This window comes from Vombatus ursinus, unplaced genomic scaffold (genome assembly GCF_900497805.2).
Source record: "Vombatus ursinus unplaced genomic scaffold, bare-nosed wombat genome assembly UNPS02000582.1, whole genome shotgun sequence".
Lineage (NCBI taxonomy): Eukaryota > Metazoa > Chordata > Mammalia > Diprotodontia > Vombatidae > Vombatus > Vombatus ursinus.
The window spans coordinates 34081183-34225361 of NW_020940360.1; the positions used below are offsets into that span (position 1 = coordinate 34081183).

The window sequence follows — 144179 nt, forward strand, 5'->3', positions numbered from 1 at the left end:
AAGTTCATCTTGAAAGTTTCCTGTCTCTGCTGCTTAGCTGGAATCATTGAGTTTTCTACTATCGTGCAATAAAAGAGAATTGATATTTTATATTTAAATACATTTTAAAAACACAGTTTTCCCTTTCAGAATGTCCCTTCTAAAGAACCACAACAATTAGGCATTTAGACAAAAATATACCCACTAGCTATGTAATATTATAGCCTGGTGAAACATGAATTTTGGACAGATTTTTTAAAAAATATTAGAATAGAAATAAAGGACAAATAAATGGAGACATGCAGTTTCTTGGAAGCAATTTAGTGAAGGATGCTTCCTTGACAGAGAAATTGATTCTAACTCTTTTTACTGATAAAATACTAACTGCTTTGGAAAGCTTACTCCAATGCCCATTCCCATTTCTTGGTTCTCAGTTAATAGTATTTATTGCATGTGTGCAGAGCTTTCTATGTGGCGGTGGGAAGTTTATAGACTATTCTCTTAAAAATTCCTTCAAACCCAAGGTCACAAGATTGGATTCAGAGCTAGAAGGGAGAGACATTAGAGGTCATTGAATCCAACCCCTTCATTTTATAGATGAGAATCCAAGGCCTGAATAGATTAAATTACTTGTCCTGGGTCACACAGCTTGTTTGAGGACAGATTTGAACTAAAGTCTTCCTGATTCTAGATTCCAGTTGTTCTAATTGGTAATTGATCCCTGTGGTCATTACATTAAGCTACTTTTCTTATTCACAAGCCTAAGTCTGGTGAAAATTAACTTTCTCCCATCCTCAGTTCCCTAAACTCCATTATGACCTCTATTGTTAAACATAAAAATTGAGGGGGTTTTGGATAGCGATCTTTATTATTCTAGTAAAGTAAGATAGGCAGCCCTTTAAAATATAAACCTTATCTTGGAGCCACTTGCTTGAAGACATTTCTTTAAATGATCAGAGGTTTTCATTGCTCTGAGGAGTATTCCTGTTCTGGAGAGATTTATATACCTAGTTCCAACCACATTGTGAAGATCAATCAAATAGCCATTTTAGCAGCAGGGGTGATGCTAACAACATCTTGGCATGGCTCATGATGGCATATATATTTAAATGGGGCACCAGGGTAGCCTTGATTCACTTATAGGTATATTCAAGCTTTATTTCTTAAGTCCTATGAAGCTGAGAACAGAGAGAGCGATATACTCAGTTATTGATCCAAATTCAATTTAAATTGAAAGAATTTCAAGAAGATTAAAAAAAAGTAGATCAAGGTTTGGGCAATGATGGCAGTACAAGTGGCATGTTTTTTGTTTTTTTTCTGTACCCCTCTGTTTTTTTTTCTTTTTTTTTCTTAATTTATTTAGAGTTATCAACAATCACTTCCATAGCTTTTGAGTTTTAAATTCCACCCCCCCTCCCCAAGACCGCACACAATCTGATATAGGCTATACATATACATTTCTATTAAATATATTTTCACATTAGTCATGTTGTAAGGAAGAATTAGAACCAATAGGAGGAACCACAAGAAAGAGGAAACAAAACACAACAGAAGAAAAAAAATAGCAAATAGTATGCTTCAATCTGCATTCAAGCTCCATGATTCTTTCTTTGGATATGTTTAGCATTTTCCATCATAAGACTTTTGGAGATGTCTTCGATCCTTGTATTGCTGAGAAGGGTTAAATCCATCAATATTAGTCATTGCACAAGGTGGCTGTTAATGTGTACAATGTTCTTCTGGTTCTCACTTCACTCAGCATCAGTCCATACAAGTTTTTCCAGGTTTTTATGAAGTCAGCCTGTTCATCATTTCTTATAGCACAATAGTATTCCATTACATTCATATGCCACAACTTGTTCAGCTATTCCCCAATTGATGGGCATCCCCTCAATTTCCAATTCTTTGCCACCACAGAAAGAGCTGCTATAAATATTTTTGTACCTGCAGGTATAGGTGCCATGCCATGTTTGATCTCACTTTAAGAACATCTAGGTCACAAACAGAAGCCAGGGATGAGCTCATTGGCCTGTGTCTGGCACGTAGTAAGTGCTTAATAAATGCTTATCAATTGATTGATTTCTTACTAATGATACTCTCACTGGCCATTTCTCATACTAAATACACCATTCTTTTGTATCCATTCCAACAGATCCTGGATCAGCTTATTGATGTCAGGAAAATACCAGACATGATATGCTGCAGGGCATACGTACCTGGGCCTCCACCAACCCATTAAAGGTCTGGGAACTTCTGGGCCTCTGTCAATCAGGCTAAAAGGAAGAAACTGCACTCAAATTGATAGAAGGACAAGTCAGATTGGTCAATCAATAAACATTTATTAAGGGCCTACTATGTATTAAGCATAACTAGGTAGTGCAGTGGATAGAGCTCCAGGCTTGGAGTCAGGAAGACCTGAGTTCTAATCCAGCCTCAGACACTTACTAGCTCTATGACCTTGGGCAACTGTTTGCCTCGGTTTCCTCATCTGTAAAATGAGCTAGAGAAGGAAATGGCAAACCACCACTCCAGTATCTTCGCCAAGAAAACCCCAAATGGGGTCACCAAGAGCTGGCCATGATTGAAACAACAATAACAACAACATGTATTAGGCACTGTGCTAAGTGCCGGGCCACAATGTACTTTGCTAAGAAATGCTGAGCAAATGACTGCTGTTTACTGTAAACTGAATTAAAAGATGATTGCTATCTTTTTCGTGAGATGGGTTCTGGTGGTTAGGTGTGGGGAGACGGGGATCTATAGACCCTGGTGACAAACAACAATAGGTCAGCAGGCCAGGTAGATGAATTTTAAGTAACAAGTTCAGTTTTTAGTGGCAATCCTTTCCCTAATACTGTCATTACGTATTGATCCTTACTGGCAAAGCAAATGGTTACAAACCTTAAAATGCAGTCTCTTCTTTAAAGTTTTGCTACCGAGAATTCAGAGAAAGGAAGCACAATATAGCAGAAAGAATGCTGGATTTGAGGTATTAGAAAACCTGGGATGGATGCCTGGCTTTGCAAATGAAGTAATACATGTAAAAGTGCTATATAAATGCTAGCTATTCTCCCCCATTACAAAGTAAACTGCTAGAAGGCTGGGACCATGGTTTTGTCCCTTTTTTGCATCCTCAGGACTTAGCACAAAGCCTGGTACTTAGTACACACTTAATAAATGCTTGCTGAGTTTGTTACTTACTAGTTGTATAATATTTAACAAGTGATGATGGATGTGGATCTTAGTTTTCCCTTCCAAAAAAATGATGGGGCTGGACTAGATTCAATTCAATAAACATTTCATAGAACTATGGAATCAGAAATTTGGAACCTTAGCTATGTTAGGCATGAGGAAGCAGGAATGGGTGTAAAGATAAATGATATAGACATCTACCCTCCAGAAGCATACAGTGTAGTAGTGAGGAAATACCTGTTCACAAATAAATATAATGCAAAGTAGAGTTTGAAGGGCATGACAGGCAAGGGTGGGCTGGTAAATGTTTAATAATCTGCTCTAGGGGGGAGGGGTAGGAGGGAGGGGTGGGATTTACCTACCACACATTTTTAAATTTAATCTTCATTATCAAGATTTTATATCTTTTCCATCACTTTCTTAAGTCTAGAAAATCAACACAATAAATCAAGCCCCAATGTGTAGCAGGTGCTCATTTCCAAGGTATAGATGATCACACAGAAAATTAATCAGCTCTCATGATAAGCTTTGAGCTGGCTTCAGTACACCCCTGAGGTACAATGAGAGACTAGAAATGGAAAGGACTGCTTCCAGCTGGGGATCCAGGAAGGTATCATGGAGGAGATGACATCTGAGCTGAATTTTGAATGATGGGTAAGATTTCAACCAGGGTGGATGTTGGGGAAGGGTACTATGGTTGGAAGAAATATGAGCAAAGGGATAACATGGAAAATATTTGGGGAGTGCTAAGAGGTCCCATTGTGCTATAGAGGACCCAAAATAGGACTTACCCAAGGGATCTACCCTGCTCTCTATTTACTTTTATGGGTCAGTAAAGATGTTAACTAAGGCCCTCACTTGGGTACAATGTACACAAAGGCTTTAACCTCTCTCATACAGTGCTGGCCAGTACCCAGATTAACCCCAAAGTTCTCTTCCCTACACAGAGTGAAATCCTAAAATGAACTTACTCCTATGATTGTCTGATGCTCCTTCTGGGGCGGGGCGGGTGCTCATCCAGGGCCCATACCAAAGACCTGGGGACTGACATGGCAAGGTACTTATGTCCTCTTGCTTCAGCTGACCATCTGCTCTAATTCTGCTTTTCTTGCTGCTCTTCCTCCTGTCTTGTACCCACTCTAGATGCCAGATTTAGAGCTAAAAGGGATGGCAAATGCCACCAAATCCAACCTCCGGTTTTTAGAGATGAGGAGACTGAGCTGGCCTTTGGAGAAGTGGTGCTTTTTACAAAGCTCAGCTTTCTGTTAGTCATGAAAGCACGTGGCCCATAGGCCCAAAACTTTATTTTTAATATTTATTTATTCTTTCTTCTGACATTAACAAATATCAAATAAAATGGGCATTTCCATATGCATAGAGTAGAACAGAAAAAGGATTGTACAAGAAAGTGCAGATATCTGTTCTGTATAGCTTGCTTTTCTTTTTAAATATATAATAATTCAACAAGTAATTCTTAAAGCTGTCCTGCTTGCTGTGATCCTTTCTGCCCTTCCTCTGCTTTCCTCTGCACATTAAAAAAATGTTTCAATGATTTCTTTTTTCTTTTTTTTTTTTTGAGGGGGCTACCCTAGCTTCTCTAGCTATCCTTAGCTTCTCTCTTCCTCTTACCAATCCACCAAGCAAAATTAAAAAAGAAAAATAATGTTCATTGCAATAAACATACACAGTGAAACAAAACAAATTCCTGCAATGACAATGTCCAGAAAAAATATGTCTCAAGTTTGTGCTTTAGTTTTTCTTCTATCAGGAGGTAGGTAACATCTTTCATCATGAGTCCTCTGGAATTCTATTGGTCAGAATTCCTAAGTCCTTCAGAGTTGTTTATCTTTACAATGTTTTTGTTATTGTATAAATTGTTCTTATGGTTCTGCTAACTTCACTTTACATCAATTCATGCCAGTCTTCCCAGGTTTTTCTGAAACCATCCCTGTCATCATTTATTTCAGTACAATATTACTCTGTTACAAGAGGAAACAAGGACAGTGGGGGTGGGGATGGGGGTGGGAATCAGAATGAGAATAGGGGGCGCTGCAAGGAACACCCATGTGCACCTTCGCTCTCCTCCCTCCTTAAGGGAAGAGAAAGGATTTGCTGCTTCAGTCACATTCCTGAAACAAGATGGTGAAGGTTGGAGTCAACAGATTTGTCAGTATTGGCCACCTGGTGACCAGGGCTGCATTCAGCTCGGGTGGAGTAGATATTGTGGCCATCAATGACCCCTTCATTGATCTCAACTACTTGGTTTACATGTTTCAGTATGATTCCACCCTCGGCGAGATCAAGAGCACTGCCAAGGCTGAGAACGGAAGGCTGGTGATCAATGGAAGAGCCATTACCATCTTCCAGGAGGGATCCCACCAATATTAAATGGGGAGGTACTGGAAAAAATAATGGTGTCTTTAGCACTATGGAAAAGGCTGGGGTTCACTTGAAGGGTGGAGCTAAGTGAGTCATTAACTCTGCCCCTTCTGCTGGTGCCCCAGTGTTTGTTATGGAACCATGTTAGTGAACCATGAGAAATAATGATAATTCTCTTATGATAATTCCTGCCTCCTCATTCTCTTAAGAATTCTCTTCTCTTAAGTAATACTTCCCGCACTGCTAACTGCTTGGCCCCTTTGGCCAAGGTCATTCATGACAACTTTGTCATTGTGGAAGGTCCGTGCTGTTACTGCAACCCAGAAGACAGTAGATGGCCCCTCTGGCAAGCTGTGGTGTGATGGACTTGGTGCTGGCCAAAACATCGTGCCTGCTTCCACTGGTCGTAGGCAAGTTCATACCTGAGCTGAATGGGAAACTCACAGGCATGACCTTCCACATTCCTGCTCCCAATTTATCTGTTGTGGATGTGACCCACTGCCTGGAGAAACCCCGCCAAATACGATGATGTTAAGAAAGTGGTGAAGCAAGCACCAGAGGGGTCCTGGAAGGGCATTTTATGCTACCCAGAGGACCAGGTTGTATCTTGTGACTTTAACAGTGACACCCGCTCTTCTACCCTTGATGCTGGGGCTGGTATTACCCTCGATGACCATTTTGTCAAGCTCATTTCCTGGCACGGCGAGTATGGTTATAACAACCATGTATTAACCGCACGGTCTACGTGGTCTCCAAGGAACAAAGTGGAAAGCCATGGACCTTCATCCCAAGCCAAAAAAAGAGTTCCACCACTGGGGAGTCCGCATCTCTAACCTATGTTCCTATACTGGGCATCTCATGCCCCATTCATATCCTTGCCCCAGAGCACCTCTGTGGTAGGAAGAAGCCTACAGTTCTATATCATGTACCATCAATAAAGTCGCCATATTCAGGACAAAAAAATAAATTATTCTGTTATGCTTATATACCACACTTTTTCAGTCATTCCCCAATGCTATAACAAAGAGAGCTGCTGTAAAACGTTTTGTGCATATGGGTCTGTCTCCTCTTTCTTCAGTCTTTCTAGGGTATCAGGCCCTGAAACGAGGACAAATAGGAGTAACCAATGGGAAAAACAGTAAATGGTCCCGGTGCTAAAGGAGGAATGCTTTTCAAATGGCCAAGTGTGGTTACTGCTCTGATTATTGGCTTAACAAAAAAACAAGCAATAAACCACAACAGGAATGTAATATGACCATCCTATTCTCTACAATTATTTTTGCTTGGCTCTTCTATTATCTGGGGTAAAACTCTGAATATTTATTATAGACACAACTAATGCAGATAGGGAAGGTAGAGAAAGTAGGATCTGTAAATCTGGATAGGGTCATAGCAGGTTTTTTAAACCTAATGATTTTTTAAAACTATATACAAGTTTGCCCCATTCTTTCTCCTTTTCCTTCACATGTTTTTTTTTTTTTTATGAACTCAGTGATAATATGAGTAACATGAATAGTCACACTGATGCTCTAAAAAACCCATATTTTTCATTTGTGGTACCTTTCTTTGTATCTCCAGTGCAGTATCCCTGGCACATAGTAGGCACCTTAATAAATCTTAATTGACTGATTGATTGACTAACAATCTCTGGCTTGAGTACTTGAACATTCCATCTGTGCGCTCTATAAATGGTAAATGCTTAATAAATGTTTATTAAATGAATGCACCAAAGGCTAGTACCCTCCACTGTACTTTTCATGTATTCCTATTATATACCCCATTTGCATGTGCAATGGTATAGCTATAGTGTATAGTATACATGACCTATATTATTCTATAACCAAGATTTTCATAAGCAAACCATAGGGTTCACGTGATACCATGGGAATGTAGCAAGGAAAAAAAAAGAAATAGAGAGGAATAACAAAACTACAAATATTCTCCAGGCACTCTAAATTAAAGCTTGAAAAACCACAGTGCTTTGTAAAATATCACATCCAATTGCTGGTGAAAAAAAAAAAAGTCTTCTGAAACACCCTGTACACACCACAAACTGAGGGTAAAGCATTTGCTGACCTTGCTGACGCCCAATCCATGGTCTAAAACTAGCCAATCCCCACGTTCAGAGCTGTAGGCAACAGTGCGAGGCAATAATGAAAACCTGATGACTTCCTTTTAGCAAAGTGCTGAGCTTGTCTTTGAACTGAGAATTTGGGGGAGAGCTAAAAGTGACCCAGGGGAACTTGTATGACTCTTAACCCTTCGGAGGTTAGGAGGGGAGTGGTTACATGCATGTTAGAGCGGGAAGAGGCCTTGGAGATTGGATAGTCGCACATCGCTCTTTTAAAGAAGAGGAAACTGAGGCCCGGGGAGTTCAGGAACTGGTTTAGGGACTCATTTAAAAGGCGGCACTCCAATAACATAGAAACTCAGGTTCATAGTCCACAAAGCTGACTACAAAGACATTAGTCATATGTCTGGGCAGCTCACAAATAATGATGAAAGGTATGTTTTCCTCAGGGTCGTCAAGGCCCTGGTCCTTGTTAGGTTAATGATCAATTCAAATGAACACCAGTTCTATAAGAAGTTCCCTGGTGATTTCAGGCCTAAGCAGGAAATGATTGAAATTGTCTATCTACAGAGACGTAAGTCATCTGCCAGAATAAAGCATGTTGGAAAATGCAAGGGCACTATTGTAACCTCAGTTCTAGCCTTTCCTTCTCAAACCAGGAGAGCGATATGTGACTGGTATTACAGATGACAGCTTTATTGACCTACCTGTTACTGAAGGGGAAATTGCTGCTGGATCTGTAATATCCGTGACTCCTGACTGCAATTGCTTGACCTGTCCTGTTTTTCACTTGCTTCCTGAAATACTGATCATGCAAACCTTTTGGGAAAAGGTTTGAACTTTTGTACCTCATGGCTTTTTTTTACTGTTCTATCTAGTGGGACTGAAAGTTTGAAAAGTGCACCTATGTTGGAAAAAAACCCTATTCTCTCTACAACGGAATAATGATTAGTAGAATTCTCTATTTATTAAGTGTGTGGTTGCCAGGTAGCTCAGGTCTGTTATCAGTTATCTTCATAATGTTCCTGGTATGAACAGCTGGAGAAATCTATACACAATAGAGTTAATTCACTCTTGTAGGACAACATGATTGGGTTAAAATCTATAAAACAATTTCATCATGACAAGGCACTCAGAAGTACATGCATCCTTTCCAAGTACCCGAAGACAATCCAAATAATCTTAACAAAACAGGTGATTTCAGGGATCCAGGCCCAAGGGATTAGAGTTATTTCTTTGTTTTAGAATGAAGTATAACCCTTAGTTTTCATATATGGCTTCATTTTTTTTTAATCGACTGTGTAAGTTCCAGACAAAAGAAAGATTTTCTATAGATAATGAGATTCTCCAAATGCTCCTATTTACAGACTGTGTTGTACTAATTGCATCAAACCACTAAGTACAGAAAAATCTCCCCAGGAAAAATTTATGCTCATGTGAAAGATCATTTTAATCATCCACATGGGAATAACAAAGTGGATGAAAAGCACATTACCTATATAATACCGTTAAGCTGGATGGGCTCACTAACAGGTAAAATATCAATAACTGTATCTTAGACAAATGCTTCAAATGAACAATGAGCTGATCCAGGAATTGTGTAGGCTATATTCTTGGGATCATAGATTTAAAGATAAGGTCAAGCTGGATGGGAAAGTGTCAATTGCTTTCAATGATTCCGAATGGATTGCCTCTGGAAAAGCCTACTGCTATTATGACAAAACTACAAATATTGCTATATAATATAAACTACAAATTATGCTAATGCTATATGGTCACAAACAATGAAGCACTATTATCTCAGAAGAATTAAAATGTTAAAATATTCCAAGATTTAATGGGGAGATGCAAGTTGCAGTGTCTTAGCTAATGATAACTTCCACGCAAGAGGTAGCATGTTATCAAGAATATCTATGCCTGGAAAAGGAGGATCAATTTTGTAAAAATAAGAAACAGCAGATGGATGGCCTGCATGGTACAGTGGTACTCCCAATACATTAAAAGAGCAAGAGGAAGGCTGCCAGTGAGTTAGACAAATCCTATATGGAACACTTATAGGAAAACATGGACAAGATGACACATGATGAACAGGCAAAGAAGAGGTGCATCTGTGTCCATTGTCCAGGGTGTCCCACAAGTCTTAGTGAGATTTTAAGCTGCTAAAGCTTAAACCAACTCTAAGACTTTTTAAAGCTTTAGCTTCAGACCACACTAAGATTTTTGGGATGCCCTGTGTCCCTATTCTGATAAGACCACAGACCAGAGTTGTGCTGGAGGCAATTTGAACCAGCAGCCTATGGTTATATTTTTAATGTGACCGTATACATCTCTGAAATCAGCAAATGCTATAAGTCAGAGCTTAATTTATTGTTTTGTTGATTGTCTAGACTTAAGAAAGTGATGGAGAAAATGTCAAAAAGGCAGATTAAACTTAAAAGTGTGCCCATCTGCATTTTTTTTAGGGAGCTGATTGTTAAATATTTACCAACAAACCACTACCACAGACCCATCTGTGGTACCTAAGCAACCACATGGACTCCAGGCAGGCTAATCAGACTCAGCTTTATTAGATTTTACGATCATAATTACTAATTATTTTATTCAATTTTACCATTATAATAACTAATATAATTACTATTGTGAGGAGTAATAACTCATATTTATACTCCCTTATGATTGCAAAACCCTTTGCTCATGTTAGCTCATAACCCTATTCTTTTTCCTGCTTTAGAGTAGGGCATTCTAGGACAGAGAAGCTAGGTGACTTGCTTAAAGCCACCCAGTTCATAAATTTATGAGTTGGGACTTGTCCCCAGTTTTTATTACTCCAAGGCCAGTGTTGCCATGTCCAGAGACCAAAGAAGATACTGAAAGAGAGGTACGGGATTATGGCTACAGTACTATCTTACAGGATACTCACTCACAGATCAGCAGGCCAAAAGACTCGTTGAAATTCCTTGTAATTCCCCCATTGGGGAAATTTTAGCCGCACTGAAGGAATGTGGGAGTGGTGGGGTGGGGAGGGAGAGGATAGAATCATTTTTAAAGGTTATGTCATTTCTAGGGAAATTAGTCCTGGGTGGAGTGATTATGCATTGAGAACCTTTAAATACCCAGGGGGCACAATGAAGGCACTCTATCTTGTTTGGGTGTGGGGATAGGGTTACAGAAGGTTGTAGAGGGACAGTGACCCAGAAAGGGAGGTGGCACAGTGCTAAATATTTATTGAATAACTACTGCATGCAAGGCATGGTAGTGTGAGATACAAAAAGGTAGAAAGCCAGGTCTTTGCCCTGGAGAAATTTATTAACGAGTGTTCCAAAACACTCTATATAGTTGGAGGAAATAAGACAATCATGTGAAAAATGAAAGATTTAAATAAATAATGGTTCAGGAAAGCATATCACAAGGCAATGTATGACTAATTGCTAAATGAGTTTCACAGACAAAAAGTTCTAGAGGATTCTAGGAAGGAAGAAAACAAGCACTTATTAAGCACTCACTATATGCCAGGCTAAGCACTTAATCTGTACAACAACCCTGGGTTATTATTGTCCTCATTTTTTTTTCTTTTTTACAGATTAGAAAACTGAGGCAGAAAGAAGTTAAGTGACTTAGCTAGGATCACACAGTTAATAAGTATTTGACATTGGATTCGAACTCAGGTCTTCTTGACTCCAGGCCCAGCACTCTATCCACTGCACCCCTTAGCTATTTCCGCCACTTCAGGAAGAGATTAACAGGAAAGTCTTTCTGGAAGTGGTGAGCAGGTTTGGTAAAGAGAAAATTTACATTCTCTTCAGTCCTGTCTCAGGTGCTCATGACACCAACCACATATAAATGGGGGTTGGGGGTGGGAAAGAATCTGTCTTCCATGCCATCATTGGCACAAGTTGGCTTACCAGACTTTTTGGAACCAGTCAACAGGAAAGTGCAAGTACTCAGTTCAGATTAATTCCTTTATGTTATCAGTCACATATTTTAGTGTGAATGAGTTAAATATCCTTTCCTGAGAGAAAAAAAAGTTTAGATTGGAGGAGAAAAAGGGCAGCTAGGTAGTACTGATGTGGTTTAGGGTTGCTGGGAACCCTGAAATGTCAGGGTACAGGGCAGTGTCTGCCTGGAATGAATTCACAAACTCAAATCTTCTTCTAGTCAAATGACAAGATTAATTGTAAGGCCAATGGCAGTGGGCAAGATTCTTAGGGAACCTTCAATTTAATGGAGGTAAGACTGAGGCTTATATACAAAAAGGACAGTGAAAAGAATCTGGATGGGATTCAGGAGGGGTAAGTAGTCGGGGGTGGGCCAAGAGCGACAGCGAAAGGACATCAAATAGGCTAATCAGGTAATCTGGGTGGGCTGAGGTGGGTCAGTTGCCATAGGTGGAGATGCCAGTGATCTAGGCTACTGAAATGTGTGGGAAAGTTCAGGGACTAGGTTGCTTTCAAAGACATGGTCTTTTCCTTTTAGGGGTTCAGGTCCCATCACCCTATCCACACAATGGATAGAGTGTCAAGCCTGGAGTCAGGATGACCTGAGTTAAAATCCAACCTCAGACACTAGCTGTGTGACCATGGGCAACTCACTTAACCAAGTTTACCTCTGTTTCTTCATCTGTAAAATGAGCTGGAGAAGGAAATGGCAAACCACTCCAGTGTCTTTGTCAAGAAAACCCCAAATGGAGTCATGAACAGTCAGACGCTACTGAACAAAAACAGAAGGAGAAAAAGCTACGCAAGGCCATGGAAATAACATTAAGTAAAGGAAAGAGTACAAATCAGGAACAAATAGCTTTACCTCACCACTTTGCTTGGGGTCAATCATGATGAAGAAGTATAGTCAAGGCTGTGTTGGTAAATATTTAAAAAACATATCATTGGGAAAGCAAAACCCACTCTTAAGTTTAATCTGATATATTGGTATTTTCTTTATTGCTTTATTGCTTTCTTAAGTCTAGATAATCAATAAAACAATAAATCAAGCCCTAATTTGTAGTTTGATAGAACTCACTCTCCCTATCCTATACAAACTGGCTCCAGCACTCCTCTGGAGTCAGAAATGAAGGGACAGAGGGCCCTGGATTTGAAATGAGAAAACCTAGTTCTGAATATTGACTTTGCTACATGCTTCCTATGGGACCCTTCACCTCCCTTGGATTTTGTTTCCTGCTCTGTAAAATGAAGGGATTGTACCAGAAGATATCTCTAAGGTCTCTTCTGGCTCTGATTTCTGGGGATTCCATGATTCTTTATTTCCCTATCGTAAGTCCTGGATAGAAATATTGTTATTTGTCCTTTGTTTTTGAAGAGAATCAATGACATCACAGCTGATGTCTTGACTTCTGTGTGAATTGGATTTAAGTGAGGTAGAGCTGCACAAAACCATCAGTTTCACTCTCTTTTCCAGAGTCATCGAAGTCCAATGGCAAGAAAAAGTCAGGATAACTGGAGATGGCCCAGGATGCAGTGGATGACCTAGGCATCTTCAATGTCTGACCAAGCTCTAAGCCCTCCACAGCTCCTTCTTGGGCTGCCTTCGTGGCCATTGGAATAAATTGTTCTCATCCACCCATTCCACTGGGAGAAGTCTTCACATACTTGGGGTAGACATTCCCCCTAACTCATCGACCAGTTTGAGGCCTGTCAGTTACCCTCAAACTGGTTTAGCTCTACTGCCAAGACAGTTTTACCGAGGATATAATTTAGAAAGCTTCTGTAATCAGGGTCTAGGGGTCCAGATAGGGATGTGCTGGTAAATGTGCAGCAAACAACTATCCAAAAAATGTAGACATGACATACTTTCAAATTCAATCTCATTATTAACATTTTCTTAAGTTGAGACTACCAACAAAGTAATAAGTTAAATCCTGATTTGCAGCATTCATTGATTTCCAAGGTGTGAATGCTCACACTGAAAATTTAACAATCTTTCAGGGCCATGAGCTAGCTCCAGCATACTTCTACCCCGATAGAAGTGTTTAGGCTACTAGAATCTACCTGCTACTTCCTCTTGGATGACTCCCACCTTCAGGTGGAAAGGGGCATCCTTTCTCAAAACTTTATTTCATGGGAATGCGACTTTACCTTAGTCAAAGCTTCCAATCTCACTCAGAAGCAGACCATGTAGTCAGTATAATGGAGGGAGTGAATTTTCCTGAAGCAGCTTCCTTTCTAAGGAAGCCTCCTTTCCTAATGCCACTCTTTTAAGGGGAAGGTAAGAAAAGGGAAAGGGAATAAGCATTTATATAGTGCCTACTAGCTAGCCACTGTGCTAAGTGCTTTAACAAATATTATCTCATTTGATCCTCTAAACAACCTGGGGGGGGGGGTGGTAAGTGCTATTATTATCCCGATCTTGAGGAAACGGAGACAATTTGGGCACAGTCACACAGCTATAAGTGTCTGAGGCCAAATTTGAACTAGGGAGTCCCTAACTTCAGGCCTACCGCTCTATATACTGCATTCTCAACTGCCTCTGATTCAACTCTTTGGTGTTCAGGAGGATTCATGAGGTCCAGGTTCACATGTGTTGTTGCTCTACTTGGGAGTACATAAAATTACTTAAAAATAGATAGGAATAAATTTTTTTCCCTTATTGACTCAAGTCTCATAGGCAGGTTAGGGTCATGGTGACTTAGACAAAAGGGTCCAAATCTCTATTCTTTTGTCCTTGTATACCACAGGCCCTTCTTTCTCTTTCCTTTTCACAGATAATGAAATAAGAACCAGGAATGAGTAAGACTGGTCCTTTATTCAGGTTGCATTTGTACTCATTAAAACAAAAGGAGTAAGCATAACTTTAAAACTGTGAAACAGGAATTTGCTCTCTGGGGAGGGTGAGAGAGAGAAGATGAAGAAGGGGGTGGGGGAAGTGTCACCATCATCCATTTCAGCAGAATCAAGAGGCCACAGCATCTCTTGTGGGGCTCTAAGGCAGGCAAAAGACCTATCTAGCCTCCTCTCCCCAGACCCTTCTCCAAAAAAGACTTTCATTCCTGCCACAAGAGGAAGCAGAAGGCTGGGGCAGAGGCCACTCTGTTCTCCTCAGAGAGAAGGAGCACCGGGGTAGAAGAATGGGGGTTCACACACAGACACATGGAGTTTTTACTACTCTACACACATTATCTGCTCAGAGTAAAATGTAATCTCCTTGAATGCAGGAATTGTTCCGTTTTTGCCTTTCTTTCTCTAGCACCTCGAAAAACTCATAGTTGCTGGGTCATTTCAGTCATGTCGGGCTCTTCAGGACCCCATCTGGGTTTTTTTTGTTTGCTTGTTTTTTGTTTTTGTTTGTTTTTTTTTTGCAAAGATACTAGAGTGGTTTACCATTTCCTTCTCCAGCTCATTTTACTCACAGTAAGTATTTCAAAAATGTTGAATTGAATTAGAGATTGTCTAGACCAGGGCATCTTGACTGGACCCCTTGGGCAGTGTGGCGAAACTCTTGGACCCCTTCTCAGGATAATTTTTTTAAGTAATTGAAGGAAATGCTAAATTTCAGTTAGAGGTTAGTGAAAATAAAGATTTAATGTCTTTTTTCCCCTCATCCAAGTTGACAGACTCCCACCCCTCCCCAGAAATCTATCTACAGATCCCTTTGGTGATCTGTGGACTTCAGATCAAGGACTCCTGCTGTAGACCAACTCTTCCTTTCCAGTCCCTGATCCTCCAGTTTTATAGATGAGGAAACAAAGGCTCAGAAGGAAGTGGGGTGAGGATCTTACCCAAGGTCACATAAATAGCAAGAAGTAGAGGTAGGATAAGAACCCAGGTCCTCTGACTTCAAATCTTGCCATGGCACTAATCTCATCCCCACAGGAAGCAAGAATCCCCTCTAGTGACTAGAGAGAGAGGTTGATCTCGAAGAACCGCAGTTTCTGAGCCTCATCGTTGCTAGCACCCTGCCCCGCTCTTCATCCAAATTACCTCACATATATTTTATCTTTGTATTTCCCTTTACAATGATTGTACTTATTTATCTATGTACACATTGTTTCAATTGAAGGGAAAGTTTCTGAAGACAGGACTTTTTTTTTTTGTCTTTGTATTTCTTTGCACCAGCACAGAGCATAGCACATAGTGAGAATTTAATAAGTGTTTATTCAATGAATAAAGGAATGTGCCCACAACTCTTATGTAATGGTCTTATTCACCTATTCCAGTAGAAAAAGAAGGCACCTAGATTATTATCCAATAATATTGTTCTCTTTTATGAGACTGTAACCTCATGGAGGAAGAAATATTAAAATATTGTTATGCCTACAGTAGGTACTTGCCTGTCTTTAGAAAATGGTGAAATATGTCTAACCTATATCAGATTGCTTACTGTCTTAAGGAGGGGAGAGAGGAGGGAGGGAAGGATAGAATTTGGAATTCAAAATATTAAAAAAACCCTCAAATATTAAAAATTGTTTTTATATAATTGGGGGAAACATTTAAAAATATTAAAAAAAATTAAAAGTGGTAAAAAAACAAAAAAACAAGTCTTTGAAAATCTCTACCCAGTAATTACAAGGCAACTTAAATTTGATGTCCAATCTTCTAAACCACACTTCTGTTTTTATTTAGAGAATGGGCCTTTCCTGGCAGGTTTATATTTTAATTTGTATTCCATAAGGTTTGTTTGTTAATTTGCATTTCTCTTTTATGTTCCATTTTTCTTTTCCTCAAGCTTTGGGTGCTCTGTTATGAAGCACAAGCTGAATGCTTCATGCATGCAATTAAGCAGGACCTTTCATACCCCTTTTCTGTTCACTACGAACAAGAGAGGAGCTCCCTGGCGGGCTCTCACTGGGGTTTATGAATATTCCATAGGCAAAAACTGAACCAAACTATTCCTTCCATGCAAAAAAAAAAAAAGAGTTAACACCTACCTCCACACGTCAGATAGGCTGTTCTCTATTGTTGGAGTGAGGAAAGGTCTGGCATTTTATACACACAGCATGGACCTGATCAGAGAACATTTCAATTATATGCCTGTTTACATAGTAAAGCAAACAGCTCTCAACATTTCATTCACTCTAATGTGGCCTTCTGGGTTTTAGTACACACTATGATTCTGCCTGAGTGCAGTCTCTTTCCCTCTGTCTCTCTCTCTCTTTCTCTCTCTTTCTCCCGCCCTCTCTTTTTCACTCCTCTCCCCAAACCCTACAGTATCTTCACTGCCAACATTATGAAAGCAGCTGGTGCTTCTGGATGAAGAGAAAGAAAAAGACACATGCAAGCCATTCTTTTAATTGCCAACAGACATTATTTTCTCCTTTCATCTCCATTTCTAACATTCAGAAAGCTAGACTCTTAATGATCATACTTGCTAAGAGTGGGTAATGGAGAGACTATTGTCTTATCCCAGCCAGCCTGGAGTGTGAGGGGGTGGGAGACTTCCCCCACAGCACCAGTCCTTAGGCGGGTCTCCTGTTGGGATGGTCTCAACAGGATGCCTAGAATGAAGTTCTCTTTTGTTCATCTTCTTTTCCTATTTTCTCAGTCTCTTACTCGTTCTATTTTCCTTGCTTCTGTCTTTTCTTTGGTTTGCTTTCTGTTTTGCTTTACCTGCCCTCTTCCATGTCAACAATTTTTGTGATATGATGCCATATAGGAAAAATATGCCACTTTAATTGACTCCAATGATTGATTTTGCAACCAAATTCTGAAAGTGCAAAGATAATAAAGATCGTCTCACTTAAGGCATGACTTTTTGTTGTCATTCAGTTGTTTCTGACTCTTTGTGACCCCTTTCAGGTTTTCTTGGCAAAGATCCTGGAGTAGTTTGCCATTTCCCTCTTCAGCTAATTTTATAGATAAGTAAATTGAGGCAAACAGGGTTAAGTGACTTGCCCAAGGTCATACAGCTAGGAAGTGTTTGAGACTGGATTTGAACTCCAGGCCCAGCACTCTAACCACTGTACCACCTAGCTGCCCTTAAGGCATGATTAGCATATAGGATTGTTGTTGTTCATCCTTCATTCCCAAAGAGGACCAATGAAATCAGAAGGGTGATGTCTTGATTTGCAAGTGAATTCAATTTAAGTGAGGTAGGGCAGTACAAAGTCATTAGCTTCACTCCACCCCCCTCCCCCCGCCCCCTGCCCCTGCCCCCCCACTAGTCAGGGTTTAGTGGCAAGACATAGATCCAGACAACTGGTGATAACCCTGGATGTAGTGGGAGACCTTGGCCTTTTTAAGCTAAGGTCTTCCCCAGGTCTCAGTTTGTCTGAGGCAATGCCTATTCAGTAGTTAAAGGTTAGATAAGAATTGAGACAAAAGATGGCCTAGGAAAATTTGGGTTCAAATGCTGCTTCAAATACTAGCTATGTGACCCTGGGCAAGCTATTTAACCTCTCTCAGACTTAAGTTTCTTCGACTGTAAAATGACACAGAGGGTGTAATGGCTGCTAAGGGTCTTTTCCAGCTCTAAATCTTTTTAAAATTTAAATTTAATTCTCCTTAATATGGATTTAAAATTACAATGCACATTAGAAATTGCCTGGTCCCAACTCCTTCATTTTGTAGATATGAAACTGGTAGTACGATGTGGCTTGCACAAGGAAATATAGATAGCATGCAGAAGAATCAGAATTTGAGCCTAGGTCCTCTGACTCCTTCTCAGGCTCATTTTACAAATGAGTAAACTGAGGCAAACAGGGTTAAGTGACTTGCCCAGGGTCACACAGCTAGTAAGGGTCTGAGGTCAGATTTGAGCCCAGTAAGATAAGTCTTCCTGACTTTAGGCCATGAATATTACCTCCTATTTGAAATACTACCTGAGTTAGCACCTACTTTTGAGCCTCTCCCAATGTCAGCTTCTACCAGTCATCGAGAAATGTTATCATGCTACTTTCTACTGCTTTCTGCTAAGCATTGTATCTCTGCTGGACATATGTCTACGATGTGTGTTATATTGTCTCTGCTGAGCATTCCTACTTGTCTCTAGGCTTAAGTCATGGTATTTTCTGAGATATTCTTTGTTACCATTTGCTGATCACCAACCCTTGCTGCTACCACCTTACTCTCTGCTGCAGTCTGACAGGGTATAGTGACTATAAGTTCCTCCCTTAACAGAGAAAGACAAAGCTTTTTGGGACTGAAATGCTAAGCCCATGAAAGCTCCACCCAGTCAAACAGCCAGCAAAAAATAGCAGAAATCTTTAGGCAAGGATCTAGTCTATTCTTTACGGTCATTGTTCTTGTGCTATTGAGCATGGTCTCCAAGGAGGTAGCTAAGTGGCTCAGTGGATAGAGTCAGGAAGACCTGAATTCAAATCTAGCCGCAGATACTTCCTAGCTGTATGGCCCTGGGCAAGTCACTTAATCTCAGTTTGCCTTAATCCACTGGAGAAGAAAATGGCAAACCATTCTAGTATTTTTGCCAAGAAAAGCCCCAAGGCAGCTAGGTGGTGAGCACAGGCCCTGGATTCAGGAAGACCTGAGTTCAAATCTGGCCTCAGACACATATCACTTACTAGCTGTGTGACCCTGGGCAAGTCACTTAACCCCCATTGCCCAACAGGGAAAAAAAAAAGTTAAAAAAAAAAAAGAAAAGCCCCACATGGCATCTCAAAGAGTCGAACCTTACTGAACAACTGATCTCTGGCCCCAGCCAAGTATGACTTAGAGCTTGCAAATTTCTTTTAATTCCTATAAAACCATTTATTTCCAGTTTGTCTCCTTTTAAAACACTTCAAGGAATCCATTTTGCAAAACTGTGAGATTGGTAACTGCAACTGTGGTGAAGGGATTCATTTTAATCCCATCTTGCCTTTTGCTGCCATGTAAATCAATCCAGGAGCAAGATTGGAAAAGGACAGGTGGGGTTGATGGGTTTTGTTCTATATTTCTGCCTTTATTCTTCATAACTGCCAACAACAAAATTCCTGATCTTTGTTTACTGTCCCAGTTAGCAACAAACCTTGTTGGTTGGTATAACAACAGAAAAAAAATAGCCAAGCAAAACTAAGTAACTACATCTGATAATTTATGAGATACTGCATACCTATAGTCCTCACCTTTCTACTGAGAGGAGGGGAAGTGTATCTTATCCATCCTCAGGTACTCATTACATTACAATTAATCAGAGTTCAGCTATCTTTTACATTTATTGTTTTCATTTACGTGATTACAGTGTGTGTGTGTGTGTGTGTGTGTGTGTGTGGTTTTCTTGGTTCCATTTTCTTTTTTAAAACTTTATGAAGGGGGCAGCCAGGTGGCACAGTGGATAGACCACCGGCCCTAAAGTCAGGAGGGACCTGAGTTCAAAGCTGGCCTCAGACCAAACACTTGACACATACTAGCTGTGTGACCTTGGGCAAGTCACTTAACCCCGATTGCCGCACCAAAAAACAAACAAAAAAAAAAACTTTATGAAGTGTTTTGTTTTCATATTACAGATACTTGCAGATTACTGTTGCTCCATGAGAGGTTTGTGCAACAAAGTAAAACTATTAGGCAAAACCAATAAGACGGTGCCCTCATATGAAAATATACAAAATATCTCACATCTATATCATCCTCTCACTTCTCTATTTTAATTAACAGAAATTATTTTTTCTCCAACTCACTCTGACCTCTCCCCAATTTTGGGGAAAAAAGAAAAGAAAAAAAATTCCTTACAATAAACATGTATAGTTGAGCAAAATAAATTCACTCAGTGCTCAACATGCATGTTTGCTGCAAGGAATACACACACACATAAAGACACATACATACATACATATATTACACATATACCCAATATACATATACATATCTTCACATTTACACATATACATATAAGTAATATATATATATATACACATATATATACACAGATATAAAATTTATATATTCAGACATGAATGCATGTTTAGGATGCAGAGTGATATATATATGTGTGTATGTGTGTGTGTGTTTGTATTTAGGGTGCAATAGTATTCCATCACAGTCATTCCACTATTCGTTCAATCATTCCTCAATTGATGGGCACTCGCTTTGTTTCACTTTTTTTCTTTTAAGTAAGGCAATAGGTGGTACAATAGATAAGAGTAGGGCCTGGAGTCAGGAAGACCAATCTGACCTCAGACCCTTAGTGGTTGTATGAGCCTGAGCAAGTCATTTAATCCTGTTTGCCTCAGTTTCCTCATCTGTAAAATGAACTGGAGAAGAAAATGGCAAACCGTTCCAGTATCTTTGCCCAGAAAACCCAAATGGAGCCCTAAAGAGTCAGACACAACTGAAACAACTAAACAACAATAACAAAAGTGGTATTTATTTTCTGTGCTAGTCATTTGACTTTTCTCATATATTGTCATATTTTTTCTCACATATCTGCATAAAAGCATGTATACACATCTATAATACATATAAACATAACACACATATTATGATAATATACATATGTACCTATATATATACGTGTGCTATATATACATGTATATCTATACATATACTTCTTTCTTCCCATTTACTCTATAAATTCCTTGAGGGTATGGACTATCCCTCCTTAGATACTTATACAAGGTCAACATTCAATTTGAAGTTGTTGATTGATTGATTCATATGTTGAGTCAATGGAAGGGATTTAATAATAATTATTATAACTGACATATATATGTGTGCATGTAAGTATATGTGGCTACATACATAAATAAATCTATATAATACACACTTAAATTTATAGATGTGTATATGTATGTATATATGTGTGTGTGTATACATATATGTGTATATATACACATACATACACATATATGTAGAACATCTGCCAGAGGTCAAAGGAGGTCACAAAGCTAGATAGTTGATATTTCATCTGGAGAGGTAGGACCTCCTGGGTTCATCCTGGCTTTGGGAAGGTGACAAAATTCCTCCCTGCTTTAAAAATAGAGGAGAAAGGAGGAAGCTGGAGTCATGATGATGCCCCAGCCTGGGGGAGAACTTTAGGTATTGCTGAATGGCCACAGCTTCCTGAACTCGAGAGAAATTGGTGACAGTCTAAAGATGTCTAGAGACAATGAGGCAGGAAGGCCACTAGTGTTTGTTGGTAGAACTGACTTGGAGATTTCATTTTCGCTCTTCCTAGAGTGGAAACCCATTGCTCATTTACTTGCCCTTATCAACCCTCTAAGTTCCCTTTCTCCCATCAGTCAGGAGTGGGACAACAGGAAGCAGGTTATGCCGATTCTTTATTGCCATCAATCACTATTGGTGAAGCCAACTTCTTTAGAACCTTTTTCTCTTTCATTGTTACTTGTATTTCCTTTTGAGCTTTTGAAGCTGTATGAAGCTGGACAGCTACCAAATCTGTCAGGCGTATTTGTTTGGACATACACAGAGATGGAAGAGGGGGAAGGAAACCCAGGAAAGGAAGAAATAAAAAATATTGAAGCTTTTTCATAAATTCACTGTAGATTACTCTAGCTCAACTGACTAAGGATTTAAGAAGAGTTTATTTACTTGACTGGAAAAATACTGTTAGTAAACACTGACCTGGTATAAGCCACTGGGGTGAGCAAATATGGTAGGGCAGCATTTTGGTACACTGAATTTGAAAGGAAAGCCACACTCATGATGAGAAGGGATGGAAGTTTCCATCCACCAGACAGGACAAAGAGGAAGTTATTTGGAAAGAAAGCTATACTTCTGCAAAGGGAGTAGGGAGTGAGCTCTACCCAGCACAGGGTCAGACTGACATCTTAAAACGGGACTGATGGCTTGGTCTGTCCCACTCATTAGTACTCTGCTGGTGGATTTTGTATTTCATACATATACATACATGCATGCACATACTTAAGGTTTACAAAGCACTTAATGTGCATTTTCTCATTTAATCCTTCCTACTCACCTGTGAAGTTGTGAGGTAGCACACGTATAATTACCCCCATCCTTTTTACAGATGATGAAATTGAGGTTCAGAGCAATGTAAGTGACTTGCCCAGGGTCATGTAGCAAGTAAGTGGTAGAATTGCGATTTAAACCTAGGTCTTCCAAATTCACTTCCTATTCTATTATATCTACCTAAATGGCATCTTCCAGTCCTAATTATTTTCATCAAAACTCTGTGTTTGCAAAACTATTTTTACTTACCTCTGAGAGTTAGTTTAACTTTCATGCTTCTTAGATTTTTTTTTAAAAGGAATATTTTATACCTAGCTAGGTTGGAGTCAGTTTTTAAGACCCTGGCACACATTTATGTAATTGCCTTTCCCTTCCCTGGTGGAAGATGTTTGCCTACTTGTTTACCAAGAATCACAAAATGCCAGAGGCCCCAGGAACTGAGGTCTCAACCTTCCTGTGCACACCTTCTTCATGCACACCTTCCTGTGCATGAACTGGGAATGTGATCAATCTATTCCAAAGGAAATGGTGTAGCCAGCTAATGATAACAATCTGGCTGGTGTTCCATTGCCCACCTGATGGGTACATTGGAACAGAATGGACTGAGGGAAGGAGGAAGAGAAAGATATTGATAACTTTATAAAGAAGCATTATGATGTAATTTAAAGAGAGCTATATTAAGAGTTAGAGACAGAGGTCCTAGTGCCAGTTCTGTCACTAAATTACCTTAATCTTATTTTGTGTCACTTGACCTCTGTCTGCCTCAGTTTCCTCATCTGTAAAATAGGCATAATAATAGCGCCTACTTCTGAGGGTTGTTGTGAGAATTAAATGAGATAATATTAATAACATGTTTAGCATAGTGCCTGGTACATAGTAAGTGCTTAATAAATGCTTGATCTTTTTTTAAGGAAGTAGATACATCATATTAATATTCTTAAATATTTAGAGTTATATTACGTATATTACATGTAACCTGGTGTCAGACCCTATCCTCTGTTAGCTGGACTTGATTCCTAGTGTGAAGATTCTCAATAATGAATGCTTTCCTTGGCACCTTCCCCCTGCCCCCCACTAAGATTTAAAAGCTTCAGGAAACTCCTGGAGGTATTCCTCCTTCCGGCATGTTCAGTTGACTTATGCAACGAAACCATGTCTCCAAATAATTTTGAAACATTAAAACATTTATTTATAACAGAATCAAACAGTTAAGCATTTCTGATGAGAACCATCTTATTTCCCACTTTCCCAGAATAATTGGGTCTTGCTCCCTTCCAAATACTCACAACCTGAATAGCCAAGAACAGTCAAAGTCCCTTTGTAGCCAGAGAGGCCAGGAGGAATGGGGAGTGGGAAGGGAAATTGGAAAACGTCATAGAAGATAGCACTGGCATCTCTGCTTGGATTGCCAGGCATCCTCATCTGCCACTCATTCTCAGTCTCTTGCCAATGAGGAAGTTTCCTGGTCCCCTACAGGGCCCCAGCCTGTCTCCCAGCTCCACTCATAGATGCCATCTTCACTTATGTCTGCCTTCTTTTCCTCCCAATACCCCCTTGTTTGCTACCTATGTGTTATGTGCCTTTGGTCCATATAATTTTGGGAATTGTAATCTTTTACCACTGTTACATCCTATGGCTAGTCCACATGTGATCTGCCTCCTTTCCCCTACTCTTTGCAAAGGATTCAGAAGAGAAAAAAAGGAATGTTTTTCATTCACCTTTTTGGTATGCATGTATGTAGTTTTAAAAATGTTTTTGTTGTTTAGTTGTTTCAGTCATTTCTGACTCTTTGTGACCCCATTTGGGGTTTTCTTGGCAAAGATACTGGAGTGGTTTGCCATTTCCTTCCCCAGCTTCCTGATGAGGAAGGTGAATTGACCAGGATCACACAGCTAGTAAATGTCTAAGGCCAGATTTGAACTAAGAAGGTGAGTCTTTTTGACTCCAGGCCCAGGGCTCTATCCATTATACCACTTAGCTGCATTTTAAATGTTTTTAAATGTTTTACTGAGGCTTTCAAAAAAAAATCATTCTTACTTCACAATAACTAACCCCAAAACCATAGTAACCATTGTAACTAAGAGAAACAGTTATGTGACACGTGATACATTAATTACATCTGACAAACATGCAGCATTCTTTATCCATAGTCCATTGCCTTTCTCCTCATCAACCCTCAGGAATCAAGATTGGCTGTTGCATTTATAATGGGCATGTAGAATGTCTGCACCTAATGTAGTGCCTCACACCTCTCACACAATGTGTTTGGATACCTCCTTATGTTCTGGGCTAACTTTCTCACTCCAGCCTACCTTCATACTGTCAGCACTGGGTTTGCAGAGAAGGTCTATCGCCATCACTTTCACTCAGGGATTTAGGTTTAATCTTGTTGTAGGGGATATACACAGTCATTATTCACCACATTACCTCTTGAACCTCCACTGATGAACTTCCATTTTCACAAGCCAACCAACTCATAAAAATGACACTTTTAGATATTAGACCTAACTATTTACTTAGCAATAAGGCAAAAAAAAATTAATATCACAACTGCTTGTATATTAAAGCAATAAGCTAAGTATCTGTGGAGAAGAAAGGGCATATACTTACAGGAACTTTGCCAGGAAGCAGCAACACAGATTTGGATATTAGGCATTGATGAAGCCACTTCTCTGCTAATTGCTTTGGTCCTCACTGCTCTTCAATCTGGGTAAATCCTCTTTTCTCCTAATTTCTAACACCTACAAATTCTTGCAATTTAAAATCACTGTGAAAAGAGTTGGAAAAGTTAACCTCTTGATCTGGAATGCATTTCTCTTTAAGCCAGAGAACTACAAAGCTCATCAGGCTGACTATCTTTGAGTGCTACAAACCCAAACTAACTAAATGGAGACAATGTGTCATACAATTACATCTCAACATCTCTTCTGATATGGCAAAGCAGCTACAGAACCTGTCTTTCCCTTTTCTGCTTTTCCCTTTCAAACCAGGGAAGGGAAGTGAAAAGAGTGAGGTAGCAAAGTGTAACAAGCTTAAACAGGGTTTTCCCCTCATTTAAGTTCTAGGAGCGCTGAAGGGCAATCACTGGAAATCCAGACTTTATTTTGCCAATCAGGAAATAGCCACTGAAGCCTTCTTGCCCGGTTGCTGTTCCTACAGCTGGTTTTTTTCAAACAGTTTAGTAAAGCTGTTTTTTTCCTGCTGCCTGTTGAATCTTCCTTTCCTGCCTCTTCTTGGCCACTCTGACCTCAGCCTTTTCCACCTCTTCAGCTTATTTCAATTCAGTGGATTAAATCAGAGTCCCCTGGCACTCATTAACTCACCTTTCACTTAGGAGGCAACAACCCACCAAATTTCCCCTATGAAATTAACAGTCTTTACTTAGTCTCCATTTAGTTAAGAGATTTTTCTTTTTTTTTTTTAGTTTTATCCTCTTAAGTATTAAAACAGTCATATTCAAAAGAGTTGAAGGATCACAATGCTTGGAAGCTCTAAGTACTAAAAAGAATCTTCCATATCAGTCTATGTTCTTGAAATTGTTTCTTCATATTCACATGTTGCCAGTTTTTAATAAATAAAAGTTTTTTCTCTACTCCCTTTAAACCATCAAGTTGTTTACATACAAATAGTAACCATGCTACATTATCCTACATCTTTTATAAGGTGATATAAGCTTTTATATTTATGCCCCAGTTCATTTCTTGCCTGAAACTGCTCAAATTCATTCTGAATTGTTTCTTTACATATGTATTTTAGAGTTGCACTCAACTCCCCCCATTTTAGAGATGACCAAACTGCGGCTCAGTAGTTTAAAAGATCCATGATTCCATCAGTGTGAGAATTCCCTCCAACAACATCAGACCTAAGTAAACCTTCATGACAATTTGGCCAAAAAGTTCATCATTTGGTGAACAACCTTCTGATGATGGGTCTTTCTGAATAGAGCTACACTGGTCTAAACATTTATCTTTAATATAATACAAGTTTATTTTGGCTCAAACTAAGACTTTTCAACGTGGCTAAGTCTGCTGGCATTACCTTGGAAAAACCAGGGCTGCCTCTATGCTATGATGAGACATCAGAGTTGGGCTCTAGTGCAGGAGATTGTTAATAACTATATGGAGAGATGCTCACATTTCTTGCTAATTAGAGAAATGTAATTCAAGACATCCCCACAATATTGCCCTAATCCACTAAGTTGGCAAAAATAATAAAAAAATGATAAAATTAAGTTTTGGTGAGGTTCTCAGGAAACAATCATTCAAGTAGACTGTTAGTAGAATTGTAAGGTGATGAAAACTTTTGGGAGAGCAATACGGAAGTATACAGCAAGTCACAAATTTATCCAAAAATTTGATTGCTAGGACTTTGTCCTAAAAATATAAAAGTGATTTATCTGTGCAAAAGTATTTATATATGCTTTCTTTTGTAGTAGTAAAAGAAAAAATGGGAGGAGGAAGGAACTCTTTATATTCAATGACTGAAAAAAAAATTTTTAGGCTAATCCTCTGATTCCTCTCAGTGAGAAAACTCTCTCTAACAATGCAGAGTGGCAACTGTCCTGGAATTTATAGAATTAGAGTATTACCCAGGGAACTGAGATGGTCAGATGACTTACACAGTCACACAGCCAGAATGATCAAATACAAGACTTGAATTCAGGTCTTCCTGATACTAAGGACAACTCTTTAGCCACTAGGCCATGTTGACACTCTGCTGAATAAATAATGGTATATAAATGTTCTGGAATGTTATGGCACTATCTATCTAAAATATCTATATGTGTGCATATAATCTATTAGCTATGTATGTACAGTTATTACTTCTACATTGTGACCTTCCCCATCTCAGTTTTGATATATTGCAGGTCAGCATAAGAAATTAAATGGTCATTTTTTGAGAGTTTTGCGGAAGCTGAAGGAGAAGGCCAGCAGATGGCACAGAAACTCAGAGCTGCATAAAATGTATGTATAGTATTGTATAATATCAACATATTCTATCTTTTAGTACCATAATAATTCAGACCTCTCCGGTATGAAGGGAGGAACAAAAACTTTTATGCAGATTTTCCAGATTGTGGGGCCACTGTGCCCCTAACCCCCATGATATGGGATAACTGTGTATGTATGTTTATCCAGTTATCTACTCATCTATATATGTAAGAATTATTTATCTGTCATCTACATTTACATGTATGTGTCATCTATCTGTCTAACTATCTATGAAGAATAGAAGGAAATGTGGAAAGACTTACATGATGTTATACAATGTGAGATCAGCAGAATCAGAACCACATTCACATTAACTATCAATTATATCAAATTCAACTCAACTCAACATGTATTTATTTATTTTATTTTTAAAATTTATTTATTTATTTTTAGTTTTCAACATTCACTTCTATAAGATTTTAAGTTCAAATTCTCTCCCCTCCCTCCCCTCCCCCTACCCCAAGATGATGTGCAATGTGATATAGGCTCTACATATATTTTCATATTGAACCTATTTTCACATTAGTCATGTTGTAAAGAAGAATTAGAACCAATGGGAGGAACCACAAGAAAGAAGAAACAAACAAGCAAAAAAGAGCAAATAGTACGCTTCGATCTGCATTCTGACTCCATAGTTTTCTTTTTCTGGATGTGGATCAACAAATATTTATTAAGAGCATAGTATACACCAGGCATAGTGTATTTTGCTTTTGTATCCATGATGTTTATCATTTCCCATAGGCAGCACTTAGTAAATGTTTGTGGGATTGAATAAAGGTCATTTATGCTGGTCACTAATGATACAACTAAGGTAATGATGGATCAAATGAGAAAATATATGTAAAGAGCTTTGCAAACCTTAAGGTTCTACATAAATGTTATCTATATTTCTATAAAGACAAAAATGAACATAGCATCTGCCTTCAAGGAGCTTGTAGTCTAAGAAAACAAAGCCAACGGCAATGGAACTCCAGTTCCATTGGAAGGGGACACAGAACAAACATATTTTCATTTGTTTGTCAATATATTTGGTTTTATTTTATTAATGTCTATGATAGGTTGTCTGGACCTTTGGCCCAGGGATTCTACCAGTGGGCATATATTCCTAGGAAGGCAAAAGCAGAAAGAGAGATCCAATATGTACTAAAATATTCTAGCTGTGTGGCAAGTCAAATAACTTATCTCAACCTCAGTTTCTTCATCTGTAAAATGTGACTAATAATATTTGCCCTAACTGCCTTAAGAAGAAGCATAATGCAGAATAGCAGCTCTCAAAGTGTGGTCTGGGGAATCTTGGGAGTTTCTGAAACCCTTTTGGGGGTACACAAAATCAAAACTATTTTCATGATAATACAAAAATATTTCAATTTCTAATATGATAAGTATCTATAGATATAACCCACATAATCAAAAGCTGTTTGGAAGAGAGGTCCTCGGTCATTTTTAAGAGTGTAAAGGGGTACTGAAACCAAAAAGTTTGAGAATCTCTGGTATAACGAATAGAGAACTACCTTCTGAGCCAGTAAGACCTGAGTTTGAGTTACACATCTGACTCCTCCTGGGCATATGTGACCCTGGGCAAGTCACTCACCATCTCAGTGCCCAAGGCAACTCTTTAACATTATAAATTGCAGAGGAGGTACCCACCTGCATTGGCCAAGGAAGTTCCTCATCTGGCAATTCCTTATAACAATGAAATAACAGATCCAGTCCCTATTCCTGTCCTTATCTGCCTCACTGGACTGTTGTGAGGAAAGCACTATGTAAACCTTAAAATGATAAATATAAATGGGGGCCATCACCAGTCATTTTGACTTTTGTCATGCCTCTGGACGCCAATGACCCTGGAGGAGAGAGTGAGACTGATGACTGCACAGCTCAGCCTTGCTTAAATCCAATTCATGAGCCAGTCAAGACATCACCCTAGTGATGTCATTGATCCTCTTCTAGAAGGAGGGACAAACAATAATAAATATAAATGGGAGGATTAAGAAGAGTGAAGGTGCCTTTCAATCAGCCTGAAGGGGGCAGGAGAAGCACTGCTTTAGCCAAGCTCCCCTAGGACCTCACAGGTCTAGCTATCCAAAGCAGCCATCAGAGCTTTTGGACAGAAATTTATAAACATCATTAGGTTGGTGGTAGGCACTGAAACCCTAACAAAGGGAAAAGGAAACTATGAAAAATGTTCTTTGATTTCACGAATGTAACACTAATTAGAGTAATTTATAGCTACTGCTTAATTATCAGGTGGCTCTTCTCCTTGCCAAGGCCAACCACTCTACAGGCATCCTGAATCTCATCCCCTCCCTTCCTTTCTAGCATATTGCCCCTACTATAATCCCTATTCTCTTTCTGATCTTCATTTTCTCCCCATCTACTGGTTCCTTTCCTGGTGGTACAAACATGCCCATGTCTCCCTCATCCTTAAACAATCCTCACTTGATTTAATAATGTGTGCTAGTTATCTTTCTAGATCTCTCTTCCTCTTTTTCTTGGCTGAACTCCTTGAGAAAGCCGTCTACATTAGGCGTCTGTACTTCCTCTCTTCTCACTTTCTTCTAAGAAACCCTGTTCAATCTGGCTTCCTAAATCATTGTTTAACTGAAACTGCTCTCTCCAAAGTTGTACTTTTTCCCGTTTTCCATTCTTTTTTACTTCTCTGAAGCATTTGGCACCATTGATCACCTTTGCCTCCTGGATATGCTCTCCTCTCTGCATTTTTGTGACATTACTCTCTCCTGGGCCTCCTCTTTCCTATATGACTGCTCCTCAGTCTCATTTGCCAGATTTTCAACCATATCATAACATATCAACCATGTCAACCAAGGCTCTATCTTGAGCCCTTTTCTCTTTCCCCTCTAAACAAGCAGGTCTTATTTGTTTTTGTTTTGATATTTTTATTTTCTAAATAATATTTTATTTCTTCTAATTACATGTAAAGTCAAATTTTAACATCCATTAAAAATTTTTGAATTCAACATTTTCTCCCTCCGTTTTTCACCTCCCCCCTCCCTAAGATGGTAAGCAATTTGATATAGGTTATATATGTGCAATCATGCAAAACATATTTTCATATTAGTCATGTTGTGAAAAAAACAGACCAAAAGAAAAAAAAGAAAGTGAAAATAGTATGCTTCAATCTGTAGTTAGACTCCATAGTTCTTTCTCTGGATCTGATAACATTTTTCCTCATGAGTTCTTTGGAATTGTCTTTGATTATTGCATTGCTGAGAAGAGTTAAGTCATTCATAATAGATTATTGTACAATATGACTGTTACTCTGTACACTATTCTCCTGGTTCTGCTCACTGCACTTTGTATCAGTTCATGTAAGTCTTTCCAGGTTTTTCCAAAATCCGCCTGCTCATCATTTCTTATAGCACAATATATACAAGCAGTTCTTAGCCTAACAGATTTCAGGGACTGTGTGAACTTAGGAAAAAATTATATCTTACTTTTCATTAGCCTCTAACTTAAATTTAGCATCTCCTTCAACTACTTAAAAATATTATTCTGAGAAAGGGTCCATGGAAAATACCAGACTGCCAAAAAGGTTCATCCCACAAAAAAGGTTAAGCATCTCTGTTCTGTGTTATTTCACTTGATCATCTCATAAGCTCCTTTAGGTTCAACTATACTCTCTATACAGATACAGAATCTCAGATCCATGTATCAGCTCTAGACTCTCTACTCTCCAATGCCATCTCACCAACTGACTAAAGTATTGGGCATTTTGAACTGAATGTCCCATAGGCATCAATATATCCAAAATATATCTCAATAAAATATTTATCTCAGTGTATCCAAAACAGAACTCATTATCTTCCCTATCACTGGTGAGGACACCACCATCGTTCTAGTCAACTGACTTAACAATGGTTGAACAAATTGTGATATGTGAATATAATTAAATATAATTACATCTTTAGAAACAACAAATAGGAGGAATCTAGAGAAACATGGGAAGAAAGAGAAGGATGGTATAGTAGAAAGAGCACTGGCACTGGGCTAAGAGGATCTGGGTTCAAATCCAACTTCTAAAGCTTACTACCTGCATGACATTGGACAATCAATCAACAATTTACTACATGCTTATTATGTACCAGACACTATACTAAACTCTAGGGTAGAGGTTCCCAAACTTATTTGGCCTACTGCCCCCTTTTAAAAAAAATTACCCGGTGTCCCCCTGGAAATCTTTTTTTAACCTTTTCATGATTTTTTTAAAATTTGCATCATTTCAAAAAATATAAAATATGTTTTAAAAAAAGACTCATCTTAAATTTAAGAATTTATCGTAAATTTGTGGTTTTTTTCCTGCATTGAAATTTTGATGATGCAATATTGCATCATGTAACCTTACAGTAGTATATTGTAAACAAGGCATTACACACATATACTCCTGCCAATGCATGCTGTACTTCCCTACAATTCGAGACACGCTCACTTGCCAACACTTGCTTGTTAAGACCTGTTGGGAGATTTGACCATTGATCAGTTATAACTTGCATTTTGTGTGTTTATTTGGAAAATAATGCAAACACTATGACTTTAACTGTGTTCCACAATAGATGAAACATGTACAAATGGTTTTTCAAAATTTTCTTCTCTTCTTTCCTTATGCTTCCACTGCCCTGTTACTTTTATCCAATGACTCCCAATTGCAGCCGAGGCTTCTACCGCCTCACCCTGGATTGTTCCAGTGCCCCCAGGGGACAATATCACCCACTTTGGGAACCGATGCTAGAAATATGAAGATGACCTCTGAGTCCCCTTCCACTCTAGATAGATAATCTTATGATTTGATTGCACAAAGTGACGCAGAGTGAAGAAAGCAGAACTAAGAAAGGGATGTGTGCAATGACTTTTTCAATGTAAATGATAACTACACTAAAAAGTAGACAAACTCTAAAGAACAATCTTGATCCTAGAATGCCAAGAAGAAAAGAATACCTTTCTCCTCTTAGTGAGGGAAGCTAGATGGCTCAGTGAACAGAGTGCCAAGCCTGGAGTCAAGAAGGTTTATCTTTTTGAGTTCAAATCTGGCCTCAGACACTTACTAGCCAGGTGACCCTGGTCAAGTGACTTAAGCCTGTTTGCCTCAGTTTCCTCATCCATAAAATGAGCTGGAGAAACCACTCCAGTATCTTTGCCAAGAAAACCTCAAATGGGGTCACGAAGAGTTGGACATAACTGAAATGACTCAACAACAACTTCTCAGTAAAGTAGTTAAGACTAAGTTTGTGGAATACAACAGATGTTGTCAGATGTGACTATTGTGTTAGTTAACTTTGCCTAAAAGTTCTTTTTTCCTAAGAGAGGCAGCATGGCCTAGTAGATGAAGGGGATGGGTATGGATTCAGAAAGACCAGGGTTCAAGCCCTTCCTCTGACACCTCCTAGCTGTGTGACACCAGGTGAGTCATTCACCCTTTCACTGCTACTCTCTGGAAATAGCTGGACAGTTGATGAAATGCTTTAGTAGGAGTCTCTTCACCAAGAATTCCTTTTCCTACTAAATTCACAGTTCCAGTCCAAGAAAAAAAAAAGAGGAAGAGTTTAGTGGAGGGGAAGGTGAGCATGGGTTATGAGGTGGAAGGGGAAGTTAAGTGGAAAAGACTGTGTTATAAAAGATAAAAGGCAACAATAAAACTTATTAAAAAAAAAAAAAAAAAGAAAAGAAAATCAGATTGTCCCATGAAAGACCGGAGATTAGGCATGTCCTCGAAAGGAAAATTGAGTGGACATATTTTAAACCTGAATGGAATTAGATTTCAGTTTCAGTAAAGTTTTCCATTAAGTTCTAAGAGAATCTGTTACAGCAACTGGAATAGCCATCTGTGCCTAGCGGGAGGTGTGTTTGAATTACACCCGATAGAGCCCCATTATCACTTTGCAAAAAGGAGCGATGAGGTGGGCCTCTATGGTCACCCTGCCCTCCAGGTGACAACCTCAAAGCTATCTTGGTTAGAAATGCAATCAATACTTTGAACAGACATTACTCATACTGCCTGCACATGACAAGGAGTCTGACATTGATTAATCAACTAATTATGATATGATTTTGCCATCCCAGAACATGTCACCTACTGACTGGTTTTTCAAATCTGGGAGTAAGTCAGTGGACTTGCTTCCATAGCAAGGAAATTCTGTTCAGATCATGAATACCAATAAGAGTGAGTCTGAATCAGAAGTCCTAGGTCTTGGGGTTTCCTTTCTAGTCTTTCCATATTTTGGCCAGAGGTTTTACAGACAATAGTCATCCAGACACCTATTATTAGATCAGCACACTGATGAGAACTGTGGGGAGAAACCACCCCTTTCCTCTGGCCTCAGATATTTACTAGCTGTGTGATTCTGGGCAAATCTCAACCTCTGCCTCAGTTTCCTCACCTGTAAAATTGGCATAATGAGCTAATATGTGTAAAGTACATTGTAAACCTTAAAGTACTATGATAGTACTATTATTGTTGTTGTTCAGTTGTTTTTTCAGTCATGTCTGACTCTTCATGACCCCTTTTGGGTTTTGTTTTGTTTTGGTTTTTTTTGCGTAGATACTGGAATAGTTTGCTATTTTCTTCTCCAGCTCATTTTACAGATGAGGAAACTGAGGCAAACAGGGTGAAGTGACTTGCCCAGCATCACATAGCTAGTAAGTATCTGAGGCTGAACTTGAACTCAGGTCTTCCTGACTCCAGTACCATCTAGCTGCCTGAATTATTATTATTATTATTATCAATTCCAAGAATTTAGATTTTCATTGGGGAGACAAGATTGGTAAACACATATTTTAAATGATAGGGTTTTTTAACCAAATGTATATGATGCTTATAAGTTTGCAAAGTACTTTCATATGCATTTTCATATGCCATATCTTAGCTGATCCTCAAAACAACTCTATAAGAAACCTGAGGCTTAGAAAAGTTTAATTATCTACCAAGTTCATACGGCTACTAAGGACAAATGAAACACGAACCAGAGTTTTCTGATTTCAAGTCCGGTGTTCTTTTTCTTTAACCATATAACAAAGTAGAGTGTGAAGATTAACAAACACTTATCAAGCATCTCCTTGTTCTAAGCTTATGAAGAACAGAAGTAAAACAGTCCCTGTCCCCAAAGATTTTACGTTTTATCAGGGCAGATAAATTCTATATAAACAAGTATATGCAAAATAAATTCAGTGTGATTATGAAGACAAAGGCACTAGTGCTTGGAGGCATCAGAAAGGCTAAAGTAGGGGCAGCTAGGTGGTGCAGTGGATAGAGCACTAGCCCTGGAGTCAGGAGGACCTGAGTTCAAATCCGGCCTCAGACCAAACACTTGACACTTGCTAGCTGTGTGACCCTGGGCAAGTCACTTAACCCCAATTGCCTTAAAAAAAAAGGCTAAGGTAAAATAGGGGTAAAATAGCAGCTCTCTCTCTCATGCTTTCGATTATCATCACTATACAGATGACTCAAATCTACCCATCCGGTCCTAACCTCTCTGCTGACCTTCAATCTCACATTTCCACCTGCTTTTTAATACATCTCAAATCGGATGACCTGTAGACATCTTAAACTCAACACGTCCAAAACTGAACTTACTATTATTCTCACCATACTCTCCTTCTTTTGGACTCTCCTATTGTTGTCAAAGGTACCTCTGTCCTCCCAATCACCTGATCTTTCAACCTAATTGTTATCTTATACCTCTCACTCTCTCCTCCATCTCCTTCTCTAATTTATTGCCAAGTCCTGTCAATTCTTGTTGTTGTTGGGCTGTTTTCAGTCGTGTTTGACTCTTCCTGGCGCCGTTTGGGTTTTTCTTGGCAAAGATACTGGAGTGGTTTGCCATTTCCTTCTCAGGTTCATTTTACAGATGAGGAAACTGAGGCAAATAGGGTGAAGTGACTTGCCCAGGGTCATACAACTAGTAAGGGTCTGAGGTCAGATTGGTTTTCCTGACTCTAGGCCCTACTCTTATCTATTGCACCACCTATTGCAAGACGTAGGTCAAGATGACTGGAGAGGGCCCCTACCTCTCAACGTTACTGTCTCTTGGTCTCCTAAGCCCTTTCCGGGGAGGAGCTGTGCAAACTATACTAGAAGAAGATAAGACTACCAATTGAGGAGGGACTGAGCTATTTATCCAAGATGCACAGAGTCCTCTGGGGGGGGGGGGGGCAAGGACTTTATAAGGTGACTCTGTGCTGGGAAAGGAAAAGGAAGAGCTTGAGAAGGCCAATCAGAACCACGTCCAAAAACAGTGCATTCTCATCAGCTAAGTCTTCTAGGAGACGAGATCCCAGAAAAACCACTAGACTGGAAAGCCCTTCTTCCTACAGTGACGTTGATTTTCTGCTGACACGGCTTCTGGAAGGTTGGATACCTGACCCAGCAGTCAGGTGCATAGCGATGCAGCTGTTGATTAATAGGGGCAAACCTTTTGCTCAGAGATGGAAAAGTACCACTTTGCCAGTTGGGGACAGGTTGAGAGCCGCATGAGTTTGGTGGGTGCTCTGACTGACGCATGGAGCCCAGTTTGGCAGGAATAACTGCGTTGTCCATAGGGAGATCATATGGTCACACAGCATGGCTTTACTACTCCAGTGACCATATGGTCATGGAACCACTTTCCAACCTCTGCTGATTATGCAAGGCTCCAACCTGGTTGTTCGGCATATGATATCTCTTATGAGTACTGATATGCCCCACAAACAAATGTATGTAGTGAGAGGAATCAGCAAAATTCCTCCATTAGTAATGACTCCAAAGGGGAGAGCCTTTGATTGCCTACTCTTGTGTTTTTCCAGGCCCCAGACCACTTGTCCACTACCCAGGAATCAGTGTAGATCTAAGATCTTCTCTGCCCCATCCCTCAAGGTTCACTCACATGCTAGCCATACAGTCTGGAGCTCAGCCCAGGGACGACTGATTAAGACTCCCGTTAGTATTCTCCCTTACTTGTTTATTGGCTGATAAAGTCTACCTGTGTATGCCTCTCTCTGATGGCAGATGGAACCATTAGTAAATTAGGCACAACAGTATTACTCAGGACTCAGGTCCTTCTGGGTGAAGGTCCATTGGGCAAGTGAAGAAGGCCAGGTCCCAGGGCCTGGAACTTCCAGGAATGGAAGTTTTAGTCTCTGCCCTTATTGCTGTCTATTTGTCAAGGTTCACTGTCACTGGAGGGACCCAGCCAAATGTGGTTTTTGAACGTACCATTTCCATTTGGCAATATAAGCCTCCTGTGCCTGACCCACCCTGTTAGTGGAATCATCTTACATCACACAACCCATATTAGGCAACTCTGGACAAGTGTGATTGTACGACCCTGAGTCATCTGTCCAGTAGCACTAGGGCCCAGTTAAAGGTGAATGTCTGATTTTCAAAAGAGGTACAGTAAATGACCGCTTTGGGGGTCTTGAAACTCCAGAAACTTAACAGTCACTTATTCTAACCCCCACTTTGAAAGGGCCAAAGGCTCTACTCAGCTCGGTATTTATGGACTGAGACCTCCAGAAACATGAGTGGAACATGGGTAATAACAAGGGAAGAGACTACTTGAGGGGATCTTCCAGCCCACAGCCTATTCTGGGTTGCACTTGAAATAGGCAGACTTGTGAGTGATTCAGTAAATGGGGCCGTGAGTATATCCAAGTGGAGAATGTGGATTCTCCAAAACCTGAAGAGAACAATAAGTCTCTGGACTTTCTTCTTAAATTAAGAGAAAGACAATGGCAAAAGGATTAATACTAATCATGTACTCTGCAATTTAGGCTCATCTGTCAGTCAATAAACATTTAGTAAGCACCTACTGTTTGCCAGGCAGTGCAGTAAGTGCTGGGGATACAAAAAGAGGCAAAAAATGATCTCTGCCCTTGAAGAGCTCACAACGTATTTGGGGAGACAAGAAGCAAACAGATATGTACAAATAAGCTACATGTAGGATGGAAAGAAAATAAAAGAGGGAAGGCATTAGAATTAGGAGGTGAGGAAAGTTTCTTGTAGAAGATGGGATTTTACTTGGGACTTCGGGGTCTCTCTAGTGAAACTCTTCTGTTTAACATCCAACAAGTATGGGGCCGTTTATGCTCCTAGGTGACCAAGAAGCAACTTCAGTAGAGCCGGAGGCTACTTAGAAGCTGCATTAAAGGAGGCCCAGCTTGACCCTTCCCTCCCTCCTGCCCCCAGTGAAGTCCTAGCTTTGTCACCTTTTTCTAACACATGTAGAGAGTGAGGTAGTTGTTGTTCAGTCCTGTCCAACTCTTCACGACCCCTTTTGGGGTTTTCCTTGGCAAAGATACTGGAGTGGTTTGCAATTTTCTTTTCCAGCTCATTTTACAGATGAGGAAACTGAGGCCAACAGGGTAGAGTGATTTGCCCTGGGTCACTCAGCTAGTAAGTGTCTGAGGCCAGATTTGAACTCAGGAAGATGAGTCTTCTTGACTCTAGGCCCAGCACTTTCTCCACTGTACCATCTTGCTGCCCCTATGAATGGTTCATTAATCCTATCACATCCTTTCTGGATGATCTCTCACTTGCTAATTTCTGTTGTTCAGTTCTGTCTGACTCTTTGTGACCCCATTTGTGGTTTTCTTGGCAAAGATATTGGAGTGGTTTTGCCATTTCCTTCTCCAGCTCATTTTACAGATAAGGAAATTGAGGCAAACACAGTTAAGTGACTTGCTTAGGGTCACACAGCCAGTAAATGTCTGAGGCTGGATTGGAACTCAGGTCTTCCTAACCCCAGGTCCGAAGCTCTATCCACTGTACTACCCAGCTGCTCTGATAGCTTCTGAGGCTCTATTATATCATTTTTTTGGAGGACAAGCAGCTTCTTTCTCAACAGCACGAAGATCCCTCCTCTTTAGAAAGAGCCTCTACCTGTTTCTAAGCTCCCTTCACTTTCCTCCCCTTTCTCTTCTGTGTGATACTCTTGGAGCCTCCAGGATTCTGACCAGGGTCAAGTGTTCCCTCTTTTACCCCATATACTCTTGTTTTTTCCCTGCTGAAGCTGAATCTGTTTCCTTTAGGAACATTTCGTTCTCCTTAAGGATCTGGTCCTTTCACCTTCTTCCTGCAGGAGGGAGATGGGCCAACTCTTGGAACACAGATAACAGTCACTCAGCTCTGGCAGAAACACAAACATCTCACAGGCCGTGCAATTCATTACACCACTTCCCCTTCTCTTTCTAATGTTTGAGATTTTCAGCCTTGGTTGGTTTTGTTTTTTTTTTTAAACTACTTACAGAGTGTTTCTGCCTCAGCCCAAAGCTGCTGCTTAAAAGCTTTAGTCAATTACCACCTCTTAATAACATAACAGCTCCACTCAACTTCCTTTTCTTAGCCCCAACAACTCCACAGCCTCAAACACCTCCTTTCTGGCATTGCACCAATCTCCTATCTGTTCTGCCAATTTGTCCTACCCACCAATCTATTCTGTCAAATTGTTTTTATTCTCCAGTAGTGTTAGATGGTACAGTAGCAAAAAGCATTGGACCTGGAGTCAGGAAGAAATTAATTCAAATTCAGCTTCAAATCCTTTCTAGCTGTGTGACCCTAGGCAAGTCACTTAACCTCTGTCTGCCTCAGTATCTTCATCTGTAAAATAGGGATGATGATAATAGCTCCTAAAGTGTTAGATTGCTATGAGGATCAAATGACATAACATATATAGAACTTTGTAAATTTTAAAGTACTCTGTAAACAATACTTGTTGTTATTATTATTATTACTTATAATGTTTTTACTTACCTTTTCTTGCCAGCTACTTTCTCCTAATTCTTCTTGAGTTTACTTCAAGGTTCTACTCTTTAATCCTCTTATTGGCAGCTAGGTGGCAAAGTGGATAGAATGCCAGGCCTGGAGTCAGGAAGACTCATCTTCCTGAGGTCAAATCTAACCTCGGATATTTACTATCTGTATGACCCTGGGCAAGTCACTTAACCCGGTTTATCTCAGTTTCCTCATGTGTAAAATGAGTGGGAGAAAGAAATGGCAAACCACTCCAATACCTCTGCCAAGAAAACCCCAAATGGGATCACAGAGGCAGACAGGACACGATGATGATGATGATGATGATGATGATGATGATGATGATGATGACAATGACAACCACCACCACCACCACTCTTTTATGTCATCCTTAATTTTCCCTGATCCTACTTTTTCTTCAATTCCTTCAACTTGAAGTAAAGCTGGACCAGCATCTTGGTCTGGAGATTATTCTCCATATCTTCTTCAATTTCTCCCCCCCAAATTCAGCCTCACCAGTCAAAACTCCTCTAAGTCATATATACATGATTTTCTTCTTCTGTTTAATTCAGCTGGAGTCATTTTGTTTTCTCCCTCTCCTTTCACAAACTTCTCCCCCCAAATCCTGAAGTAGGCTAACCAGGATAGGTAGACTATCCAATGGTAAAGATAATTAAAGACTGGCATTTTAGGAATGACCTGTGCCCATTGTCTGAAATGCTCTCCCTCTTTATCTCTGCCTCCTGACTTCCCTGGCTTCCTTCAAGACTCAGTTAAATCCTCCCTTCTGCAAGAAGCTGTTCCAAGTCCTTTTCTCTCCCCCCCCCCATACCAGTGTCTTCTCTGAGATGAATTCAATTTACCCTTCATATATCTTGAGTGTACATAATTGTTTGCATGCTGTCTCCTCCATTAGAATGTGGATGCCTTGTTGGCAGTGGCACTTTTTGCCTTTCATTGTATTACTAGCATTTAAAAGCACAGAGCCTAACACTTAGTTGGCGCTTAGTAAATGCTTGTTGACTTGATATCAACAAAATAATAGAGGTAGGAGAATACAAGACAAGGTCATGGGATGGTGACTAGTCCAATTTTCTTGCAGTGTAGTGAATTTCAAAGGAGTAGTATAGTATACCAGGTATACTATACTATGCTATACTATATAGTACTAGTACACTAGTATAGTACTAGTATACTATATATACTAGTAGTGCTATACAGTATAGTATAGTATATATAGTATAGTAGCATATATATAGTATAGTAGTATACTATATAATAGTAGTATTATAGTACTAGTATACTAGTATATATATAGTATATAGTAGGATAGTACTAGGAAAGTGGAAGCTACGAAGGACCTTGAATGTCAAACTGAAGAATTTGAACTTAGTAAGCATTGAAGAACAGCTCTCTTAGTATCAGAGTTTCTGTGATCAGAGTTGTGACTTAGGAGCTTTGCATTTTAAATAAAGAAAGCTAAGTTTCAGAGAAACAAGACTAGGTAACAAGCATTTATTAAATGCTTTCCATGGTTCCAAATACTGTCCTAAGAGTAAAGGATACAAAAATAAGCCAGAGAAGAAAGGCCCTGCCTGCAGGGAGCCTACTTTCTAATTAACGGAGGAAGATAACACATAAGAAGGAGCAGGGAAAAGATGTGTTATGGGTGTGTTGGGAGGGAAAAGGGTAGTGTTAGTGTGTGTGTGAAGGTAGCTAGCATGGTGCTGATGTCCAGAAAGTCAGAAGCAGAGTAGGGAGGGGAATGAAGGCTGGCTAGCCTGGGCCCTTCCCCAGAGTAGAGGCCCTGGGAGGAACTGAGCAATAGGAGGAGGCTAGCAGAACGGGGCAGGGGGTTGTGAGAAGGGGTGAGAAGGTCACAGAGACAGATAGATGAATGTTCTAAATGTCTCCTGGCTTGTATATCGTGGCACTGGGACTAGACCTCGTGTCTCCTCACTCCAGATTCAATGCTTTTTCCACCACACCCTGAAATTTAACACTGAAATGAATGTTACAGACAAATAGTCCAGGAAAGAGTGAGATCAATGAGGGATGGGCATGCTACAGAAGGATTTTGTCCCACTCCATGTTAGGGTGGTCAGAATATCCCACCACTAGTTAATGAGATCTTCAAGAATTTGCCATCTCATATCCTTATACTTTCAGCTGAGACTCACAGTGTAGTGATGGTCTGAGAGGTCTAGACTTGAAGTCAGGTTCAAATCCTATCTTTGAAGCTTGCTGTATAACCAAGTCATAACATCTCTGAGCCTCAGTTTCCTCATCCATAAAATAGGGATAACAATAGCACCTACCTCTTGGAGCTGTTGTGAGGATCAAGTGAGATAATGCATGTAAAACACTTTGCAGACCTTAAAGTGCAGTACAAACGTGAACCATTACAAATTAATATGTAAAAAGTTGTAGTGCATTTCTTCCTTTTTGCATGCTGAGGCCTTGCTATCTAAACAGATAGATGTCAAGAGCAAAAACAACACTGAAGCACCAATGGCAGATTTAAGGAAGAGTGAAAATAAGGACAAAGTGATCTTAGGACTTGAGGAGATAATATAAATGGGATCAGAGAGCAGGTGGTGCCTGGGGGCTAGATTATGGTAGAGAAACTTGCCTAGATCTAGTAAAAACAAAACAAATGGAATTTCATGAAAAAAAAGTTTTATTTACCACTGGGAAGGCCAATTATTTTAGTTACTCTTCCGGAAAAGGATCCAGGTTGATACAGAAGGGTCCCCCAAGGCATCTGATCAGAATCCAGAGCCTTCACAAACATCTGGGACCCAGGGGATCCCTACTGCCTGGTGGCTCTGAAAGGCATTTGAACCTGGCTGTCAGAAATGACAAATGATCCATTTATTTGTCATGACCTTCACTAGATGGGAAAATAGTAGGAAAAAAGCATTAGCTTATCCTTGTTCCAGGAATGTAGAGGGCACGGACAATGACATCAGAACTTGTCCATAGACCTATGCATTGCAGCTTAAGAGTAAGGCTGGGTGTGGCCACTGTAAGCGCACATAGCCCATACCTATTAGGACCCCCATGCTATTAAATGCCTTTATACCCTTCCTCCCACGGCTTGGCCACAAACCCCTCTTCCTGTCTACCTGTTGTTGGAGTGTAGAGGAGGAACACGTTACGCAACAAAGAAATCATGGAACAGTGCGACCTTAGGAAAATTGCTTCCTTTTCCTGGACCTCAGTTTCCTTGAATGTCAAATAAGGGTGGCTGGATTACATGATCTCTAAGGTCTTTTTCAGCTCTAAGATTATGTAATTTACCTAACAGTTAAAATAGAAATCAATTAATTGGTTTCTTTCTTTCTTTCTTTTTTTTTTTAGGCAATTGGGGTTAAGTAACTTGCCCAGAGTCACACAGCTAGTAAGTAAAAAGAAAACCAAACTAAGAAAAATATTATACATAACACAAATCCAGATGCAATTTATGTTTTGCTCCAGTACTATAATGCTTCAAAGATTTTGTGATCTCTTCAATGTGGGCATCCTTTCTGTCAGAGGTGACTCTAATACTAACATTCTTCAAGTTCAATGTTGGGACAAAATGGACAGTTAACAAAAAGAGGTTCACTATTCACTAACACGGCAAGGGTATGCGACAAAGATACAATGGCACCTGGCTTCTCTGGATGCAGCCCCACTAGTCTCAACATGGAAATACTTCTGGTCATCAGGGCAGAATATTGGAATGGACAGGGTGACTCACATGGTCTTCAAAAATCTATCAAATCCAAGGGGACCCAACTGCTCATGGCTGGGATTTTTTATGCCTTTAGGTGACCAGGAAGCTTTCTGGGGGAAGGCAAGGCCAACCAGATTCTGACTTTGTCTCTTTTTAGGGAAAGATAATCTCTGAGAATTAGAACAGGAAGAGCCTAGATGTCCCCATGTTGTAGATTGGAGGAAAAGAAATTACTCCAGGGAAATGCTGATAAATATTAGTCCTATCATACCTACCAATGATGCAAATTGTAACACATCCATACCTGTCCATCCTGTGCAATTCTTGTTCACATTTTCTCATAAGTTCATCACTCATAAGTTCCATCAATGTACTGGCCCTATTTAGTTGGGCTAATGCATGGAAGTCATAAAGAGAAATTATTTGAAAAAAAAATGACAGTAACAATATAGAAATATGAATAAAGATCTCTTGATTTAGCATCCAGGTTTTTCCTCTTAAAAGATTTTCAAAAGCTTGGCCAGAGAGTTAACCTAACAAGACACATTTAGGATTTATGTGAATACAACCATAATACACTCTATAGAAATAATGGACAACAAACAATTGGTAAGGAATAAATGAATGGATAGATGAATGAAAAAGTACAATTAAACACTAATTTCTTATGGTTAGGTCATGCCAATGTAATAAAAGTGACAATATTATTGAAAGTAATGAACAAATCCAGTGCCATACCAATCAACTACCAGCGTTATAGAACTAGAAAAAAAGAATATCAAAATTCCTCAGGAAATGGTTAAAAATAGAAAAGTTGATTAATGAAACAGACTATTCAAAGACTAAATAATAATTATTGAGGGTAAACACTCCATATTTGACAAAAACTGGGAAAACTGGAAAGGAACTTGGCAACAATAAGATTTAGACCAACATCTTATGTCATATCCTAAAATAAGCCCCAAATGAACACAGAACCTCAATATAAAAGATCACATTACAAACTCACACACACAAAAATTAGGAGACTAGAAGGAGGTACTTTTCACACTACAACTAGAAGGAGAATTCTTAACTAAACAAGGGACAGAGGTTATCATAAAAGATCATTTTGATTACATAAAAGTGAAAAGCTTTTGCATGAACAAAACCAACACAGCTAGAATGAGAAAAGAAGCAGTTAATTGGGAAAATGTTTATAGCAGATCTCTTTAATAAAGGTCCAATATCCAAGATACATATAGGAAATAATTATATAAAATTAAGATCCATTCCCTAATGGATAAGTGGTCAAAGGATATGAAGTCAGTTTTCAAAAGAAAAAAATCCAAGCTATCAATAACCATATGAAAGAATACTTCAAATCCCTAATAATAAAAGATTATTAATAAAATGATTTTGAGGTTTTACTTCACAACTCTCAGATTGGCAAAGATGATAAAAGAAGAAAATGACAAATATTAGAGGGACTAGGTGAAAACAGGCATACTGATGTACCAATAGTGCAGCTATAAATTGGTTTAACTATTTTGGAAAACCATTAGAAATTATAAAAAGATCTCTAAACCCTTGACCCTGTGATACTACTAGGCATTTGAACCCAATGTAATCAAATAAAGAGGGAAAGGGCCTATTTATGTAAAAATATTTATAGCAGTATTTTTTGTAGTAGCAAAAAATCAGATGTAAAGTAGATATCTATTGATTGGGGGTGGTGTAATTTGTGAAAAATGAATGGAATTGAGGATAATTGTGTTGAAAAAGAAATATAAGAAATGAAAAATTCAGAGAAACTAAGGAACAGTTGTTCAAACTGATGCAGAGTAAAATAAGCAAGCAGAATCAGAACCATTTACAAGATGACTGTAACAGTGTAATTGAAAATAACATTGAAAGATGTCAAAACTCTGATCAATGTAGCAATCACCTATGACTCCTGATGAAGTCTGTCTTCTGCCTCCTAAATTAAAAAGTAATTGATGGTAGGTACAGAACAAAGCACATTTTAAAAGACATAGGCAAAGTGTTGATTTATTTTGCTTGACTACTCATTTGTTGAGATATTTCCTATGTGTAGGGAAGAGGTGGAGAAGAGTTACTGGGGAGTGACAATGAGGAAAAAAAATAATACGAAGAAAACATTAAAAAAAAAAGAAATAAAAGAAAAGGAAAGGAAAAAAGCTCTCTACAGTGGACACTCATTATCTATAATTCTATCCTAGATTAAATCATTAGAAATTTGCAACTGATGTGATTGAGGATAAAGTTTGCATTTTTATATAAGATAGTGTGGTTTGCTTGATGTATTTCCTAATAATAGCAATGAATTATGAGATCAAGTAACAAGGAGGTTCATTCATAATGATGAACATCAAAAGTAAACAAAATAAAACCAATGCAACTATTTCCTTTTGTACCTTACAGAACTCAATGGATGTGACATTTTCTTGTTTTACAAGTTATTTGTTACACAAGTTATGAAGTTTTTTCTTTTCTGCCTCCTCATGTCTGAACTGCCACTCCCTCCACAATGATCCAAATTGTAAAAAGAAAAAATATGAGATAAAGATGCAATTATACGACTTCCTCTAAAAAAGTAGATACATTTCAGAAAGTGGAATTTCTAGAGGATATAAGGCAGCAATTACTACTCCTCAAAATTGAGCAAAAGATCATCAATAATTATTGACTCATATGCCTACTTTCTCATCTATACATATTTTTTAATATGAGAATTATCTTCACCCTCATGGAGGGTGTCTTTGATTAAGGAATTAGAAATGGATAGGTAGGCTTTTTCAAATCATGTTTTGTAGCCTAAATCTTTACCATAACACAATTGACTGAAAGGTATGAAGAATACAAATTCCACTGTGCTTATTTTTTTCCCTAACTCTGAAAAACCATAGATTTGCTAGAATGAAATGCTAACTTACAGATTGTCCATTAATGAGGTAAAATTCCATGCATATGTCAAATTTATATAAGATCCCTTGAAAAGCAAACAACAAACATAAACTTATTTAATGACCCTCCATCATTAACATCAAGTGAGGTGTAAAGAAGTGAGATGTTGTTCTTGTTCATCTTTGGTTTTCAAAAAGGACCAATGACAACACAAAATGATGCGTTGACTTGTGAGTGAATTAGATTTAATAAGTGAGGCAGAGTTGCACAGTCATCAGCTTTATTCTCGTAGTCATCGAAGTCCAATGGCAAGACAGAAGAGCAACATGTATGTTTGCCAAAATTGTTCACTGATGTCATGGAGGACATCACAGGATCCAGGCTGAGGAAGGATGCCCTATAGATGTGAAGTCCTCCAGATGCTCTTGTTTATGGTTATGATTGTGGGGATTGCATCAAGTCCTTCTAAATGTGATTCATAATCACTCTAATAGTTTCAATGCATCCAGTGGGATGAACCAAATGTGTGAAGAATGACTGTTGTCCAAGCTATCGTAAGCAATTAAATAGGCAACCTATAGACTTTACCAACCAGTAGATACATCTTTGATACTACATATGGACCGTGAGTTGGGCCTAGGCTTGAGCAGGAGAGGGTAGGCTGGATTTTCTTTTGGAAATCACAAAGTTTTCTTTCTAATGGCCAAGTTTTTCCTAGAACAGAGGCTCATCTTACAAATATCAATATTCTTCCAGTGTTGTATGGTCATGAGTTTTGGGACCCTATAGTTTCTGAAGAATTGAAATTGAGGAGCAATCAAGAGGAAAAGGGAAGGCACCTAACATGAACAATCAATCAACCAATCAATAAATATTTATTCAGCATCTACTATGTATCAGGCACTGTGCTAAGCGCTGAGTGATACAAAAAGCGGTAAAAGACAGTCCCTGCCCACAAGCAGCTTAAAGTCTAATGGGGGAAACAATATGCAAATAGATAGAAAGCAAGCCTTATACAGGATAAATAGGAAATAATGAACAGAGGGAAAGCACTGGAGTTGAGGTGTTACACAAGGCATCCTATAGGAAGTAGGATTTTAGCTGGGACTTAAAGGAAGCTGAGAAAGATGGTAGTTATAGTGGAGGAGGGAGCACATTCTAGGAATGAGGGACAGCCTGAGAATGTGTCCAAAGTCAAGAATTGGACTGTCTTAATCATGGAACAACAAGGAGGCCAGGGTCACTGGATAAAAGATGGTTTAGTACATTGAAAATAAACAATTATAAAGGATTTTTTTTTATATGGGATGACTCTCTGGGAGGAGGTAGGGAGGAATACGGCAGTGGTGTGCAGGTAAATGTTTAACAACCGACTCTCCTTTTAAAAATACATACTACATGCCTAATAATTAATAACTTATTAATATTTTCTCCATCACTTTATTAAATCTAAACAACTAGCTAACCAATAAATCAAATCCTGATTTGTAATGTTTGGCAATTTCCAAGGTATAAATGTTCACACTAAAAATTTGACAATCAGATATTAAGAGCCTATACAAGCTGGCTCCAGCATACCTGGATTTAGGGGGGAAATTAAGCGATGTAAAACAAATTATTTCAATAAAAATTTACTTCTGAAAAAAGAATCATGGAGAATTGGTGTCAAGAAAGTCAATAAGGTAATTATGAGTGAAAAGAAAATGGGCCAGTCATGGGGTGGCAGGCAGGGATAATGATCTGCTTCACTGGTCACTGGACTCTTACCAAGTCAAGAAAAAGGGAGAAATCAATCAATAAACATATATTAAGCACCTGCTATGTATCAGGCATTGTGCTAAGTGCTGGAGATACCAAAAAAGGCAAAAGATAGTCTCTGCCTTCAAGGAGCTTACAAACTGAAGACTCCCAACATGCTAAGTGTACCCTTGTGTTGAACTTAGGGGAGGACAGGAATGAAAGTAACACAAGATGACAGGTGTGGATAAATTGCAATCTTCATTATTGGAGGAAATACCCAAATCACTAAGATCATAGATCCATCATAGGGATTTTTGAATAAAATATGACTACTCTCTACTTGCCTTGGGGAGGTGGGGAGATGGGGAGATGGGGTTGTTCTCCTTAACACAGGCAAATGACTGTCTTCTCTTTGGGGCTATGATGATAAAATTAACCTGTAGGCTGATTCTTTCCACTTTCCCATCATCCCTAGAAAGAGCTCAGGCCCTAAGGTGGCAGAGTAAGACACAATCAGAATAGGGAAAAACATCCTCCACATATGCTACCATAGTTAGTGAAATAGACAAATATCATAGGATCATAGATTTAGAGGTGGGAAGGATCCTTTTATTTTACAGTTGGGGAAAATGAGGTTCAGAGAAATGAAGTGACATAGGATGATAGTATCATAGATACAGAGGCCAGCTAGCCCAACATCCTCATTTTACAGATGAGGAAACTGAGGACTGGAGAGGTGAATGAATGTGTCTTACAGATTACACACGGCAAGGTCAGGATTTGAACTCAGATCCTTTGACTCCAAATCTTTTGGATTGTACCATGCTTGGAAGCAACTAGGTGGTACAGTGGATAAGAGTGCTGATTTTGAAATCAGGGAGTCCTGAGTTCAAATCTAGCTTTAGACACTTTATTGGCTGTGTAATCCTGGGAAGGTCATTTATTTCTCTCATCCTCAGTTTCCTCATCTATCAAATGAGGATATTAATAGCACCTGTCTCACAGGGCTGCTGTGGGGATCAGATGAGATGACATATATATACACCTTGTTTCAAATCTTAAAGAGCTATCTAAATGTTACCTGTTATTATTCCCATGATATGATGCCTTCTTGTTGTCATGGCTCTCATCTCCATCTCCTTTGAAACTGAGGGTATAATTATTTATTTGAGACCTGACCTTTACAGACCAGCACCACGCCATCATTAGTCCAAGCCGCTTGTGCGAGAGAATAGAAATCTTTAACACCTACCTAAATCGAGGGCAGAAACATCTGCTCTCATCACTTCCAGGGGTTCTGTGGAACACTGTTAGGATTCTCTCCTTACACTCAGGCCCAGTGTTTTTTCAGCTCTCTTTTGCTTATATTGTCTTCCTCCATTAGAATGGAAGTTCACTGAGGGCAGGGACTGTCTTTTTGTATGTATTTGTATCCAAAGGCAGAATGTCTGGCATACAGTAATCGATTAATAAATGCTTGTTGTCTCTCTTGGTCTTACCTGTTCCCTTGATTCTTTCATTGGGCGTGTAGGACCCCTCTGTCAAAAGCAGAAGGGAATACAGTTTTCTGAGACTCTGTTCCTCTCTCTCTAGGACTTAGATTAATTTAGCAAGAATAAGATTCTCCTTTATAAGAGGAAAAGCTCTTACCTCCAACTCCTAAAATCTAGCAAGTCTTTGGAGGAAATGAAAGGCACCAAAAAAAGTCAAGGAATTTGTCTCAAGTCATTAAGTAGATTTGTTGAAGAAGAAGGTTGGAAGATGCTGTTGCCTTCTCGTGCCCCGGGCCTAACCACCAGAGGGTGCTTCAGACACGTCTCCCAGCTCCTTGATACTTCCCCACCCCCATTTCCTTCCTTCCTGATCTGCTTGCTGGAAGGATGCCCCAAATACCCAAATAAACTAACAAGATTTATCTCAAGAGTGCAGCGTAGAGAACCATCCAGCTGCTACCAACCTCTCCTTTGAACACAAGGCCCATGAAAGGGAAAATATTGAAACAGGTCGAGGTTGACGGGGAGAGGAGGGAGGAGAGCGGAAGAAGTAAGCTCCTGGGAAGCCCAGAAAATAATTTGTGTTCAGTTAACTGATTTCTTGGGAAGTGTAGGCCTCTGCAAAACAGCTCTGGGAGCAGCACAGGCTGTTTCCCCTGGGGCCTTTTCGACTTTAACCCTCTCAGCTAAGGGAGCCCCAAGCCACTTAACTGGAGAGCTGTCTGACTCCTTTTGCTGGGTTTTTCTCCCAATGTTTACTGAGTTGAGTTCTGAGAGAGCTCCAACCATTAACCTCTTCAATACCAAGAGCACAAAAGAAAAAACAAAAACCAAAAGCCTGAGTTACCAGAGAAGAAAAATCTCACTCGTAGACACATGGCGGGGCTCTAGGGGGCAGAAAAATATCTCTTGGCTTTTACTTTCCACCAAAAGGGCAAATTAACTATGGTACCAGTTTCACTCAACTTTGCAAGGAACTCAGAGCCTTCTTTTCTGGAGTTGGAAGCAGCCACCTATTTAATTAGCAACCACCTATTTAATTAATTACAGGTTTTTGTATATCCCAGTCATTCTTCCACTCAGTGATTTGGTGACTGTCTCCACTCACAATTAGATTGAATCTTGGGGTAGCGGGGAAAATACACACACACACACACACACACACACACACACACACACACACCCCTTTACTTTTAACTTTACTTTGGACACCGAGCTAACAGAATATAAGGTCTATATTGGACAATGCCTTTAAGAATGTCCTGTCCTTTCTTTCACATGTTATTCATTGTAGTGAGGAGGCCATCTCCAGTCGTCCTGATCTATGTCTTGCCACTGGACACCCAGATGGCCCCGGGGGAAGAAAATGAGGCTGGTGACTTTGCACAGCCCTCTCTCACTTAAATCCAATTCACTTGCAAGTCATGGCATCACCTTCCTGATGTCACGGTTCTCTTTGAGAACAAAGGACAAACAACAACATTGTAGTGAAATGGAAAGAGTGTTGAATTTTATTCAGATTCAAAGAACCTGGGTTTGAATCCTGGGTCTTCTACTTAGTACCTGTGTGACCTTGGGCAAATCGCTTTACTCTTCTGGGCTCAGTTTCTCCCTCTGTAAACTAAGGTTACTAGATAACCTCCAAGTTCCATTAAGGTCCAAATCTTTGATTCTAGGACTTTAGTTCTTTTCCAGACCTGTTGATGGCATTTTTATCCTCCCAGTCATCCAGGCTTGAAACTCTGTGCTCATCTTTGGTTTTTCCCTCTCCCTCTTCCCCCATAACCAAATGGTTACCAAATTCTGTCATCTTTTCTCCCAAGATGATCTCTCCTATCAGTACAGTAGTCAACACTCACACTTCCAACATCCTACTTTCCATTCCCCCCCAATCCAAAAGTACTCATCTTTACTCTTTCAAAAATCACTGACCATGGCTCACTCAGCCACATAGCATATAATTATCAAGGGGATTTGAACTCATCCAGGGTAGCCAGATTTTCCTTTACTAAATCCTCATCCATCTTTGGTATCCATTTCCTAATAACTATTTTTGTTCTGTCCTTTCCAGCCCAAAGATTTTTCTTGACAGAGAAAACAGAAGCAAAATGAACTGAGAAGCCATCTTGCTCTCATCACCCCATTCATCTTAAGTAGTGGTACCGATCAGCCTCTTCAATTGGAGCTTCAGTACTCCTGGTAGGATTTTTACAGGACTATGCCTTCTTGTTTTCATCTTTTATTTCCCATCTTAGCTTCCTTCTTCTATGCGTGTTTTTTTTTTTCCTAATATCTGAATGGGCTTGTGAGTTCCCTGTGTAGCCTTCCTCTTTTCCTCTTCAGTGGAATTATTCTACTTTGTGGCATCTCCATTTCATTCTTGAGAGCCTCCAACTCATTCTGGGCTGATTTTCCTGTAGAATTTTCTGCCATGGAATTTCAGCTGTCCTTTCCCTGTACTCTTTTGACAATGGCTTTCCAAAAATCTAATATGCATGTTGGACTATGCCCATCTTTCTCTATTATAAATTCTAATATGGATAGTCATTTCCTCACAAAATTTCAATCTTTTTTTAACTTTTTTTTTTTGTTTGTTTGTTCTTTGCTAGGCAATGGTGTTAAGTGACTTGCTCAGGGTCACATAACCAGTAAGTGTCAAGTGTCTGAGGGCAGATTTGAACTCAGGTCCTCCTGACTCCAAAGCTGGTGCTCTATCCCTTGCGCCACCTAGCTGTCCCAAGTTTCAATCATTTTCATCCCAGCAACTAATTCTTCCTTGTTGGTGAGAATCAGAGCCAGGATAAAATTTCTCCTTTTTGTTTCCTCCACCTAAATTAAATGCACATCTGCATATTCTACCAGAAAGGACAAATGTGAGCATGCTCTGAGGAAAGGGGAGTGAGGCTGGCAAACTATGACCCACAATCCCATTTTTGTACTGCCTCAGCTAAGCTTCTATGGTTTATAAAGAAGCCTTTTAAAAATATTTATTTATTTAAAGTATTTATTTTACAGTGTTAAAACCATGATTAGCTCATTGGTAGTACAAAAATCCTTGACTATAGTTTACCAACCCCGATTTTAAGAAACTGGCCTTCTTGAGCTAGTCCCTCCATTACAGAAGGATGACCACAAAGGCAGAAAAGAAATGATTAGCTGCTCTGCTTTTGTCAGAGAGAAAAGTTCCAGCAGATGTCTGGATAATTGAAGCTCTCCATCACTATTACATCATGCATCTGTGCCAGGCTTTTCCCCTATTTCCTGATCTCTCTTCCTATCCAGGTGTTTTGTAATTTCTCCAAAGACAGCATCATTTCTGTTTAGCCCTCTGTTGACATTTACCTATATGCTCTTTGCCACCCTTCCCTCTCCCTTCCTGTATCTCCTCATATGAGTGGCTCTTCTATCATACAGTGCTATTCTGTCCTTCTTTCACTGTATTATTTCTTTTGGAAAAGGTATATTCTGCTAGGGCCTTATTCAGGTCACGATCTGATCCCACCAATTTTCAGTGATCTCTAAGCGTGAGGTCAAATGTTCCATCTTGCATTAGGACCTCTAGTCACGTTGACTGTTACGCATACTTTGTGAATGTGGGAATAGACTTAAAACTATCTGCTGTTTTCTAGATCCCATGGCTCCTCCTCAGGTCACTATGGGCCAATTCCCAGGCACCCGGCTCAGCCAAATCTCTGTTTTCCCTGTTGTCCTCCTTGAGGGTGAGTCTTTCCAGTATATCTCTCTCATCCTGGCTAAAGCAATGTTCCACTAGTCTGCATCAGCTCTCCTCTGGGGTCTTTTTCAGATTTAAAAAAACACTTGTCTGGGGCAGCTAGGTGGCACAGTGGATAGCACTCCAGCCTTAGAGTCAGGAGGACCTGAGTTCAAATCCAGTCTCAGACACATGGCACTTACTAGCTGTGTGACCCTGGGCAAGTCATTTAATCCTGATTAACTCACCAAAAAGCAAATTAAAAAAAAAAAAGACACTTGTCTTCTTCCCATTTCCTTTTTGGGCTCCTACCTTCCTCAGGGAAGTCGAATTGGGTTATTCAAAAAAGGGAGGCATCTCAGGAGTGAAGGGGCCAAAGAGAACAGCTTTAGGGGTTAGTCCTTATAGTAACATCTTGTTAAACAAAAAAAAAGTTTACTTGGTTTAATCCTAATAATGAGCTTTAAAAACAAAAGCTATCAAAATATACAAACCATAAAGATTTCACAAATTTTAAAGATATTAGTTTAAAAAGTTAGAGTTACCTTTGTGATTCTTTTACCCTTAGCTCTCTCTACATTTATAATGTTTTTAAGACCAAAATTGAGCTCCTGCCCAAGCTGATGCTCTTATCCCCTTCCCCAGCTGTCTTTCCTCCTTCCCCAACTACACCCCGCCCCAGCATTCAGAAATTCCAGGTGATTCTCTTTAATAGAATACTTGAGTCATATATATATACACACATATATATACATACATATATGTATGTATACACATATACACACATTTATACATGCATATATGTATACATACATATGTGTGCATATGTGCATATGTGTGTATATATATATATATATATACACACACACACACACATATGTATGTATATATACCAATACCTCTGGGAGGGGTAACACCTCAAGGAGTAATCAGTGCATCTGATATCAGAGCAGATTTTAATGGCAGGTAGAAAGTGAGGAGTCAGGAAGACTTCTCTTCCTGAGTTCAAATCCAGCCTCAGACACTTACTAGCTGTGAGAACCTGGGCAAGTCATTTAACTCTATTTGCCTCAGTTTCCTCATCTGTAAAATGAGCTAGAGAAGGAAATGGCAAACCACTCTAGTATCTTTGCCAAGAAAACATCAAAAGTCGGACATGACTGAACAACAACAACAATCCCTAGTCTCCTCCTAGGCCTTTTCTTCATTAGGCTTCAGTGCCTTCTATCTTTCACTTTCTGCCTGCCATTAAAATCTGCTTTTGCAGCCTGGCTACTCAGATTAGGGGCACCATGTTATTTATACCTCCTGCTGTTTCACAGTATGCCTAGGATCAGCCATCCCTTCCTTGCTCTCTGTCTCACTCCCTCAGGGTATGAGATCATTGTTGATAATTGTTTTGAAGTCTTTCAAAGCCTGTAGGCTAGACATCCCTGGAAGCATGACTCCAATTATTGCTGTGTCATGGCACCTGTTTGACAAATAACTGATCAATCATCTGTAAACCTTATTGCCGCTCACTGACTTTTGTGCTGTTGTTGGGAAATACAGACAGCTCTCACTTTAAATTCTCATTCCTTGACTCCTGGGGTGGGCTGCAGGACCCCAGCCCCCAGCTCTGGCTCTGGCTCCTTGAAGTTGGTAGTGGTGGCAGTGTTGTTAACAGCAGTGGTAGCAGCTCTGGTGCAGCCCTGTGTCAGGGTTCCTTCAATCTAGACATTGAAAACATTTCTAGGGGCCTGCAGAGCTGGAGAAGGGGCCACACAGAGCCCCACAAGAGGGGGGAGGGGAGACCTGTAGAAGGGTGCACCTACGATAAGCAAGAATTGGCTGTATTAATATTATCTGTGTTTTATTGTTTTTTATTTGGTTAAATATTTTCCAATGAAATTTTAATCTGGGTTTGCTGCACTCCTCAGTGTTGTGGGACTTTTGTAGCCTCTGGACCACATGTTTGACATCTCTTAGCTAGGCAAAAGAAAACTTTCAAGGACTCAGGCTCACCTAGGCAAAGCACAAGGTTCTGCTATTGTGTTTGCGTAGCTACCTTGCCTCAGCAAGGGCTGGAGTGTGCGCACAGGTCCATGGGAGGAGTTCCCATTATCACCCACCACCTTAAATGCATTGCCTCTTCTGCTGAATTTAGGTTTCAAGTCCCTGGTCTGCAGCTTGGCTACCTTACAGCTGGCCTAAGCAGAGGTAAGCATTCCTTCCCCCTCAATTGTAAACAAGAATATATGCTCTCGAGATCCTTTGATTAAACCAAAACATCAGACTCAGATCCTCTAACATAGCCCATTGTATTCTTGGCCAACCAGTAGGGCCAACTCCTTGATCACAGAGGTGTTGCTTTGTGGTCTGGTTTTCGATAATTCACCAATTCCTTCCTCCCTCCTTCCCTCCCTTCCTCCTTCTCTCCCTTCCTTCATTCCTTTCTCCCTTCCCCTCTCCCTCCCTCTCTCTCTTCTTCCCTCCTGCCCTCCTCCCCTTCTTCCTTTCTTTCTCCCTCCCTTTCTTTCACCCTCTCTCCCTTCCTTCCTTCTTCCCTTCCTTCCTACCTCCCTCCTTTCCTTCCTTCCTTTTTCATTCAACAAGTCCACAATGTGCTAGGCATTGTGTCGGAAGTTCTGATAACACTGCCATCATATTCCTTTGTTGTTGTTCAGTCATTCAGTTATATCCCACTCTTCGTGACCCCGTGGACCATAGCATGCCAGGCCCTTCTGTCCTCCACTATCTTCAGAAGTCTGTCCAAGATATGTTAGATACCTTCCTAATTGTGGGACTCATCTTCTGATGTCATATCTTTTAGCATTTTAATACTGTCCATGGGGTTTTCTTGGCAAAAATACTGAAGTGGTTTGCCATTTCCTTTTCTAATGAATCACCTTTTGTCAGACCTCTCCATTGTGACCTGTCCTTGGATAACTCAGCATAGCACAGTTCATAGTTTCTTTGAGCTATAAATGTCCTCCTACCACAACAAGGTAGTAATCCTTAACACATTAGTCTGTGGCCCTTTCTTGCTTGGGGTTAATCCAAAAGTTAAATATAGAGCCAGCTTGAAACAATCTTGGGAGTGATTTCTGCACTCCAATGTGTAACTTAGGAAATAGGTAACCATTTTCTCTGAAGTCACATCAAAGGGAGGTAGACTTGGGTGGCAAAGTGAGAAAATGAAGTTGGGTATGATGAAGAATTTCAAGTTGTCAAAAACTATACACCAGAAAGGGATCTGCTAAACAGTTCCCTCATTCTGATTTAAGGGAATGGACTTGAGAGTATTCAATATCTAGAACACTGCCTTGCCAGCGTATAAACATTTTGTAAATGTTTCTATTCAATTCAATAAACATTCATTGCAAGTCCACTCAATGGAAAGCACTCCATTTGGTGCTAGGGTTACAGGAACAGATGGGGATTGGTTCTGCTCTCAGAGGCTTAGAAGCAACATGGCACAGTACAATGAATGAGCTCTGGATCTGGGATCAGCTCTTGGTTTGAATCTCAGATCTGCTAGTCACTACCCATGTGACCTTTGGCAAATCACCTGGCTTCTCTAGGTTTAAATTTCCTTATCTGTAAAATAAGTGAGCTGGATTAGATGACTCCCAAGGATCCTCCCAGCTCTAAATCTGTAAATCTAAATCTAAATCCTGTGTTTTTATAGTCTAAAGACAATAAAAAGTCTTTTTTATAAGACAAGTACACAAATAACAATGAGCAAGGGGTGAGCAATATGTGTGCAAAGAAAGTGTCCATAAAAAGCACTATGAGAAATTTGAAGAGAAGAGACCTCTTCCTTATAGAGGGGTGAAAAGAGGGATAGGTAGCAGGAGAGAGGCAAGAGTTGGGATTTGATAGAAAGGAAGGATATCGACTGATTGAGATGGGAGAGATTCCATTCCAAACACAGGGAATGTCATAAGCCAATATGTCATAAGCCAGAATTGGGAAAAGACAAAAAGAAGGGAGCAACACAATTCTAGAAAGATAAGTTTAAAATTAAATTTTGAAAAGTCTTGAATGTCAGGGTCAGGAATTTGTTATTTTTTTGATTTGCTAGGCAAGGGGACTTCCTGAAGGTTTTGGAGTAGAGGATTGTTATAGGATCATAGTGGCATATTAGGAAGATTATTTGGGCATTATGAAGATGGAAAGGAATTAGACTGGAGACTGGAAGACAAGTTAAAAGTCAATAATCTGAGTGAAAAGAGTCCTTCTGTTTATGCTTTTTTTTTCTTTTGCTATTCTTGTAGAAAAGATGGAGATGTGTGGATTATAGTATAGTTAGGTTGATCTGGAACCTAGGAAGTATGACTAGACCTAAAGAGTAGTCATTAATGGTTCAATAATAAAGTCATACTGCTCTATGAGATTCCCTCTGTCTCCTCTGACCATTTACCCACTGCTTGCAACCCCACTATTTAAACCTTTGACATTGTAGAGCCTTCCCCACCAATTATGTTACTTGCTTGATGAAATCATGATTCTGGTGGCACCTCAAACATTGTTGGAAATGAAACCCCAATATTATGCTCACTTTCTCTCCAATTCTGAATGATGCATTTGAGAAAAGATAATTTGGAAAGACCAAGAGGAGGACCATCATGATGGTGAAGGGCCTCAGAGATCATGCCATATAAACATCAGCTGAATGAATTGGAGATGTTTAGCTTAGAGAAAAAAAGATATGGTTGGGAGGTAGGAGTGGGAAGTGATAACTATAAAGGTCTGTAGTCTGGAAGTCTCAGGTCATAGCTTTACTCTCCAACCATCTCCACCCCATTGGATACTAGGACTCCATGGCTTTCCTCCCCTCCATAGGTGAGCACTTTGCCTTATCCAGCTAGGAAGCAGGCTACCCCCAACAATTCTTTAAGTTTCCATACCATGTTCCCACTTGGTTACCCGGTCCACTCTCTAGTACTCCTTATGTGTTTCCTTCCCCTATTAAAATGTAATAGGTCAGGGACTGTCTTCTTTGCTTTTATATGTATCTCTGGCATTTAGCACTGTGCCTGACACTAAGTGTTTAATAAATATTTTTTCTATCTACCCATCTATCCAACCATTCAGTTCATCTGCCCATCCATCCATCCATCCATCCATCTATCTAGTAGAGAGAACAGAGTTGTTCTGCTTGGTCCCGATGGCAGAACACAGATCAGTGGGTGAAAGTTGCAAAGAGGCCTACTTAGGCTTTATGCAAGGAGGAAGTTCTTAACATTTGCAAATATCCTAAAGTGAAATGAGTTGCCCCACCGATGGTCTTAAAGTAGAGACAACTTAAGGGCTATGTTGTAGAGGGACACGTTGGACTGAATAATTTTGAGGTCCCTTTAGGTATGAGATCTGTGCTTCTGTTACCTTGAGTGGTTTCCATGGAAGGAGTGGGGAAGGGTCAGATATGAAAGAGACTTTAGAGGTAGTAAGGGGTCACTTTTGCATAACAGGGGAGTGAAGAAATGCTATAATCCTGGGTGACTGGAAGGATGGTGATGCCATTGACAGTAATAGAGAAGCTGGGGCTAAGACTAGTTTGGGGGAAGAGAGTGAGTTCAGTTCTAGGCATGTTCAGTTTGAGGTGCTAATGGAATACCCAGGTGGAAAAATCTAAGAGGCTACTAGAAATATAAGACTGAAGATCTAAGGGCACATTAGGTGGCAGTTTAGATTTGGTAATTATATGCATGGAGGTGATAATTGAAGGCATAGAGGTAGAGGAGATTCCTAAGGGTCAGAGTGCAGAAAAAGAAGAGAAGAGGGCCTAGCACAGAATCTGAGAGAAGAGCCATGTTTCAGGGATTGGAAGAAGAGGAAGAGTCAACGGAAGTGACAGAAAAGGAGTGGTCAGCAAAATAAAAGGAAAACCATGAGAAGGCAGCGCCACAGAAGTCAAAGAAAGAGAGAATATCAAATAGGAAACTGGTGAATGTCATGGAAAGGTCAAGACAGATAAAGTGAGAAAAGGTTATTGGATTTGTCAGTGAGGAGGTCACTGGTAACCTAGTTTCAGTTGAATCATGGGAAGAGAAATTAGATTGCAATAGATTAGGGAATAAGTGGGTGGTGAGGAAGTGGAAACAAGGAGTGTAGATTTCTCTTCCCAAGAAGTTGGGTGGTGAAGAGGAAGAGAGAGAAGACAATGGCTTCCTCTTCTCCATTCCCCCTTTAGTTATTAGAATGAAGGGAGAGCTATTCATCTTGTCTATGCTAAAGCAAAGGAAAAGCGTTAAGATCCCTCTGAAAAAAATGTTAGATATATTTCAAAGAGTCATCTTGGCATCATGAAGTTAAAATGTCCTTCTTTACAGAAAGACATTTTTACCCACAAATAAATATGAATGCAAAACAAAACCACACCACTCCTTCACCACAAGGCCAGATGACTTATTAAGGCCCAAACCACATTCAGAGTCTATGATGTCCCAAGCATCCTGGTATTCTGTCTGAGACAGGGTGCCATGTGGCCACACAAGGAAACCAAGTGAGCTCATAGCATATTTCAAGTTGGCATTGATTGAAGGTGACATCACCATCTGTATATTCTACCACAGTGAACAACAAATTCATTCTGTAGTCCAGCTTCCAAAAGATTGAGAAGATTGCCTATGCAAAATCCAAATCACTGATGCTGTGTTTAAGAAAGCAGTGGTCTCTCTGACATTTTAGAACTACTCCCAAGTGTTTTGTTTAATAACAGATAGCATTTATAATGTTCTGTAAGATTTGCTCCATTCATTTGGTCCTAACAACCTCTCTGAAGAAAGGTGCTATTATTAGCTTCATTTTACAGATGAGGAAACTGAGGCTGACAGAGCTTAAGCACTTGCCCAAAGTCACACTGAGTGTCTGAAGCAGGATTTGAATTCAAATCTTTCTGACTCAACAGTCCAACACTATGCTACCTTGTTGTCCCTAGTTGCCTTCCATTTAAATTCACAGGTAGCATGTGTCATGGAAAGAGTCAACTTAGAGAGGGGCAAAAGACAAATTATCTAGGTCAGAAGTTCCCAAACTTATTTGGCCTATCTCCTGCTTTTAAAAAAAATGTTGCTCAGCGCCTCCCTGGAAATCTACTTTCTTTAACTCTTTAACAGTTTCTTAAAAATTTACGTCATTTCAAAAAAATATAAAATTTCAAAAAAAAGAGATGCACCTTAAATTTAATAATTTATTGCAAATTTGTGTTTTTTTCCTGCATAGAAATTTTGGTGACGCAGTATTGCGTCATGTAACTGTATAGTATCGTATTATATACAAGTCATTACACGCACATATTCCTGCCCATGCATGCTGGACCTCCTAACAATTCAAGACATGCTGACTTGCCAACACTTGCTTGTTAAGACTTGTTAGCAGACTTGATCACTGATGGGTTATAACATGCATTTTGTGTGTTTACTTGGAAAATAATGTAATCACTATGACTTTAACTCTGTTATATAACAGATGAAACATATATGAACAGTTTTTCAAAATTCTCTTCTCTTCTTTTTCATGCTTCCACCATCCCCTTATTTTTATTCAATGCCCCCCAATCGCACCCAAGGCTACTGCCATCCTCCTGGATTGGTCCAGTGCCTCCCAGGGGGCAGTATTGCCCACTTTGGGAACCTATGATAGTTTTGATGCTCTAATACTTTCATCTATAAGACAATGAAAATGACATATCCCTTCCTGTGTTTAAATATTCAAATGGATGTGAAATCTCATCAATTCACAAGTTCCCTCCAACAATGCAGATCAAAATCAATCCATGCCTACATATTCTTTATGACCCTTGTCCGTCTTCTCTCAAATGTTCACAAAGAAGGGTCACCAAGTGTGTCAGAGGCCTATAATTGTCATATAATATTATACTTTCTCAGCATCTCTTGGAGCACATAGTTTATTACTTGTAGTGAGGGTGGGGGGAGGGGGAGAGGAGAGAGGGAAAACTGGGGGCAGGGCAAAAAATATTGTAAGGATAAATTCTTTCCAGGTGCAGCTTGTGGACAAAATTACCTAGTCATACAGAATAATTCCTCTACCACCTCTGCCCCCAGCTCCCCTGAAACCAGACTCTGAAGGTTTTGATAAAAGCATTTGAAGAGATATGTATAAACAGTTAAGCACTCTTCTTTTCAGGTTCAATAAATAAGGGCATTTCTGCCTCTTTAATTCCTCTTACCAAGCCTTTGGAACGGTTCCTACTGCTCCTTTTAATTCAGTAGCCCACCGGGAGGGATATTATGCAAGGAGAAAAAAATACTTATTTTCTCCTTAAAATTAGCAGGGGAGGTGGATCAAATAATAAGAATAATTCACAATTCCATGTGGTTTTATGGTTTACAAATTATTTTCTGCCCAATGGCGGGAGGGAGATAGAGCTATAACTAGGAACGTTTGTCCTTGGGGCAAGTAGCACAAAGCCCACCCTCAGTTCAGTAGGAGCATTGAGAGCAAGAGACCCTAGCTCAAGGCTAGTACTGAAGATGGTGGGTGGAGAAGGGTGTGAAAAGGGCCATAACTCTGGCCCTTCTGGTAGCTTCCAGTTTTAATTAACTACTCTATTCTCATCCCCATTTACAGCTGAGGGAGAAAATTGAGGCTTCAGATAGTTAAATGACTTGTCCAGGGTCAGGTAGCTAGTACATTTCAGAGCTGGAACTTGAACTCAGGGCTTTGGACTCCAGATCTAGTTTTCTTTACTACATACCACATTGGGAGAAAAACATGCCACACTGCTCAGAGAGAGCAGAGTTCATCATAATCCACCATGCCACAGCAGGGCTTGACGATCAGGAAATTCTTGTGATGCTATAACAGCAGACAGTTTCCAAGGGTAACCATGCTAGTGCTGTTTTCCCCCCTCACCTGGAAAAGAATGCAAAGCACAAGCCCTCTGGACCACTCTGGATCGTCCTCTGGAGAGCTCTGACTTTTGTTTCTTGGGTTGCTGCTCGCCAAGGACAGGGCCAAGCCTGGCAAAGGCAGGACTTTTCCAGGTCCTGCAGCTGTCCTCCTGCCTCCAGGTCTCCAGGCCCTCTCTGGTCACATGGCACCCTCTCCTATTTTTACCCCAGAGTGTATTACGACTTAAACCCATGTGAACCCGTGTGATGTCTCTGGCAGATTTCACCTGTCCCCACCCTACCTTGGTTAGTGGAGAGGTGCCAGATCAGATTCAATGGGACTTACCCAAGGACACACAGTGAGTCGGGGGGGGGGGGGGGGGGGGGGGGGGGGGGAGGAGCTGGCATTAGGTCTGGAGTCACCTGACTCCGCAGCTCGTGCTGACTCCACTTCACACACTGGCCCAGGGGGAATCATCCTCACCTTCGGGGTATCTGATAGCCTTTACCTTTTGATGAGAGAGCAAACTGATGACTAGAAAAGCTGGTGTTGGATTTCCTTTGACATAACCCTGCCTTTGGGCAATTGAGGCAAAGGATGTCTGGGAGAGAAAAAAAGCCTAACTTAACTTGGGCTTTGAAAAAGGCAGAATGCTTTCTAATAGTCCCAAGGAGGTGAGAGACAAAAGGCCTGCCTGTCTGCTTGTTTGTCCATCTGTGAGCGGGCTCTGTGAGGGAATGTAATTCAAATGCATAACACATTGTGTAGCTTCCCCTCCCCGAGAGGAGACGGTCTCCCATAATTTCATTTTCACATAACTACTCAGGTGTTCCTTTTTAATCCTCTTAGCTGGTGCCCTCTCCCCTTAACCTTTTAAAAACAATTCTTTTAAAAAAATCAGGAGTCATTCAGTTACAGCCCTTCTCAGACCTTCGGTAAGCTGATTAACGATTGCCTGGCTGGTGGAATCATTGTTAACAGGATTGTTGCTGTTGGAGAAGAGAGTGAACCCTGTCTGTTTTGGATGGTGGTGATTAGCTAATTCATTTTCCTGAATGGCGTGGAAAGAGACTCAGGGAAAGCCAGGCCTTCTGTAACTCGAACCAGCAGACCCACAGAACAAAGGAAAAAAGAGAGGGGTTTTCAAGAATTAAAACGTGGGCTTAAACCATGAAGATTCCCTGCCCAATTTCATGGCTTGTCTCTTGTGGTTGGCCAAGAGGTCAATTTTCTTCTCAGTCTCAAACAGTGACATTGTGATTTTTTTTTCTCTAGTGACCTGGAGTCATGGAATACCATGGCCTCTGAAGAGCCGACAATGAATAACACCCAGAGTGGGCATTGACAGGCGCATGGTAGGTGTGTGCAGGCAGCAGCATGTTACAAACCTGAAATTGCAAATTACATTTGTAAAGCAGATATGTTTTTTAGATGAGAGGTGTGACTTCATTGATATAAGGACCTTCCAGAGAAGAAGCTCCCTCTACCAATGAAGATTGGTAGCTCTTCTGTAACCTAATGTCTTAGACATTGTATGGACCACTGAAAAATAAAATAATTCCAGCAAGGTCAAGCAGCCAGCCTGTGTCAGAGATAGGACTTGAACCCAGGCCTTCTTGACTCTGAGGGCCGCTCTCTTCTCCTTGTACTGTGCTGCATCTCTGAGGTTAAGGTTGTCATTAAAGAAATGCATGAATGATAAAAAAGGAGTATGGGAATGGTCAGGTTGTGAAAGGGAGGGATAAGTGATGGATGGCCTATGTATTCCACTGCCATCTTTTCAATGTCAATAGAAAGTGAGGAGAGCCCCCAACATGTTGGGTGGACCCCCTGTGTTAAACTTAGAGAAGGATATGGACAAGAATCACACAGGATGGGCAGACCTGGGGAGGTAGTAAATCTGCTTCATTGACGGGAACATCTATTGAGAACACAGTCATTGGAGGAGTTGAGCTTTCTACTGTGTATTCCTGCCATCCCCTACCCCAACTCATCCAAACTATGTTGTTGTTCATCTGAGTCCAACTCTTCATGACTCCTTTTGGGGTTTTCTTGGCAAATATACTGGAGTGGTTTGTTGCCATTTCCTTTTCCAGTTTGTTTTACAGATGAGGAAATTGAGGCAAATAGAGTTAAGTGACCTGCCCAAGGTCACACAGCTAATAAGTGTCTGAGGATAGCATCATGAAAAGAAGTCTGCCTCAGTCCAGGTACAGCACTCTATCCACTGCATGATCGAGCTAACCAAACCATGGCTGTCCCTATTTCCGAAGTCTTCATTACAACGGGAACATTACATGGGACCAGGTATCACCAAGTTTCCTCTTTTAAAAATTGTTATTATTACCAAATAAGGCTTTTTTTCTCACCTCAGAGAGAAAGAGAGGCAGAGGAAACAGAACTAGGGAGACATAGGGAGAAACTTTCTCCTTTTATTATCAGCCCACTCTTTCTTGGCCTTCTCTGTTTACTGAAATATTCTGAGGAAGCTTCACCCTCCAAATGGAATATACAACCCAATGTAATCTATTAGCTTCATTAAAATACAATGTCCCACAACAGGGACAATTTAAGATTAGAAAGCTCAGATCTGATTGGTCTTGGTTTGCTGATACTGTGCTCCATTTCTCTCTGAAGATATTCATTTGCTGATAGAAGAACTGTAATATGAAAGGTGAGATGGGAAAATGCTACTGGATACCAGTCATTTTTTTTTTCAGTTTCTGAAAGTTTCATAGTACTGAAACTTCAGTCTCCCTAGGCCAAACTAGGAGTCCATAGGCAAACCCCTATCAACATAGGGTATGGTTCTGCTAACCTGACATATATTAAAGGCTTTTGACCAAATTCCACTGACAGACCTAGACCTGAAGAAAGTTACTAATTTGAGAAAAGTAGCCTAAAAGTTGAATTCTCTCTCTGTCACACAATCTCTCTCATTTTATTAATATATTAATTTCTATTATATTATATGATATATAATAACACACTATATTAATCAATATATTTAATTTATTAATTTAGTTAATTTATTAATTTAAATTTTATATATATTTAAAATGAGGCCCTCCCCAAATGGATAAAAAAAAGAAAAACAAAACCCTATTTCAATAAGTATTTACTAGGCATTTTGCTAGGGTGCTGGGGAATTAAAAAATGAAAAATGACACTTCTCCCTGCCCTTAAAGAGCTTACATTCTGGAGCAAGGGGTAGGTATGTGGGTGGGAAGGGACAAGTTCTATACATGTATATAATACAAGGTAAGGTGTGATGGAGACAAGTGTAAGATCCAGTCAAAGCACTCAAGGAAAATTTGAGGAGGGAGAGGGCACTTTCTTTCAGCTGGGAAGGTAGGCAGTAGATAGGGTAGAGGAGATCAGAAAGGGTTTCCCAGAGGAGATGGTTCCTGTGTTGAACCTTGGAGGAAAATTAAAATTCTGAAAGACAAAGATGAAGGAAGAATGTATTTGGGGTATAAGGATTAGTCTGTGGGATTTTGAGGGGCAGGAGAAGATAGCTGTCCTAGTCTCTCTAGCAGCCTGTTAATAGACTCCAGAGGAATAGTGTGAAATTAGGCTGGAAAGGTTGGCTATATTCAAACTGTGGAGGGCCTTTAATACCAGAATGAGGACTTTATGTTATCCTGGAATAGAGTTAATGGGGATTGACTGATGGTTTTTGAATAAGGGAGAGACAGGATCAGGTAAATGCCTTGAGAAGAGGAGTCTGGGAACTGGATGACAGATGAATAGTAAAGAGAGGCTAGAGGCAGGGGAATCAGGAGGCTAATCCAATCTGGATGAGAGGTGATGAAGACATAAATAAGGGTGGTAGCAGTAGCAATGAAGAGAAGCAGAGAAACATGAGTAGTGTTACGGAGGTAGAACCCTCTGGAAATGGCAATTAATTGAAAATGAGAGTGAATATGAGAAGAAGGAGGAGACACAGATTTGGAGTCTAGGCAACTAGGGGATGGTGACATCATTAGAAATATGAAAGCTGGGATGACGGAAAAGGTTGAAGGGGAAAACAGTAAGTTCACAGTTTCGGATATGTTGATTTTAAGTTGCCTACATCCATGTGGAGATGACCAGGAAACCATTGGAAAAGGGGAACTGGAGCCTAGGGGAGCAAAGTATCCATCTGAGACTTATCTGTGTAGAGGTGACCACTGAACTCATGGGAATGGATGACATCACCAAGACGATGAGAAAAGAAAAGAGCACTCATGACATAGTCATGGTGAACACCTATATTTAAGGGGCAGTGGAACAATGATTATTATTGTTTGTCCTTCTTTCTCAAAGAGGACCATGACATCAGGAAGGTGATGCCATGACTTGCAAGTGAATTGGATTTAAGTGAGGGAGGGCTCTGCAAAGTCACCAGTTTCACTTTTTCCTCTGGAGTCAACTGAGTCCAGTGGCAAGATACGGATCAGGACTACTAGAGATGGCCCCTAGAACAATGATAATAAAAAAGGAAGCATATTGAGAATGAACTATCAAACAGGAAGGAGAACCAGGACAGAATAACCAGTAGGAGGGGTTCATCTTGAATGCCATGGTGAATGAAGACTGAGAAAAAGCCACTGGGTTTAGGACTTGAGAGATCATTGTATCACTGATAACTTTAGAGGAAGTAGTTTCTCACTGCCCCCTACCCACCCACCTAACCCCATGGAGTCAAAAACAGTATTTCAAGACCATAATTTCTAGAAGTGTAGTAGTGAATAGGATAGATATAGGTCAGTAGCTAGAGGTAATGGCAAAGTCAAAGAAGGCATCTAGGTAGCTCAGTGGATAGAGCACTGGGCCTGTAGTCAGGAAGACCTGAGTTCAAATCTGTGCTCAGACACCAGCTATGTGACCCTGAGTAAATCACTTAATTTCTTATTTGCCTTCATCCACTGGAGAAGGAAATGGCAACCCACTCCAGTACCTTTGCTAAGAAAACCCCATTGACAGCATTGGAGTGCTGTGGTCCATGGGGTCATGAAGAGCTGGACACGATTGAATGACTAAACAACAATGGCAAAGTCGAGGAAAAAAAATTTTAAGAACAGAAAGACTTCAGCGTGTTTAAAGGTGTGGGGGATGGAAATATAAAATGGCAATTAAAGATGGGAGAAGGAGTAGCTAGGTGGCACAGTGGATAGAGCACTGGCCCTGAAGTCAGGAGGACCTGAGTTCAAATCTAGCCTCAGAAACTTACTAGCTGTGTGAACCTGGGCAAATCTCTTAATGCAGATTGCCTTAAAAAAAATAATAAAAAGATGGGAAGAGGGGAATGATGGTTGATAGAACAAACTACCAGAGGAATTGGAAGAAGATAGACTCAAGGGCACATGTGAAGGGGCTAGCCTTGGCAAGCGGTCTCCATAAGACAGGAACTAAGGAGAGAATGAGTGATGTGATTAGTATAAACATTCAGGAAAACATGAGGAAATATTGGGATACCTTAATAAAGAACCTTGAGGAACATTCCTTCGTCAGCTTCAAGAAAATGATGGCTACAGTCGTAGTCTTGAATTTCCTTGCAACTGGATTGTAAGAGAAGTATGCTAGCCAAGAACAAGGACAAAAGGAGCCAGATGTGAAACTGTGGATGCAGAGCACCCATTTGGAGCACCACCCATTGAGGAAGGAGATAGGCTGACATATGTTAATGATTATATATTTAAGGTAAATCACAACAGAGACAGGACATCCTGGAGCCAAAGAATGGACGTTTAGAGGGAGGAATCTTCCCCAGCTGAGCTTCAGGTCGGGATTTTGCCCCCATCCACTGCTTTCACTCCTATTCACACACTGCTGAATGAAGCTAGAGAAAATTAGGAAACCATGGTGACTGGGTCCATTATAAATTTATATTCCATAATCTCAACAGAGGCTACAGCAAGGCAATCCTTTTACACCTCCCTAATCGATTCATTCTCACTCATCATAGTGGCTTTTCCAAATCTTTTCATCCCTCCTCAAATGTTCCATGGCTCCCCCATCTCCACCCTCTCAATTGAGAACCTTGCCTTTTATTTCACTGAAAAAATGGAAACAATTTGCTGAGAACTCCCTCTTCTCCCCTCCTCCTTCTTTCCCATCACTCAGATTCCTCCTTCCATTATTTCCGCCTTCACCCATTCCACATGAACAGCTGGCTATTTTCCTTATCAAAGTTAGCCCCTATACATGCACAAATGATTCTATTCCATACCATTTTTTCCAGCACATTAACCCCTTTATCATCTCTTTCTCTGTCTCTGTCTGTCTGTCTGTCTCTCTCTGTCTCTCTTTGTCTGTCTCTGTCTCTCTCTCTATCTCTGTCTCTCTGTCTCTGTCTCTATCTCTGTCTCTCTCTCTTTTTCTCCCCCTCTCTCACCAATCTTCAGTCTTTCTCTGTCTACTGGCTGCTTCCATACTACCTACAAACATGTTTCTGTCTCCCCAATCCTCAAAAACCTCTCACTTGATTCATCCACCCCATCTAGTTATACTATTGCTCTGGCCAATCTCATAAGTTCCCATAGATTCAATTATTATCTCTATGCCGATGATTCTCAGATCTATTTGCCCAGCTTTAACCTCTCTCCTGACCTCTAGTTTTGCATCTCCAGCTACCCATTAGATATCTTGAACTCGATGTCTCATAGATAGCTTAAACCCATCATGTACTAAACTGAATTCACTATCTTTCTCCTCAAATCCTTTTCCCCTCCTAACTTTCCTGTTATTGGCAAGGGTGCTACCATCCTCTCAGTTACTTGGCTTGCAGCCTAGGTGTTGTCCTTCACTCCTCACTCTCACCTCTCAAATACAATCAGTTGTCAAGGCTTATCAATTCTACTTTCATAACATCTTTCATATGTCCCCCCTCCTTTCCTCTGATGCTGTCACCTCCTTGGCATTTCCTTACCACCTCGTAACTGGACTACTGAAATAGCCTGCTGGCTGTTCTTACTGCCTCTATTCTCTCTCCACTTAACTGCAGAGGCTAGGTTCTGGTTACTCTTCCCATCTGGGTACAAGTACACCTGGGTGGTCCCATACACTGGCAACACACTGGGATATAGACAAATGACAAGGGCTTTTTAGGGAGGGACAGGGTCTTAACTCAGGTATGTCTAAGCAATTTCCCACCTCTGATGTAATGATTAATAAGTTGGAAGTTTCCAGAATTAAAGATTCCAGATTTGGGGGTGGCGTGCCAGGGATATCAGGCAGGAAAAAGGACATGCCTAGGCAAGAGACAATCTATTACAAGAAAAGCCAGGTCCAGAAACCAGAGCTTTTGGAGGGATGACCAGAACCCTGTGCCGTCCACAAGAAGACACTATCTGCTTCTAAAAAAAGAACTGATAAATAGATGTATGTATAGAATGATTTTATATACACATACCTACATGTACACACATATTTGTGTCTAATAGCTATCTCTGGGTGGGGAGGGAAGGATAAAAAGTTTCATGATAACTTTAGTATATATTTAAAAGGAATAGCAAGTTATACATAATAAATTTATAGTTTCACGTGCAATTGTCTTTTTTTTTATTCTACCGTGCTGTGGAAATGTTTGTTTTATTTAGTAAGTTCAAAATAAAATAAACTTTTTAAAAAACTAAATTAAATTATTTTTAAAAAAGCATTGGGTCCTGAGTTTTTTGGAGAAGTCCTATTCAGATTCCTCAGCTACCCACTTCACTTTCATTGACAAATACAGGACACTTCAGGAGAAAGGTGGTAGGTGGATGTTGGTGTTGACGTTGTTCATCTTTCATTTTCAAAGAGGACCAATGGCATCACCTGAGGATCATGATAAAGCTCCTGTCCAGACCACTGCTTGTATGCCTGGCCAGTTGTAAAGTGCAATGTCTATAGCCCAGTCAGCTTCAGCATTCAGTGAGAAAACTATTGCATGGTGACAAATAATAATAATAAAAATAACTAGCATTTTTATAGAGCTTAAAGGTTTGCAAAGTACTTTATAAATGTCATTTTTATCTTCATAACAAAGCTGTGAAGTAGGTGCTACTATTATATCCCCATTTTACAAATGAGGAAACTGAGGCAGGCAGCAATCTGCCTGCTACAAGTCTCTCACCATTCTAGTCTATCCTCCATTCACTTAGGTCCAATCATGTCACCCCATGCTCAACAAATACCAATGGCTCCCTATCACTTCCAGGACCAAACATAAAATCATCTGGTGTTCAGAGTCCTTCATAACCTGACCCCTTCCTACTTTGACAATTTTCTTAGATTTTACTCACCCTCACTCCTTGGACAAGATACTCTATCTCCCGACTCTGGGCATTTTTACTGGCTGTCCCCATGCCTGGAATGTTCTCCTTCCTCATCTCCATCTTCCTTCAAGTCTCAGCTAAAGTCCCATTCTGCAAGAAGCATTTCTTGATCCTCCTTAATACTGGCATCTTCCTTCTGTTAATTGTTTCCAATTTGTCCTGTCTATCTCATCTGTACATAGTTGCTTATATGTTCTCTCTGCCTGTCCCTTGCCTTAGACCATGAGCTCCTTGGGTGCAGAGACCATCTTTTTGTCTTTCTGTATATCCCCAGCACTCATCACAATGCCTGGCACATAGTAGGAATTTAGGGAGTGCTTCTTGACGTGGCTTGAAATGGGGAGAAGCAATTTCTATGAACATCAGGGAAGTAGAATGTGACTTAAGGAATAGACTTTCCTGTATCTGAATGAGAAGTTGGAATCAGACTTCATTGATACTATGTAATGATTTTGAAAACTACCTGTCGGAGCTGTATCAAGTATCCCCCAAAGACAGAACCTAGCTCTCTTTCTGTCTCTGTCTCTACCTGTATTTCTGTCTCTCTGTCTCCCACTCTCTCTCTCTCTCTCTCTCTCAGTCTCTGTCTCTGGAAATAAAATAAGTTGTCAAGTCCTGTCAGTTCTACCTTCCATTCTAGCACAGTGTTGGACATTACAATAGGGACTTTAAAATGCTCATTGGACAAAATGAATAGATCTCAAGAACTCACAAATTCTTTTCAGAAAATGGATGGGGTAAGGGTTACAAATAGGCTTAAAGGTGGTTAAGGAACCTACTCAAGATCACAGAGCTAATCAACCTGAGTTTGGATAAAAAGCCAGTCTTCCAGCTCTTCTAAATTCAGTATCTATCTGTTGTACTTTATAGCTTCTCTTAATCTACCAAAACATGTGTCAAATTTAGCTGACCGAATCTGACTTTGTCCCCAATCCTAGACCCATGAATTGGCTGAGACTGACCAGACATTATGACTCCCAGCCTCTGACTAATTTTGTAAATGTCCCAAACTCTCCTATCCAGAGATTCCCAAGCTTTCTCTATGGACTTTTGTTTGTTATACAAAACAACTTACCTGGTGAAACTGTAAGACTTCCCTAACCCCACCGGCAGCCTGGTCAATCCCTCTCTCTGCCTAACCCCTCCCACCTGCAGGTTGGCCATTCCCCCTGCCTTAGTATCCTATATAAACCTTGTTCCCAGTCCCCTCCTTGGGTACCCCTGCACTTGCTGTGTGGCTCCTTGATCTGTAACTTACTTGCCTTGATTAAAGACCTCAATTTTGCTATATTGGCTATTTTCTCTTGGATTCAAGCTGATGCGTGTATAAAAAAGCCTGGACTCCTATTATGTTGCCTAATGTAATAAATGACTCTTACTTTAAGATAAAAATTTTGGAGATAAGTAAATGGGGTCATTCCATCTCACAAAATCAGTTGTGTTCCAATATCTCATGTGCAAGTAGGATCATAGTATAAGGAAGGTCATGCCATGGAGCATGCCCGCAGTCCCTTCTTGGTTCTGTTTAGTCTCCTGTTCTGGATCATCACTTGGGTACATTGGAGATGATGATTTTCTAAGCTCATTCGGGCCATGTGGGCACTGAGGAATGGTGTTAAAGAATGTGGGCGCTTTGAAACAATGAAGCTCCCCTCTCATTCGCTACAGAACTAAAGGGCGATGGTCCATGACTTTATTGAACCTTAAAAAAAAAAGCAGAAAGAGGGAGAAAATTTTTTATAGCATGTCTTTGACAAAGGCCTTATTTTTCAAACATATAGAGAGCTGAGACAAATTTATAAAAATGCAAGTCATTCCCTAATTGACAAATAGTCAAAGGATATGAACAGGCAGTTTTCAGAAGAAGAAATCAAAGCTATCTTTGACATATGAAAAAAATGCCCTAAATCACTATTCATTAGAGAAATGTAAATTAAAAATAACTCTGAGGTACTACTTCACACCTATCAGATTAGCTAATAGGACAGAAAAGAAAAATGATAAAGTTGGAGGGGAGGTGGGAAAATTGGGACACTAATGCACTGTTGGTGGAGTTGTGAACTGATCCAACCATTCTTTTTTTTTTATTAATTTATTTTGATTTATCAATAATCACTTCCATATGCTTTTGAGTTAAAAATTTTTCTCCCCCTTCCTCCCCACCATCCTTCCCAAGATGGCATACAATCTGATATAGTCTATACATTTACATTCATATTAAACATATTTTCACATTATTGATGTTGTAAGTAAAAATTAAAACCAATGGGAGGAACCATCAGAAAGAGGAAACAAAACTCAACAGAAGAGAAAAAAATAGTAATTTGACTTCCATAGTTCTTTCTTTGTATATGTATAGCGTTTTCCATAACAAGGTCTCTGGAGATGTCTTATATCCTTGTATTGCCTGGAAGGGTTAAGTTTATCAGTATTAGTCATCACACAATGTGGCTGTTATTGTGTACAACATTCTCTTGGTTCTGCTCACTTCACTCAGCATCAGACCATACAAATAATTCCAGGTTTTTCTGAAGTCAGCCTGTTCATCATTTCTTATAGCACAATAGTATTCCATCACATTCATATACCACAACTTGCTCAGCCATTCCCCAATTGATGGGCATCCTCTCAATTTCCAATTCTTTGCCACCACAAAAAGAGCTGCTATGAATATTTTTGTACATGGAGCTCCTTTTCCCGTTTGTGTGATCTCATTGGGATACAGACCTATTACTGATATCAGTAATAGGTCTGTATCCCAATGAGATTAAAAAAAAAAGGAAAAAGACCCATTGGAACAAAAATATTTATAGCAGCTCTTATTGTAATGGCAAAGAACTGGAAATTAAAGGAGGAAGGGCTGAACAAGTTGTGGTATACAATTATAATGAATTACTATTGTGCTATAAGAAATGACAAGCAGGATGATTCCAGAAAAACCTAGAAAGACTTGCATGAACTGATGTGAAGTAAAGTGAAGTGAGCGGAACAAGGAGAGTATTGTACATAACAACAGCAATATTGTACAATGATCAACTGTGTATGACTTAGCTATTCTCAACAATACAATCCCAAAGGACTCATGATGAAAAATGTACCTTCACCTTCAGAGAAAGAAATGATGGAATTTGAATGTAGATTGAAACACACTATTTTTCACTTTCTTCATTTTGTGGGGGGTTTTTTTGGTTTGTGTTTTCTTTCACAACATGAATAATATGGAAATATGTTTTGCATGATTGCATATTTATATCAAATTGCTTACTGTCTCAGGAAGGGGGAAGCAGAGGGAAGGAGAAAAAATTTTGAACTCAAAACTTTTTTGAAAGAACATTAAAAATGGTTTTTACATGTAATTGGGGGAAAATAAAATATTTTGTTTTTAAAAAGAGACAGTTTCCAGCTCAATTTAAAAGTTTTAAGATCATTTTCTTGCCAGATTATACCAGTACATAACTATAAGTTCACTGAATCTCATTTTAAAATTGTTTTGTCAACGTGCACTCTGAATCTGTTAGCAATTCACCATACAACTAAGTAGCATGAGAGGCTAGAGCACTGGATTTTGAAGTCAGAACAACCTGAATTTGAATCCTGCCTCAGATAATAGCCAATGTGACTCTGAACAAATTATTTAACTTCTTAGTCACAGTTTCCTTATCTGTTAAATGGGCACAAATAATAGCACCTATCTCAAAGGATTGTTGTGAGGATCAAATAAAATAACACATGTAAAGTGCTTTGCAAATCTTGAAGAGCTATATAAATTCTAATTATTATTGTTATTTGTGTATAGGAAATAGTACCTGTCCCATACACCTGATTCATAAATCTTACATAGAATACCTTTTGATGGAGACCAGATCATGTAGACATGAACCACAATCTAAGCTATAAACAAGTCTTCCCTGGGATAGCAAAGTAGGGGATGTAATGAGCCAAAGAGTTTGAGAAAAGGGAGCGTAAGTCTCATAAGAGGCCAGACTTTCCTAATTCTGACCCCCATTCAGAACACCTGCATGGGTGCAGAACAAGAGGAGCTCCTAACAAAGAGGGAATGGTTGCAATTCTGAAGCCCCTTGGATCCAGCAATGACTGCCATCATTGTAATCACAAGCTGGAGAGGACCTTAGAGAGAACATCTAATCTAATCCTCATTTTACTATTTCAATTAAATTCAACAAGCAATTAGTAGGCACTTATCATATAGAAAGCAGGTAGGTTGTACAGTGGATAGAGTAAAATGCTTGGAAGTGTATCGTCCTGAGTTCAAATGTGACCTCAGACATTTACTAACTGTGTGACCCTGGGCAAGTCACTTAACCCTGTTTGCCTCAATTTCCTCATCTGCAAAATAAGCAGTAGAAGGAAATGACAAGTCACTTCAGTTGTTGTCGTTGTTTGTCCTTCCTTCTGAAAAAGGACATGTGCATGAAATGAATTTATGGAAGGCAGAGCTGGACAAAGTCATCAGCCTCATTCTTTCCTTCAGAGTCCAGTGTCGAGACAAAAGTCAAGACAAGTCATATTCCATGGCCTAGGATTTAGTAAGTGACCTTGGCATTTTAAAAATCTTTCCAGGTTTCAGTTTGTCTGAGGCAATGCCCATTCAATAACTAAGGGCTAGGTAAGAATTGAGACAAAAGATGGCCTAGTTTACTATCACAAAAATATCAGTCTGGGAGGGGAAGACCTCAGAGTTTCTGGCTACAACAGAAAACAGTAGCTATTTACAGTCACTCTAAGCCATGAAAGCCCAAAGAATGAGCAACAGAGGCTTGGGCTGGGGCCTATTATTGGCCATTCAGTGAAAGCCAGCAGGGTTTGGGGATTAAAGATTTAGTCAAGTAGCTCCATTTGAATCACAATGGACTTTTTAAAGCCTGTTTTCTCAGAGCTATATTTCAAGAATGAAAATTGTGCAGAACACCGAGTAAATTGTCCCAGCTTTTTGAAAAAAAATATGAAATTTTAAAAAATCTAGCTCCCCCAAACCCCAAGAAATCTTGCAAAATATAAGTGACAAAAATTATATTACTTTGGACAGAGCACCCACATATAAGGGTATGAGGCCCCAAGGAGAGAGAAGGACCACATGTGGGGAAGGAAGAAAAAAGAAGATGGAAGATGGAGAAGGAGGAGGAGAGGAAGAGGAAGAAGACGAAAGCATTCCTCAACTCAAACTGGCAGGTTGTGTCCCCAGAGGGTAGCTCCTGCTACTTAAAGATTGTTGTTTGTCCTTAGTTCTTGAAGAGGGTCAATGACTTCATCTGGGTGATGTCTTGACGCCCAAATGAATTGGATTTAAGTGAGGCTGAGCTGTTCAATGTCATCAGCCTTACTTTCTCCTCCAGAGTCCCCCTGATGATGACAGTGTTCAGAAGAAACAAGTATCATTTCATATTCAAATGTAAGAAGTTTATCTTTGTCTAGTATATTATCATGTTTACTTTTTTATGTTTCTCTTCATTTCTGTATTGGAACTTCAAGGTTTCTATGCATCTGGGGTCTTTTCATCAGAAATGCTTGTAAGTCCTCTATTTCATTAATGATCCATTCCCTGCTCTTCTCCCCCCACTATTATCCTTAGGTAAGTTATTCTTGGATATAAGCCAATATCCTTTGCCTTCTGGAATATAGCATTCTAATTCCTGCTGCTTTACAGTGGTGGCTGCTAATTGTATTGTGACTAGATCAAACTGTTGCTCATTAGTACTTGAATTCTTTCTCTCTGGCTGCTTGCAGTACTTTTTCCCTGACCTAGAAACTCTAGAATTCTAGATTTGGGGAGTTCTCATTTTGGTGGGTTTTTTTTTCTTCAGATGGTAACCAGTAGATTCTTTCTTTTGCTCTTTGCCCTTTGATTCTAAGAGATACGAGCAATTTTCTTTTAAGATTTCTTGAAAAAAAAAATCTAGACTCTTTATTTTTTGTTCATGGTGTTCAAATATTGCAGTGATTCTTAAATTTTTTTCTCCTTAATCTGCTTCTAGATTAGTTGTTTTTTCTATGAAATGCCTTAAATTTTCTTCTTTTTTTTTTAAGCTCTTTGACTTTATTTGAACATTTCTTGTTGTCTCATGGAGTCATTGGCTTCTATTTGATCGGTTCTAATTTTTAGGTAGTTTGTTCCTTGAACAATGCTTTATACCTCTTGTGCTAAGATGTTGATTAACTTTCTACTTCTTTCATAATTCTCATTTCTTTTCCATTTTTTCCCCTTTAATACTCTTGTTTTATTTATGAAAACATTTTTAACTCTTAATTTTTTTTTTTGCCTCATCTCTCTAGGAATTCTAATTGAGTTTGTGCCCAAGCTGTGTTTTTACCTTGGCTCAGTGGATAGAGCATAGAGCCTGGACACAGAAAGACCTGAGGTCCAATCTGGCCTTAGACACTTACTAGCTGTGTGTCCCTAGGCAAGTCACTTAACCTCTGTTTGCCTTAATCCCCTGGAGAAGAAAATGGCAAAACACTCCAGTGTCTTTGACAAGAAAACCCCAAATGGTATCACGAAGTCAGACACAACTGAAATGACTGAACAACAAATAACAATGATCATACAGAAGGTACATACCACCTTCTTCTGCCTCCTTATTCTTTCTCTTCATGTCTTTTATGGAATTCCATTCCCTACCCCCACCACCCAATCTGTAATCTTCCATTCTAGAAATTTCCATCCTTACTATCTGTTACCTACTGATCTGTACATTGGAGGTAGGAAACCTAGACACACCTATTTAAGACCCATTCTTCCTATAAAACCAATGGCCTTTGTCTGCATCCCTGAATAAGCCTATTGTATGGGACTATTTGGATGTTTCTGATTTTTTATTTTATTTATTTATTTATTTATTTGGGTGAGGCAATCGGGGTTAAATGACTTGCTCAGGGTCACACAACTAGTAAATGTCAAGTGTCTGAGGTTGGATTTGACCTCAGGTCATCTTGACTCCAAGGCTGGAGCTCTATCCACTGCACTAACTAGATTAGGAGGAACCAGATATAGCCTGGGAGCTGGGTTAGAAGAACACTTATTGGGTAAGTGTGTGTGAATGTATGTATGTATATACACACATATACACACACATATATATGTATCTGTATGTATGCATATATATGGGATACCTTTCAGTGGATATGTGTGTGTGTATGTGTGTGTGTGTAAGTGTGTGGGGGTGTGTGTGTGTGCTCTAGATTTGGAGTTGCAAGGGCCCTTAGAGGTAATCTAGTCCAACAGATGAAGAAAGTGAGTCTAAGGGAGGCAAATTGATTTCTCCAGGATCACATAGTCAAAGAGAGAGAATTTGAACCCAGCTACTTTGCTCTAAATCTAATGCTTTTTCTAAACCTCAGCACATATTTTCCTATAGAAACAATGTAACGAATAGCATTTAATTGTTCAGATAAGCCCACCAAAGCCTTTTTAATTCAAATAAATATACTGTATGATGACCACGGATCACAGCAAAGGATAATACTGTTGTCACACTTTTAATTAAATAATAAAAGGGAAAAATTGATTGAGGACAGATTCATCATCTGTAAAAAGAGGGAACTGGACTGGATGGGCTTCTGAGGTTTCCTGTGGTCGTTTAATGACCTCCTCCCCTCTGAACAGGCCATCTGAAAGAAGCACTGGGAGCTTCCCACCCAAAAGCCGGGTGAAAAAGGGAAAAGGGGGAGCCTCTGATAACACAAAAACCATATCTAAAAACTGGTAGCTTTCTTTGCCTCCAGCTGCATGGCTATCTGACAGCTGCTGAAACCATTCGGGCATACGTTACCATCGGCTTTAATAAACACGCAGTCTGAAGTCAGCCCTGTGGTCTCTATGACAACCAGAGCAAGTCCTAACACTGGCCTGTGGTTAGGAAAGAGGAAGGAAGTCTATCATCACTTAGACTCTGATGCTGTGTTCAGGGAAGCTGGAAGTAAGAGGAAGCACAGAGACCCCTTACCGGACCTAGGCCACTCCGTGTAGGGCGAGGAAGGTGGAGGAAAGGTTCCCTTCATTAAAAAATAGAGAAGGGTGTGAACTTGTCATTGTAGGAGGCTCAAGAATTTCGGAGGGTTTGGGGCCACAGTAAGACAGACACCTCCACATTATATTAGAGCTTCTCCTCTGAAAGTCCAGAGGCAAGGCCTTTCTTTGGCTTTTTACTTGGGCAAAACAGTGTGACTTAAGGGTTGATAAGGAGGCCTTTTCTGTCCTCAAATACTTTCTCTACTCATGTCTGAAATTCTGCCATTAGCTTAGTCATTCTTAGGGGGTTCACTTTTCCTTTTTTCCAGTAAACATTTTTTTTTTTTGTTCAGTCATTTTTCAGTCGTGTCCAACTCTCTGTGACCCCATTTGGGGTTTTCTTGTCAAAGATACTGGAGTGGTTTGCCATTTCCTTCTCCAGCCCATTTTATAGATGAGAAAACTGAGGTAAACAGAGTTAAGTGACTTACCCATAACTAGTAAGTGTCTGAGACCAGATGTGAACTCAGTAATATGAGTCTTCCTGACTCCAGGCCCGGCACTTTATCTACAGTGTCACCTAGCTGCCCCATAAACCTTTTTATTTATTTATTTAATAAAATGCAAATACTTCGGGCAGGGACATTACATTGAACCCTTTTTTACTTTTGTGTGAATAAATATAGCAGAGGATAACCTTCGCCAATACATGCTTTTGGCATAATCCTAATCTGGCTAGCCCTAGAGTATGCTATTATTTCTTGTTTCCTGTTTTAGTTGCGGGCACACCATTCTTCTGGTCATTCAGGTTTCCTACTTTCTAGTCATCCTTGACTCCCAGGTCTCTCTCTCACCACACATATCCTGTCAGTTGTCAAATTGTTAATTCTGTTTCCACAGCATTTCTCCCATCTTCCCCCTTCGTTCCACTCACAAGGCCGCTACTCGACCTCAGCTCTCATCACCCCTTGCGTGGAATATTGCAGTCCTGCCCTCCCTGCCTTGTCTCTCTCATTGCCGATATATCCTCCAGTTAGCTGCCCGAGGGATCGTTCTAAGATGCAGTCCTGACCAGATCAGTCTACTGCTTAGTAAATCCTGGTGGCTTATTACCTCGAGAGTCAAATATAACTCCCCTGTTTGGCATTTACAATCCTTTACAGCCTACCTTTCTTTTTTTTTTTTTTTTTTTTTTTTTTTGCTTTTTGGTGAGGCAATCAGGGTTAAGTGACTTGCCCAGGGTCACACAGCTAGTAAATGCTACAACTTATCTTTTCAGCCTTATGCGTCATTCCCCTTCACATACCTGCTGATCTAGCCAAACAGCCTCCCTGTTCCTCATATATGATTTTCCATCTCCCACTTCCATGACTGTCCCCATGCCAAGGATGCCATACCTCTTCACCTCTGCCTCTTAGAACCTTTAGTTTTCTTCAAAGGTATTTCAAATGCCACCTCCTATAGGAAATCTTTCCTGATTCCTTCAGCTGCTAGTACATTGGCTTATGTTTGCATTGTTCATATTTTGTGTATGTTATATCTGCATGGTGTTTCCTCTGAGATGACTAAACTCCTTGAGGGCAGGAACTATTTCATTTTTGTCTTTGCAAAGCTCAGGGCCAACAAGAATGCCTGGTACACAGTAGGTGCTTAATAAATGTTTGTTGACTTATTGAAATAGGACTAAATTGTAGAAATGCTAATGTTTATGTTTAATTATATGTCAAAAGAGAGGTTAGAGGTCAGAAGAGAGGCCTATTAGAGGTGACTGAGAAATTCATACTCATTCATAGAAGTGCTAACCATTTTTTTCTTTTTTTTTAAATTTTTAGAAATTGGGGTTTAGTGACTTACCCAGGGTCACACAGCTAGTAAGTGTCAAGCATTTGGTCTGAGGCTGGATTTGAACTCAGGTCCTCCTGACTTCCACTGTGCCACCTAGCTGCCCCAGAAGTGCTAAACATTGAGGGAGCAGAGTTGTAAATAAAATGTTCTTACATTGTTCAGGAATTATTTTTTCCATAGAAGCTGGAGCAGAAAAAGTAGAAAATAAAATGTAAAAGGAAGTTTTCAGAATGAGGAAGTTATTTGAAGAGAGGCCGTTTAGAGCTGACCCCATGGGCTGTATTTTCAGAGGAGGAAGAGACTAGTTCAGGAGAACTCTGTAGGCTGAATTCAAGAGAAATAATTGAATCAGAGCTCAGGTTGCTAAGAGATTTTTTTCTTCTTCCCAGCACACAACTGACAAGGACATTGCTTTTTAAAATAATTAAAGGAAAATCATCAATTAATAATAACAGGAGGCAATGTGGGCCTGGGATTTTGAGTCAAGGGATCTGGCACAGCAAATAGAGTGCTGTGCCTGGAATTAGGATTGATGCCAGTTCAAATCTCACCTCAAATACTTATTAGATGTGTGATCCTGGACAACTCACTTCACCTCTGCCTGCCTCAGTTTCCTCAATTTACCTCAGTTTCCTCAGTTACTTCAAAAAGGCAGGTAAGAGCACCTCCTTCCCAGGGTTGTTGTGAGGATTAAATGAGATGTTTGTAAAGTGCTTAGTATAGTGCCTGGCATATAGTAGTTGCTTTTCCTTCTGGGCCAAAATCTGTTATGCTATGATCCGAAAGGAGCAATTCTCTAAGACGGGAAGGTACAGAACAGTTGCTAATCCTCTTTGATAGGGGAGTTTCCTCACCAAAAGTTTCCCAGATTCCCCCAAACCAACCAACCAGACAAAAAACTAAAGGGGGCAATGGAGTTGAAAGAAAGAACTCTGGCCTTCAATTTGAGTTTTGAAGTCAGACTGAACTAGGAGAAGGAACTAGATGCATGAAAAAGTGTCAAATGAGATGAATAATACACAACTATGTACCTTTCATTTAGTAATTTTACATATACTTTGGGCCCAGAGATTCCCTTGCCCTCTGGTAAAATGGCTTACATACCTGAGGTGTCTGTTATAGTTAACATGGTGAGGCAGATGTAGAAGAGATCAGAATGGCAAAGGAAAAGAGAAGGCCTGTGTTGTCACAATAGGAGGGAGGAAATAAAAAGGAGGAGAAAATTTGGAGGAGAAACTCCTCACCCTCTGACTGTTGATAACACAAAGTTACCGAGGGCCTGTGAAGTCATTCAGCTTCATGAACCCCCTGGTTCATGTTTATCAGATGCTTTCCTCTAAGACAGACTGAAGCAACAGGGACAATATTGGGGGTGGGGGCAGAGGAAGAGAAGGGCAAGAGAAGACAGAAAACATTGAAGGCAGATGACCTATGTGGAAGTTTTACATCAAGTGCGGCTTGGTGTGATGGGAACTTCAATCATGGTCATTACGAATTGGGCCCCAAAGGGCACAATGTCCATTGTCAGTTATGACCCCGGTCTCTTCCTATCCCTTGGTGACTCTAAAAGAATGACTAGCTAATAACAAATGAATGGACATTTATTATGTGCCGGGCACTACTTTAAGCCCGAGGAATATCAATACACAAAGCAAGGTAGTCTATGTCCTCAGGGAACTTACATTCTAATAGAGAAAAACCACACAGATAGCTGTGGCCAGGTTGAATTATTCCACACTGGGAGGTCACAAGAATGGTGAATAGAACCCTACAGCACTGCATTGACGCGAGGGCTGTCCTCCACATGTAACACGTTAGAGTGTTATGTGGCTTGAAGGGAGGCAGAACGGACACCTCTAGTCTCTTCTCCCTCCACCCTTCTCCAAAGGAGACCTTATTTCTTGCCAGGAGGGGAAGCAGGAAGTTGGGGTCAGATGGTTTGGCCACTCTGTTCTCGGAAAGATGGAGTACTGGGTTAGAATTATTTCTATCTGCTTCCTCAAGTATTATTTGTCTTAGAGGATGGTTCAATGTAACTTTTGATTGATGTTTCATTATTGGAGAAAGGAGGATCCCATGCTTTATATCCAACCCCTTTCCCACAAAATACCAATTCCACAATGAACACACATACATAGCAATTATCAAAGAAACTATTTATCTAATTTGATTAACAAAACCCAAGTTCAGAGAAAGTATACGTAGGAGAATATATGCCAGAGTGAAGCTTTTCCATTGGGAGTGAGGTTAACTCAACTCAACTGAGAGAGAACCCCAGATCTTCCCCAAAGGGAAACTCCCAGAAGTCTCTAATGTAGCAGGCTAGGGACAGGGGCATGATGGAGACTGCTAGCTCCTCTCATATCAGCTTCTTCCCAATGTCTTTTCCATCAGCAAACAGTGATGAGGTTGGCATCTTCCATCTTTTCTCTTCAAGCTGGAAGCCAGAAGCATAGAAGTGATTGCAGACTTAGAGTTGGTCCTAATAAAACTGATGAGCTTTCTTCTTTCTTGTTCTTGCCAATTTTGTCCTACCCCTTACATAGATGTAGGACAGTGATCTTCACCAATGAGAAAAGAGTTTCTACCAGTGGGTTTTGGGACTGGAGTTACAAAAACATGGGGAGTCTGCTGTCTCACTAGTTAGGAAGAATTCTCACTAGTCAACACATGGGTACCAGGGCAGGAACTGAAGGGATGGGATAGGAGGGAAATCACAGAAGATCCATGATTTGAAAATGACCAAAGAGCAATGGTGGAATTTCAGGTTTTACTGGGGGAGGCATTTGGGGATAGAATGGTTCTCCTTGTCACCTCTTAAATCACATCATATGGGCAGCCTCCTGTTCTACCTAATTCTGAAAGCAAATGGTTTATTCTCCTGGGACATCTTCCTATAACTAGGACCAGAAGCCATGCCCTGGAGAACTTACCCTTCTTAGCACTAGAACTTTTATCCCACGACCCCACAGTGCAGATTAGTGTCTCATGTGGCCCACTTTATCTAGAGCTCTAGCCATGCTCTGTTTGGCTTCTCATGCATCTTCTTACCATACTGATTCTCTCTACCCATCTCTCTCTCCCTCCATCTAGCTCTGCCATCATAATGAAAACAATGCTACTATTGCTCCTGGAAAACTATTGCTCCTGGACAGTCTACCACTTTTTGGATTAACTCACCATCCCTTTGACCTTTCAGACCAAAATAACCCTCCAAGATCACTACATCTGTATATGTGTTCTTCCTCATCCCCCATTAGAATGTAAGCTCCTCGAGGGCAAGGTCAGTCTTTCGTATTTGGATCCCTAGAATTTAATGTAGGTCTCAGCACATATTAAGGGCTTACCAAGTTCTTTTTCATTCATTTATTCTTCCATTCTGCTCCTTTCATGCCAATTGCTCTGGCTCTCTATCTCTCATGGCTTAAGGTGAGAGTGGCTCTGGAGGTGGATATATGAGGAAACTTAGGCCCACTGGGATGGGGTGAGGAATCAATGGATAGCACTAATGTAGGATTATAATACCATAGGTCTGGAGCTAGAAGAAACCTCAGTTCAAACCCCTGGTTTCACAGATGAGGAAACTAAGCTCCATAGACGTTAATTGACTTCACTGAGGTCACATAAGGAAGTAACAGAGGTAGGATTCATTTCCAGATCCATGCTCCTTGCACTAGGCATATCTGGTTACTTACGGTGCACATGACCTCTAGTGAAGTCTCTAATGAATAGTTAGTACTGACCAATTTGCTAGGTAAAGGCACAGCTAGGTGGTAACAGTAGATAGAGTACCAGGCCCGGAGTCAATAAGACTCATCTTCCTGAGTTCAAATCTGACCTCAAACACTTACTAGCTATGTGACCCTGGGCAAGTCACTTAACCCTATTTGCCTCAGTTTCCTCATCTGTAAAATGAGTTGGAGAAGGAAATGGCAAACCATTCCAGTATCTCTGACAAGAAAACCCCAAATAGGGTCACAAAAAGTTGGACATGACTGAAATGAGTGAACAACAATTCACCTTGCGTCTAGTTCTAAGTGAATCAGGGAGATTTTTAGAAATGCTTTCAATTGTTAAAAGCGGAGAAGGAGAACATTTCCCTTTCATTTAAATACTTTTCTTTCCATTGAATTAAAAAATGTTCTAGTCTTGTTAAGTGTGAGTGATAGATTATAGGATTCTTGACACATTCTTGACAAGGGCTGTTAGGTTCGGGATTTTTTTACCCTCATATTTATCTCTCCAGTTATCAGAAGACTGTATTGAACATAGGGATGGGAATAGAGACTGGATTTCATTGGTAAAAGGAATTTCCAAGTTTGGAAATTCCCTCCACCAATGCAAGTTGGCATCTCCTCTGCAAGTTAGAGTCTTAGAGAGTTACCTAAAGCTCTGAGAGATTAAGTGACTTACCTAGGGTTACATTGTGAGATAGAGGACTTGAGCCTACGTTTTCTGGACTCCAGAGCCAGCTGTCTGTCCACTATACTTCACTGTCTCTCTTTGAGTATAGCAGGCACTCAATAAATGTTGCTTAAATTGAACTGAGATGAATATCATCTAATGGAGCCAGGTGGAGTAGCAGAGTGCATAGAAGGGAGAAGGGGGCAGAGTGTGTTGAATGTTGCAGGTGGGGTGCCAGCAGGTGGCAAATCAGGTATCTAGTTAATTCCTTTTCCTTGACAGGGCCATTGAGTCATTGAGACTTGACCCTCAGGCTGGTCAGGAGATCTGTACTCCTGCTGCAAATCTCTCTTCTCCAATTCATCTTCTACACAGCTGTCAAAGTGATATTCCTAAAGCACAGGTCTCACCATGTCATGCTCTTGCTCAATGTACCCCAATGCCTTTCTAAGCATTCTAACTCTAAGATCAAATACAAATTCTTATGTTTGACATTTAGATTTTAATGATTAGACCAGTAACCTCAGAAGCAAGACTCCAGTTTCCCTTACCTGGTCTGCAGTTTCTCTATTGTAAATTGAATGCAACAAAATTTACCATCTACCTTAAAGAGAGTCATGGGACACTGATTACATTACTGTATTATTGCTGAGGTCCTTTCTAATGCTGACATTTTGAAATAGGCAATTCAGTGACTTGAGTGTCCAGAGACCTATGTTCTATATAGGCTATGTGACCTTGGACAGGTCACTTCCTTTCTCTAGGCTTCAGTTTCCTCATCTGTAAAATAAAGGGACTGTGGGCCAGATGATCTCAAAGACCCCTTTCCACAATGGGAAGACATGATAATTCTCAATGCCTTAATATCTTCAGATAAAAGGAGGTAGAGGAAGGTACCAATCTTCCCTCGTTATTGTTGTCTTATTTACTTCAATTAAAGAATCCCTGACCATGAAACATGTCTTCCTTTGTGAGAATAAGGAAGTATCGGTGCTTGTAATTGTAAGGTACAATTCTTTTCATATGTGAACAGTTTGCTTGCTGAAAGAGGTAAAACAGGATCTTTGTAGAAAGAAAACTGATAGATTCCACTTGTGAAGAAACTGTTTCTCAACTAAAATGTTGCAGAGAGACATGCATCTTACATAATAAATAGCATCTGCCTCCAATTCATGGTACTCCAAGTCTAGCAATGAACCCTGTGATTTGCATAATCCATTTTGCCATAATTAAGTGAGGGTGGTTCCATCCCAAAGTCATTCCTGAATTTCCATGAACACTCATTCATCGGAAACAAGAGCTCTAGTGGGTTAGCCGACTCATGAAGATGGACATACTAGACCAATTATATCATGCGGAGATTTTTCCATAACCTTCTATTTAAGGAGATTTGGCATTGTAGCCTTCAACCTCATAGCAATTTAGTTTTTCTTCGTGGTGGAGACAAACTTATTTAGATGAGTTAGAATAAATTGATGATATTTTCATATATGTGAAGCTTAAGGATCACAGACTCTTGACTTTTGCTTCTAATGAGACATCAACCCATTTGCATTCCCACAACTCACAGACTAAATCTTCAGGTTGCTTTTTTTGGCCCCAGTTTCTGCACTTTTGGCTATTTTTTTCATTAGTGACTTCATTTTTGTTTTGAATCAGCTTAAATTTTGCATTAGATTAGATATTTCTGTTCATCTTTCTGCCTAGATAGTCCAGTTGATCTTACAGGGGATGGGGTGCTTTGCTCTTTACTAAGTCCTTACATTATTTTAGACCATGTTCGCTTAGAAACTGTTATCTAGGAGAATGCTTCCTCCACCCTGCCCAAGGATCTACCCAACACATAACCATACATGACCATATTGTAGTCATATAATGAAAATAAGGTATGACAGATGGGCATCCTGAGAATTATATTGGTTTCCCCCCTCCCTCTTCACCCCACCCAAGGATCTACCCAACACATAGCCATATATGACCATATTGTGGTCATATAATGAAAAGAAGATATGATAGATGGGCATCCTGAGTATTGCATTGGTTTCTCTCCTTCCTCCTCCACCCCCCCTCCCCCTACCCCCCACCCAAGGATCTACCCAACACATAGCCATCATTTTAAGGGATGGTTCTCTAGGAAAGGGGGAAGGGAAAAAGGAAATGTAAGTGATGTAAAAGTAAATATATCAAAACTTACTTTAAAATATCTCTGGGGAACCAACATAATACAAAATGACAATTTGGTCATAAAATGTTAGGGACAAGTCTGACACCATCACCATGTTAATTCAGGTTCAATTTAGGGACAAAATGAAACACTCAAGGATACAGAGACATTGAGCATCTATAGACATGCCCTCCCCCTCCCCCACTCTTGTCTCTATCAGGACATGATATGATAATTCACATGGGTTACTTTTCTAAAGAAAAATCCATCAAGTCAGAAGGGTCCTGGCTCCACATATGTGACTTTTTATATCCTTAGGGTGAGCATAAAGCTGTGTCTTCAAAATTTCTCTGTTTCTTTTGAGGACATCAGCATTCTGCCAGTCACCCAGGCTCCCAACCTTGGGATCATCCTTGCTGGCTCACTCTCCATGATCCCACATATTCAATCAGTTTCCAAGAATGGTTGATTCTTTCTCCATAACCTTTCTCACATCTTTTCTGTTTTTTCCTCTCACATGGCCCCTCCCCTAGTTTAGACCTTCTATACTCTTCACCTGGTCTTTTGAAATAGCCTTCTAACTTAAAATTTTAAAAAATGAATGTTAATGATTGTGCATGTATAACCTATATAGGATTGCTTACTGTCTCAGGGTGAGGAATGGGGAGGGAGAGAATTTGGAACTCAAATTAAAAAAAAGGAATGTTAAAAAGTGCTTTTATATGTAATTGAGGAAAAATGAAATATTATTTTAAAAAAGAATGTTAAATTTTTTTACATGTAATTGAGGAAAAAAATAAAATAAAAATCAAATGTGAAAAAGATATATATGATGGAATACTATTGCGCTGACCTCTTATTAGCATAATGATGAACCACAGTTCCAGAGGACTAATGATGAAACATGCTACTTACCTCATGCTATAGAGATGAAAGACTCAGAATTCAGAATGAGGAAAGTGTTTTTTGGATCATGGCTAACATGGAAATTTGTTTTGATTGACTATAATGCAATGGGTTTTTTTCTTGTGTTCTCAAAATGGGGATGGAATGGGGTGGGGCAGGAAGATAAAAAGGTAGTTTTTCACTGACCAAAACAAATAAAAAATATATTTAAAAAAATAAAAAAGAAACAAAAAGAGATAACCTCCTACTTTAGTATCCCTGCTGCAAATCTCTCTTCTCCAATGCATCCTCTACACAGCTGCCAAAGTGATTTTCCTAAAGCCCAGGTCTCTTACCGTGTCATTTTCTTGCTCAATATGCTCCAATGCCTCTCTCCTGACTCTAAGATCAAATACAAATTCTTATGTTTGGCGTTTAATGTCCTTCCTAATCTGGTTCCAATGTGCCTTTCCAGACGTTTTTGTATACACACTGAAACTTGACTCTAGCATAGGGGTGTCATTTTAGTTCTCTTTGAGAATGAAAGACAACAACCTGTAACCAACCAACCAATATTATTCTTCCCACTCTTTTGTTTAATCAAACTATTCTTATTGTTCTTCACACTCCATAAGCCTTTTCCTCTCTGCATTCTTTTATACAAGCTTCTCTCATGCCTGGCAAGTACATCATCAGTATTCAGTTCTTTTGTTTTGTTTTTAGTTTTTATTTTAGTTCCAAATTCTCTCTCTCCCTCCATCCCTTTCTTCAGTCTTCACTTAGAATCCCTAATTTCCTCCAATGTGTAATTCAAGCACCACATTCTATGCCTTTCCCCCAGCTATTGATATTGCTATACCTGAAATTACGTTCTATTTATTTTGCATATACATACTTTGTATGTATTTATATGATTATAGGTCATCCCCTACAGCAGAGACTGTCTTATTTTTTTTAATTTTTAATTTTTTGCTCTTTGGTGAGGCAATCAGGGTTAAATGACTTGCCCAGGGTTATACAGCTGGTAAACATCAAGTGTCTAAGGCCGAATTTGAGCTCAGGTCCTCCTGACTCCAAGGCCGGAACTCTATTCACTGTGCCACCTAGCTGCCCCTAGACTGTCTTATTTTTAAATCTACATTTCCAGTCTGTGGCACAGTAGCTAGAATATCACAAGGGCTTAAGAAGAGTTCATTGATTGATTATGCCACTGGTAATACGTTGAAGCCTACTTAAGACCACCATACACTTTTAAAAACAATGTTTTGCCTTTTGGGTTACTTCTAAGATTGTAATCTTCTAGGAATCATTGCTGTATAAGCAAAGGGGGATAGAGATACGGATAGATACTAGATTTATGATTTCGTTGATACAGGTAACACCCAGATGAAGAAATTCCCTTTATTCATGCTAGAGGGCACCTGCTCTACAACTTATAGTCTTAGAAAGTTGCCTAGAGCACTGAAAAGTCAAATGACTTGACCAGGATCACATAGCCAGTATGTGTCAGAGGTAGGACTTGATTCCAGTTGGCTCAATGGATAGAGGAACAAGGAAGGTCTCAGGACAAATCCATTAGTTGTGTGACTCTGGGCAAGGCACTTAACCTCTGTTTGCCTTAGCTTAACCCCTCTATAAAATGGAGATAATAGTAGCAACTACCTCCCAGGATTGTTGTGAAATTAAATGAGACAACGTATGTAAAGCTTTGTAAATACTTTAATTCCACATGACAGTCTTTCAGATCCTTGGACATACCTTCCGTGATGATCCTCCTGAAACTTCTCTTTCCCAGGTTACAGAGTCTCAGTTTGTTCAACCAGTTTTCACATGGCAGGAACTTGAGGCCCTTTCCCACACCAGCTATTCTCGTCTGGACACTCTGTCATTTGTCAATGTACTTCTTAAACCATGGTGGCCAGAACAGTATATAATCCTCTGGTTGTATTCTGCCCAGGGCAGAGTACAGAGGTTCTATTACCTTCTTATTCCTGGGGTATATCCAAGGGTGTGCATGAAACAGTTTAAACCAACTTGAAATAGCTGGTTATTAAATTTTCAGTGTGAGCATTTACACCCAAGAAATTGGCAAAGGTAACAAATCAGAGCTTGATTTATTGTTTTGTTGATTCTTAAGAATCGACAAAAACTTCAAAGAACAAAAGCAAAGAACAAAAAGTTCTTAAGAAAGTGATGGAAAAAACTTTTATGATGCAGATTAAACTTAAAAGTGTGTCATTCATATTTTTCCCCTAGAAAGCCAGTTGTTAAATATTTACCAGGGATATATTCCTTTTTTAATATACCCAAAGTTCACAATAGCTTTTTTGGCCATCATATCATACTGTTAAACTGATATTGTGCTTTGTTGTTGTTGTTGTTATTCAGTTGTTTCAGTTGTGTACTACTCTTCGTCACCACATTTGGAGTTTTCTTCATAAAGATACTGGAGTGGTTTGCCATTTCCTTTTCCAGCTCATTTTTACAGGTGAGAAACCGAGGCAAACAGGGTTAAGTTAACTTGCCCAGGGTCATACAGCTTGTAAGTATCTAAGGCTGTATTTGAACTCAGGTCTTCCTGACTCTAGGACTGGCACTCTATCCACTACATTACCTAGTTGCCTAATATTGAGATTGCAGTCCACTAAAAAACACTAGATCTTTTTTCAAACAAACTGTTAGCTAAATATGCTCTCCTCTTTTTCCTTGTGAAGTTGATTTTTTTGTATCTACGTGTAAGACATGCATATATCCCTTTGAAATTGCATGTTTTCTGATTGAGCCCAGTGCTCTGACCTGTCAAGACCTTTTTGGATCCTGACTGTCATCCAGTGTGTGAGTTCTCCCTCATAAATTGGCATCATCTGCAAATTTGATAAATATGCCACCCATTTTTTACCAAAGTCACAGCAAAAATAGTAAAGAGCACAGACCCAAGATCTCCAATTGAGACCTTGTTTCAAGGTGACATCGAGCCACCAATCACTATTTTTTAAAACCTATCATTCAACCGACTCCAAATAAATTTTATCTTACCATCATCTCACCCGCTTCTTTCCGTCTTTTCAATAAGAGAACCTGAGAAACTTTTTCAAATATTTTACTAAAATCCAGGAAAATTGTCAATGAACTGGAAACAAGATAAATGCCCATTGATTGGGAATGAACGGCACATAGTAGTTGCTTAATAAATGCTAATTGACTGATGGGTTCTGTTTTTTAAACAGAACAATGTTTGGCAAGACAACCTCAAGTTTTTAAGGCTTAGGATCAGGAAGTAGGAACCTAATGGAATATAAGCTCCTTGAAGGCAGGGCCTGTTTCATTTTCATCTCTGTACTCCCAGAACCCAATATGTATCTCGGACAAGTAGGCACTTTTAAAAAAATGTGCATATCAAAACTCTTTGTCACAAGGCATGGCTTTTGGGGAGATGACAGGGAACTGATGGGGGGAAATCTAGTCAGTGTTAAAAAGAAATTATTGAAAATTACTTTTGAATGAATTGAAGACTAGTGATCAAGAGACAAAGCTGAGAAAGATGAGATCATAAGGGATTTGCTTGAATTAAAAGCAACTTGTGAGACTTGACCTAAACTAATTGCCCAAAAAAGAGACATGTTTAAAAGATAATAATCATAGGCTCTTGAAGGAATAGAGAACCCCGCTGGTGGTATCAAGGAACTTTGAGAAGAAGAGTTTAAGATCAAATCCTGGTGTTATTTTTAAAAAATCTATGGAGATAGGACCTTGCTTCCCTTAAGGATGATGGGCAGAGAGATATTGTTGGAGTGGGTCTAAGGAAGGAATATAGATTTCTGTGTTGAGTAGAATAAAGGTTGGATTTGGCAATTGATTCACTTCCCTGTGTATATTTGCATGTTCCTTGTGTAAAATTTGTTATAGTTTACTTCCCTTTGCATAACTGGAACCCAAAGATGTCTCACACAGTAGTAAAGTAGCTTTTGTGCTCTGAAAGGTTGACTGAATACCTGATGACTCAAGAGGGAGGAAGGGCACTGACCAGAAGTGAAGGATGAAGCTATTTGCCCAAGGTCAAATTTGAAAAGAGAACATCTACTTTTATGTGTTGAGTAGAGACAGAAAAAATGACAAATAGCAAAGACCAGAGTTCTTCCATTTGAGAATGACCTTCGCATTTTTGTCATAGTTTATGTAATAGTTGCCCAACTAGGAAAGAACTTGAAACATTCTAACATTTCCACAAAATACTATCTTCCTTCTCCCATTTTCAGCTATTTCCAGAACTCAGACTCCAAGAATCCATGAAAAAAATCAGTAAAAAGATATTGGAACAATTGTATGGCAGTTGTAAATGAATGAAAAAAAATTGTTAAGCATTTACTATACTTTTTGAAAGTAGGATTGTTTCATTACTTATATATTACTTGTATATTACTTGTATTACTTGTATATGTATGTGTGTATGTGTATATCTATTTCTGGTATATATATGTATGTATAAATGTATATATATGTAAACATACATACATAGACGTGTGCATATATATGTGTATATATATGCATGTGTGTGTACATATATACATATATATATATCCAGTGCCTAGCATATAGCATGTATTTAATAAATACTTGTTGACTAATTATGTGTGTATGCAACCGTAGAAATATGCAATACAAAAGCAGCTAAAGATACAAATACAAAAAAAGCATGACAGGTCCTGTCCTTATGAAGCTTAAAGTCTTATAAGAAGATAGGAAATCACTGGGATAATGAGTGGTCATAGAGCAATTGACAGACATGTTCTAATCGATGGTAGGAAGATGGACCAAGTGCAACCTGGTGGGCCTCTGTAGAGCTTAATTAAATAAAGGAAAACTTTGACTAATCAGGAGTGTCGGGCCCTAGAGCAGGAACTGGAACATTGGAGGAGAGGAGGGAGGGTAAGTGGGTGAACTCAGGTATATCCACAGGGTAAGAATAAAACGGGTGTTAACATGTAAATAGGACATTGGAAAGCTCTGAGGTCTGAGCATCTCTGTTCAGATCCTGTCTCTGATACTTAGCACTTGTGTGGATTGGCCGAGTTAACTAACCTCCTTAGGACTCAGTTTCCTCATCTATAAAATGAGTGGGTTAGACCAGATGGCCTTTGAGGTCCTTTCAAGTTCTGAGTCTACAATCCTATGAATTCAATGATTTTGTGATGATTTAGACCGGGTTCCCCACCCCTGATTTAGGCCCTAACTTAATAATATCAGTGTTTTGATTATAACATGTAAATTCAGGGTAACTACTAAATGGAAATTGGGTAAAAGGGAATTTGTGGATGGCCCGACAGAGCTTGGGTGTGGCACCCCAGGAAAATGAGGAGCTCTTTTACTAAAAAATAAAGAGTTTAAGGATGCAATAAAGAGCAAAGATTTTTTTTCCCCTTAGTTTCTCTTTGGGCAGCAAGGTGGCACAATGGATAGGGTGCCGGGCCTGGAGTCAGAAAGAGTCATCTTCCTGAGTTCAAATCCAGCCTCAGACACTTACTAGCTATGTGATCCTGGGTAAGTGACTTAACCCTGCGTGCCTCAGTTTTCTCATCTGTAAAATGAGCTGGAGAAGGAAATGGCAAACCACCACAGCATCTTTGCCAAGAAAACCATGACCAGTCGAACATGACAAGTCTTTGCCATGGAGAGTTGAACATGACTGAAGAAACTAAACAACAACAGCAACAAAGAACCATGGACAAAAAGGTTTAGATCATGTGCCAGACGCATCAGGGGCATAATTGAGCTTCATTCACCAAGGTACGTACCATGCTAAAGCCGGGAGTAAGTTGTTCAACAAATCTCTCATTAGAGAGAAGATGCTGTATACTTGTCCTTCACACTCAAAGGTGATTCCTGACAGTGATCACCAACTAAATGTGAGAGCTGGCTGGAACCTCTAATGCATCACCAGTGGCAGGCTTTCCACACTTTGTATTGTCCTTGGGTTTTTACCAGCGTCTGCAGTCTGGTACTATTTATATCTTGACTTTTTTTTTTTCTGTCCAGACTGTCCTGAAACTTACTCTCTTAGAAAAGCTGCCTGGAACACTAAGAGATTAGGTGACTTGCCCAGGGTCATACGGTGAGTAAGCGTCGAACTTACAGTCTAGTTTGAAAAGAATTACCCATCTTCCATTTTTTGGAAAAGTATAATGGGGTACATGCTCAGAATACCTAGGGCAGACGCTTTCCATGTGGATAGCCTGTGAGCTTGCTTTCTTCAGGGAAAGTCATGATGACAGAGGTCTCCATCCTTGGCCTCTGTGAGCATTCTTTTTCATTCTAGGTGAAGGGAGAGGAGTGATTTTCTAAATAAAAGTCCAGAAATTGAACCACAGAATCCAGGAAGTGAGCAACCAGGGTGGGTTTTGCAGGTAGAAAGCAATGAAATTAGGAGCAACCTATGGGAGTGACCAGTCCAATAGAAACTGATCTGGACATGAACTTGGTGAGACTAACATTATACAAGAACTGCACTAGAGATAAGCTGGTAAATGTTTAATAACAAGCACTCTGAAAAAAAATTGTATGCAGTAGACGCTTTTCAGTTTAATTTCCATCATCAACATTTTTCTTCATTGCTTCCTCAAGTGGAAAAATCAACAAAGCAATAAGCACTGATTTGTGGCATTTGCCAGTTTCCGCGGTGTAAATGCTTACATTGAAAATACAACAATCAGCTACGAGCTGTTTCCAGTTCACCCCTAAACTGAGCTAAGTTTTGAGCCTACTCTTCCCAGACACCTGTTGAGTTTGCTGGTGAGATATAAGGGGAAAATATTTGTACTATTGTCCTTGTCCTATCTTTGAAAAATCCCTCTGCAAAAGCTTTTGTTCAGTTGTTTTTCAGTCTGGTCCAACTCTTCATGACCCCATTTGGGGTTTTCTTGGCAAAGATACTGGAGTGGTTTATCATTTCCTTCACCAGCTCATCTTACAGATGAGGAAACTCAAGCAAACAGGGTTAAATGACTTGCCCAGGGTCACACAGCTAGTGTCTTGAAGCCATATTTGAACTCAGAAAGATGACTCCAGGTTCAGTGCTCTTGTCTATTGCACCATGTTAAATGGTTAAAGGGAACTGGGACTGTAGTCACAGGTCCCTAACATTGGGGGCGAGGTGGGGAACACAGCCAGTGGGGGACTGTTGGTAGTAGAGAAAAGACTATGCTGTTAAGCCCCACCTTGACCCTGAGGGGCGATTTGGTTCTGAGAAAGTGATCTAGAGCCTGAAAGCTGGTCTGGGTGCTATTCTGATTAGACATTTTCTGCCTGAGGGTAGAATTTAGAACAATGGATAGAAGCTCCAGAAAGGCAAGGTTTTGTTTTGTTTTTGCAAGGCAATTGGGGTTAAGTGACTTGCCCAGGGTCACACAGCTAAGTGAGTATCATGTGTCTGAGGCCAGATTTGAACTCAGGTCCTCCTGACTCCAGGGCCAATGCTCTATACACTGTGCCACATAGCTGCCCCTTGAAAGGCAGGTATTGACCAGGTGTTAGTAAATGTTCTTGCTAGCAATTAAAGCCATGGGGCATCTCGATGACACAGTGGATAGAGCGCCAGGCCTGGAGTCAGGAAGACTCATCTTCCTAAATTCAAATCTGGCCTCAGACTCTTTCTAGCTGCACGACCCTGGGCAAATCATTTAACCCTGTCTCTCTCAATTTCTCATCTGTAAAAATGAGCAGGAGAAGGAAACAGCAAACCACCCCAGTATCCTTGCCAAGAAAACCCCCAAATGGGGTCACGAAGAGTTGGACATGACTGAAAAACAACTGAACAATGATGACAACAGCAACAACAAGAAGTAAAATGGCGGCTCAGGAGGGTTTAGGCTCTCTATCACTGGAGATTTTCAAGGAGAGGTAGATGACCCCTTTTCAGAGGGATTGAGAGAGGATTTTTGTTCAAGCACAGGGACCTCTGAAGTCCCTCCCAACTCTGACACTGCAAGATTCTGATGTTGTGCTTCTGGATCCTGGAGCATTTTCTCCTATCCACCCTCTAGGAAATGACTCACTTTAGTCCTCAATGTGACTTAGTGACTGCCTGAGCATGAGTTCTTTCCCACTGTGTAGTGGTGTCTTCTCCACATTGAACTTAGATTGAAAAACCCATTGGGTTTCCCAACAACCAGACTGGGAAACCTGGGTTCAGATTCTGGCTCTCCTACTTATTACCTATGTGACCTTCACCAAGTTGCTGCCCCTCTGGGCTTCAATTTCCTCACAGGTAAGACAAATAAGTCAGTATGAGATCTTCCCTCATACCCATCAGAATGGAAGAGGTGACAAAATGATCTTTTTTGACAAAAAGAAAAAAAAATGTCCAATGATAGAGGAGGTGTGGGAAGACAGGCATACTAATGCACTTTTGGTGGAGCTGCTAAATGCTCCAACCAGGAGTGGGCGGGGAATCAAAAAAAATAGTTTTGAAATAATTGATTTTGCTGAATGAAATGTGAAAATGAAATAAATTTCGTGTGCAAAAAATAGAAAGTAAAAATAAAAAACTAAAGCACTTGACTAGATGATTCCCCAAGGTCTCTACAAGTTTTAGGATTACTTTTTGTCATTTATTTGTCCCACATACATTTAATACAGTGGAGATGTTTTATAGCAAACTTAGCTGGCTATGTTGCTAACAGGAACATTTGAAATTGAAGAGTTGATATAGGATGTAGCTTTCAATGATTCTGGGTCAATACTTGAATTACTGGGCTATTTACTGTAGGTCTTAGAAACCCCAAATTCTGTCTGTCACTACTTTAACCAGAGCATCATCTTTTTCCTTTCATTCTTAGTAAAGTATCATGGCCTGTGTGATAGACCTTGCTCAGCTCATTAACTTCCCAGTGGCACCTGATCCTTCTCCAAAGTTTTCCAGGGAACCATTGTCCTTGGTCCTAGAGCTTTCTTCTTTTGTAAGGGCTAAATCTAGCTGACCCTTAGGTGGAAGTACTAAGCTTCCTGGTCCCTGAGATAGCTAGAGGGCCCTGGGTTAAGGGTCAGCTGCACTCTATTTCAGTATTTTCTTCATTTTACTTTCTTGCTGCTGTCTTGTTACCTGATCCTATTTCTTCCTTCCTTCCTTCCTTCCTTCCTTCCTTCCTTCCTTCCTTCCTTTCTTCTTTCCTTCCTTCTTTCCTTCCTTTTTTTCTTTCTTTCTTCCTTCCTTTCTTTCTTTCTCCATGTGGTAGGAGCTGTCCTGGTTTTACATGGATAATTGCCTACACATATTTGAAGACAATTGAGTGTGGTTCACTAAGAAGCAGCAGCTTTGTGGGCCTAGGCTCTTCAAACCTCTTTCCTTTCCCCTGTACAGTCCTATGCAGCCCTTCATACACCAGGAAGTTGCTTAATAGGCAAGTAAAATAAGTTGACCCTTAAGGTGAGGGGTAAAAGGTTGGGGTGGGGGAAAAGGCAGTGTCACTAAAAACATAAAGAAAATTAGCCTATGGGGAAATGGTGTCACAGGCTTCGTCTTAGCTCTTCTTGCTCTCTGGAGAAAGCCTTCCTGGTTGGCTACCTTATTGACTTATTGGGAGGAGATGAATAGTGTTTTAATTCCTAAGCGGAAAGGTGGTTTTAAATTGGATTTTGTGATCCAGAGTCCTTATTACATTTTAAACCCTGAATGTGCTTTCAGTTAAGCCTACAATAACTCCTGTTGTCACACACTTCATGCAACAAGAATGTGTTTTCTTAAGTTTATTTACAAAAGAAAAGAACAATATACAGAATATCAAGAGTAGAGCCACAGGTAGGCAAAATTTTATCAATATGTACTAACCTAACCTTTTATTGAGTAAAGTTCTCCAGCTGTCATCCCACTTGTTCCATCATTCCTTCCCTCTCCATTCCTTTCCTCTGACATCATCTCTTTTACACTATATGTATTTTGTATGTACATGGTTGTTTCCATATAGTCTCCCCCATTTAAATGTAAGCTCCTTGAGGACAGGGGCTGTTTTTTTACTTTCTTTGTATCTTAGTACAGCTCTTAGTATAATGGCTGACATACAGCAGGTGTTTAATTGTTGATGATGATGATGATAATGATAATTTCCCTGACCTTCGCCTACACCATAGAGCTACTCTCATCTGTCTCCCAAATTACAGTGTCTCTTGCCTAGAAACCCCCATACACACACACACACACACACACACACACACACACACACACACACACAAATTAGGATTTATCCATCTGAGTGAATCCTCTAGAGACCAAGGTTTCCCTCTCTTTCAACCAATCAAGAAGCCCCTTGGTCACTGGCTAGCTTTGGATGTCCCGCCCATATTCTTACCCAAGCCCCTGGCTAAGTATCTCTCCTTCCTGCAGGAAAAGGAAGAATAACCATTTCTCCCATCATCCAGATAAAAGAATAATTTGGCCAAATACACTAGATACAGAGTTCACCTTCCCACCAATATATACAAAAGATGGACCCTTACTATCCCAGGAAGCTTTTTAATAAACAAAAAATACTGCAGAATAGTCACTGATTCTTAAAAACGCAAACTGTGTGCTCCTTTTGAGGAATGTGCCATCAAGATTTTTTCCACTCACAGCAAAGGGCTGTCATGGATGAATTGATTTAGGATTCAGATCTAATTTTATTTGAAAAACAAGTATACCAAATGGTTTTTATTGTGTGTTATGTTGATATAAAAGGCCACATGAGAAACCATCACAATTTAGATATTTTCAGCCCCAGCTATTCCAATGACTTTGACTTGATCACATCCACTACATTGTTTCTTTGATTTGACTCTTCAATATTTTCCTCCTAATGGACTGAGTGACTCAACTCCCCTGCTTTCATAGCATTTATTATAGCCTTTATTGGAATCAGATCTACCAAGGAAGTTTATGAAATGTTTATAGCACACAATTTGGCCATCAGACATCCTCTTGAGATGTCTAGAAATAACCAAAATGGGAGAAATTTTCATTGTCATTAGTTTAAGTACTCATTTTGTTGTTAAGTTGTTACAGTCATGTCTGATTCTCTGTGACCCCTTTTTGGGATTTTCTTGGCAAAGATACTGGAGTGATTTGCCATTTCCTTCTCCAGCTCATTTTACAGATAAGGAAACTGAGGCACACAGGGTTAAGTGACTTGCCCAGGGTCACACAGCTCAGGAAATATCTGAGGCTGGATTTGAAGTCAGGTCTTCCTGACTCCAGGCCCAGCACTCTATCCACTGTGCCACCTAACTGCCCCATGGGACTCAAAGCAAACCAAACAAACAAAATATTGATAATATTATATTGGTCAAAGCTCAACTCAAATGCTACCTCCTACCTGAACCCCACCCTCAAATAATAGTCTTCCCTTCCCACCCTAGATTACTTTGTATTTACTTATCTATTTATAATTATATGTGTATATGTCATTTCCTTTATAACATGAAAACTTCTCAAGGGTGGGGACTTTCACTGTTGTTATTATATGCTCATTGCCTGGCACAAAGTATACTTTTAATAAATGATTGATTTTTCTTAACTGTATTGTGTTATAGTACATAGTGGGTGGAACATGAAGTCAGAAAGACATGAGTTCAGATCCCTCCTTCAGTACTTACCAGCTTTGAAATCAAGGGCAAGTCTTTTTAACCTCTAAGCCTCAGCTATAAAATAATATCTGAGAGGAGAACAACAGAACATGAAGAAAGAGAAGGGCTTTGTAGGGCTCCTTTCTAATACACCAAGAAAAGCATCTGTATAGCAGAGATCCTTGCGATAGGTGTTTTCAACATACAGCGCATGTGTAAAGAGTTATAATTTTTTTGGGGGGGCAATTGGGGTTAAGTGACTTGCCCAGAGTCACATAGCTAGTGTCAAGTGTTTGGTCTGAGGCTGGATTTGAACTCATGTCCTCCTGACTTCAGGGCTGGTGCTCGATCCACTGTGACACCTAGCTACCCCAAAAGGGTTATAATAAATCCCTACCATTTACATGGCACTTTAAGGTTTGTAAAGCACTTTAGTCAGGTTAAGGGAGGGAGAAGAAGGGAAGGCAATAATCATTTTTATAGTGCCTACTATGTGCCAGGAACTGTGCTAATCACAAATATCATCTCATTTTATCCTCACAGCAACCCTGAAAGGTAGATACTATTATCCCCATTTTACAGATGAGGCAACTGAAGCAAACATGGACTAAGTGACTGAGGTATTAAGTATCTGAATCAGTATTTGAATTCAATCAGTTCTTACTGATTCCATGTCCAGCACTCTCTTCCCTACAGCTCAAAGCTGTCTTGTTGCCGAAGGGTAGGTACCCCACATGTGTCAATTAATAAAAGGGGTGATAGGGGAGAGATGAGAAACCTAGGAGTGTCCTCCTTAAAGGTTCCCAGAGAGAGAGAGCACTCCTCTTCCTTTAAAGTACAGGCTTCTGGCTCACAACAATAATATCTTTAGTCTTGAGGAATATGACTCTATTCAGATGATAGGTCTTTTTCTTTGCTTTCATTTCCCTTGCTTATCATCTTAGCCTGGCCTAGAAAGCAGGCAGTAGCATCAGGTTTGGGAATTTCTTGAAGAGTTGCTCCTTCCCCACTGCTCTGCCCAATGCCTGCCACCCCAGTGGAAGTGGGCTGAGTATACAGAATCATCCCAAATGTCTGCATTAGTTTCCAATTTCTGCTGTCCATATAATAAAACACAAATAAAGGTTAGTGGCCACTAATATATTTTGTGTAACACTAGAATACACTGTGGCAAAAGAAAATAAATGTTCAATTGAAAAAGTATAATTTAATTAAAAAGAAAAATAAGGATGTATTCAGGAGCTGATAAAATCCCAGCATGAGGATAAAATCTTAATTTTTCAACTAAAAATATTTGTTTTCTCTCCTACCACTCTCTCCAATTTAAAAGAAAACAAAATTCTTGTAACATACAGAGTCAAACAGAACACATTCTCACATTGGCCATGTCTAAACATTTTTGTCTCTTTTAGCATCTTGAGTGACATGGTCTACAAGATTCTCTGGAATTGTGGGTGGTCATTGCAATGATCAGAATTCTCAAGTTTTTCAAAGTAATTTGTTTTTATAATGTTATTGTAGAAGTTCTGGTTTTACTCACTACACTCTGTCTCAGTTCATACAAATTTTATCAGGTTTCTCTGAATTTATCTCTTTCATCATTTCTTATGGCATAATACTATTTTATTACATTTGTATACAATAATTTGTTCAGCTATGCCCCCAACTGATGAGTAATCCCTTGGCTTCCCATTCTTTGCTAATACAAGAAGGGCTTCTATACATATTTTTGCACATTTCTTTGATCTCTTTGTGATATATGCCTAGTAGAAGAAGAGAACAATCAAAGAGTATGCACAGTTTAGTGAATTTTTGGCATTGTCACGAATAAATTGCTTTCCAGAATGTCTGGACCAAATCCCAGTTCTACCGGTCGTGTTGTTTTCCTACAGCCCCCCCAATGTTTGTCATTTTCTTTTTTTGTCATCTTTGCCCATCTGATGGGCATGCTTCACTTTTTCACTTCAATCCTTATTCCTTGGCATTTTATTGATAACTTGGACAGCTGCCCCTCCCCACTTCCAGTTCTGGAAACAAGATCAAATCAACTCTGCCATTGTTCCTGAACTCTGGGTCACTCTTCTGTTTTCTGGCCCCATTCAACATCCCTGTAACTCTCTGGACAAGTGCCCTTAGATGCTCACCACTCCCATAAGTATAATTTCATAATAATTATATAATTCCCTATTAGAATGTAAATTCTTTGAGGGCAGGGACTATCCCTAGCACTTGACACAAATACTTTTTTATTTAAAGAGAAAGATGAGTCAGAAAGACTAAAAGGAAGACAGAGAAAGAGGCTGAGAGATAAAGAAAGAGAAAAAAAGGAAGAGGAGAGGGTAAGGGGGGCGGTGGGAGAGAGAGAGACAGAGACAGAGACAGAGACAGAGAGACAGATTCTCTGGTGAGCTTCATTTTGTTGGGACTTTGTTCTCCATTAAAACCCAAATATCCTGGGTTTCTTAAAGGGGAGAGAAAAAGATCACAATGGCACTGAAAATCTGAGTGATACTCAAAAGAGGCATCACCCACAAGGGCTGGAGAAGAGCATAGATGGAACAGAGTCTGGAATCACCAAATAAAAACTTGCATTCGTGACAATTTTAGCCTCATCCCAGCCTTGCAAGGAGATAATAAGTTAAGCTTACCACTATGAAGTGGGGAACACGGAAACTTGGCTGTATCAAAGCTCCTTAGTTAACTTGCTTGGAGATTTGTGGATTAAATAGGTATAATTTATATTCTACACTAGGATCTTAAAAGGATATCAAGTGAAGTATGCTTTTAATGTGGAATCAGTCTGCCAATTAAAGACTTGTTTCAGTTGCTAAACTTGGTTAGGGTTAAATGCCCACTGACCTTTTGGTCCGATATTATTACATGGATGAATATTGACTGAAAGAATTTTCAACAGGTACCACATTCTCTTGCTTTTCATGGGAAGCTGCATATACCTATAACTTTTAGAATTCTTTTCCAAGATAATGATAAAACATTCCCTTTGAGGGAGGGAAAGCAATCAAAAAGAAAAACAAGAAAAATCTAAAGGCAGGAAATGCCACCAACAGTAGGGGTTGGGAAAGTATCACATAGCAAGTTCAGTGAACTCCCATGATTACAGGATACTAGGCAAATGGTCCAAGGGTTATAAACCCCCATTATAACACCTCTTTCCTTCCTGGAAATTGGGGAAAGCAGAACTTGAGAAAATTTTCTTTGCAGTAACCCAGCCCTACTCATTAGACTATGCCCCCTGTCTCATACTCTTAAAGAGGGAAACTGACATGGCAGAAAGAGTGATGGGCTTAGAATAAGAAGACCTGAGTTCAAATCCTGAAAAATGCTGAGTGACCATGGGCAAATTATATCACTTCTCTGGGCCAGTTTCCTCAGTCATAAAATGAAGATAATGATACCTCCCTGGTAATAGTATTGTGAAAATCAAAATAGATAAAGTTTGTGAAAGTTATATAAATGTCAGTTACCAAGTTCTAGCAAGAAGTTTTATACATGCAAGTCTTGTTCTTCTATTATTCTATTTTTAATTACAGTTATTTATAGAACTTTCTTATCTCTCTTATTGAGGCAACGTAGAAGTTATAAATTACTCAAAAGATGAAAAGCACTATTAATAACTCTACAAAAGGATGCTCCAAATCACTAACAAGATAAATATAAATCAAAACAACCATGAGATTTCACCTTATAGCCAGCAAATTGGCAAAGATGACAAAAGAGGGCAATAGTTAATGTTAGAAGGGTCATATGGATAAGCATACTGATACATTGTTGGTTGAGCTGTGAATCAATGTAAACAATGTGGGAAGCAATTTGGAATTATTCAAATAAGGTGATTAGGATGTCTATACCCTTTTACTCAGAGATTCCACTACTAGACTTACACCCCATGGAGATCATTGACAAGAAGAAAGTTCCTATATACACCAAAATATTTATAGCAACAGTTTTCGTGATAGCAAAGAATTAGAAACAAAGTAGATACCTATCAAGTGGAGGAAGACTAAACAAATTGTGGTACATGAAATTGATGGAACTAGCTCTGAAAACAGCAGCACAAAAAAGCCTGAAACTTGGGACAGTGACTCCCCACAACCATGTGAGCAAAGCCCAACTTTAACATAAAGCCCAAAGTTGAGAAATAGGCTGGAGAAATGAGCAAACAACTGCAGTGACAACCAAAAGAATTTGAACATAAAAAGCTACTACAGTGGCAGAGAAGACCAAGACATAAACCCAGAAGAAGACAACAATGTGAAAACAGCTACAAGTAAAGTCTCAAAGAAAAATACTAATTGGACACATGTTGAGCAAGATTTCCTGGAAGAGTTAAAGAAAGAGATAAGAGTGGTAGAGGAAAAATAGGGAAAAGAAATGAGAATAGTGCAAAGAAAATTATGAAAAGAAAATTAAGATCCAAGAGAATTTGAGAATTATTAGACTACCTGAAAGCCATGGTTTAAAAAAACAAAGAGCTTAGACATCCTATTTCAAGAAATTATAAAGGAAAATTGCCTAAATATCTTAGATCCAGAGGGTAAAAAAGAAGTTGAAAGAATCACCTCCTGAAAGATATCCTAAAATCAAAATTCCCAGGAGTATTATAGTCAAATTTCAGAGCTCCCAGGTCAAGGAGAAAATATTGCAAGCAGCCAGAAAAAAAACAATTCAAATATTGTGGAGCCACAGTCAGGATCATATGAAATTTAGTAGTTTCTACATTAAAGGATTTGAAGGCTTGGAATATGATATTCCAGAGGGCAAAACACCTAGGATTACAACTAAGAATCACCTACCCAGTAAAATTGAGTATAATCCTTCGGGGGGAAAATGGATATTTAATGAAATAGAGAACTTTCAAGCATTCCTGATCGAAAGACCAGAGCTGAATAGACAATTTAACATTCAAACACAAAATTCAAGAGAAGCATAAAAAGGTAAACATGAAAGAATAATTGTAAGAGATTCAATAAAGCTAAACTGTTTATATTTCTATATGGGAAGATATACAGGTAACTCCTAAGAAATTCATCATTATTAGGGCATTTAGGAGTCTACATAGGCAGAAAGCTTGAGAATGAGTCAATTATGTTGAAATGATCTCCTAAAAAAAGTGAGGGGGTGAGAAAGAGAGATGTATTGGGAAAAGGGGGAAGAGACAGGCAGATGGAGAAAATTTTCTCACATTAAAGAGATATGTGAGGAAGAGCTTTTATAGTAGAGGGAGAAATGGGGGGGGTGGACAATGTTTGAACTTCATTCTCATTGGAATTGGTTCAAAGAGGGAAGAATATATATATACACAGTCAGTTGGGGATAGAAATCTATTTTATCCAATAGGGAAATAGGAGGGGGAGAGGATGAGGTATATAATATGAGGGGAGGATGATAAAAAGGAGGATGGATTAAGGGAGGCAGTAGTCAGAAGCAAAACAGACTTTTGAGGAGGAAAAGGATAGAAAGGGAAGCTAGGTGGCATGGTGGCTAGAACTCTGGTCCTGGAGTCAGGAAGATTCATCTTCCTGAGTTCTAATCCAGCCTCAGACACTTACTTGCTGTATGAGCCCAGGCAAGTCACTTAACCTGTTTGCCTCAGGTCCCTTATCTGTAAAACGAGCTGGAGAAGGAAATGACAAACCCTTCCAATATCTCTGCTAAGAAAACTCTAAAAAGGGCCATGAAGAGTCAAACACAACTGAAAAAGGATTAAACAACAACAAAGAATAAAAAGAAAGAGAGAAGGACAAACAGAAGAAAATAGAATGAAGGAAAATAAACAGTTAGTAATCATAACTGTAAATGTGAATGGGATAAGCTTACTCATAAAATGGAAGTGGATAGCAGAATGGATTAGAAACCAGAATCCAACAATATGTTGTTTACAAGAGACACTTAAAACAGAAAGACACATGGTTAAAATGAAGGGCTGGAGCAGAATCTATTATGCTTCAGCTGAAGTAAAAAAAAAAAAGGCAGGAGTAGCAATTATGATTTCAAACAAAGCAAAAGCAAAAATGGACCTAATTAAAAGCAATAATCAGGGAAACTACATTTTGCTAAAACCATGGACAATGAAATGATAAAAATTTTTACAACGTGTCTTTGATAAAGGCCTCATTTCTCAAAAATATAGGAAAATGAGTTAAATTTATAAAAGTAAGAGCCAACTCCCAATTGATAAATGGTCAAAGAGTATGAAGAGGTAGTTTTCAGAAGAAGAAATCAAAGCTATCTATAGTTATGAAAAAATGCTCTGAATCACTATTGATAAGAGAAATGTGAATTAAAACAACTCTGAGGTACCACCTTACAGATATAAAAAATGACAAATGCTGGAGGGGATGAGGGAAAATAGTTCAATCTTTCTAGAGAACAATTTGAAACTAGGCCCAAAGGTCTATAAAATGTGTATACCCTTTGACCTGGCAATACCACTATTGTGGTGTCAGTACCCCAAAGAGATCAAAGGAAAAGGAAAAGGACCTATGTGTACAAAAAATTTATGTACAAAAATATATAATTTTTTGTGGTGGCAAAGAATTGGAAATTGAGAGGATACTCATCAATTGGGGAATGGCTGAACAAGTTGTGGCATATGATTGTGATAGAATACTATTGTGCTATAAGAAATAATGAGGGGGTGGTTTCAGGAAAAACATGGGAAAACCTATGTGAAATGATGCTAAGTGAAGTGAGAAGAACCGAGAGATCATTGTGCACAATGACAACAATACTATTAGGATGGTCAATTATGGAATACTTGGCTACTCTGATCAATACAATGATCCAAGACAATTCCAAGGGACTCATGATAAAAAAATGCTATCCACCTCCAGAAAGAGAACTGATGAGCTCTGAATGCAAATTGAAGTATAATTTTCTCATTTTCTTTTTTTTTCTTTTGCTTCTTTTTGCAGTGCAGCTAATATGAAAATGTGTTTTGCATGATTTTACATATATAATTGGTTTTTGCTTGCCTTCTCAGTGGGTAGAAGAGGGGTGGGAGGGAGGAAAAGAATTTGGAGCTCAATTGAAAAAGAAAAGAATATTTAAAATAAATAAATAACATTTTTGTTTACAGGTCTGATCTAAAAAAATATAGAATATTATAATGCAATTAAGATTAAAAGATATGAGGAACATAAAGAATTATGGAAAGTCTTTGCTGAAATAATGCCAAGCGGGGAAAAAAAAGTAATATAAACTCACTAAGATACTATAAGAGGAAAAGGGAATAGGAATGAAAGGAGCAGCAATGAATTCTGATGGAGACTGAGAATGAATGACTGGGGAGTTGTCACTATTATTTAATGCACTTGAAATTCATTTATTTAAAAACAAATCGTGGCAAATTAACTACAGGTGGTATCAATATTTGATATTAAGTTCATAATAAATCATTTAGATTTAAATATCACATATACTTTATCCCTCTTGCAAAGCCACATTTCATCTTCTGGAATCAATGTCCTTGTTTGTCTTCATTCCAGTCAATTTCAATAGACTTCATCTTTCCAATGAGTTGGTGTTTAGAGAATATATTGCTCTCCCTCCTACTCTAGAGTTATTTGGGTTAGACTCTTCCATCTCCTTCCTTCCACCCACCCACTCAGTTCTTTTCCCTTGGCCTTCCAGCACTACAGCCCAGAGGACCCTTATCACTGACCTCATTCTCAGCTTTGTTCTTGGCCCCGATAAGATTACTGCCTGGGTGCTGTCTTTGGTTTGCTAGGTAACAACCTCCTTGCTATTCCTGTGCCTTACACTCTGGAAGAAGCCCTCTTCTTCATTATGCATGGTGGTCCAGTTACTGAGCTGTGCTGTGTCTGACTCCCAGACCAGATCTGAAACTTGCTCAGCCAGTCTCGTCCTTTCTTTAACACAGCTCCAAGACTGACACACTCAGACTGACACCAAGCCGGGGAGTTCCCGTGTTTACAGGAATAGATCCCAGTCGAACAAGCCCCAGTCTGTCCCCAGGCCCAGATTCTAATTACCTCTCCTCTTCTCCCTCTCCTCCCCAGCAACCCACTCTTACCACAAAGCCATCAAGTTGTAATGGAGTGTTGAACTTGATTAAAACACGGTTCTATTTCTTGAATGTCAAACAACATATGACAATATGAATATCATAAAAGATCAGGAAAATAAATGTTCAGCCTGAGTCCGAGCCGGATACACAAAGCACAAGCTCCTGAACTTTAAATGCTTTCGTGTTTGCTGGAAGCCTCAGGAGCATTAAAATTGATGATGGTAATTAGGCTGCCTTTTCTAAACAATGAAATCCAAATATAACTGAATTCTCATGGGTATAGCCAATTTCTGCCTGGGCATATTAACTTGGCTCTCTCTGAGCCTACTCTCAAACATTCATACAGCTATTTGTCCAGAAGTGCAACATGCCCTCACCCCCATCCAAACCATGTATTTGTCAGGAATCTGTGAATCCAATCCAATCCAGTCCAACAAGCATTTATTGAGTGACTCAATGGGGAAGGCAATGTGCTGACAGTATGGATCAGAAGAGAAGCTCCTTCAAAGAAAAAGTAAGGTCTCACAGACATCAAAATATGTGCATCAGCACTTACTACGGTAGCAAGGAAATAGAAACAAAAGCCAATGGCATCAGTTGTTGGGGCTGGACTTTGATGATATCTGAGGTCTCTTTCAGCTCTAGGTCTCTGATCCTATGATTGGGGAAGAGTTAAAAAAAAAAGTACAGTACATGAATTTAATGGAGTAACCACGTGATGATGGTGGTGGTGATGATGATAGCATTTATATAGTACCTACTATGTATCAGGCACTATGGCAAGTGCTTTACAAATATTATCTCATGTGATCCTCGAATCAACTCTGGGAGGTAGGTGCTATTATTATCCTCATTTAACAACTAAGGAAAATTGGGGGCAGTGAGTGACTTGCCCAAGGTCATACAGCTAGTAAGTGTCTGAGGTCAGATTTGAATTCTGGTCTCTAATAACTCCAAGCCCAGCACTCTATCCACTGCACCACCTAGTTGCTACCTCAGCTTTTTAAAAAATTGTGAAGAATTCACCAAAGCATGGGCAGATAGACATATGTGAACAAATACCGAATGAAGTAAGCAAAACTAGCCAAATACTACATACAATGACCACCCAATGTTAATGGGAAGAATAAAAAACTGAAATTGAATGCTGTGTGTAATGATAATGACCAGGTTTGGTCACAGAGAAGAAATGAAGAAATTTACCTCTTATCCTTTTTTTTTTCCTTTGGGTGAGGCAATTAGGGTTAAATGACTTGCCCAGAGTCACACAGCTAGTGAGTGTTATATGTCTGAGGTCAAATTTGAACTCAGGTCCTCCTGACTCCAGGGCCCTATCCACTGCACCACCTAGCTGCACCCCCATCCTATCCTTCTTTTCAGAGATGCAGGAATATGGGTATGGAACGTTTCATATACTCTCAGTCTCAATTGATATGTTGATTAGTGTCTTTGTTTACCTGTTTTTAAAATCTTTGTTTTAAGGGAAGGCCTCATGGGGGTGGGGAGGAAAATGAAGGTGATATAAAAAAAAATATCAGTAATTTTTTTTTTAGTAATTTTCTTAAAAGAAGAAAACATTCTGTTTCTTTCTTCATTTGTGACAATGACAAGTAATAAATATTATTGAATAAAAACCAAACATTTTTATTTCCTGCTATACATCTGACAGCTCCTGTTCTTTCCCCTGTAGGAAAGTGAGAGGGTGGTTGTGATAGTATTGATCTTAGGTTTAGGACTTGGTCAAGCTCCTTGGAGTAAGTTGGAAGCGTTCAGTTAATAATAAGCAATAAAAAAGGGTGTCCTATAAATAGGAATAGGGACTGACCTCTTCATTGGCACAGGGGACTCCCAAAAGAAGAAATTCCTTCCACCTATGAAGATCAGCACCTTTTCTACAACTAGATGCAGGGTTGGGGAGCCTGCAGCATCAAAGCCACATATAACCCTCTAGGTTTCAAGTGCCCCGGTTTGACTGAGGTCAAACTTCACAGAATAAATCCCCTTAGTAAAAGGATTTGTTCTGTAAAACTTGGACTCAGTCAAAAGGCTGCACCCAAGGACCTAGAAGGCCACATGAGACCTTGAGGCTGCAGATTTCCCACCCCTGGGAGGGCTGATTGGAGAGGTTAAGCAACTTGACTAGTATCATATAGCCAATACGTATAAAAGGCAGGACTTGAACTCAGGCCTTCCCAGATAGTTCTCTCTATTCACATTCCACAAATTAACCCTTTGGGACAGCCCACCTACATCTAATGTAAGATTTCTTTACATGGAAGGCTTTTTTCAAAGGTTCATCCTGCAACCTAGGCAAGGATAGCAACTAAGTGACTTGGAATTATTTCTTCTCCTTTTGAATTCTTAAACAACTAGGGGGGAAATCCTTCACTTAGCATTTCATAGTGTGGTTTTGAGACCATACTATGAAATGTTGTAAAAAGTTGTCAAGCCAACACAAATTCTTATTGATCAGGGCAACTCCCTGCTGGAATGATTTCAGGGGCATAGGAAAGAGCTCACTATGACTCCCTGGGCCTTTAAATTCAGATCAATGTCAAAATTCCTTTCAAGGGGAACCCAGACTTTGACTGCATAGCTAGACATGAGAGACGTGGTATAAAGGAGTGTGAGATTTGGAGTGAGCTTGAATTCCAATGTAGCTACTTTCTATTTATGTGACTTTGAGCAAATCACTTACTTTGCTCATGTCTGTGAGCCATAGTTTTGTTGTCTGTAAAATTAGGGAACTGGACAAGATCGGGATTTCTTAACCTTGTTTTGTGTATGCCTATGTACCCAGTGCAATTATTCAGGCATTCATTTGGGCCATTGGCTCTCTAGGGTCCATGGACCCCTTCTTAGAATAATATTTTTAAATACATAAAATACCTAGAATTGTAAAGGAAAACAATTATATTGAAATATAATTGTCAATATATTTATGTATATATATGTTTTTTAAAAACAAGTTCATAGCTCTCCTAGACTCAATGATTTTTAAGGCCTTTTCCAACTCTCAGATTCTATGGTTCTGTTACTAGACCATCTTTAAGGTGCTTCCAACTAAAAAAACCTGTAATCTGATAAAATATAAGCTCCTTGAAGGCAGGGACCATTTCATTTCTGTCTTTGTATTCCCCAGGGACTGTAACATACTAAGCACTTAAATGCTTGTTGATTACTTGATGTATAAAATATGAATACTCTGATAGATTAACTTTAACTCACTTGAAGGTGTAAATGTTTGACGTTTAATTCTCTCTTGAGAAGCCAGTGCTTTCGGGAGGGAAAAATGAAGGCTACCCACAGAGGTAGAAAAAAGTCCTAGGAAGCATGTATTTAAGGTGGAAAAGGAGAACCAGAGACACATTTGGTCTGTTTTATAAGTTTTGTCTCTTTCATGCTTGATTCAGCAATTTCTCAGTCTCCAAAGAGACCCCTCCCCTCTTTTACTTAGCCACACTGACAGTCAGACCTCTCTGGCATCTACCAGTGCCATTTACTGATACTGCAACAAAGGCCCATCCTTTTCTTTTATTTTTTTAAAAAATGTCAGAGCCTACCAAATCCTAAATAAAAGGAATACTTTTATATATTCACTAGAATAAGATATACAGAATAATACAGAATAAGAAGTTTGTACATGAAACTGAATCTTTATTATATATAGGTTGATTTTGTTTTTACATATATATTTAAAAAATCAACTTGTGACTCTCAAAGCTATCTTACTTGTCTGTGATTTCTTTTGGTCTTCTTTACTTTCTCTTCTCCACATTTCATTTTATTTTATTTTATTTTAAGGCAATTGGGGTTAAATGACTTGCCCAGGTTCACACTGCTAGTAAGCGCTATGTGTCTGAGGCCATATTTGAACTCAGGTCCCCCTGACTTCAGGGCCAGAGCCCTATCTACTACGCCACCTAGCTGCCCTTCTTTTGCACATTTTAAAAGAAGCTTCAATGACTTCCTTTTCTCTTTTTTCCTTTTTAAAAATCCCATCCCTAGTTCCCCTCTTTCTCCCACCCTTCCTTCCATCATTAAAAAAGAAAAAGAAAAAGAAAAAGAAAAATATACATAATTAAGCAAAACAAATGCCCACATTGGCCATGTCCAAAAATATATGTATCAATTTGTACCTTAAGTCCATCATATCCCTATCAGGAGGTAGGAAGGATGCTTCATTAGTCGTCTGAAGTCATAGTTGGTCATTGCATTGATAACAGTGCTTAAATCTTTGAAAGTTGTTTTTCTTTACTATGTTGTCATTGTATGAGTTCTCCTGGTTCTACTCGCTTCACTCTGTCTCAGTTCATATAAGTCTTATCAGGTTTCTCTGAAATTATGCTTTTTGTCATTTCTTATGGTGTAATAATATGCCATTACATTTGTTTGCCATAATTTGCTTGGCCGTTCTCTAGTAGATGGGCACCTCCTTAGCTTCCAGTTCTTTGCTATAACAAATAGAGCCGTACATGGGTTCTTTTCCTGTTTCTTTGATTCTTTGAAGGTATAGACCTAGCAGGAATATCACTGGGTTGTAAGTATGCAGAGCTTAGTAACTTTGGAGAAATAGTTCCAAATGGCTTTCCAGAATGGCTAGACTAGTTCACAGATCCACCAACAGTGCATTGATAGGCTTGCTTTCCCACAACCCATCCAACACTCGTCATTTTCCTTTTCTGTCCTCTTTGCCAATCTGATAAGTGTGAGATAGAACCTCAGAGCTACTTTAATTTGTATTTTTCTACCCATTAGTAACTTAGAGCATATTTTCATATGGCTATTGCTAGCTTGATTTTTTTCTTTTGAAACACTACCTATTCATATATATGTTTACCATTTAACTATGGAAGAATGGCTCTTGTTCTTATAAATCTGAATCAGTTCCTTATATGCCTAAGATATGAGACCTTTATCAGAGAAACTTCTTGATTTCCCAGTTAACAGTTTCTATTCTAATTTTAACTGCATTGATTTTGTTTGTGCAGAAACTTTTCAATTTAATAAGATCAAAATTGTTCTTTTTATCTTCTACAATCCTCTTCGTCCCTCATCTGGTCATGAACTCTTCTTCCATCCAAAAGGTTCTTGCTTCCTGTCTTCTTTAATTTCTTTATGATGTGACCTTCTATATTTAAATCACGTACACTTTTAGAGCTTGTCTTTGTTTATGGTACAATATGTTAGTCTATACCTAACTTCTGCTAGACTGCATTCTAATTTTCCAAGCAATTTTTGTCAAATAATGAGCCCTTATCCTAGGATTTTAAATTAACCGAACATTATGCTCCTACATGTTCATTTGCTTCTGTCTATTGTATACTTCATCTCTTCTACAGATTAATGTATCCATTTTGTGACCATGGGTGAGTAGTTTTGATGTTCCATAGTTCCAAATCTGGAACGGCTAGGCCCCCTTCCTTCCACCTTTTTTTTTTTTTCAATTATTTCTCTTAAGGTTCTTGACCTTTTGTTCCTCCAGATGAATCCTAGAGCTTAGCACAGGGCTTAACACGCAATAGGTGTTTAATAAATATTTGTTGATCGAATTCTGTTTTTATTTTTTCTAGCTCTATAAAATAATCCTTTGGTAATTTGTTGGCATGGCACTGAATAAGCAAAGTCACTTGGGCAGCTTTTTCATTTTTATTATATTGGCACAACTTATCCATGAGCAATTAATATTTCTCCATCTATTTAGATATGTTCTTGTATTAATACGTAGTTTCTGTATGTGTCTTGGTAGATAGATTTCCAGGCCTATCCTATTAATTCCAATATTCTTTTGGTGTTGTTATATGACTTTAAGCTCTAGGATGCTGTAGTTCCTGAGGGTTTAAAAAATGTATATCACCAAAAAGGCAACAGAGAATCTTAGAGGGGATTCGAGCAAATAGCAACATATTACAAACAAGGAATTAGGAAGGAGAACTAGAATAAAAGATGTCATCAAAGAAAGGTATGAGTGTAAAGGGAGATAGGCTGGTCATGTAGAGAAAATGAGAAAATAATTATATCAAATATTTATCTGAATATTAAAAAAAAAGTTCATAGACCCCAGGTTAAGAACTCATCCTCTAATTGGGATCTCCCCATCCCTAATATTCAACAAAAACTTTCATCATCTAATTTCTATTAAGTTCTAGGCATGTATTTATTTATGTTCAGAATGACAAAGGAAAAAGCTAGAGTCACTAAGATCAGGAAGATCTCAAGACAACATGAGACAGAGCAGAGATCACTATTGTGTTCCTGGCTTGTTTGGTGAGACTTCAACACTAGTTCCCTGTGTCTTGTTTCCTATCAAGTTTGCTCATTTTTTCCTGGAGACTGGGGAGGATAAAGTGCCTTGAAATTTTCCTTGGCTGACAGGTCTGCTGAACTAGATTCAGTAACATATACAAACACGTATTCTATACATACATCTGTCGATGAAATATAGTAAGATCATCCGCCATTTGACAGAAACAAAACCAAAATACCAACTTTAACCAAGGCAAGAATAAAGAAAACCGTTTGTGCTCTCATGCTGAAACAGGGAACACAAAACATTAGCTAGTGATGAGCAATGAGGCAGACAGCTCCTGCCTTGTAGTGGCTGATGATAGAACTCTATGTACCTGTTGATACTGGGCAGACTGGAACAGGACCAATGCCTTTGGCTTACTTTCAAAGGGCCAACACAAACAACATCTCTTTGAGTTTTTGGAATGGAGTCAGTGCTTTTGTACTAAAGATACCCATGCACGAAAACAAACAGACCATGATGAATCCTTCGATTTGCTTCAGGAGGGCTTCTTTTTAAAACAATAGTAAAACATATATTTTATTAATTAAAAAAATAGTTGTATTCCCTTCCTAAATGACTATCGCCTCCTCTCCAGCCCTCCCTTGGAACTAAGAAATATGGTTAAGCAAAACACATCAGTCCATTGGCCATGCCAGACAACATATGCCTCATTTCATGTCTATAATTGATGACTTTTTCTCAGATTGGAGGGAAGCATGCTTCACTGAAAGTCCTTTGAAGTCAGGATCAGTCCCCCCATGGATCAGATTTCTGATAGGGAAGGGCCATTGGGTCAAACATCATCTGAATCTGGGAAGCATGTCTGGCTTGAGTCAAAGAACTTCAGAGCTGGAAGATATTTTAGGGATCATCGAATGTCACCCTTTCAAGTTACAGGTGGGGACACTGAGGTGGAATTGATTTGCTTAGGGTCTCCAAGGAGTTAGTGACAGAGCTGAGACTCAGGACTCCTGACTCCAAGGCCAACGTTGTTTCTATGACATCATCCTGCTTCTGGTCACATGATATCATTCTGAAAGGCTACATCCTCAGAAGCAGAACATTTACCTTCTTTTTTTTCCTCTTAGCCCACTGATTACACTGATTGTACATGCTGTGCCGGCTTATCTCTAGAAAATGGGGGACATACTCCAGGCTCTAATGAAATTGCCACTCCAGATGTCCTCCTCAGGGCTGGAGGACAATGAGTGAGGGGCATTTCCCTCAAGGGTATCTGGTGAGGGAGTTTTCCAGAGGTGATGGGCTACAGGGGAGCACAAGGATGTTGACCACTGCCTCAAAAGCTGAGGTTTTTGGGTTTGAACAAAAAAAGACATCTTTTATGAAGCTTAACTTAGTTTATGGCACACCCATGTTTCTAACCAGGGATGTTCTGGTAAATGTTTAACAACTGGCTTATCCAAGAAAAAAGGTGTAGGCAGGACATAACTTTTAAGTTTAATTTGTATTATTAGCATTTTATCCATCACTTTTTTTTTTTTTTTGCTTTTTGGTGAGGCAGTTGGAGTTAAGTGACTTGCCCAGGGTCACACAGCTAGTAAGTGTCAAGTGTCTGAGGTCGTATTTGAACTCAGGTCCTCCTGATTCCAAGGCCAGAGCTCTATCCACTTCACCACCTAGCTGCCCCTCTAACACTTTTTTAAGCTATAGGCAAACTATGACCATTGGGCTATCTCTATCACTCCACCAGCCTAATCTTTTTTTGTACAGATAAGAACAGGGTTTTTTAAAAATTTAAATAAAGTTTTATTGTACTTAAAAATAAAAAAAAAAAAACAGTCTTAGCTCTTAGGACACACAAAACCAGGCAGGCTGAAATTGGCCCTCAGGAAGCATCGTGCTGACCTCCTGGTCTAGATAATCAAATCAACCCTACAATAAATCAAGCCCTGATTTTGTAAGTTGATTTCTAAGGTGTAAAAGCTCACACGGAAAATTTAACAATCACCTCTTGGGAACCAATTGGCACTATCTCCAGTATACCCTTGTTTCCAACCCAACTGTTACTTGGTTATAATTATCTTGCTTCTTACTCTGGCTATTCTATCTAGGGACCTGCGTTGTCCTTATCTCCAGTCATCTCTTTAACCAGGAATGCTTGGAAATGCAGAAGGGCAATGTTGTTTCTAATTCTATGGAAAACTCTTTTGGATAAATAAACGGAGGGTGACATCTGACATCTGGGTGAAACATCATCACCGTCGCCATTACCATCATCATCGTCATGATCATCTTCAATGTAGATTTAGAGTGGCGATCCTAGAAGTCATCTAACTTAGTTCATTTCTCTATTCCTTCTAGGATAACATATAAATGTTGTTTGGCGTTTAAAACACTTCACTGTCTGCAACCAATCTGCCTTCCCAGACTGACTTTACCTTATTTCTCTTCAAGTACTCTCCATTCCAGACACACTGGCCTACTCAATGTCTTCCATATACAATACAACAATCCATCTCTCCTGCCTCCATGCCTAGAATTCTTGCTCTTTCTATCTCTGCCTTTTTGAATTCCTAACTCCAGTCAAGGTTCGAGCTCAAGTGCCCCCTCCTACACTAGGCTTTTCTTGGTTATTAGAAGCCCTCCCCACCCCACCTTTGTAAATACTTTGTGTGTGTGCATGCATGTAATTATGTATGTATGTATGTATGTATGTATGTATGTATGTATGTATGTATGTATCTTTGAAGGACTTTGGAGCGTAAACATTCTATAGCTGATTCTGGTCTGCTAATCACAGAGTGGACAATAGCCTCTGTGATTGGCTGATGTTGGAGATCTGGAGCTGAGGGTGCAGTCAAAGGTCTTTAATCAACCTCAACATTCTGCTTTCTAGGGTGACCTCAGCTCTTGGTTTAACTCATTTTCAGGTATTGTCTGAGGAGAAAATTTACTCTCCAGGGAGACTTTGGCTCTTGGTTTAGCTCATTTTTGTTTTTGTCCGAAGAGAATTAGTGCTGAAAGAGGAGAAGCCTTGAGACCTTTCTTGCTGAGGTCAGCATATGACCCTGTGAAAAATGAACCTCAGTCCTTTGTCTTGGTATTCGTCCTATTCATTTTATATTCATTTCATTTTATTTCACATGTCACTGTGAGTTTTGAACATTCAAGATGCCCAGGCATCCAGGCATCTTGGTGTCTGGCAATCTGAGAGCTGAATGTATTCTGGGTTTTATTATAACTATCCCAGCACTAATGCTTAGAGGATTGAGGAGTAAGGGACCCAGACTAACAGTAGCTGAGACTCATCCTGCTATTAGACACTACTTGGTGTCTGAGCCCACTATCCCCAGATGTGGAGGTGGTATAGTGCAGACTGAACTACCATGGTTGAGAAGTGTTTGTATTTTTGCTATTGCTATGTCTTCAAAGTAAGTATCCCTTTGTGAAAGTTAAGTGGTTAATTGGAACTGAGTCAATTGGAACTAGTCAGGGGAATCAAATAGTAGGGGGAGGGGAATATATTTGGATTATGGGATCAAGCTGATAGCATCAGATAAGAGCTGCCCAACATTTTCTTTTTCTTTTTTTTCATTCTTTTTTTTTTTTTTTTTTGCTTTTTGGTGAGGCGATCAGGGTTAAGTGACTTGCTCAGGGTCACACAGCTAGTAAGTGCCCAACATTTTAGGAAGGCTTCTAGAACACTGAGGGGAAAATATAAGGGCTAGCCTTGGTCTGGGAAAGTGAACCCAAAACATACTACACACACACACACTCACACACACACATTTAGATATATTTTTATATAATTTATTATATACTTTATAATTATATAGTCATATATTTATAGTAATATATTTAAATATATAGTCTTTTATATAAGAATTGACGTATATTTATAGAAAGAATTTATATATCACATAGCATAATTATATATTTATAATTAATATTTTCAAATTTATTGAATTTATATATTTATATTTATATATATTTACTTATGATCTGTGTGTGTTTTGTTCTCCTTCCTTTTCCTCCACAGTAGAATGTAAATTACTTGAGGGCAGGGTTTGTTTTCATTTTTATCTTTGTATCTCTGCTGCCTAGCACAATTTCTGATGTGACAACTCTTGTTGAAATGAACTGAACATGAAGCCCTGAGAGGCTGAGGGAGTATACCAGATGAATGCATGAACTGTCTCATTTCTTGCCTTTGTATTTCCAGTACTTAGTACAGTACTTAGCACATAGTGGGTATTTAATTAGTGCTTCTTGATTGATTAATAATAGAGTGTGAATGGTTTATTATCCTCCATCTGTATAGACATTACTAGCCCACAGAAACATTATATTAAAGTGTATTTATGTTGAATATTGCCATCTCAATTGAGTCAAATTTATAAGAATACAAGTCATTCCCCAACTGATAAACAGTCAAAGGATATGGGGATGCTTATCAATTGGGGAATGGCTGAACAAGTTGTGGTATATGAATGTAATGGAATACTATTGTGCTACAGTAAATGATGAGCCAGAGGACTTCAGAAAAACCTGGAAAGACTTATATGAACTGATGCTGAGTGAAATGAGCAAAACCTGGAGAATATTATACACAATAACAGTCACATTGTGCAATGACTGACTTTGATAGACTTGGCTCTTCTCAGCAATGCAGGGATCTAAGACAACTCCAAAAGAGTCATGATGAAAATTGTTATCCACATCCAGAGAAAGAGCTATGGAGTCTGAATGCAGATGGAAGCATGCTATTTGCTTTCCTTTTCCTTTGTTGTTTTGTTTTATTGCTTCATTCTCGCGGTTCCTCCCATCAGTTTTAATTCTTTCTTACGTCATGACTAACGGGAAATATGCTTAATATGAATATATAAGTATCAGATTACGTGCCATCTTTGGGAGGGAGAAGGAAATGGAAGGGGAGAAAATTTAAAATTCAAAATCTTATGGAAGTGAAGGTTGAAAACTAAAAAGAAATTCATTAATTATTTAATAAAAAAAATCACAAAAAAAAAGAATATTGCTATCTCAGAGTCACCCCTTGAGTTTTAACTCCCAGGAGAAACATAGAAAAATGTTTGGGGTTTTATTTGTTTTTGTTGTTAATAAGAAGGTAAAAATACTGAAAGGTAGTTTAAATTCTGAATAATTTAGACTATGCAGCAGTTATTGTGTGCTATCTTGTATCATTTCTAAGGCCAAAATTCACTCTAGAGTGTTCATCTGTTACCAGCTCATGTGCCAGTATGACTGAAATTTAAGTCACTTTTCCGTCTAATGAATGCACATTTTTTAAATGTATGGGGACTTGCAAATCCAATCAATACAACTTTAACAAAAAAAAAAAAAAGGAACAGGGAGAAGGACTGCTGTGCATATGTATCTACTAAGCTAGATACTAAAGATATTTACTTTGAAGACAACAATAACAAAAATGCAAACACTTCCCTACAACACCAAGGGAATTCAGTCTCCACTATACCACCTCCACGTCTGGGGATAGAGGGCTAAGACATCAAGTAGTGTCTCATAGCAGGATGAGTCTTTGTCTCAGATACTGTTGGGCTGGCTGCCTCACTCCTTAATTCTCCAAGTATCAATGCTGGGATAGCTATAAAACCTAAAATAGACTCAACTCCGATTGCCTGACACCAAGATGCTTGGATGTCTGGATGCCTGGACATCTTGAACTTTCAAAAGTCATTATGTTGTAGCTTTCAGTTCAGCTACATTATAGGAAGAACTGTTGAAGGAACTGGGGATTTTGAGACTGTAGGAGAAAAAGCATGGGTGTGAGGGATGGGAAGGGAAGAAGGGATGGAAAGGGAAGGAAGAGGATAACTTTCTTCAAATATTTGAAAGGATTGAAGGATTACATTTGTTCTGCTTGACCACAGAGGAAAAGACCAAAACAAATGGGTTGAAGTTGCAAAGGCAAACTGGGGTTTGATGTCCAGAAAAACTACCTAACAATTAGAACCAACCTAAAGAGTAATAGACTGACTCAGTGGGTAGTGGGTTTCCCTTTGCTGGAGGTCTTCAGTCCAAGTTTGAATGATGTATGTTGTAGAAAGGATCCTAGTTCAGGAATGAGTTGGATTAGCTGCCACCGAGGTCTCTTGCAGCCATGGAATTCCATGATTTTGTGATGTCTATAAAGGTTTGCTGTTCTCTAATAACTATCCGTTTTTGGAAACATAGATGAATATTTGTGCAAGAAAGAATGCCATCACACTGAATTTGTATAGTGCTATTGAACTGTTATTAATTTATGGAATTATAAAATGGGGCAGGCACACCCTGTTTGTAGGGTAGTTGCTGGGAAAGACCATGATGGCAGGGGGGAGTAATGCTTCAATCACACTTTAATAAGGCGTAGAGGGTACAGGATTTGCAAAAAGCAACAAAAAAAGTCAGGAGGAGGGATACAGGAATGGGAATGAGGATAGGGTGGTGAAGGAAGGAAGGTAGAATGGGGAAGAAGATAGAGAGGGGGAGAGGTTCAGAGAATCACTCATGTAACCATGGATTAGAATTGGGAGCACTCAGCAACATGAACCCAGATGGGGATGGAAGAGTGTTGGGGTGGGGCAGGAGTTTGAGGTCTCATTTTTATAGGGTTTTGGTGGGGGACAGAGAAACTCTTATCTGTACCATCTTGGGGTTAGTTCATTAATATATCCAAATCATCTCGAAGTTGTCTGTACAACTTTAAAGTTGACATGTCCACATTATCTCAAAACTATCAGCCCCATTTGGGGTTCTGTTGGTCTTACTGCAGATGTCTGGAGCTTCTCTGAGATTTATGTATCATAGGACCAAAAGGTCCTGACAGCAAACAATAGATGACTTCCCATGATCTAGCACATAGTCTAAGGATGTGAGCTTTGGTTTATAGTTGATACAATTTGCAGTTTGTGCTCCTTTGATCTTTGGGACAACCTGTATGTGACTTCTAGATTACCCTTCGCAATCTTTGTTGTTGTTGTTCAGTTGTTTCAGTTGTGTCCCACTCTCTGTGATCACTCCTCAGTCTTCCTTCTTGCTGGTGTTACTAGCTAGGTGGAGCAGTGGATAGAGAGCTGGGCCTGGAGTTAAGAAGATTCATCTTCCTGAATTCAAATCTGGTCTCAGACACTTACTAGCTGTATGACCCTGGACAAGTCACTTAACCCTGTTTGCCTAAATTTCCTCATCTGTAAAATGAGATGGAAAAGGAAACGGCAAATCACTCCAGTATCTTTGCCAAGAAAACCCTAAATGGGGTCAGGCATGATTGTAAAATGACTGAAAAATTGTTACTTTATAGTAACTATTTATAAACTTCCTACACTGACTAGAAAGTGGGGTGGTGATAAGGTAAACCAGAACAAGATTCAATTTTAACACAGCTATCAACTCATGAATCAGTCCAAGAACATTTAAAAGTAAGTAGCTTCTTTCTCTTGTTTTGACTTCTTTGCTGATGGCATCTGTGCAAAGAAAATTCTGTAAGGGAAGAAGCTTTGGACCTTTTCCCCTCTGAGGCCAACACGTGACCCTGTGAGCCTCCTCAATCGTTTTGTCTTGCTGTTCTTTAGATGAAGTAAATTAATCTGGAGGCTCTGATATGATGAGTTTCAAAAGGCAAGGAAATCGAGTCACTGGGAATCTGATTCCACACCATGTTTTGTAGTCATCTCCTTAATGATGCCATGTAGGAGCAAGGAGTGACTTTTGGGAGTGACCTTAGGTAACTAGTCCTGTGGTAGCTGAAATGATGATTTATTTGGCAGTGATGCTACATTTAAATGAGAACTCGTGGGACCAATACTATGTCAAAATGACGTTAAGTAAAAGCTCACTCTTCCCAGACATTAAGGTAAGATAAGGAAATAGCATGTCCCAGAAATGTTCAGGGGGAAATGTTTATATTGTTGTTATTGCTGTATCTTTGAAGTAAATATCCTTTTATAAAAGCATTTTAAAAATAAAAGTATGCAAGCAAAGTCATGTGTCAGCTCGCATTCAGAGGTGAAAGAGTTGACTCTCAGCTCTAACTTTCCAGAGCCTTCTGGTATGTCAACAAGATAAAGAACAAAAAAAGAGATGACGAAATCTAGGAACCGCATCAGAAGCTTATGGAAAATGGCAGCAATGCATCGCTGACTTTAGACTAAAATAAATGCTAATAGGCAGACCAATTAGAGTCCATGTCTAGTCTCCCAAAATGACTGTGAGAAATGGATCTGCTCAAGATGGCCTATTCCTGAGTCATTGTTCTTGATTCCATCACATCTACGTGTCTTGGTGGTCTGATTGTACCAGTAGTAAGGTCTTAGACTTCAGTAGCTTTATGTATGTGTTTCTAGTAAGACATTTAGCAGCAGCAGAAACTCAGAGTTGGAAGGAACTCCAAAGGTCATCTAGTCTACATCTGGACTTCTATAACATACCCAACAAGTCATTATCCAGCCTTTGCTTGAAAACTTCCAGTTGGGGGAGGTAGCTACTACCTCCTGAGATAACCCATTTTACTTTTGGATAATTTGTAGGTTCCTTTGACATTAAGCCTAACCTTGTCTCTTGACAACTCCCACCTATTGCTACTAGTTTGTCCCCCTGGTACCAAGCAGAATTGGTTTAATCTCTCTTCCAAGTGACAATACTTTAAATATTTGGCAGTAGACATAATGAACTTTGTATCTTTTCTTCTCCAAGCTAAAGAGACCCATTTCTTTCAAATGGAAAGGTGAAATATGGCATCAACTCAAGTTCTTTCACCACCTTTTTACTCTCCTCTGTATATTCTCCAGTTTATCAATGCCCTTCCTAAAATGTGGTGCTCAAATAGATGTAGTCTAACCAGGGTCAAATATAGTAGGACTATCTCTTCCTGGTCTTGGACGTTATGGAAAATATAGCAGGTCTTTCTGTTGTAGCAAGTAGTTTGAAACAAGTGAATATCCATCAATTGAGGAATGGATGAAAAATATCGTAGTATATCTTTATATTATAAGAAATGATAGAGATGATAAAGTTATGAAAGGGATGGATGCAGAGAAACCTGGGAGGACTTTTATTAACCGACACAGGGTAAAGTGAGAAGAACCAAGAAAACAATTTATCAGTGACTACATCAAAAAAGAAAACAACGATAAAAGAATTAAGGACCATGAATGATGAAATAACCAATCAGGACTCCAGAAGGTTATTGATAATAAATCACATTTCCAATCTCTTGGCATAGTGGTGGTAGACTAGAGGTATAGAAAGAGACATACATTTTCAGATATAGCCAAAATGTAGATTTGTTTTGAATGACTATACAAAATGTAACCTTATGCAAATATGTTGCCATGGGGATAACTCAAGCAAATGCCCTCTTTCCCAGCTAGTGACATTTTGGAACTGGGACTTCTGGGATGGCTTTGTGGAGATTTCTGAGAGAAAGACACAGAAAGGAGTAGAGCTCCAGAAATCTCCACAAAGCTGGCCTAGAGGTGCCAGTTATAAAACACCTTTAGCTAGTGGATTCTGGGGGGGAGGAGCACCCAGCTGCTGGAACATCTCCATGGCAATGCAGGGTTACCCCTGTATATTTTAAAGCTATGCTCTTATCTTTTTGAGGGGGTAAAGAGTTGGAGAGGAGCAAAGGATATTGACAGAGATACTTTAAAAAGATGGAAAAGAAAGAAGAGCACGCCAAGAAATCATTAACATTAAATCACTTCAAAATCATTAAAAATTATTTAAATCATTAAAAATACACAGAAAGAGTGAAATGGACAAAATCATTGAAAAACAACAACAACGAACCACTCAAAACAGAGCAGAAAAAAGGCCGGAAAGGGATAGAGACAAGTAGGGAAGTATTACAACTATCATGTTAGATTTGAATTATTTTTAAAAATGACCACTACCAAGATATGTATGTGTGTGTGTGCGCGTGTGTGTGTGTGTGTGTGTGTGTGTGTATGAAAGAAATTTTCAGTTTCGTATGTAGTCCTCTTTTTTGTTCTTTGTATAAGGAAATGTTCTTTTTGGTTGATATTGATCAGGTTCATAATTATAAAAAGAAAAAAAGCTGCTTACTCCCAGAAGCTTTCTTAAAAAGCCCAATTTAATTCCAATTGCTATAGTAATTCTCTAGGACTTAGTGCAGTTCTCTGTATATATGTGGGGAGAGTTGATCAAAGGAGTTGATGAACTTATAAGGAAGTGAGTCATTGTTCAACTGCTTAACTATATCTTCCAATGTAGGATATCAACAGGCCCCTTGGGTATTCATCTCGCTTTATCAGAGAGCTCTTTGATCAATGCTCAGGACTTGGTTTACTGTTTTGTTTATTGTCTAGGCTTAAGAAGGTGATGGAGAAGATGCAAATAGTTCAGATTAAACCTTAAAAGTATCCTACACACATTTTCCCTAGATAGAACCAGTTGTTAAACGTTTACTAGTATGCCCCTGGAATGGACTTTAGAAATAATATTATCTAAACTTCTCAATTTAGAGATAAAGAAACTGTGTCCCACAAAAGTTGTGACTTACCTGGTCACACAGCAAGTAAACAGCAGAGCCAGTATCTGAACTCAGGTCACCCGAGCCCAGGTTCATTCTTTTCACTGGACCTCAGTGTCCTCTTTCTTTTTTTTTCTTTTCAGCCAAAGACAAGGTTTATTAGAACATCCATCATATTGGGCAGACTCTTAAGGAGTCTGAACATGAGTAAGCAGTGGCTAGATTATAAGAATCTGAGCCGTCCTGTTTCAATCCAATGGAGAACAGAGATGTGACCAGGGAGAGAGAAGATTTAGGGGATTCATTTCTCTCTGACTTGAACTGAAGAAAGGCTAAACTTTGACTAAAGACAACATAAATGCCATTCTCCTTAACATAGTGAAGATGAAAGGACAAATCGACATTCAGGTCTACAGGAAGGTTAAAGAGGTATAAAGTCTTCACTATCATTGGGTATTTGGCTTTATTTGATAGATAGCTATGGAAAGTTGGGATGAATAAAGAGGACTGAAATGTCAAGAGGTAAGGCTTCCTTTACATTTCCACTAGCTAAAAAAGTTTGTCTATTCAGTATGGTTCAAATGTTAATAAAAATGAATACAGAGTAAATAAGATCATTCTTGGGGGACCTATGTGAGGGGTTTACTTTGACCCACTATTATTTAGAACCCACTGGTTCTAAAAATTATACGCCATCTGAGACATTGTTATATATTTGTATATTTCTTTTTTGTTGTTGTTTAGTCACTTTTCAGCCAAATCTGACTCTTTATGACCTCGTTTCAGATTTTCTTGGCAAAGATATGGGAATGGTTTGTCATTTCCTCCTCCAAATCATTTTACAGATGAGGAAACTGAGGCAAATGGGGTTAAGTGACTTACCCAGAGTCACATAGCTAGTGTCTGAGGTCAGATTTGAAGTCAGGAAGATGAGAAAGTGATAAGTCAATCAATCTATCTTTAAGTGGTACCTCCTATGAGTAAGGTGGTATCCTTCAGTCCTCAAGTTTTTTCTTCAATATTCCAGGACTTATCTTTGCTTCCCTGCCTCCTCCTACTACCTTTTGTTATTGTTATTCTGTCATTACAGTTGAGTCCAACTCTTTGTGACCCCATCTGAGGTTTTTTTGTCAAAGATGTTAAGGTGGTTTGCCATTTCCTTCAGCTCATTTTACAGATGAGGGAACTGAGGCAAATGGGGGTAAGTGACATGGCCAAAGTCACACCACTAATAATTATCTCAGTCCAAATTTGAACTCGGGAAGAGGAGTGAAAACTCCAGGCCTGGCACTCTATCCATTGTGCTGCCCAGCTGCCTCTGTTCTTACCAACCTCTAACCTGTGGCTCAGTGCAATCGTCACAATTACCTTAATATGTTCTGCGCAAATCCATTTTCTTTTATTCAACTCCCCACAACTCCTTCCCTCCCGTGAAGAAATCAATTACAGGGAGATTCAAACAGCCATCATCAGGCCTTAATCAAGGGCCACAAAAAGATGGGATTTGCATTATTTAAGAAGATTTGATTACTAGTACAGTCATTACCTAACTTGAAGGTCCAAATAATAGTCTCTGTCGGCTTCAGTTTTCATGCCATAACACTAGGACCTAGGCAGGGCAAGACTTGGATGGGGAAAGAATGGACTAGTTTCAGGTCATTCCAACACCATTCTGCCAAATAAGACCAAGCAAGGGTCAGGACATGTAGAACAATACTCCCAAGGATGTGCATGCACCATAGCAGGCTCCCTACGGTGGGAAGAATACCGGACTTGGAAGGACAGAATTCAAATCCGACCTCAGATACTTATTAATTGTGTGATCCTAAGTAAGTCATGTATCTCCTCTCAGCCTCAATGTCCTCATCTATAAAATGGGGGTACCCATAGCACCAACTTCATAGGGTTGAGTCGTTGTGATGATCAAATGTTATAACATACATAAAGTGCTTTGCAAACCAAAAACCACTATATGCATGCTAGCTATTATTATTACAACAGTCCTCCAAGCTCTTCTGGCAGAAAAGCAGAGCTCCCTAGGTCAGACTGTAAGATCCTCGAGAGTAGGGATTGCTTTATTCTTTGTATGTGTGACCCCAGTGCCTGGCACCCTGCTTGTTGATTGATTGTGTTGCATAGAATAAGAGACGAGAAAAGGTTGGTCACCTTCCTTAAATAATTGCATGATGATGAGTCTGTAGGACAATAAAACCCAAATAATTTTACTCAGAGATGGTTGTTTGAATTATTAGACCACTCAACCTTAATGCTGAAAATCCATATGGTCAAAATTCAACCTAATCATCTGAGAAAAAAGCTATCATCCATGAAAACCAGCCCCGTAGCTCTACGTGAATTCATAGTACAAGAAGGGCGGATTTATTCCAAATACTTGTGTACCCTGATCTGAAAGATCTCCAGGCAAAGGGATTCCATAGTCGTCTCCCTTGGTGCTCAACTCTGTTGTCTCATAGGACTTAGTGTTGGCAAGTTCTTCCTCGTGTCCAACTCAATTCTCACTCGTTGCTATTTGATCCTATTTCATATTTTCCTGAACACGGTGAAAATTGCATCAGAATAAACTTTTAGGCAACAAAGAAGGAAGACTTGTGTAAATTGTATAAAAGGCAATCAATGTGATGTAGTGGAAAGAATGTTGATCTTAGAATTGGAAGACATGTTTCTGGGTCCTGGCTCTGCCCTTCCTTCACTTGTTTTGTGACATCAGACAGGGTGATTCATTTTTCTGAGGTCAGTTCCCTCACTTGTAAAATGGAGATAATTATACCTGCTCAACTGTCTTCAGATGACTTTATAAAATCAAATTATTCTTATATACAAATATATGAAAAACACTTTGAAAACCCTTAAGGTCTACATAATCATAAGCAATTATTATGATTACAGAAAGTTGATTATTAATGTCATCACAAGAATTATGTATAAATTTCAGAAAGGCCTCCAATTCTCAACAAATTGTTTCATTCATCAACCTATTAATAAACATTTAATAAACGCCCCCTATGTGCCAGGCACTGTGTTAAGCACTGGGGATACAAAAAGAGGCAAAAGAGTTCCTACCCTCATGGAGCTCACAATCTAACATGGAGGACAACAAATAAATATGTATTAATAGGAAATAATTAACAGAAGGAAGGCATTAAAATTAAGAGTGGTTGGGAAAGGCTTCCTATAGATTTTAGTTGGGACCTAGAAGAAGCCAGGGAGGTCAGTAGGTAGATTTGAGGAGGGGGAACATTACAGGTGTGAGGGACAGCCAGAGAAAATGCCCAGAGCTAAGAGATAGAGAGTCTTATTTGTGGAATAACAAGGAGGCCGTGCCATTGGATTGAACAGAACATATCTGAAAGTAAGGTATAAAAAAACTGGAAACGTAGGGAAGGGCTAGGTTATGAAGGGCTTTAAATATTAAGCAGAGGATTTTGTATTTGATATTGGTGGTGACAGGGAACCACTGGACTTTATAGAGTGGAGGTGGGGTGGGACTTGACATGATCAGACTTGCACTTTAGGAAAATCACTCTAGCGGCTGAATATAGGACTGATTGGAGTGGGGAGAGACTAGAGGTGAGAAAACCCACAAGCGGGTTATTGCAATAATCCAGGTGTGAGGTGATGAGGGCTGACCCTAGAATGGGAGCAGTTTCCAAGAAGAGAAGGGGGCATATTTGAGAGATCTTGAAATGTTGAAATCGACAGCAATAGCTTGGATATGGGAAGGTGAGAGGGAGAGAGAGAGAGGAATCCAGGATGAGTCCTTAAGTTTCCAGCCTGTTAGACTGCGAGGATGGGGTTGCCCTCTACAGTGTAGTCCTGTTAGACTGGGAGAATGGGGTTGCCCTTTACAGTAAGAGGGAAGGTAGAATCAGGAGATGATTTAGATTAGAGAACAATAAGGAGTTCAGTTCTGAACATGTTGAGTTTAAGATGAGATATCTGAAAAGGAAGGTGGAGACGTGAGATTGAAGGTCAGTCCGGCACATAACAAGTGCTTAATAAATGCTGGTTTGTTTCTTTTCCAGTTCCTAGCACAATGCTTTGCACAAAAGACGGGCTTAATAAATTTTTATTTGTGCTGTATTGTATTCTGTTGTCTTCTAACTTGAAATTTTTTTGTTTTTTTGAAATAAAAAAAATGAGGGGCAATCATGTACTTTTAAGTGCTAAAAAATAGTTTACATTATATAGATATAATAATAATAAGGTACACTATTTACATAGTACCTTTAAGGCTTGCAAAGTGCTTTGCATGTATTATCTCATTTGATATGGATGAAATTCATTTGCTATGGACAAAATTCATTTGTTATGGTAGTGGGAAGGCGGGTAGGTGGCAGTGGATAGAATAGCAGTTCTGCAATCAGGAAGACTCATCTTCCTGAGCTCAAATCTGGCCTCAGACACTAGTTATGCGACCCTGGGCAAGTCACTTAATCCTTTCTGCCTCAGTTTCCTCATCTGCAAAATGAGCCGGAGAAGGAAATAACAAACCACTCCAGTATCTTTGCAAAGAAAACTTTAAATGGGATCACGAAGAGTTGGACACAGCTGAAACAACAGAATAGCAATAACGACAAAGGGTAGTCAGGGGAGGCAAGGAAGCAAAGATAAATCCTGGAATAAAGGAGAAAAAACTTGAGGATTGAGGGACACTACCTTCCCCATACTAGGTGCCTCCTAAAGATGCATTGATTGACATCACTTTCTCCATGGATACTTCCCTGACAGCTGTCTTCAAATATTTGAAAAATTGTATCAAAGAGGGACTTGGGTTTGGTTTGCTAGGCCTCAGAGGACAGAGCCAGGATCGTTGGCTAGAAATTTCAAAGAGACAAATGTAAGCTTGCTGTCAGGAAAACCTTCCTAACAATTAGACCTGTCCAAAAAAGGAATAGAGATGGATATTGAAAGATCACTTCTCTGGAATCTTATAGTAGAACTTCCTCTAGGACGGGGATGCTTAACTTTGCATGTGCTGTCGTGAAGCCTATGGGTCCCTTCTCAGAAAAACGGTTTTAAATAATTAAGGGAAATGCTAAATTTCAGTTAGAAGTTAGTGAAAATAAAGACATCATTTTTTTCCCATCAAAATTCATGGACCTCAAGCTAAGAAGCCTTGTTTTAGAGTAGAGGTTGAAATGGATACCATTAGATTGTAAGATCCTTGAGGGTAGAGGTTGTCTTTTTCACCTTTTTTTGTATCCCCAGTGCTTAGCACAGTGCCTGGCACGTAGTGGCACTTAATGAATATTTATTGATTGGTTGATTGATTGATTGATCGCTGCTGAAGTCCTTTCCAACTTCCCAAAAGTCTACGATTCTGTGTGATTCCTTCCTTTTCTCCCTCACCTACCTTACCCCTCTACTCAGAAATGAAACTTTCTGTCTTCAGACCTTACATAACCTTGGGCTGTTATAGTGTTATAGTGAAAGGGCCCTGGACTTGGAATCAGATAGAAGTCCTAGGTCTTTGACTCTAAAACTCACTAGTTGTTCAACTATTAGTAAGTTACCAGGCCTCTCTGAACCTCAGTTTCCTCATCTGGAGAAAGGAGAGAATAAGTAACATTTGTATCTCTTTCCTCCCATGGTTGTCGTGAAGAAAAAGCTTTGGTAAAAAACTACAGAAATGCAAGAGATTTCTATAATTCTTTGAGCATGTGTCTCACGTTCTATTCTGTGTCTTTGTTATTTGTCTATTTATGTAACTACTAGATTGTAACAGCCGTATGGGCAGAGACCTTCTCTACAGCATCACACAGCTTTCTGTATTTTTTGTTTTGTTTCATCATGGGCATGAGTAATTCATTCCTAGTGTGAAATTTAGGAATAGAGAAGGGAGCAGCATAAACTGGAGGCTTGTAAAGGGAATGGTCAGCTCTTTCGAACCCCAATCACTCCATGCCTGCTTCCCCTAAGCCCCAGGGAAGAGCTGGTTATTCTGTACTCAGATGGGGAAGAAATACTAGCTGTGGGACTTTTGGGTATCCAGGGAGGAGGCAAATGTAAGTTGTATCTGACTCTTTGAGGCCTCATTTGGGATTTTCTCGGCAAAGATGCTGGAGCGATTTGCCATTTTCTTCTCAGGCTCATTTTACAGATGAGGAAACTGAGACAAAGAGGGTCACTCAGCTATTAAGTATCTGAGGCTGGCTTTGAACTCAGGTCTTCTTAAACCATCTAGTAGCTTCCTAGTGTGGAAACTCACTAATGCAGATCAGCAACTAGTCTGCAATTAAGAGAGCTGCCTTAGGCAACTAAGTTAAGTATGTGTCCAAGGCAACACCTGAACTCAGTTGTTTCTAGCTCAGAAGCCAGTTCTCTATAAACTAAGGGAAAGGAAAGGAATAAACATTTATGTAGTGCTTACTATATGCCAGGCACTATGCTAAGCACTTAATAAATATTTGATCCTTACAACAACCCTGTGAAGTAGAGTTACTATTCCCATTTTACAGTTGAGGAAACTGAGGCAAACAGGTTAACTACTTTGCCCCAGAGTCACACTGCTATGCTAAGTGCTTTACAAATATTTGATCTTTAAAACAACCCTAGAAGGTAGGTAGTATAGTTATTTCCATTTTGCAGTTGAGGAAACTGAGGCAAAAAGATTAAGTGCCTTGCCACACAGCTAGTAAACTAGTAAGTGTCTGAGGCTGGATATGAACTCAGGTCTTTCTGACTCTAGGTCCACCACACCATCCAGCTGCCTCAATAAATCATATGGCATCCCAACAGTATATAAATGGCTACTGAATTTCCAAACTTTTGATTAAGACTGCTAGTTTATGTAGAGAAAAAACTTGGTGTGGTGATTCAATTAGCTCTGGAGTGTGTGTGTGTGTGTGTGTGTGTGTGTGTGTCGGGAGAAGAATAAAAAAATATAACATGCTGGTCCCAGAAAAGGAGCTTAGAGGCTACTTAATCCAATCTTCAACCTATAAGCCTCAAAGTTGATTATAAGCCATCTTCTCTCGTACAAACACATGGTGTCATGACAAACTCCTATAAGACTTCCATAAGATCATAGGCTTAAAGCTGGAGAGGAATCTTAGAGATCATTTATTCCAAAATTCCACATTTTATACATCAGGAAATGGAGTCCCAGGGAGAAAAAAAAAAGCCCAAAGTCATACAAATAGTGGTTGAGCTGTTGTTGTTGTTCATGCTTCTTTCTCCAAAGAGGACAGGTGACATCAGGAGAGTGATGTCTTGACTTGCATGTGAACTGGATTTAAGTGAGGCAGAGCAGTACAAAGTTGTCAGCCTCACTTTCTCCTCCAGAGTCATTGGAGTCCAGTGGCAAGACAAAAGTCAGGACAACTGGTGGTGGCCCTGGATGCAATGGGTGGCCTTGGACTTTCTGAGTTAAGGTCTTTCCCTGGTCTCAGTTTGTCTAAGATAACACTCATTCAATTACTGAGGGCTAGTTAGGAACTAAGACAAAAGATGGACTAGTTTACCATCATAAAAATGTTAATCTGGGAGGGGAATACCCTGAAAGCCACAAGGGACCTCTTGAATCCAAATCCCCTGACTATAAATTTTCGTTTACTAGCACCACACAAGAGATAAATACCAGCCACAGAGAATGATTTGAGTTTTCTTTCTTCTCCCATACCAGTCTCAAGGTGTGGGTGGGGAGCTAACAATAAGCAAAGAAGTGCCTTTAAAAAAGGAATAGAGAAGGGAGCAGCATAAACTGGAGGCTTATAAAGGGAATGGTCAGCTCTTTCGAACCCCAATCACTCCATGCCTGCTTCCCCTAAGCCCCAGGGAAGAGCTGGTTATTCTGTACTCAGATGGGGAAGAAATACTAGCTGTGGGACTTTTGGGTATCCAGGGAGGAGGCAAATGTAATCTAATCAGAAACCGTGAGACACCCTGGACAGATCAAGTCCATGAATCATAGCATTAGACCACATCTTCTCATGCCATGAGCATCATCAACAATGGGTAATAGCAAAGGCCAGAGGAAAAAAATAATTACTAGCAATACCTTTGCCAGGAATAAACACTGGATCATATCCTTCTGACAGGTTGTGGCAGTGGGTGGTTTTTGTTTTTTTCTAATAACAAGTGCAATTTGAAAAGACACCAATAAAATTGCTGTTCCCTCAAACCAATTGTACCAGTCCCATTTCTACCAGACAGGTCTGACTTCTGACAAGATTCTCCAGACGAGGAAGGAGCATTCTGATGCTAGCTGAGCTAGGTTGCAGGTATCAGACAAGGGAATCAATTCCCCAGCTCTCAATTCTTGCTATTTAGGTGGAGGAATATAAGATAATTTCTTACCAATACTAATGACTAGCTTCTCTTTGAAGGCTCTGAGATCATCAGGGATCCTGAATGACAGCAATGAATTGTTGTCTTAATGTAAACCCTCTCTAACAACTGTCACCCAATACATGATGAGTGAGTTATGATACTCTATCAATGCACTGCAAGGAAACAGAAGGAATTCCCAGATATATGGGAGACACAGGTAATAATCAGCAGGTGAAAATACTTCTTGTTCTTCAGTTGTTTCAGTCATTCCAACTTTTCATGACGCCATTTGGGGTTTTCTTAGCACAAATACTGGAGTAGTTTGCCATTTCCTCCTCCAGTTTATTTTACAGATGAGGAAACTGAGGCGAGCAGAGTGAAGTGACTTGTCCAGGGTCACACAGCTAGTGTGTGAGACTGGATCTGAACTCAGGTCTTCCTGAATCAAGGCTTGGCACTCTATCCACTGTACCACCTCGCTGCCCCCAAATACTTAGCTCTTTACAATACAAAGAAATGGAAGGACTCTTCTTCCAATCAGAGGAAGCATTGAGAACATGGGATTTAGAGCTGGAAGAATTTGGAATAATTATTTTGATCAACTTCTTTATTTTATAGATGATAAAAATGAAGTCCAAAGAGCAAAGGTGCTCTAACTCAAGTCACATAGCCAATAAATGTCAGACCCAGGATTTGAAATCAGATCTTCTAATTCCGAAGCCAGGACTCATTCCACTATTCCTCCCTATACACTAAGATCATACCTTTGGACCTGGAGCAGAGCTTAGAAGTCAGTTAGTCAAAATTCCTCATTTTTCAGATGAGGCAATGCAAACCAATAGGGTAACCTGACTGGTCCAAGGTCACACAGATAATAATAATTAGCATAGCTGAGAATTGAACCCAGCTACTCTGACTGTAAGTCCAGCATTCTTTCTGTTATGCTATACTGCCTCCAGAGAACCTATTTTTCTTTGGGAGTCAGTAACCCAAAAGAAAATCTTTGATTAAAAGCCAAACAAAAGAAGGATTCAATTTACATTTAACTTTTTGTCATTTCTTGTGTGTGTGTGTGTGTGTGTGTGTGTGTGTGAAAGGCAAATACAAAACATTTGACTCAGTTGCTTTCCAAATTAAGAATAGAGAATATAAACTTGATTCCATAAACAGAACTTTTTCAAAAAAAAATTCTCAAATATTTTGTTATTTTTCAGTTGTGTGCAACTCTTCGTAATCCTATTTGGGGTTTTCTTGGCAAAGATGCTGGAGTGGTTTGCCATTTCCTTCTCCAGCTCATTCTACAGAGGAGAAGGCAGACAGGGTTAAGTGACTTGCCCAGGGTCACACAGCTAGTAGGTGTCTGAGGTCACATTTGAACTCAGGAAGATGAGTCTTCCTGACTCCAGGCTTGGCACTCTATCTACTGTGCTACCTAGCTGCCGCCTCTCAAATACACACAGGTGGAATTCATCATCACGATGGAAGTGAAATAAGGGTCAATAGACAGTTTTAAGAAAACATGCATGGAAAGAGGCAGATAGAGAAATGGTCACTTTCACATGGCCACAGCCTTACTTCAGTAGAAGATCCATAAGAATAATTTGCCACATGTACAGGTATCATAACCCCTTGGCTATATAATATTCCAGGTGCCATGGTGACTATCATCTATCTATCTTTCTGGAAATCACTGATATGACATCAGCTCAGACAACACCCATACAGCCAGTGTTCAAAATTTTGTCCTTTTAAAAAAAAATAGTTACAAGATAGTAGAAAGAATAGAGGAAAATCATTCATAATAGGTAAGGACTTGGAGTGAGGAAGATTTGGTTAAAATCCTGCCTCTGGTACTTACCATATGACATGGACCATATGACCACAGACCATATGACCACTTAGCCTTTCTAGGCCTAACAAGCAGTGTGGGTAGAGGAAATTCCCAAAACAACAAAATGCATCATGGAAAGATCACTGGATTTTATTTTTGAAATTTTTTTGTTCATTTATTTACTCCTATTTATTTATTCATTCATTTATTCTGATTTATTCATTTATTTGCTTGTTTATTGCTACAGTTAATTTTATCCAGAAAGAGTTACACAGATCTAAGATGGAATTGTGAAGAGTACTGAATTTTACCTGGGTTAGGGGGTCTATCAATTAATACCTATTGCGACCTTAGGCAAACAATTTAACCTATCTGGGCTTCATTTTCTATGTCAGCAACGTGGATAGGAGAAGAACCAAAGGTTCTTTACAGTTTTTTTATTTGTTTGTTTTGTTTTTGTTTCATTGACCCTTTTGATAGTATAGGGAAGTTTATGGGCTCCTCAGAATAATGATTTAAATACATTTAAAAAAATAGGATTGCATAGAAGACCAATTATAGTGAAATACAGTTATCAAAGTGTTTTAAAAACAGGTTCATGGACGCCAGGTTAGGAACCCCTGGCCGAAGTGATTTCTAGTCCAATGTGGGGAATAGCTTATTTCTAAGATCCCTTACAAGCCTACCAGACTATGTATCTTTGGAAAAGATCCAAGTTTCAAATACAATCTCATTTATTAAAAGAAATGCCTTATGCCTGCACTTTTATGGATTTTTATTTTATTTAACCATTCGTTTTTTCTAAGCCACGATGATGCTGAAGTATGGCAACATACTGCTGAATTTTCAGGGTTAATAAAATATAAGCATCTGGTAAGCAAGAAGGGAATAGGGTTAATGTTTTGGAATCTTCAAGAAAACAAAGGAAACCCCAGAAACCAAGAAACAAGAAGGAAGTTGGCATTGTTAAAAGGCATATCTGTTGGGAATTCAGACATTCTGGACAGTATTTGTGAAATGATGCTTTGTTCCATGGTTACACCCTTAGTCCTAAACTGGCAAAACCAGACTAAGGAGTATGACCCTAAATTAACCCCTGGAAGTTCTCAGCTCAGACAGCCACATGGGAGTCCAATGGAATGGATCCTATTTCGATACGTGAAAGAAATGCTTTAGTGGGCTAATTCCCACACATTCAAATATTTCTGGAAATTTCCTCAGATACACCTGGGGCAAGCATGAAAGGCACGTTTCATTGAACTTTTTTTTTTTTTTTTAGGCAATTGGGGTTAAGTGACTTGACCAGGGTCACACAGCTAGTAAGTGTCAAGTGTTTGGTCTGAGGCTAAATTTGAACTCAGGTCCTCCTGACTTCAGGGCTGGTGCTCTATCCACTGCACCACCTAGCTGCCCCTTCAGTAAACTTTTAAAGAAAAAAAAAAGCTGTAATTGAAAAGCCTTGGACCTTCAAATAGAAGATGAGAGGAGACCAAAGGCCATTGCAAAGCTACTGCTGAGGCAAGCTCCAATGGGGGAGGAAGTATGGTGGGGTTGGCTGGGGAAGAGCTGCCTGTGGTACCCGATCTCAGGTTGCTATCTTGACCAGCATATTCCAGCTTCCACCTTTGTGGAGTCATGGGTGATTTTCCTGTTTAACATGAATGCTTTGGCCCTGCTGTCTCAGGTCCAGGCCGGCTATATCGCCCCCCAGAGTTCTCTGCTCCCCTAAAGGATCTGTGGGTGGCTCTTCAATACTGCCATTTACTCAAACCTCTCAGCTCTGTTCCCCCCTTTTGTTAGAGGGGCAATAACTAACACCCCCAGCTCCATTTAACCACTTAACCTCAGGTAACTTTTACAAAGGGCTATTGAATTCAAAGATATACCAAAATACCACAAATGAACATTGCTCTCAATACCCTGATGTCACCTCTCCCCTACACCACCTTTGTCTCTGGGGCAGTAGGCTCAAAACTTAGCTCCGTTCCCACATAGCATTGGTCCCACCAAGTTCATATCCAAAGGTGGAATTGGGGCCAAACATGTCAGCTGAGGTCCTGAAGGTCACTTCCAAAGTTCATTCCTTCCTCTTGTGACATTGATGCTCTATGCTAGCCAGCCTGAATTCTGACTCTTGGCTTCCTGTGATTTGCTCTTGTGATACTGGAGACTCCCCTCCTCTTTCTATGGAAACTAGTGAATAAAAATGTCAAGGTCTCAGGTTAGTTTCCTGGGGGCTATTTAGCCTCAGACGGTTGATAGATTGATGGTTGAAGTAGAGGATCCCATTAGGAGTATATGAAAAAAGAGTGTTGGTAGTCACCTGCCGAAGGTCCTTGAGGCACAGTTTACGTTCAATATGCTAGACATAGAGAACTGCTGATGATTTGCGGGCAGTCATAAAGTTCACAATGTGAATTGAATGGATGCTTGTGAAACATTCAAGGTTTATTACAAAGTATCCAGCAGATTCCTGATGTGGACCCTTCCCATTCTCATCAATACACACATGCGCACAGACATTGGTAAATATCAGAGAACCATTAAAGCAATTCATATGTTCTTAGATTTAGAAGGAACCTGAGAAATCATCTAGTCCAACCCCCTGATATGTGGGTGTCTCTTCATTACCACCATTTACTCAAACCCCTCTCAGCTGTGTTCCCCCAATTGTTAGAGGGCAGTAACTAACACCCCAGTTCCATTCAATATCAGGTAACTTTTATAAAGAAATATTTAATTCAAAAATACAGTTATCTCTTCCCCATCGTGACTTTCCCAACATGGTTTCGATACATCGAGGATAGGCAAAAGAAATTAAATGGGAATTTTGGGGGAGTTTTGGGAGAGCCTGTGACCAAATACTTAATCCAAAATTTACAATAAGATACTGGATACACCCTATAAAAGAAAAAAAAAGTTCAGACTTCTTCTATGGTATGAAGAGAGGTCCAAAAATTTTTGTGCAGATTTTCCAGATCATGGGGGTGCCATACCCTTAAACCTCACCCCCACAATTTGGAAGGTTTAACTGTATAGAAAAAACAACCAAATAGACATTTCCCTCAATACCCTGACATTTACTCTCCCAGATGAGGAAACTGAGGCCCAGAGAGGTAAGTGATTTGCCTAGGGTCACACAGCTAGTGAGAGGCTGAGCCAAGATTTGAATCCGGGTCCTTTGATTGTGAAAACAACACATCTTCTACTGCACCAAGTACTAAGCGTCTCTAAAGTTGTTCCAGTAGCTTCCTCTGGGGGAAAATGTGCCTCCAAACATGCTCACTTGGAACCCCTCCAGATTTGTGTTGACTGAACAAGTGTGAGAAGGATTTTGCCTCTGGGCTTTGGTAAACGATGACATCACCTTTTGGCATGCCAGCTACTGAACTGTTAAACTTGCAAAACCTACTGCTCAGTACTTTCCACCTCCACACCGGGGTAAGGAGAGTATCTGTACAGACTTTCCGACCTGAGTTAATTAAAAAAAAATCATGACTGAACCATGAAGCCTCAGTCTTTAGCTAAGAAAGCACAAAGAGGTCTCCCTTGGACAGACCTAAGGAGGTGGTTGGGTATCATTTACAGCCTCTCTTCATTCTTATTAAGAAGGAGGAAATGACTGCCATTCACACTCAGCAATGCAACCCCACCATTTGCTTGGTGTCTGCTTTCTCAGTGGTTGAAGCTTTGCCTCCCGGCCTGGGAGAACGGGCCAACTTTGTCCTCTCAGCTGGAAAGGACACAGGCCCTGACACAGGACACCAGACACTGCATGGTGAGCCCGCTCCCCACCCCGCCCCACCAAAAGGCATTGTTTCTGAATTTAATCCCCCTCCTGTTACTTGCTGGGCGTGCAGCCTTGGTTAGCCACAAACCCTCCTCTAAAGCTCACTTTCCTCACTACCCGGAAAATAACAGACTAGCTTCTCCTTTATATACTCAAGCAAGACAAATTCCTGCATATTCTCTCTCTCTCTCTCTCTCTCTCTCTCTCCTTGTCTCTGTCTCTCTCTCAATCTCTCTGTCTCTGTCCCTCTCTCTGTCTTTGTCTCTATCTCTGTCTCAATCTCTCTGTCTCTCTCTCTCCTTGTCTCTGTCTCTCTGTCCCTCTCTCTGTCCTTGTCGCTGTCTCTCTGTCTCTCTCTCTTTATCTCTGTCTCTCTCTCAATCTCTCTGTCTCTGTCTCCCTCTCTGTCCTTGTCTCTGTCTCTCTCTCTCTCAATCTCTGTCTACCTCTCTCTGTCTCTCAATCTCTCTATCTCTCTGTCTGTCTGTCTCTCTCTCCTTGTCTCTCTCTCTGTCTCTCAATCTCTCTGTCTCTGTTTCCCTCTCTGTCCTTATCTCTGTCTCTCTCTCTCAATCTCTCTGTCTCTCTCTCTCTCCTTGTCTCTGTCTCTCTGTCTCTCAATCTCTCTCTCAATCTCTCTGTCTCTGTCTCTTCTCTCTCTGTCTCTCTCTCTGTCTCCCTCTCTGTCCTTGTCTCTGTCTCTGTCTCCCTCTTTCTCTCTCTGTCTCTGTATCAGGGTCTGTGTCTCTCTGTCTGTCTATGTCTTTCTCTGTCTCCATCTCTCTGATCTCTGTGTATGGATACAATATATAGTTTGTTCTATGTTATATTATATGTTTATATATGTATATTATAATATATATTTGTTATATGTGTGTATATATCTACATATATTTCAAACAGAATTCCCATTTTTTCCTAGAAGTAATAAGGACTCAACACTTCTTGAGCAGGGGAGTGATAGAGTCATACCTGAGCTTTTGACAACTGGAGCAGTCATAAAGTTCCCAAGATGAATTGCATTGATGCTTGTGAAACACAAAAAGAACACTGACCAACACAATGGCCAACCACAGTTCCAGAGGCGTATATATGTATATTTAGATTTAATATTTATATTTACAAACACACACATACATATATATGTATGTGTATGTATACATACACACACATACATACATGTATCTATGCATAGCACCAGCCCTGAAGTCAGGAGGACCTGAGTTCAAATCTGGCCTCAGACCAAACACTTGACACTTACTAGCTGCATAGCATGTTTCATCATGAGTCATCTGCAATTGTGGTTGGTCATTGTGTGGATCAATGTTCTTCCATGTTTCACTAGCATCAACTCAATTCACATTGGGAACTTTATGACTGCTCCAGCTGCCTAAAACTCAGGTATGACTATATCACTCCCCTGCTCAAGAAGTGTTGATGCCTTGGGGCAGCTAGGTGGTGCAGTGGATAAAACAGCCTTGGAGTCAAGAGGACCTGAGTTCAAATCCGGCCTCAGACACTTGACACTTACTAGCTGTGTGACCCTAGACAAGTCACTTAACCCCAATTGCCTCACCAAAAAAAGCAAAAAAAAAAGGGGGGGGGTTAATGCCTTAATACTTCTAGGATGAAATATAAACTATTCTGTTTGGCATTTTAAATCCTTCACAATCTGGCTTTTTCCCCTTTCTCCAGACTTATTTTACATTATTCCCCTTCTGCACTCTATGTTTTAGCCATTGGAGCCTATTTGCTCTTCCTTGTAATTGACGCTTCCATTTCTTTCCATGGACTGTCCCCAATGCCGAGAATGCTCTGTCTTCTCAAGGCTTATATTACCTTTTGTTGTTTTTACTAGTCAATTGTTTCAGTAATGTCGAACTCTTCATGACCCCATCTGGGGTTTTCTTCTGCTCAGATCCTTTAAAAAAATTTTTTTTAATATTCAACTTTCTTAACTTTATTTTTTTAATTAATTTATTTTTAGTTTTCAACATTCACTTCCATAAGTTTTTGAGTTTTAAATTTTCTCTGCCTCCCCAAGACGGTGTACAATCTGATATAGACTCTACATATACATTTCTATTAAGCATATTTTCACATTAGTGATGTTATAAAGAAGAATTAGAACCAGTAGGAGGAACCACAAGAAAGAAGAAACAAAACAAAACATAAGAAAAAAAAAGAGCAAATAATATGCTTCAATCTGCATTCAGACTCCATAGTTCCATTTGGGATTTTCTTGGCAAAGATACTGGAGTGATTTGCCATTTCCTTCTCTAGCTCATTTAACAGATGAGGAAACTGAGGCAAATGACTTGCCCAGAATCTCATAGCTAGTAAGTGTCTGAGGCTGGATTTGAATTCAGGAAGATAAGTCTTCCGGATTTCAGGCCCAGCCCTGACTCTACCACCTAGCTGCCCCATAGTTAGGTGCTTAATAAATGCTTCATGAATTGAACGACTTCGTCTTTTTTTTTTTTTAAGGCAATTGGGGTTAAGTGACTTGCCCAGGGTCACACAGCTAGTAAGTGTCAAGTGTTTGGTCTGAGGCCAGATTTGAACTCAAGTCCTCCTGACTTCAGGGCTGGTGCTCTATACACTGCGCCACCTAGCTGCCCCCTTTCTTGAATGACTTCATCTTGATCAAGCTGATTTGAATAGGCGGCAAAAAAGCAAAACTCAGGAGTAGTAGATGTATGGACCATGACATAAAACTTTTTAATGGACAACAGTAATAATTTTTACATGTACTCCATGAAGTAGGTATTCTGTGGCCAGTAAGTGTCAGAGACAAGGCTTCAGCTCGAATGTTTCAAGTCTAAAACAATTGCTCGGTATCCTACATAATGTGCCTTCCATCAACCATGCCATTTAGATGGGACAGTAAGGGTAGGGGCTGGGAGTGGGGTAAAGAAGAAAGTCTCTTTAGTTTCAATCTGTCACAAAACCATGACCCTCCTTCGGAAACAACCCAGGTTGGAGTTCTGCTAGCACAGGTACATGATGCCTCTGGAAGGCCATGAATAAGTTAGAAGCCAGGTCAATTATTAAATTGTCTTGGAGTGCGTACAGTGCATAGCCAATGCCCTAACTCTTCAAATCTACAAAGGTACCTCCTGGTGCTGGCAAGAGAATGAGGGCTGAAAAAACAAAATTCCCTCACACATGAGATGCACCATTAGACACTTTGAAGGGAGAAAAATGCACCTGCTTGCTTAGGCTCACAAAAGTCAGCAAGTGGTCAGTGTTTTATTCCTTGGTCTACATTTCTGTCCCTAACAGCATGGGAGCATGACTGTCTGCTTAAAGGATAACATTAGCCTCCCTGACTCATGGGTTCAATTCTGAGTTTTGCTCCTGGTTCAGAGTCATAACTAGGGTGGGCTGCCAGGGCTTTGTCTCAGATGCTAACATGGAAGGCTCATGCTTTTCTCTTCCCTGCCCCCCATCATAATCTGGAGAACAAAACCCCATGCCCCTGTGGATGTTGGGGTAGGAAGGGAAGCAGGTCCCAGAAGTCATGTATTAGCAGATGAGGAATAATAATAATAATAATAAAATTCCAATAGGTGGCACAGTGGATAGAGTGCCAGGCCTGGAGTCAGGAAGACTCAAGTTCCTGAGTTCAAATCTGGCCTCAGACACTTACTGGCTGTGTGACCTTGGGCAAGTCACTTAATCCTGTCTGCCTCAGGTTCCTCATCTGTAAAATGAGCTGAAGGAAGAAATGGCAAACCACTCCAGTATCTTTGCCAAGAAAATCCCAAAATGGGGGTTGCAAAGAGTTGGACACGACTGAAAATGACTGAACAGCAAAGAACAATAATGATAATAGCTAGTAAATATATGGTGCCTACTATCTTCCAGGCACTGTGTGAGGCACTTGAAGAATATTATCTTATTTGATCCTCACAACAACTCTGGGAGGTGGGTGCTATTATTATCCCTATTTTACAGTTAAGGAAATTGAAGCAAACAGAACTTAAATGAAGGAAGAGAGAAAGGAAGAAGGACTGCCTCCTTTCCTGGCATGACTACATCTATAGTTGGACTATCCTTTAAACACCACCACTTGCCCCAGCCTCTGAGGGGGTCCCATTACTCTTCCCCTCAAAATGTTTTTGTGCCAGGTGAAAAAAATTCTAGTTATACATACGTCTCTGTTTTTTTGTGACTTTGGCTATGTGCCTTCATTTTCTAGCACTTTTTGGAGATTCTTTCTAGTAATATTATAGTAATTCTTGGGAGGATAGGGAAGGTGTAGTAGAAGAGAAACAATCAAGAAGTTATGGAAGATGGAAAAGATGTAGGAAACCCAGATGGTATGACATAGCACCTACCGCAAGGAATTTACACTGTAGTGGGAGAGTATTTTAAAAAATGAAATGGTGAGCACATAGTGCAAGGCCGTATAAAATTAAAAGCTAGATTATAATTCAGAGAAATGAAAACTCAATGAGTGCTGGCTGGAGTGGGCTTCACGAAGGTGGTAGTAGAACTTGAGCTGGGTTTTGAAGGATGCATAGGAGTTGGAATTACTACTCTGAGTTTCTTACATGTTTTCAGCATCTTGTTATGACTTCCTATGTGTCCTCTGCACCTTTTGCTTTTTTGTAAGATGAGGTAATATTGTCCTATACCCAAAATGCACTTGTTACCTTTAGCGCTTGTATGGAAGCTAAGGATCCTGGTACCCACATTTGTGAAAAGCTAGACACAAACTATAATGGGAGATTTTCCCAGAGTAAACTGTGAGTGGGTACAATAAGCTAAAACAAAGTGATTTTTGGATCAACCTGAAGATTAAACGTGGTCTTTATGATCTCAGAGTCTTGGGGAGGCCTAAGGACACAGGCTACATGAGGAAAGAGCTTTGCAAATCCGAAACATGCTAAATTAATGTGAGTTGTTGTTCTCCAGATACTCACATGGATCTTTGGGGCAAGTAGGTGGCACAGTAGATAGAGCACTGGGCCCTGAAGCAGGAGGACCTAAATTCAAATCTGGCCTAAGACATGTTTTAGCTGCATGACCCCGGGCAAGTCACTTAATTTCTGTTTGCCTCAGTTTCCTCAACTGTAACATGGGGAGTAATAATAGCACCTTTCTTCTAGGGTTGTAAGTATTAAGTAAGGTATTTACAAATCTCTTAGCACATTGTTTGTAACACAGTGGTTGCTTAGGTGTTTTCTTCCTTCCTGTCAATGTTGAGATGTTGCCTCTAACAAGAAGAACCACAAGCCCTTAGTAAGTGCCTACTACGTGCCATTTTAGGTACAAGAAACATAGAAACAAAAAATGAAGCAGCCCCTGCTTTCAAGGTGCTTATATTCCATTGTGGAAAACAAGGAAACATATAAGCAAATACAATATATAGATACAGATATATATGTATGTATACACACCCATACCCACATATATATAGGCATATATATCTATAAATAGATATAGATATATACATATAGTACATATAAAGTACCTTCAGGGTAATAGATGGTCTTTAAAGTCCCTTCCGATACCGGCATCCTATATTTTTAAGTCTTTGTTATTTCCAACATTCTCTCCTTCTATCTCTCCCATGTAAGGTGATGTTATACCCTCGTCATTGGGGCACCCTTCTGACTTTATATCTCAGATGCCTAAGGATGAGTCATACATCTTTTCTAGGTTCAGTTCTTGCTTCCCAGAGGAGATACGTCCTCTGACGGGTAAGCAGGCTACATGTGAACTCTTGCATGAATACACTGGCCAGAGAAAGGGATGTTGAAGATAACCCTTTCCTGGGTAAAACTCATGGGGTGGGCAATGGGGACACAGCATACCTGGCTGATGGCAAGGGAGTGTCTGATGTGGATCTTGGGATAGCTGGTAGGCTAATCCTAATCTGCCACCCTTCTTACTATAGACACAGTTTAGACCTGGGAATCATATTGGGCCAGGATTCAAGAGAATCTAGGTCTCCTTTCCATGAAGGTTCCCTAATCCATTTAGATGAATGTCCATGTCTGTACTAAGATCTCTGTGAGACCCACCTTCAGATTTCTTGAGAAGTATGGTAATATAATAGAAAGAACTCTGGGCTAGAAGTTGAGACTTGAATTAGTCCTGTCTCTGTTTCTAATTTGTTGGGTGACTTTAGAGAAGTCTCAACCTCTCTGGGCCTTTTTCCTCTTAAGTAAAATGATATTGATAACAACCAATAATCTATGCCTCCACAGGAGGCAGCTAGGTGACTCAGTGGATAGAGTGCTGGGCCTGGAGTCAGGAAGACCTGAGTTCAAATCTGGCCTCAGACACTTACTAGCTGTGTGATCCCTGGCAAGTCAATTAACCTCTGTTTGCCTTAACCTACTGGAAAAGGAAATGGTGACCCACTCAAGTATCTTTAGCAAGAAAACCCCATGGATAGTATGGTCCATGGTGTCATGAAGAGTCAGACATGACTGAATGACGACAATGTGCCCTCAGACTGTGGGACTCATGCCTATGTTCTTCCGTAAGTACACCACAAGAGATCAATCCAAAGTACTTCCTCACCCTTTCCCAACATCACAAGGATACCAACAGAACATATGGGAAGGGGGAGATGAAGGGAACAAGCATTTTTGAAATGCCTACCTTGTGCCAGGCACTGTGCTGAGTGTTTTACAAATATTATCACATCTACGTCTGTTGCTTACACCTCTCTCTCACCATGTGAGTATGCTCAGACATTTCTCTG

The 144179-nt window shown here is 39.6% G+C and overlaps 1 pseudogene; it reads left to right on the top strand.

The window, feature by feature from the left end:
• The first annotated feature begins 5310 nt into the window (after positions 1–5310).
• LOC114037700 lies at positions 5311–78910 on the top strand (annotated as a pseudogene).
• The last annotated feature ends 65269 nt before the right edge of the window (positions 78911–144179 follow it).